At 44.7% G+C, this 121,896-nt stretch overlaps 3 protein-coding genes and 1 pseudogene across 5 annotated transcripts; 1 reads left to right on the top strand and 3 right to left on the bottom strand.

Moving 5' to 3' along the window:
* Window positions 1-639: 639 nt before the first annotated feature.
* On the bottom strand, window positions 640-4,208 carry LOC113927988 (annotated as a pseudogene).
* A 7,174-nt stretch (window positions 4,209-11,382) lies between these two features.
* Window positions 11,383-52,451, bottom strand: LOC113927989 (translation initiation factor IF-2). Its single transcript, XM_027604091.2, has 8 exons — window positions 52,408-52,451; window positions 50,891-51,017; window positions 18,075-18,657; window positions 17,582-17,830; window positions 16,736-17,007; window positions 16,524-16,622; window positions 15,935-16,115; window positions 11,383-15,805 (listed from the first exon to the last, which is right to left on the bottom strand). Exons 1-5 carry the CDS (start codon window positions 52,449-52,451, stop codon window positions 16,904-16,906), a joined length of 1,107 nt encoding a protein of 368 aa, XP_027459892.2. The 3' UTR covers window positions 11,383-15,805; window positions 15,935-16,115; window positions 16,524-16,622; window positions 16,736-16,903.
* Window positions 50,963-99,064, top strand: CMTR1 (cap methyltransferase 1). Of its 2 annotated transcripts, XM_027602440.2 has the most exons (24): window positions 50,963-51,156; window positions 53,115-53,252; window positions 61,477-61,628; window positions 63,472-63,630; window positions 66,289-66,381; window positions 67,805-67,876; window positions 68,997-69,091; window positions 69,211-69,283; window positions 73,822-74,020; window positions 74,816-74,934; window positions 76,948-77,044; window positions 77,368-77,500; window positions 78,225-78,404; window positions 88,552-88,608; window positions 89,364-89,421; window positions 89,906-89,974; window positions 90,966-91,097; window positions 92,158-92,280; window positions 92,920-93,011; window positions 93,829-93,897; window positions 95,122-95,169; window positions 95,990-96,102; window positions 96,673-96,781; window positions 97,603-97,741. In XM_027602440.2, the coding sequence occupies exons 2-24, from the start codon at window positions 53,120-53,122 to the stop codon at window positions 97,733-97,735; spliced, it is 2,508 nt and encodes an 835-aa protein (XP_027458241.1). In that variant the 5' UTR covers window positions 50,963-51,156; window positions 53,115-53,119; the 3' UTR covers window positions 97,736-97,741. The 2 variants fall into 2 exon arrangements, with proteins under 2 accessions (XP_027458241.1, XP_027458240.1); XM_027602439.2 differs by lacking the exon at window positions 50,963-51,156 and having other exon boundaries at window positions 53,105-53,252; window positions 97,603-99,064.
* A 1,335-nt stretch (window positions 99,065-100,399) lies between these two features.
* On the bottom strand, window positions 100,400-117,845 carry CCDC167 (coiled-coil domain containing 167). Of its 2 annotated transcripts, none has more exons than XM_027602442.1 (4): window positions 117,741-117,845; window positions 102,503-102,597; window positions 102,254-102,306; window positions 100,400-100,765 (listed from the first exon to the last, which is right to left on the bottom strand). In XM_027602442.1, exons 1-4 carry the CDS (start codon window positions 117,780-117,782, stop codon window positions 100,662-100,664), a joined length of 294 nt encoding a protein of 97 aa, XP_027458243.1. In that variant the 5' UTR covers window positions 117,783-117,845; the 3' UTR covers window positions 100,400-100,661. The 2 variants fall into 2 exon arrangements, with proteins under 2 accessions (XP_027458243.1, XP_027458242.1); XM_027602441.1 differs by having other exon boundaries at window positions 100,400-100,760.
* Window positions 117,846-121,896: the final 4,051 nt, after the last annotated feature.

The following is a 121,896-nucleotide window of genomic DNA, read 5'->3' as shown; positions in this document are numbered from 1 at the left end:
ACACATACATAGTCTTTTCCCTTCTTTAAAACGAATTATGACAGACTGTACACTATTCTATGCCTTGCTTTTTTTCAGATATATCTTGCGTGATGGTTCCATATCAGAACACAAGGAACTTCCTCTTTGTTCTAGCTGCCTATTATTCCACTGTGTGTTTGTACCATAATTTGTTTTTCCAGTCTGTTTTTGATCTGGGTTGCTTTAAACCTTTTACTTTTTTTTATACAGCTCTCAAAGAAAGTCCTATTACATAAATCTCAGAATATGTACTTTTAACTAAAACAACAAAATAAAAATAACAAAATCACATAGAACCCATAAAATGGTATGCAAAGAAGGAAAAAGGAAAGTCTGGAAATCCACATACTGTGAGTTCTTTATTAAAATCAAGGAGGCTCAGTCTGTTTCTTTTATTTTTTTATTTTTTTAAATTTTTTTTTAAAGATTTTATTTATTTGACAGAGAGGGTGCACAAGCAGGGGGAGGGGCAGAGGGAGAGGAAGAAGCAGACTCTCCGCTGAGCAAGGAGCCCGATGTGGGACTCGATCCCAGAATCCTGGAATCATGACGTGAGCCAAAGGCAGACACTTAACTAACTGTAACTGAGCCACCCAGGTGTCCCTCAGTCTGTTTCTTTTAAAAAATGTTTATGGTTGTAACTATTTTCCTAAATGTTTTATTAGTAATAGTCTTGTAAGTCTGGTTCCATAAGAATCTATAAGATAACCACTTCCATCGAATGTCCAACAATATGTACTGAAATAAGAATGAAATCAGTTAGGCTCCCAATTCCACAAATCCTATGGCAGAGTATCCAAGATAAAATGATCTCCCAACCACCCAAGCAAAAGTGCAACTATTACTTTGTATGAATAGCCATTTACATTTACATTTGGGAGCTTGAAAAAATCAACTTCATTTCCGGTAAAATATGTTTCATTGCCACAGAAATCCTCCTAAGTTGTCTTGGATGCTAGAAAACAGCACGAGGTGTGTAGTTTATACAAGTAATTAGTTCTTGCATAGCATTGTTTTTTGGTTGGGTTTTTGTTTTTGTTTTTGTTTTTTAGATATTTACAAAAATATTGTCCCATTTTGACGTTCTCACACTTGTATCTCCTTGCCCTCAGTGGTGGTGGTGGCAACCCTCCAAGGTCCCATGGTAACTGATAAGAACCACAGGACACCCAGGAGCTGTTGGGCATGTTAGGGACCAATGACTCCCACTTTTTACGCTTAAAAACAATGTTGCAGTGAACATTCTTATCGTTAGAGCAAAGATCCCTGAAGAAGAAGAAACATCTTGACTGGAAGAGCCTGAAGGCCATCTGCTGAGACTAATAATCTCACAGACTGACCATTCCCTCCTTCAGCTGCTAGACACAGGGTGACTTATAACCTCTGCTTTCAGAATACCACGTTCTTCTCCAGTGTGGCACACAAGAAAGTTGAGCTCTTAAATACAGGCCTAAGCAAAAGAAAACATTTAAAAGTCAGACTAGCTGGGTTTGAATCCCAGCCCTGCCATTTGTAACTGTGTGACCTTGAGCAAGTTACTCAACCTTCCTGAGCCTCAATCTCTTCATCCCTTAAAAACCCTGACAAGCAGTTGTGAGGCCTAAATAATTATCCCAATTACCCCCGCTGCTCACAAGCAAAAACCTGAATGTTCTATTTTTAGAAGACAAACCAAAAACTAGCCCAAACTTTTGCATCATTTCTCTGAGCTACAGGATGTTCTTTCCCTGGAGAGATACCTGATATTAAACATCTACATTTTGCTTGCTTAGAAAAATACATGGTAACTTTTCTGCCTGCAGCACCAAACCACAGTATAGCTGAGCCCCACCACTGTGTAGTCTGACTCTAATTAAAGGCATGTTCTCTACAACAGGACTCGGAGAAACTGGGTAGGAAGGGTTTGTTTCAGAGTCAGCTTTATAACACAGATGAATACAGCCAGCCTGCTCTGTGAAGCGCTTTGCAGTGAGTGGCAGGTGTCCCATATACGTCTGATTACGTTAGCCTAGAAAGGGCTTACTGCACCTCCGGGCGGGCTTCATCTCAGCACTCAGACTGTGCCCCGGGTGGGGCACTTTCCCCTTTGTGGGTTCCATAGCTGGATACTCGTCATCTGCTTCTCCAATTGGAAGCTGCTCTTTTTAGAGAAAGGCCTAAAGCCCCTTGTTATCTCTCTCCAGCCCTTCTCTCTCACTACTTTTTCCTCTGAACGACTATCCAGGCAGTCACCACAGCCGCAAAGAGTGCCTGCGATGGGCAATTCTCTCCAGCTGTCCGTTTGCTTTTTACGTCCTGACTCTGGATAGAATCTCCCCACTTCATAGCTAAGGGCATCCTAGAAACTTAGCGATGCCCTAAATATGTTCTCAAAACACATTCTAGGCCTCTAAAGAATCCTAACAACTCTATTTGACACAGAAATTAAGAGAAGGAACATTTAACTTGCATTGTGGTCCTAAGCTCAGAACCTACGAAAGTAAAGAGAATCATGTAATCACTGTCCCCCACCAAGAGATGCAGTCTTGTTAACAGGTACAGGACCTGATTTGAGCAGAATGCTGCCACTGGTAACAGTAGGCCAAGAGCTTGTTCTTCTGGACACCAGTTCAGCTTCCCATTTGGTCACTTCCTTTAGCTTTTTCTATAAATGGGAGTTGAGGCAGTAGGAGTAGGGGCTTCTGGGGAGAAGACGGGCCTTGTATTGAGAAATAATGAACTGTCTTGTTCAACTAATTTCGTTAGTTTAGAAGAGCATACGAATTCCAGGAGAGGGTTGGGTCTGTAGTAGGTGCTCAGTGAATACATGCTGTATTTCTCCTGTCTTCAGCACCCCCGAACAGTGTACCCACTAGGGGTTACCAGAGCTCACTACTTTAATTTCCATGCATCATATCCTGCTTCTTGTTTGCTTTACCAAATTCTAAAGCAGATCCCCACCTCAGATCCAATTTCCAGACCCGCTGTCTCTACTACCCACTTCCCTTTGGGCTCTGTGAACACTTTAATCTGGTGTAACTTTTTTGTCATCCAGTAGCCATTTGAATTCTGGATGTTTCCAGTAGATTCAGTAATAGTTATTAAATACCTATTTTTGACTAGGTGCTGCTCTATGTGTTTGGGGTATGGCCCTGACCAAAAAAAAAAAAAAGCTGCTGTGAGCCTACAGTCTGTTCTAGGAGGGGTCAAAAGCTTCCCACAAAGGTTTTCCCAGATTACTGTGGGAGGGGCTGAGCAGTGCTACCTATGGAGCTAGCATGTTGGATGTGTCTTCACATTCCTCAAACTCCAGACTGCATCCACTCCCAAGATATAAAGCTGGAATTTCATACCTTCAGGACCTGGGTTTGCCAGAGTGTTCTCCGGCCATTTGCCTCCACTTAGGATGTAGGGACCAGCTCTTTGGAGATCAGCCTCTCCCTAGCTCTAGCCAGAGGCCTTCAAGGGCATCTCTGAGGCAAGTTTGGTCCCTCACAGCATGGAAGGCAGGTCCAGAAGACCCCCTCAGAACTGCATAAGACCACCATTGCCCTATGTAGGCAGTCAACTAGGTGACCACTGAGGGAGCTTCAGGTAGGCACAACCAAATGTGTCTAAAAGAAGCATTGACACCACACTGAGCCTTGGGTGGGGGGTGGGACTGGGCAGGTTTCCAGGACATGTGCCTTCGTGAGTTTATGCCTAGCTGTGAGGACTCTCCTGACCTGTGGCTCTTCTCGGTTCCTCAGCTCCTTACCCAGACCTCTCCCAGTGGTGCCCTGACTTGCAAGAGCTGATTGTGTGTATTGCTTCCTAACTCCCATGTTGGTAGTTTGAAATCAGTCACGGTGGGATTATTTACACCATGGAAATTTGCCAGAATGCCACAAATCGGAGCCCCCTGACCCCACTGGGATAGCCAGTTAAACATTTACCAGAACGTCACTGGCATCTCCCCACATGGTTGATTCCTAAGGCCTTCTCACCCTGGGTCTTCCCAGTTTTCGTGGAAAAAGCCACGAGTCAGGCCAAGGGTGCCGTCTCCTTCCTGGCGCTCTGGAATTGCTCGGCAGGATGGCAGTGGTGTCCCTGCAGAGGCAGAGCGGCCCTCCCCACAACTCTAGGCCACACTGAGTCACCTTTGGAATCACGAACACTTTCAGAATCTCCAGTTTCTCAACAAACTTGCTGCTGACCATCAGCCCCATCACCACTGGGGCCAGAGGCCCAGGGAGAAGGCAGATGCCATGCCACCCCCTGCATCCCCACTTCTTCAGTGACCTGAGTTTCCATAGCCATGAGTGCAGATGGATCCTTGGCGGAGGACAGGGATATAGTCAACAGCAGCAGAGCCTCAGTCCTCGGCAGGGCCATCAGTGTGCCCATCATGCTTACTCAAGCCGTCTTCCTACAGGAGTCCTCTAACGAGAGTGGGAATGGGCACTGTGGCTGGAGTACTGGGCATCTCTCCAGGCCTGGAGCCTTAGTGCTGGATGGTGTGAACCACATTTCATTCTGAGCCACGTGCATCTGGATATTAGCCCTCCCTCTTGGGATACAAGGTTCCCACCCAGGAGGTTCCCACCATACAAGCCGGCTCTGGTTTTTTCCAGCATGGCCACAGGTTGTCCTAGGTAGCCTCCTAATCGTTTCGGAGAATCCTTCCCAGGCGTGGTGTGACCTGGGAGCTGGCAACTTCTCTGGACTCAGAGGCCACCAGGTACAGCTCAGGGGCTGACCTTGAGAGCAGGCTGATTTCCCGGTGAATGTCTCTAGTCATGAGATCTGTTTCCAAGTGTACAACCCCCACAGAGTGGCAGGAACTATCTTCCTACTCCCATTCGAAGAACCTCCTTAGTATGGAGGCTCCTCAAAAAGTTACAAATAGAACCACCCTATGACCCAGGAATCGCACTACTAGGTATTTACCCAACGGGTTCAAAAATACAGATTGAAGGGGGTACATGCACCCTGATGTTTATAGTAGCATTGTCAACAATAGCCAAACTATGGAGAGAGCCCAACTGTCCATCAACTGATAAATGGATAAAGAAGATGTGGGGTGTGTGTGTGTGTGTGTAATGGAATATTACTCAGCTATCACAAAGAATGAAATCTTGCTATTTGCAACCACATGGATGGAACGTGTATCATGCTAAGTGAAATAAGTCAGAGAAAGAAATACCATATGATTTCACTTGTGGAATTTAAGAAACAAAATAGATGAACATATGGGAAGGGGAAAAAAAAAGAGGGAAGCAAACCATAAGAGGCTCAAAAATAGAGAACAAACTGAAGTTTGATGGAGGGAGGTGAGTATTAAGGAGGGCACTTGTTACGATGAGCACCAGGTGTTATATGTAAGTCATGAATCACTAAATTCTACTCTTGAAACCACTATTACACAATATGTTAACTAACTAGAATTTAAATAAAAATTTGAGAAAAAAAAAAGAAGAATCTCCTTACCCTTCTGCAACAGGTCCTGAAATGTGGGGAATGGAAAATAGAACCTCTACTACCTCCCCTTCAGCTGCCTAAATATGAGGGGGCCGGATTATTCGCCTTTCTTTGCTCTTCTAAGGAGAAGTTAGCTTCTGAACCCCTGGGGAAGTTCTCAGCATTCATTCATTTGTTCCATAAATATTTACTGCTGAATACCTACTACGTGCCAGCCACTGTGCTAGATTCTAGCATTACCACAATCTATGACCTTATGCGACTCATCCTGGAGAACACACAGAATAACAGGTGTTTACATAGAAATACTACTGGGGGTGCACCTGGGTGGCTCAGCCAGTTAAGCAGCCAACTGTCATCTCAGCTCAGGTCTTCATCTCAGGGTCGTGAGTTCAAGCCCCATGTTGGGCTCCACACTGGGCATGGAGACTACTTAAAAAAAAAAAAAAAAAGGAAATAGTACTGGGAGTCAAGAGGACACAGAAAGGCACAGTATAAGGGACATAGGCTTCCTAGAGCATTAGACATCTAAACTAAGACCTGAAGGACAACCTGGGGGTCACCAGGTTAAGGGTGAGGGGAGAGTAGGGCTGGGGAGGGGAGAAGTGTTCTGGGTAGAGAAAAGTGGAAAGCCATGGAGGTGAGAGAGAGCATGGCCTCCTTGAAGAAGTAAAAGGCATTCTGTGTGACTGGATTGTAGAGTTCCTAAAGAGAAGGAATAATATTAGTTAATGATAATTAGCATTGTTACCCGCACTTTAAAATAATTAACTCTTGTTAATTCAACTGTTATAATTCCATTTTATAGATGAGAAAATGGAGGCAATGAGAGATTACATCACTTGCCCAAGGGCACACACATTGGTGGGAGTGGAGAAGATGCAGCTGACAAAGTGATCAGCCCCTACTATGGAGTTAGGGCCTTATCCTAAGAACAGGGAACCATCACTGGAGGTTATAATTGGAGGGAGCGACATTTTCCTCTGTTTTGGGAAGATCAATTTGGTTGTTGTGTGGACGGTAGGTTAGAGGGGGAAGACAGAGGATCCAGGGAGGTCACTTAAGTAATTCCAATAATCCAAGCAAGAGGTTAGATGGCCTGAATTAAGGCATTGGCAGTTGGGGTGGGGAGAAGTGAAGGATTTCACAGACATTTAGCAGGTGTATTGAGCAAGACTTCTGACTGTTTGGATGTGGGGATGAAAGAGAGCATGGAGTTAAGGTGATGACTGGGCTTCTGCCTTGGACAATGATCTCAGTGAGATTATTCACTGAAGTAACTCAGGAAGAGGAAAACGGGGGAACCTATTGGTCAAGCATGAATTTCTGTTTTAGGATTGTTGAGTTTGATAATGCCAAGAAGAAAATTGCATGGAGTGAGTCCCTGTGCATGCTAATTAGTATGCTCCCCTCCACGGTCCACACACATTTTAATTTTTCCGGATAGTCTTCTGGACATCATCTCCCGTAGCAATGGTTGGAAATAATTAAAGTAGTCCTAGATAGCTGCTTTTAGGAATTCAACTGTTATCAGGTGGATTTGAGAATTTACTCTACCACGATGCCCGAAGGCGGTAAGTGTGGCACATGATATCAGACCTACCTCCATTCCAACATCCACTAGATTGGCTGTCAAGATAAATATTCGCAAACTGGGAGAGCATAAGTGCTGGAGCAGAAGAGCTGTTGACTCAAGATCTTTCACACACAGTTGTGGAAAAATCCATGTGTGAAGTATACTCAAGTAAGCGTTGAGGTTGACACTTGTGACAAAAAGAAATGCCCTATCAAGTGATCTTATGAAATTGCTACCCACATCGGGACATGAGACAGCTACTCACAAGGGCTTTGAGGCTTCTCCACATGGAGGTGAGAGCTCAGACGTGGCACCTGGGCTGGCGATACAAATGTGTACAGATAGCCCCAGGGGTCATAAGGGAGACTAAAATCCCCCAGGGAGAGGAGGCTGAAGGAAAAATACCCCAAACAGAGCACTGAGGACTAGTGAGACACAAGAGGAGCCACCTGCAGAGACCGAGTAAGGATAGCAGGCAAACAGTAGGAGAAATAAGTGGTGGTATATCTCAGAGGGCAAATGTGATGGTTAATTTTATGTGTCAACTTGATTGGGTCACCTGGTGCCAGACATTCGGTCAGACACTATTCTAGGATCTGTGAGGGTGTTTCTGGATGAAGTTGACGTTTGAATCAGTGGACTGAGTAAAGCAGATTGCCCTCCCCAATGTGGGAGTCCCCATCAAGTCGGTTAGAGGCATGAATAGAATAAAAGGCTGACCCTCTGGTAAGTGAGTGGGAGGTTCCTCCTGCTGGACTTCCTTGAGCTGGACATGTTTTTTTGTTTGTTTGTTTTCCTGCCTTTGGGCTCAGACTGAAACATCCGCGCTTCCTGGGTCTCTATCCTGTAGGCCTTCAGACTGGAATTATACCATCAGCTCTCTTGAGTCTCTGGCTTGCCAACGGCAGATCCTGGAATTTGTCAGTCTCCATAGTCATGTGAGCTGTTTCCTTATACAAAATCTATCATCTACCTACCTACCTACCTATATCATATTGGTTCTGTTACTCTGGAGAACACTGACCAGTACAGCAAGGCAAAATTTCAGGAATTAGGGAGTGGTTAACAGAGCTGAAGTTTGCTGTTTGGTCAAGTAAGACAAGAACTAAATGAAACTGGACCACTTTCTTACACCATACACAAAATAAACTCAAAATGGAGTAAGGATTAATGAACTCAAAATGGATTAAATGTGAGACCTGAAACCATAAAAATCCTAGAAAAGAGCACAAGCAGTAGTTTCTCTGACATTGGCCATGGCAACATTTTTTTAGATCTGTCTCCTGAGACAAGGGAAACAAAAGCAAAAATAAACTATTGGAACTACATCAAAATAAAAAGCTTCTGCACAGCAAAGTAAACAGTCAACAAAACTAAAAGACAACATACTGAATGGGAGAAGATATTTGCAAATGACATGTCCAATAAAAGGTTAGTATCCAAAATATATAAAAAAAACCTGATACAATTTAACACCAAAAACCAAGTAATGCAATTAAAACATGGACAGGGGCGCCTGGGTGGCTCAGTCGTTAGGCGTCTGCCTTTGGCTCGGGTCATTTAGGCCCCATCAGGCTCCCTGCTCAGAGGGAAGCCTGCTTCTCCCTCTCCCACTCCCCCTGCTTGCGTTCCCTCTCTCGCTGTGTCTCTCTCTGTCAAATAAATAAAATCTTTTAAAAATAAATAAATAAATAAAACATGGACAGAAGACATGAGCAGACATATCTCCAAAGAAGAGATGCAGATGGCTAACAGACACATGAAAAGATGCTCAGCGTCACTCACCATCAGGGCAATGCAAATCAGAACCATGGTGAGATATCATCACACACCTGTCTGAATGGCTAAAATCAACAACACAAGAAACAACTAGTGTTGGTGAGGATGTCGGGAAAAGGGAATCCTTGTGCACTGTTGATGGGAATGCAAACTGGTGCAGCCACTGTGGAAAACAGTATGGAGAGTCCTCAAAAAGTTAAAAATAGAATTACCATATGATCCAATAATTCCACTACTGGGTATTTACCCAAAGAATATGAAAATACTAATTCAGAAGGATATATCCCCCCATATGCTTATAGCAGCATTATTTACAATAGCCAAATTACGGAAGCAGACCAAGTGTCCACTGACAGATGATTGGATAAAGAAGATGTGAGATAAATATGCAAAAGAATATTCCTCAGCCATAAAGAAGAGTGAAATCTTGCCATTTGCAACAACATGGATGGATCTAGAGGGTTATCATGCTAAGTGAAATAACTCAGAGAAAGACAAATACCAAATTATTTCACTCATATGTAGAATTTAAGAAACAAACAAACAAGATAAAGAATAAATGAGAAACAAACCAAAAAATGGACTCAACTGTAGAGAACAAACTGATGGTTACCAGAGAATTGTTGAATCACTTTATTATACACCTGAAACTAACATACACTGTATGCCAACTATACTGCAATTAAAATGAAAACAAAACAAAACAAAGATTAGTAACTGGGTCTCCTTCACTTATGTCCTAGGCACTTTTCAACTGTGTTTAAACAGTCCCGAGGTAATTGAGACTACACGCGCTTTAAGAGTAGGTTCTTTGGGATGCCTGGGTGGCTCAGTCGTTGAGCATCTGTCTTCGGCTCAGGTCATGATCCCAGGGTCCTGGGATCGAGTCCCACATCGGGCTCCTTGCTCGGTGAGGAGCCGGCTTCTCCCTCTCCCTCTACTGCTCCCCCTGCTTGTGCTCTCTCTCTCTCTCTCTGACAAATAAATAAATAAAAATCTTAAAAAAAAAAAAGAGTAGGTTCTTCATTTCCTGTAGTTCTGTGGTTTTCCTAAATATAATCCCTTTGGTTTTCAAAGCCAGGCATGTTGGGGGCTCATCTCTCCCGTGCAGAACTTAGGGCATAATGCCTGATGTAGAGCCCAGACCCCTTGCTTCTCAGCAAAGTTTTGTATTTTTGAGATTGCACCATATTTTGGATTCTCGCCTGGGGTGGGTATTTTGGTTTTGGCAAGAGTGTCTCTGCCTCTCTTACCTGTTTTGATGCTGCCCTCTTTTCCTTTGTTGTGGAAGCTCAGATCTTTTTCAGAAGAGATTATTCCATTTGTAGTTGTAAATTTGTTGTGTCCCTGGAAGGAGATGGATTCGGGATCTTTGTAATCTGCCATTTTGAACCAATCCCCCGACACCATCTATATTACCATTGCTTTGCAGGAAGTTTTGAAATTGGGAATTAGGGGTCCTACTACTTTGGTCTCCTTTTTAAAGATTGACTATTTTAACTCCCTTGAATTTTCCTGTGAACTTAAAATCAGTTCGTCAATAATTGTGTTGAACCTATAGATGAATTTGGGGAACACTGCCCCTTTAACAGTATTAAGTCTTCTGATCTGTGAACATTTTTGCATTTACTTAGAGGTTTTTAAATTTCTTTCAATTGTGTTTTGGAGTTTTCGGACTATATGTTTTGCACTTCTTTTGTGAAATGTATTCCTAGGATTTTATTCATTTTGGTGCTATTGTAAATGGACTTGTTTTCTTACTTTCATTGTTGGATTACTTATTGAAAGTGTATGGAGGGGCACCTGGGTGGCTCAGTCATTAAGCGTCTGCCTTCGGCTCAGGTCATGATCCCAGGGTCCTGGGATCGAGCCCCGCATCGGGCTCCCTGCTCCGTGGGAGGCCTGCTTCTCCCTCTCCCACTTCCCCTGCTTGTGTTCCCTCTCTTGCTGTGTCTCTCTCTGTCAAATAAATAAATAAAATCTTTAAAAAAATAAAATAAAATGGAGTGGTCTTTTAGACTTTTGTGGAGGCCACTAAAACCTAATAAAATTATGGACACTCTCCTCAGAAATATGTGCATGTATAAAGAAATGTAAAATGTCAGTGTATAGATGTGGATCATCTGAAGTGATACAGATCTGGGTTTTTAACCCCGGGAGGAGACAAAGGCTGGGAGAAGGCATGTTGAATAATCACTTCATCATGCAACAATTCTACTCCACTTGTTTGTGAGTAGGAACTGGAGTAGACAAAAGCTGGACCCATAACAAGCATCAAGGGAATAACTTGAAAGATGCCATTTATGAGTCACTCCTTCATCCAAGCAGACTTGCATGCCTACAATGTACCCAATCAAGTTCTAGTCTCAGATCACTGCTCCAAATGTGAAAACTCATCATTCATTTCCTTTCCTGACCCCCAATGTCCATTCCCAGAACTTGTACCTCTCTTCCCAAGTAAAGGAGGAGTTCCACACATAAATAATCTTTTTTTTTAAGATTTTATTTATTTATTTGAGAGAGAGAGAATGAGAGAGAGAGAGCACATGAGAGGGAAGAGGGTCAGAGGGAGAAGCAGACTCCCCGCTGAGCAGGGAGCCCGATGTGGGACTCGATCCCGGGACTCCAGGGTCATGACCTGAGCCGAAGGCAGTCGCTTAACCAACCGAGCCACCCAGGCGCCCCACATAAACAATCTTGACGGAGGCAGAGACCACCTCCATCCATAGAGAAGAGAACCCACTTTGTCAAAGAGTCTTGCAGTTGGACATGACATGAAGCGTCAACACTCACGTGACCCCCTGCCAGATTCTGACTCAGGACACGTGACAGACACACTGGGACGCGTCCATGCACTGGGCACAGGGGGTCTGAGCAATGTCACCGCGGGGTCATGCAGCGGTCAGGGCAGCAGTGATAGCAGTCCCAGCCTCAGGGCCCAGTGTCCTCCATCAGGGGAGTCAGTGGTGTGGAGAGTGGCATTGACACCCAGCAGCAGGGTGCTGGCTGTACGCAGGTCTCCATCGAGGGTCCAGTGTGGATTCTGCTCCCGGCTGTGTAGCCTCAAGCATGTTTTGTGGCTTTCCTTGAAACAAAACAAACCCCATATGCCCTCTCTTGTCCCTAAGTCTCTCTGTAACTGTACGTACGTATCACAAGGAGTCAGAAACCCACGGAGGGAAGAGTTCCCAAGAGCAAGATTTCAGACATTTTTTTCCAGCTTTACAGAGATATGATTGATATACACCATTGTATAAGTAAGTTTAGGGGTACAACCTGTTGATTGATATATTTCTATACTGCAAAATGATAACAACCATTAAAATCACAGCATTAGCTAACACCCACATGTCACATAGTTACCATGTCCTTTTGTGAGGTGCTAACATTTAAGACCCACACTCTTAGTAACTCCAAGATTTTATGTTGAGCTGATAAGCACTTCCTCATCTGCCACCTGGCTGTGCCCCATGGGAGAGAAAATATGTTTCTCCCAGCATGTCTTGCATTTTTCTTCCTACAAAAAAACCATTTAAAGATTTTGTTTATTTATTTGAGAGAGAGAGAGTGCGCATCTGCGTGTGTTGGGGGGAAGGGCAGAGAGAGAGGGAGAGAATTTCAAGCAGACTCCACGCTGAGTGGGAAGCCTGACTCGGGGCTCAATTTCATGACCCTCAGATCATGACTTGAGCCAAAACCAAGAGTTGGACACCCAACCGAGTCACCCAGGCATCCCCCAAAAACCAATTAAATGTGTATGTAAGACCTCTTCCCACAATGAGTGCTCTTATCAATGACTTCATTGCTTCCCTATCTGGTGGAGCCCGAGTTGCTTTTGGCTTTGTTACAAAATACTCAGGCCTCTCCCAAGACCCACCATCTTAGAACGCTGGGCAAGGGCCTAGGAATCAGTTAATAAGCCCTACGGGAGAGGTTGATGCCCAGCCATGTGGGGATCCTGCTCTATGTGCTTGCTACTCAGTGTGGGGTCTGAAGGCCAGCAGCAGTGGCAGCACCAACCCGTTATCAACCCAGAATCTCACACTCTGCTCCGGACTGTCTAGATCTTCATGGTCCAGGAAATTCCTGTGCACGCTAAAGGGTGGGCCTCCCTGATCTATGTGCCTTCTAGACGCAGAACCAGACTGTGCAGTCCACTCTGGGTGTGCACTCTGATCAGCTTGCTTAGCCCTGAGGAGTCCAGGGTTTGGTCCTGTTCCTTTCTAAGGCCATCGCCCCCTTGGTGACCTCGTCTCTGCTGAAGGCTTTAAACATCATTTATAGGACACCACTTCCCAAATCTATTTCTCCCACCCAGATATTTCTCCTACCCCGCACTCTGTATCCAACCGCCAACCCCGCTTTCATTTCTAATAGACATCTCAGATTCCATATTCCTAAAGTGGATGCCTGTGATGCTGCTTCCCCAGATATGCTACTTCTAGAGTCTTCTCCATTTCCATGAAGGCACCCCACATTTCTACTTGCAGTCTGAAATACTGGATGCCCTCCTTGATTCATCCTTCTCACCACCCAGAATGAATCCATTAGGAAATGCTGCAAAGTCCATCTGTAAATATTTCCAGCACCCCATCACTTCCTATTATTTTCCCTCCTTATGCCCCAGCCGTACAGCCCACGTCCCCCACCTGGGACACTTTGCTGGTTTCCTACACTTTCCCTACTGGTCGCTTGCCCTGCACCTCTCGATTCTGCACGGTGCTGCTAGAAAGTCAATCCCATTGATCTGTTCGTTCATTCTTGTAATTCCACACCTCACTCAGAGAAAACTCAAAAGCCTTCTAATATCCTCAGACCTCCGTGACATGGCTGACATCTGACCCCATTTCGTCTGCTCTCTGCTCCAGGCACACCAGCCTCCTCACCTTTCCTTGAACACAGGACGCGCTCCTGCCCTAGAGCGTGTGTGCGCTGGGGGTTCCCTGGCTGGAAAGAGCTCCCCCCAGACTTCCTCTTACACAACTCCTTCATGTCCTTCAAACCTCTCAGAGGTCACCTTCTCAATGAGGCTCCCCTGATCCCTGGAGTAAAGTAGCCATCATCCCTGTCCCAGCACGGTGCTCGCTGGGTCACCTTCCTCACAGCACCTACCAACTTCCTATTTAAACCCTTCCCTTATGTACTGCGCTTACACAATACACAGTTCACCTCTGAATGACCCTGGTTTGGACTGTGCACCTGTGGACTTTTATACAGTAAATACCATCCATGCATTTTTCCTCCTTAGGATTTCTTACTATTTTCTCTAGCTTAATTATTAGAATACAGTATATAATATATGTAGCATATAAAATATGTGTTAAACAACTGTGTATTTTATTACTAAGGCTTCCAGTCAACAGTAGGCTCTTAGTACTTAAGTTTTTGGGGAATCAAAATTATACCTGGATTACTGACTGCCCAAGCGGGCCACTGCCCCAATCCTCACGTTGAGAGACAAGTGGAGTCTGCCCCTTACCACTAGAACATAGTCTCTACAAGACCAGCAAGTTTTCCCTCTTCTTAGTCTCACTGAGGTGTCCTAGATGAAACATAGTGTGGCCTGTATGTGGCACATGACAATTATCAGTTGAATGAATAAGCAGGTAGAAGACCCCCTCTTCCAGACGCGCCTCAGGCACAGCTGTTCCGGGGCAGCTCCCGCCCCCTGTGCACCCACCTCACCATCCGGGCTGCTTCTCTCTTCTCACAGGGCTGCCCTCCCCTCCCTCTCTCTGCTCAGCCCCTCCCCCCACACCATGTCTCAGGCACACACAGCACACAGAGTTCTCTCTTAAGAAACACTGTACTTAGGCTTTATGGGTCCTTTTCTCCAACCACCCAGAAATCCATGTTAGACTCTGCTTTATAAATCCATGAACTTAGATCGGAGCCAGCACTAAGATCACTGAACTAAGGGCAGTGAGAGAGAGCAGAGCAGCGAGAAGGTAGAAACTAACTGAAGTTTAATAAGGATGAGAACCTTTCAGAATTCCTCCTTTCTCTATCTCCAGAATCTAAAGAATAATCCAGACAATAGCTCTAGAGGGAGGGGAAGAGATGGATGAATCTGGAAGTTCATCCCTCCATACCACAGAGATTCCTGTGTGCAGGGGCTGAACTAGGCCTGTGGGAACCACAGCCCAAAGGACACCGCTGCTGTAACTGATGGGGTCACCCAGGGGAGGATGGGACAAGTACACAAGAGCAAGAACAGGCCTGATGCTCTATAGAAACAATGAAAAAAAAAAAGCCACCTAAAAATGGGGGCTATGTCGTGACCTGGGCCTGAGCCTAAGCTGACCCAGTCACAGGAAGCTCTTGCTGCACAAGGTCCTGGAGACAGGTGACATCCAAGTCTCTGTGATCACAGGTCCTGGTGAGACAAGCTTCCACAGAAGAGGCAGGACACAGAGCAGAGAGATGACCCAGCTGAGCGGTGAGCATTTCATAGCCATGATGCACTGAGCACTGACTGGGCACAGGCCCCATCCCTGCTCGGCTCCTCAGAGCCTTCTCCTGTCCCTCCCTGCAATAGGCTTAACACAGCAAACGAAAGTTCTGCAAGGTTCTCAATGCTTCCGCTTATTTGCTGTCTCAATTTTACAAATCTCCTCTTTTATTACCTCAACAACCCCACATGCCAAGTGTTAAAAAACACAAACTCATATCTGGATTCTCATTTTCAGTAGGGAAGTAAGTCATTCGTATGCAGTCCTGCATGAAATAAAGACAGGGATGGTGCCGGTCCAGCCCCGCCTCTGCTGGAACGGGAGAGCACATCAGAAATGAGAATGCAGGTCAGTATGCGAAGGGGGCGTGGTGGGCAGGGTGGGCCACTCTCCCCACCTCCTCACATTATGCTCATAGGAGCACAGACACTTTCTGACACTTTTTGCACAAAGAGAAGTCAGGGGTTGTTGGTGTCACCAAGTGGGAGTGTGAACAAATCTTGCATCTCTCAGTCCCCACAAGGCAGCTGGTCTCATGCTGTGAAAAACAATCATGTACAAATTTAGGTCAGTCACATAAGTGTGGACATTCTCAACAGCCCCCTGCATGCTCAAAGTGTCCCTAGTGCCCCAAGCCCTCCCCACATCAGGCCCTCAGAGGTCTCACCTATAGTTGCTGTGAGACGCACATCACAGCCCTGGGCAATGTCATCGCCTACTGGAGGAAAGAACAGGAGCTAGGGGGTGGGTGAGCTCCCCATGGGGTCCTGTCTACACTACCCAAGGATCTCAGGGATCACCGCCTCCATCCTTATGTGCAGAGTGAGAGTAGTTTCTTGTTATTCGACCTGTGGGAAGAAAACATCATGTCAGAGGCCTGGACAAGGCTGGGCCATGCGATCCTAGAGGAAGCTCCTAGCCCTGGTCCAAAATGAAGTTTGTAGAATTGTGACTAAAAACCCAGAACGGGATCAGGAAACATGAAGAACCGAGGTGTGTGGTCACTGGACCACCTGACTTGCTGGAGGTCTGTCCTCCGCTGTCCTTTGACTGCTGGGAATCAGGTCCCCACCACCAGAATTACCAAGATGAAAATTTGCCCTTCCTTTTCATAAGTGTTTGCTACAGAGCGAATGTTAGTAATCAGCTCCAGAGGGGGCAAGTCCATGTGTGTGGCTGGTACTTCCCAGTAACAAGGCAGGACCATCTCACACCTAGGAAACCCCCCAAGGGGACAAGAAAACTCAGTTTCCTACCTGAGCACTTCTTTCTCCAGATCACAGCTAGGACGACCACAGTGGTCACGAAAAGAACCAGACCAGCAATGATGCCCACGATGGGCTGAGAAGGTGGCTCTGGAAAGGGAAGGAAAAGTGAGGGGCCCAGACCTGTGGCCTGAGTCCTCACTTTGCCAAAATTCTCCAGAAGGTTTCCCTGAGAAGAGGCTCTACCCCAAACCCCTCCTTACCCCATGTTAAGGTGATGGGCTCGGGTAGGCCCTCATGCTGCACATGGCATATGTATCTGCTCCCGTCCAGAAGGCACCACCAGCCGCCCACTTCTGGAAGGTCCCATCTCCTGCAGGCCTGGTCTCCACAAGCTCTGTGTCCTGGGTCAGGTCCTCCCCATCCTGCTGCTAGGTCAGGGTGATCTCTGCAGGGTAGAAGCCCAGGGCCCAGCACCTCAGGGTGACATCATGATCAGAGATGGGGTGGTGGCTCACATGTGTTTTGCGTGGTTCTGAGGAAGAAGAATCAGAAATCCACACTTGGGTTTACCTTTATGGACCACTGAAACAGCATTCATTTGACCATCTTGAGGTGGGCAGGGCAGTTGGTCCGGATGAAAAAAGCACAAAACCCAGACACCAGCCGAGCCTTTGGGATCTCCTAATCCTTGGAAAATTCTAGAATCAGGGAGATGGCCCAGGGCAGGATGCTGTAGGTCTAAGGGGGAGAGCACACTATTGGTCCTGACAATGGTGGCAGGTGTCCAAAGATGTTCTCGGACGCAGAACAGAGATATTCTCAGATGGAGGTTAAGTCATGGTTCACAAGGTGGCTGTTAGGGTCAAAAGGAACCACTGATGGTCTCCACCTGCCTCCCGGGAGAGACTGGATTCCTCAATTGTCCTATAGAGAAAGCGGCCCTCTGGGTGAGTCACTCAATAGTAGGAATATGAACACGGAGGCGGATCTCCCTCTCCCCACCCATGCGGGAGGTGGTATTCTGACACTGAGTCCACTTTCCCCTCCTGGTGGGAAGCCACCCCCAGTGGAGGGGAGATCAGGGAGGCCCCGCAGCCCCTGGTAACCTGCACGCTGCAGCGTCTGGTTCCCGTTCTCCAGGTACCTGCGGAGCGACTTCACGCACTCGTTCTGCACGTAGTTGCTGTCGTGCTCGGCCACACCGGCCGCCTCCCACTTGCGCGGGGTCATCTGTCCGCCGCGGTCCAGGAGCGCAGGTCCTCGTTCAGGGCGATGTAATCCGCGCCGTCGTAGGCCAACTGATGGTACCCGCGGAGGAGGCTCCCGGCCAGCCCCAAGTCGCGGCCAAACATCCCCTGGAGGGTGTGAGACCGCCCGCGCGGTCATCTCTCAGATTGTCACCACCCCGTTTGTTGGACAAACGACTAAGTCCAAACAAAGTAAAACCACTTAAAAGTTCCGGCGGACTCTTCCAAGGTCGGAGCGGGGTGGGTTCCGCAGCCTCGGTATGACGCTCGGACCCCGACACTCGGGGCGACCGAGGCCCGTCGGTGGGGATGCGGGTCGTGACGTGGACCTGAACCCGCGTCGCTCACCCACCTCGCTCTGACTGTAGTAGCCGAGAGCGATCCATAGGTTCCGTCGCGAAAGCTGTGCGTGGCCCTTGGCGTCTCGCGTCTCCAGGTCCCAATACTCCGGCCCCTCCTGCTCCACCCACGGCGCCCGCGGCTCGGTCCTCCGACTCGCCGGGTTGCTGTCGAACCGCACGAACGGCGTGTCGTCCACGTAGCCGACGACCACGAAGCGGGGCTCCCTGCGGCCGGGCCGGGACACGGCGGTGTGCAAATACTTCAGGGAGTGGGAGCCTGCGGGCGCGGAGGGGCGGGGACCCCGCCCGACCCTCCTCCCGGCGCGGGGCCCGGGGCGCAGGTGCAGGCGGCGGGGAGGGCAGGGCGGAGGCTGGGAGGGAGAAGGGGAGCACAGGCCGGGGCGGGGCGGGGGGCGGCGGAGAGGCGCCTTCCCGGGGATCCCGCGTCCCCGCCCGAAGGTCCCCTCGCTCTGGCCCCGCAGAGGCCCTTTCCTCCCGCCCCACGCACTCACCCGCCCAGGTCTCGGTCTCCGCCAGGGCCCCCGACAGCAGCAGGAAGAGGGTTCGGGGCCTCACCGCCCAGACCTTCAGGGTCTGAGGAGTAGATGCGTCCCTGTGGGTGTGGTCAGGACTTTCGAACCTGGAATCTCGGTGCCGCTGATTGGCTTCTCCAGAAACCCGACACCCAATGGGAGTGCTAACTGCGGTCGCGTCACTAGTATCCCGGCAGGAGGACCTGACGAGTTGTGAGAGGGAGACGTGAAACCCAGGGGGAGGGGGACTCTCCAGCCCCAGACACCGCTGTTGACAGGCAGGCCCTCCCGGGGACCTGCGACTTTGCCCCGACCCCTCGCTTACTGCACAGGGCGCTCTTTGTCACCTTGTCTCCCTGAGTCGTGGCCCAGGAGTTGTGTGAGTCAGTGATTCTAAAAATTATGATCACAGGATATCTATATGGTCTCAAAGATTACAGAGGATCCCAAGGATAATTTTGCGTCTATGGGTTATATCTATCAATGTTTACCATAGTAGGAATAAAACAGGGTTAAACATGTATTAATTTATTTAGAATCATATTAATAACCCATGACATAAACACAAATATTGCTTTTATGAAAAATAACTATTTCCCCAAGTAAACAGGGCAGTGAGAAGAGTGGATTTTTGTTACATTTTCCAGTTTTGCAAGTCTCTTTCTTGTTCTTGTCTGTCTCCTTAGAAGACCCCTGGATGTTCAGATTTGCTTGTGCATTTATTGTGTTATTTTGGTTGAAGTATATGAAAATATTAACAGCCTTGCACAAATATGGGAGAATAGCATGTTTCATAACCTTTTCAGATAATTATGGATAGTCATGTTTGATACGATATTAAAACTACACAAGTTATACTTTCTGTAAGGTTATTTGCAAAGTGGCACCTGAAACAGTATGGAGTATGTCCTTCTCTGTTACATTAAAATCCCTGGGCCCAGCTTGCATACTGAATGGATCTTGTACTAAAGCTTGATTTGTCTTAAAGCAATGTGTTGTTCCCATGTTTATTAGACTGGAATCAAGTTATCAAAACATCCCATTTGTTTTACTATTACCACAGATCCTGACAGGAAAGTTTGTCAGTAGGGAGAAGCTGTCAAGCTTATTGGTGGATCACAAGTTTTCCAAAATTCTGATTTTTCTCTTGAGAGTTTACATTTAATCAGGGCAACAAGTACTGTCAGCTGTCATGTGTGAGTTGATTTTAATGAAGGGGTAGGGTCATGTTCGTTTTCAAGAAACTGTCGGCCAAATATTCTAGTCTAAATAATCCAAGTTTCTGTGCCATTCATTCCTTCAAGTAAAAATGGCATTTTGTAACAACAGCAACAACAACAACAACCCCAGTCCAGTTAAGTTCATACAAATTATTTTCCTGGGGGCTTAGGGATATGCTGTACATCCCACACCATCATATAAGATATGTTTAAAATGTGGATTTGAGAATAATTTAGTAAGATAATTTTTAATGCTTCAACCAGGATGTTTTCAAGTGATACTAGTTTTTTTGTTTGTTTTTTTCCATTGAGGCATTTTATTTGCACGTGTGTATTACATCCCTAGAAAAAGAATCCCAAGATTTTCCCTCCTGTGTGTTTTCATCTTGCTTCTTCATGCTCCATGATGCCAGCTGAGGCTGTCAGGACAATGACACCAAACTGGCAGGATGGGAGCAGATTCTTTTGCCATTTTCCTTTTTTTCTTTCTTTTTTTAAATGTTTATTTATTTTCAGTGATCTCTACACCCAGTGTGGTGTTTGAACTCATGACCCTGGGATCAACAGTCGCATGCTCTTCTGACCAAGCAAGCCTCCTCTTCACTCAGCAGAATCCCTTTCCCTGAGCTGCACTTCCTGCTTCCGAAAGCTCAGCTCTGAGTTTAGCCCCTGAGTGCATCTAGAAGAGAACTCACCTCCTGGAAATGTGGTGCCAGAGACGGTGCTCAGTTTGGGAAGGGAGGTGGAGGGACAGGGATTTCCCTTTTGCAATTGGGAACAGTTTGTGCCTAAAGGCACCAGACCAATGCATAACCGACTTTGATTTTGTGACACATCAGCCTCATATGTATTCACATCCCAGATAGAATCTGATGTCGTCTGTAAGATAAATCATATTGGTCTTTTCAGTTCACATGTGTCTAATGCATCTGGCCTGAGGTCCGGAAAGCATGCAGAGTGGTACAGTCCAATACAACATTCTGTGCAGAAGGAATTATTCTGTATCTGTGCTGTCCAGTATGGTGGCCACGAGCTACATGTGGTTATTGAGATACAGGTGGCACTTGAAATGTGGCTAGTGTGCTGAGCAGTTGCATTTTTAATTGTTTTAAATGAATAGGAATTTAAGTAGCCGTATGAGGTTCATATAGCTACCTTTCAGACAGTATATATCTAGAACGCTCTTAGTTTTCAGGATTCTCCTCAAAAAAGATACTGTGTGACTCATAGGTATATGTATATTAAATTTATCTTCAAATGGAAGTCATGAATTTGTCTATGTGGGTCTGAGACATATGCTTAAAATACAGCATGAAAGTATAATTGATATGCATTATAACAGCTCAAGTTTACAGGCATTAACCAAAACATGATGTTTTACATCAAGGTCATAAGTGTTCAAAAATGCCCATCACTGGAGCTAATTGATGTGTCTATTAAGTTTGGGTGTCTTGTTGGTGTTTGCGTTCAATAGGAGGCACATAAGTCTTCACTGAGCCCAAGTGAGAACATTTATTGAACACAACATATATCAGATACCTTGGAGGCCCTGTACATACTTGCAGAAATAAAGCAGAAGATAGACACCTTAGATTACACCCACTTAGAAACTTTTACCTCTTTCACCTCCCCATACTTTTGCCCAAATTCAGACAATTCTCTTTGTTTCCCTTCACCCTTGAAACCCTCTGCTCTTCATTTCTGCTGAGGGGAAAATATACATGAAATGTTTACAATTGTGGGATGAAGAATTCTCTAAGCATGGCCCCAATGATGGAAACCCATAAAGAAAAACATGAAATTTTGGCATGTCAACCACACACTCACAAAGATACAAACACATGTCATGATCAAACTGAAAGACATGAAAACAATTGTGACAGACAAAAGGGTAACATGCTTCAATGTTCTTCAGCCCAAGACCACCAGGAGCACCTGTGGGCATTCAAGTTGGATCTATTACTTGTTGCAGTGAGAAAGAACGCACCCCTTTGGGGGCCATGGGGCATCTTAATACGAAGGTGTTGGAACCTATAAGGATATGGGCTTTGGATGGGTGTGTTTTTGTTTTTGTATTTGGGTTTTTTTTTTTTTTGACAGTTTCTTTTTTTTCCCATTTTTAAAATTTAAATTCAAATTAATTAATATATAATGTATTATTGGTTTCAGAGGTAGAGGTCAGTGAGTCATCAGTCTTATATAATACCCAGTGCTCATTACATCACGTGCCCTCCTTAATGTCTATCACCCAGTTACCCCATCCCTCCGCCTCCCTCCCCTCCAGCAACCCTCAGTTTGTTTCCTATGATTAAGAGCCCTTATGATTTGTCTCCCTCTCTGATTTCGTCGTTCTATTTTTTCCTCCCTTCCCCTATGATCCTCTGATTTGTTTCTTAAATTCCACATATCAGTGAGATCATATGATAATTGTCTTTCTCTGATTGACTTATTTCGCTTAGCATAATACCCTCTAGTTCCATTCTGGGTGGATGTTTTTGAAGAAGATCTGTGGAAGCTGGGACTCACTCCTGATTGCGTGTTGTCAGGACGTGTGGGCAATTCTTTGGTTGAGCATCTCAATGAATCTCCTCTCTAGGCAGGCCAGAGCAGAGTGAGGATGAAGCAGTCATGGTAAAGAAGCAGCGATTGCTCACATTAGCCGACAGACAGAGATATTTGGTATTTTGTGGGTTGTACCGTGCCTTGCTTTGTCTCTAATGACACAAAGTGATGTCATGGTTTCCGAGTGTCCTTGTCCGATGCTGATGTTCTGTGAGGTGACTGGCTTATGTCCCACAGGAGAAGAATATGGCCAAGTCGTGGGCATTAGCCAGCTTCTGACCACACTGAGCCCAGCTGTCAGTGTCAGACCAGCTCCTGATGTTGGGGGCTGCTGTTTCTTCTCTTTTAAATTCCATATTTTAAAGATTTTATTAATTTATTTATTTGAGAGGGAGAGAGAGAGCAGGGGGAGGGGCAGAGGAAGAGGGAAAGGTTCTCAAGGAGCTTCCATGAGAGTGTAGAGCCTAACAGAGGGCTTGATCTCATGACCCTAAGGTCAGGACCCAAGCTGAAATCAGAGTCAGACGCTTAACCGACTGATCCTCCCAGGCACACTTTAAATTCCATATTTTAAAATAGCTACATCTTATTAAAAAATAATTAAAGAATTGGTGTTTTCATGTTTTTCTTTGGGTAAATACCCAAGATTGGAATTATTGAGTTACATGGCAATTCGCTATTTTGTACACCTTTTCAGGTGTAATACCCTCTAGTTCCATCCATGTCATTGCAAATGGTAAGACTTCATTTTTCTGATGGCTGAGTAATATTCCATTGTATATATATACACCACCTCTTCTTTATCCATTCATCTGTCCATGGACATCTGGACTCTTTCCATGGTTTGGCTATTGTGGACACTGCCGCTAGAAACATTGGGGAGCAGGTTCCCGTTCGGATCACAATGTTTGTATCTTTTGGGTAAATACCTAGTAGTGCAATTGCTGGGTTGAAGGGTAGCTTGATTTTTAACTTCTTGAGGAATCTCTGTGCTGTTTTCCAGAGTGACTGTACCATCTTGCATTCCCACCAACAGTGCAGCAAGGATTTCTCCGAATCCTTTCCAACATCTGTTGTTTACTGAGTTGTTAATTTTAGCCATTCTGACTGGTGTGAAAGTGTGAGGTGGTAACTCATTGTGGTTTTGATTTGTATTTCCAGGATGCCTACTGCTGTTGAGCATTTTTTCATGTGTCTGTTGGCATTTGTTTGTCTTCTTTGGAGAAATGTCTGTTCACGTCTTCTACCCATTTCTTGACTGGATTATTTATTTTTTGGGTGTTGAGTTTGGTAAGTTTTCTATAGATCTTGGATACTAGCCCTTTATCTGATAAGACATTTGCAACTACCTTCTCCCATTCTGTAGCTTGTCTTTTGGTTTTGTCGACTGTTTCCTTTGCTGTGCAAAAGTTTTTATCTTGATGAAGTCCCAATAATTCATTTTTAAAAAGATTTTATTTATTTATTTGAGACAGAGACCTTGCAAGCATGAGAAAGGGGCAGGGGCCGAGGGAGAGGGAGAAGCAGACTCCCTGCTGAGTACGGACGGAGCCCGATGCAGGACTGGATCCCAGGACCCTGGGATCATGACTTGAGCTGAAGGCAGACTCTTAGCCGACTGAGCCACCCAGGCGCCCAACCAATAGTTCATTTTTGCCTTTGTTTCCCTTGTCTTTGGAGATGTGTCTAGTAAGAAGTTGCTGGGGCCGAGGTCAAAGAGGTTGCTGCCTGAGTCCTCTTCTAGGTTTTTGATGGATTCCTTGTCTCATGTTTAGGTCGTTCATCCATTTTGAGTTTATTTTTGTGTGTGGTGTAAGAAAGTGGTCCAGTTTCATTCTTCTGCATGTGGCTGTCCAGTTTTCCCAACACCATTTGTTGAAGAGACCGTCTTTTTTCTGCTGGACATTCTTTCCTGCTTTGTCAAAGATTAGTTGACTGTAGAGTTGAGGGTGCATTTCTGGGCTCTCCATTCTGTTCCATTGATCTATGTGTCTGTTTTTGTGCCAATACCATACTGTCTTATGACTACAGCTTTGTAATATCACTTGAAGTCCAGAATTGTGACGCTACCAGCTTTGGTTTTCTTTTTCAACATTCCTTTGACTATTCAGAGTCTTTTCTGGTTCCATACAAATTTTAGGATTATTTGTTTCATCTCTGTGAAAAATGTCAATGGTATTTTGGTAGAGATTGCACTGAATGTGTAGATTGATCCGGGTAGCATAGACATTTTAACAATGTTTGTTCTTCCAATCCATGAGCATGGAATATTTTTTCATTTCTTTCTGTCTTCCTCAATTTCTTTTATAAGGGTTCTATAGTTTTCAGAGTACAGATCCTTTACCTCTTTGGTTAAGTTTATTCCTAGGTATCTTATGGATTTTGGTGCAATTGTAAATGGGATCGATTCCTTGGTTTCTCTTTCTTCAGTCTCACTGTTAGTGTATAGATATGTAACTGATTTCTGTGCATCGATGTTACATCGATCCCAATTGTAAATGGGATCGATTCCTTGGTTTCTCTTTCTTCAGTCTCACTGTTAGTGTATAGATATGTAACTGATTTCTGTGCATCGATGTTCTGTGCATCCTGCCACTTTGCTGAATTTCTGTATGAGTTCTAGCAATTTTTGGGTGGAGTCTTTTGGGTTTTCCACATAAAGTATCATGTCATCTGCAGAGAGTGAGAGTTTTGCTTCTTCTTTGCTGATTTGGAAGTCATTTATTTCTTTTTTTATTTCTTTCTATGTTGAATGTTGAACAACAGTGGTGATAGTGGACATCCCTGTCGTATTTCTGACGTTATGGGAAAAGCTCTCAGTTTTCCCCTACTGAGGATGATATTGGCTGTGGGCTTTTCATATATGGCTTTTATGATATTGAGGTATGTTCCTTTTATCCCTATACTTTGGAGAGTTTTAATCAAGAAAGGATGCTGTATTTTGTCAAATGCTTTTTCTACATCCATTCAGAGGATCATATGGTTCTTGTCCTTTCTTTTGTTAATGTGGTGTATATAGTGATTGATTTGTGGATGTTGAACAACCCTGCAGCCCAGGAATAAATCCCACTTGATCGTGGTGAATCCTTTTAGTGTACAGTTGGATCCTATTGGCTAGTATCTTGGTGAGAATTTTTGCATCCATATTCACCAGGGATATTGGTCTGTAATTCTCCTTTTTGGTGGGGTCTTTGGTTTTGGGATCAAGGTAATGCTGGCCTCATGGAATGAGTGTGGAAGTTTTCTTTCCTTTTCTATTTTTTGAAACAGCTTCAGAAGAATAGGTATTAATTCTTCTTTAAATGTTTGGTATAATTCCCCTGTGAAGCCATGGCTCCTGGACTCTTGTTTGTTGGGAGATTTTTGATTACTGCTTCAATTTCTTTGCTGGTTATGGGTCTGTTCTTGTTTTCTATTTCTTCCTGTTTCAGCTTTGGTAGTTTATATGTTTCTAGAAATGCATCCATTTCTTCCAGATTGCCTAATTTATTGGCATATACTTGCTCATAATATGTTCTTTTTTTAAAAAAGATTTTACTTATTTATTTGAGAGAGAGAGAGTGAGAGAGATCACAGAGGGAGAGGGAGAAGCAGACTTGCTGCTGAGCAGAGAGCCCAATGTGGGATTCTATCCCAGGATCCTGGAATCATGACCTGAGCCAAAGGCAGATGCTTAACCAACTGAGCCACGCAGGCGTCCCAATATGTTCTTATAATTGTATTTCTTCAGTGTTGGTTGTGATCTCTCCTCTTTCATTTGTGATTTTATCTATTTGGGTCTTTTTTCTTTTTGATAAGTCTGGCTAGGGGTTTATCGATCTTATTAATTCTTTCAAAGAATCAACTCCTAGTTTCATTGATCTGTTCTACTCTCTTTTGGTTTCTATTTCATTGATTTGTGCTCTAATCTTTATTATTTCTCTTCTCCCAGTGGATTTAGGCTTTATTTACTGTTCTTTTTCCAGCTCCTTTAGCTGAAAGGTTAGGTTGTGTATTTGAGACTTTTCTTGTTTTTTGAGAAAGGCTTGGAGTGCTGTATACTTCCCTCTTAACGACTGCCTTTGCTGCATCCCAAAGGTTCTGAACTGTTATGTTTTCATTTTCATTTGTTTCCATGAATTTTTAAAATTCTTCTTTAATTTCCTGGTTGACCCATTCATTCTCCAGTAGAATGCTCTTTAACCTCCATTATGTATTTGTGTTCCTTCCAAATTTTCTCTTATGATTGAATTCAAGTTTCAAAGTATTGTGGTCTGAAAATATGCAGGGAATAACCCCAGTCTTTTGGTACTGGTTGAGACTTGATTTGTGACCCAGTATGTGATCTATTCTGGAGAACGTTCCATGTGCACTTGAGAAGAAATGTGGATTTGTTGCTTTAGGATGAAATGCTCTGTATATATCTGTGAAGTCCATCAGGTCCAGTGTGCCATTCAAAGCCCTTGTTTCCTTGTTGATCTTCAGCTTAGATGATCTGTCCATTGCAGTGAGTTGGGTGTTAAAGTCCCCCACTATTATTGATTATGATCAATGTGTTTCTTTAATTTTTTATTAATTGGTTTATATAGTTGGCTGCTCCCAAGTTAGGAACATAAATATTTATAATTGTTAGATCTTCTTGTTAGATAGACCCTTTTATTATGGTACAGTGTCCCTCTTCATCTCTTATTACAGTCTTTGGTTTAAAATCTAATTTGTTTGATATGGGGATTGCTACCCCAGCTTTCTTTTGATGTCCATTAGCATGGTAAATCATTCTCCACCCCCTCATTTTCAATCTGGAGGTGTCTCTGGGTCTAAAATGAGTCTCTTCTAGACAGCATATTGATGGGTCTTGTTTTTTTTTTTTTTTTCTTTTATCCAATCTGATATCCTGTGTCTTTTGATTGGAGCATTTATTTTTTTTAAAAGATTTTATTTATTTATTTGACAGAGAGCGAGCAAGAGAGCACAAGCAGGGGGACCTGCAGAGGGAGAGGGAGAAGCAGGCTCCACGCTGAGCAGGGAGCCTGACACAAACCTTGATTCTAGGACTCTGGGATTATGACCTGAGCTTAAGGCAGACACTTAACTGACTGAGCCACCCAGGCGCCCCTGGTTGGAGCATTTAGCCCATTTACATTCAGAGTAATTATGGAAAGATACGAATTTAGTGCCATTGTATTACCTGTAAAATCATTGTTTCTGTTTATTGTGTCTGTTCCTTTCTGGTCTTTGTACTTTTCAGCTCTCTCTTCACTCAAAGGATCCCCTTTAATATTTCTTGTGGGGTTGATTTAGTGATTATAAATTCTTTTAGTTTCTGTTTGTCCTGGAAGCTCTTTATCTCTCCTTCTATTCTGAATGACAGGCTTGATGGATAAAGTATTCTTGGTTGCATATTTTTCTCATCTAGCACCCTGAATGTATCATGCCAGTCTTTTCTGGCCTGCCACATCTCCGTGGACATGTCTGCTGCCAGCCTTATGTTTCTACCTTTGTAGGTTAAGGACCTTTTGTTCTGAGCTGCTTTCAGGATTTTCTCTTTATCTCTGAAATTTGCAAGCTTCACTATTATATGTGGAGGTATTGACCTATTTTTATTGATTTAGAGGGGGGTTCTCTGTGTCTCCTGGACTTGAATTCCTGTTTCTTTCCCTAGATTAGGGAATTTCTCATCTATAATTTGTTCAAATAAACCTTCTACCCCTCTCTCCCTTTCCTCTTCCCATAGGACCCCAATTATTCTAGTATTGTTTTGCTTTATGGTATTGCTGATCTGTCGAATCCTCCCCTTGTGATTCAGTAGTTTATCTCTCTTTTTCTCAGCTTCCTTACTTTCCATCATTTTGTCTTCTATATCACTGACTCTCTCTTCTGCCTTGTGTATCCTAGCAGTTAGAGCCTCCATTTTTTTTTTAAGATTTTATTTATTTATTGACAGAGAGAGACAGTGAGAGAGGGAACACAAGCAGGGGGAGTAGGAGAGGGAGAAGCAGGCTCCTGACTGAGCAGGGAGCCTGATGCGGGGCTCGATCCCAGGACCCCGGGATCATGACCTGAGCTAAAGGCAGACGCTTAACGACTGACCCACCCAGGCGCCCCTAGAGCCTCCATTTTTTATTGCATATCAGAAATAGACTTTTTGATTTTGACCTGATTAGATTTTAGTTCTTTTATTTCTCCAGAAAGGGATTCTCTAGTGTCTTCTATGCTTTTTTTCAAGCCCAGCTAGTATCTTTAGAATTGTTGTTTTCGATTCTAGTTCCAACATCTTGTATTCATATTGATTAAATCTCTCCAGTGAGTACTGCTTCTTGTTCCCTCTTTTGGGGTGAGTTCTTCCATCTTGTCATTATATCCAGAAAAGAATTGATGAAAGAGAGGGAGGGGCACCTGGGTGGCTTAGTCAGTTAAGCATCTGCCTTTGGCTCAGGTCATGATCTCAGGGTCCTGGAATCAAGCCCTATGTCAGCGGGGAGCCTGCTTCTCCCTCTCACTCTGTTGCTCCCCCTGCTTGTGCTTGCATGCTCTCTCTCTCTGTCAAATAAATAAATAAGGTCTTAAAAAAAAGAGAGAGAGAGGGAAAAATACAAAAATAGGAACAATGACACCAGAAAAATATACACTACCCAAATCAGAAGAGAACAGAAATCAAAAAGAAAACAAACGAAAAGAAAAATGAGAATGACATCAAACAAGAAGTTGAACAGAACAGAACAATTCCAGATCTTGGGTGTATTTCGGTCTGTTTGTTAGAAGAAACTAGATCCCAAAATAGGAAAGAAAGAAAAACTTATATATACAAAAATGAAGTTGAATATAATGAAGCCAAAAATGAAAAATAAAACCATAAGTGTAAAAATGAAAATTAAAAAAGCCTTAAAAAGAATTGATAAAGTAAGAAAATAGCTGAAAAGGAAAATAAAATGTAAAATTGAAGGACTAAAGAATAATAAGTAAAAACCACGAAGGCTATATACTTCTTTCCCCAAAAGCTGGAGTTTTACAGTTCTTTATGATCAGTAAATTTGGTATTCGCTGGAAGTTCCAGCTGGTCTTCCGGGGGAGGGGTCTGTTGCACTGATTCTCAGGTGTCTTTGCCTGGGCGGAGCTGTACCACCCTTGCCCCGGGGCGGAGCTCAGGTTAAGCTGCTCCAGAGCCGGTGTGGGGGATGAAGTTGGCCGCAGGATCTCCAGGCCCTGAGCTGAAAGTTCACCCACCGCCACCCCCAGCTCTTCAGTGAGCCCTCATAGAAAAGCAGTCAATCACTCTTATCTCCCTGGTTTCTGTGGGAACTCTGTGTTCACGCAGCCCGTGCTGGAGCGTTTTTATCTCAGGCACGTGACCCCTTTTGGAGTCTCCAAACTTTATGAACTCCTGTGGGGCACACCTGTGCCACTCCTCCCAGGGGAGGGAAGAGGGGCTCACTGCGCTTCTGCCTCTTGCTGTGCCTCTGCTTGGAGACCAGTCGCCCGATGGGACAGCAGTTTGCGGTATAATATATTCATAAGAACTCTTCATTTTTGAGAATATAATCTTATATAACCCTTAATCTCCCACCCTCTTTTCTCCCTTAATCTCCAGCTGCAACAGTAGGAATAAATTAAGCATTATTTTATTTTTTTTTAAGATTTTATTTATTTGAGAGGGAGAGAATGAGAGATAGAGAGCACGAGAGGGAAGAGGGTCAGAGGGAGAAGCAGACTCCCCGCCGAGCAGGGAGCCGGATGCGGGACTTGATCCCGGGACTCCAGGATCATGACACCTGAGCCGAAGGCAGTCGCTTAACCGACTGAGCCACCCAGGCGCCCAATTAAGCATTATTTTAAAGTGCTGTTACAAAAATCTTTGGTTCCTTTCCTTTTCCTCCACCTACATTTGTCCTTCTTTTTGACTGTCCAGCACCTGAACTACTTTATTATTTTTATTTATTTATTTATCTAAGTAGACTCCATGCCCAGCATGGAGCCCAACTCAGGGCTTGAACTCACGATCCGGAGATCAAGGCCTGAGGTAAGATCAAGGGTTGGACACTTAACCGGGCTGCGTCACCCAGGTGCGCAACTACTTTCTTATTTTTAACTAGTTCCCTTCCTTATGAAGCAAAGTCCACCTCTCCACGAAGAAGCTGAAAATGCCAGATACTCAGTTTTCCAGAATCCCTTGCTGCTTGAGCTGCATACACGACAAGGATCCACGAATTGAACACACTCAAGCTGTGAGTGGGAAATGTGATGCAAAAAATGCAGGCCCAGCAGAATCATGGGTCTGTGAAGATGGTGGCTCATGAGTCCAGTTTCTAGAAACACTTGGGGCAGTGATGCTCAGCACTGTCCATGGTCAAGAGTATTTGCCATGCAAGCTTTGGTATGTGTGCCCAGGTGCTAAGGGCAGTGGTGACTTCACCAGACTGGTTCTATAGCACAAATTTGGGGTATTATTCCTGGCTGCATAGCTGCCAAGCCTCTTCTGATCTATCCTGTCAATATATTCCTTCTCTAGTGTGCCTGAGTCAGAAAGTTGACATAGCCTGGTCAGCTTTGCCTCAGTTCTGTGAGCTAGCCTGTATCCTTCCAAAACATTTTATTTTGATTTGGGTTAGCATCAGGTTCCATTACTTGTCTAGGTAGCAAATGTGATGGTGAAAAGAGTACGAGCTGGGGCACCTGGGTGGTTCAGTTAAGCGTCTGCCTTTGGTTCAGGTCATGATCCCAGGGTCCTGGGATTGAGTCCTGCATCAGGCTCCCTGCTCAACAGGGAGTCTGCCTCTCCCTCTACCCCTGCCCCCTGCTCGTGATTGCTCTCTCTCAAATAAATAAAATATTTAAAAAAGAAAAAAAAAATGAGTATGAGCTTCAAGTCTGTTTTTTACTTATTCTGTGACCTTTAGCCAGTTACCCTACCTCTTCTAACAGATAAGAGGGCACCTCCCACTCTGAGCTGCTCTAGTTATAGAATTCAGATGGCCCCTCAAAGGTCTGTACTGAGTAATGAACAACAGGTTCAACTGCTGATTGATGGTACCACCCCTTTCCCTTCCTTTCCCTGTAACCACTGAAGGTTCTCTTTTAAGTTCGTAACATCCTAAAGCAAATAGGTTTATCATCTCTTCTCTTCCATCTATTTTCTTCCCTCACAAACTTTGGGTGAGACTGGGAGAGAAGGCATTCCAGAAGCTAAGGGAGGTGAGAGACAAGAGGGAATAGAAGGAGTTCCCTAAAAGTTCAGGGAGGGGCACCTGGCTGGTTCATGAGACTCCTGATCTTGGGATTGTGAGTTTGAGCCCCACGTTGGGCATAGAGATTACTTAAAAAAATAAAGCTCAGGGATCAGAGAGACAGAAATGTCCTTAGCCTTACCCTCTTACAGATGGCTTCTCACAAGGAGCTTCCTCAGAACATACATACCACGCACCTTAGAAGTTGGGACCTGGGACAGAATGCACAAGTGCTTAGTTTCCCCCCCCTGTTTCCAAAATCTTTCAATAGCTTTCTAAGGAAGCCCCTGGTCTTTGCTATTTCCCTCTTCAGTCCATCTTCCACTCCTTATCCCAAGGTGGCTTTCTCAAGTACACATGAGATCATGTCTTGGCCACCTATGTTTCTGCTTGAGTCATGGGCAAATGACTTAAAATTTCCAAGTCTCAGTTTCCTCATCTGTGAAGTGGGGATAATAACACCTACCTCGTGGGGTGGTTTTGTGAAGATTAAGTGAAATTATAAGTATGTAGCCTGTAGCATAATGCCTGGTGCATGTCAAGAGCTCAAGTGTTAGCTATTGCTCTATTGTTATTTATGCTATTGTAAAGGACTTAGATTGCCCATGTTGCAAAACAACCATGTGCTCCAGAGGTCACGAGCGTTGGCTAAGGCGTCAGACACACCTGGGTTTGAATTCCAGCTCTCCCTTTACTATCCATATGAGCTTGGGCAAGTCAACTAACCTATCTTCTGATTTTCTTTCCATAAAATGAGCATAATAAAATATTTCCTCTCAGGGTTTTTGTGAGGGTGAAATGAGATTACATATGCCTATCAGAATTAGGTTAGGCTAATTCAGGGCCCTAACTGAGCCATTTCCTCCTGACAGAAAGGGAGCTAAAGGAAAACTCTATTGTTATTAAGGAATCAGGCTCTTTCTTCTTCCTTCACTATTCTTAGTGGTTACCTGATAGTCCAGGACAGCTACTATCTGGAAAGTTTTAAGACTTCTCAGAAGTTCCACCCAACAACTTCTATTTACACATCATTGGCTAGACCCTAGTAGATAGTCATACCTACCTGCAAGGGAGGCTGGCATTATAATTTTTTCAGCTGGACAAATTGCCACCCAGAATGACACAGTGTTCATAGAGGAAGTGAGGCTTCAGCCAACAGCTACATGAATGAGCTTGGGGGTGGATCTTCCAGCCCAGTCAAGCCTTTAGTTGGCTATAGTCCTGGCCAACTGCTTTATTTCAACCTCATGAGAGACTCCAAACCATACCACTGAGCTAGGCTGCTCCCAGATTCCTGACCCCTAGAAACAGTTTGAGGTATTCAGTGTTGTTTTAAGCTACTAAATTTGGGGGCAATTTGTTATGCAGGAGTAGGGAAACTAATACAGTAGGCAACAAACCCTAGTAATAGTAATTATCTAGGACTTTGTCACCCATAGAGTCCATAGCTGTTTTCTTTTTTTGGTTTTTGTTTTCTTTTTGTTTCTTTTTTTAAGTTTTTATTTAAATTGCAGTTAGGTAACATACAGTGTGATATTAGTTTCATAGGTACAATATAGTGATTCAACATGTCCACACATCACCCAGTGCTCATTATGACACATGCTCTCCTTTTTTTTTTTTAAGATTTTATTTATTTATTTGACACAGAGAGTGATAGCGAGAGAGGGAACACAAGCAGGGGGAGTGGGAGAGGGAGAAGCAGGCTTCCCGCGGAGCAGGGAGCCCGATGCGGGGCTCGATCCCAGGACCCCGGGATCATGACCTGAGCCGAAGGCAGACGCTTAACGACTGAGCCACCCAGGCGCCCCGACACATGCTCTCCTTAATCCCCATCACCTGTTTCACCCCTCACCTTACTTCCCTCCCCTCTGGTAGCCATATGTTTGTTCTCTGTAGTTAAGAATCTGTTTCTTTAAAAAAAAAAGTCTGTTTCTTGAAACCATTGCTATTTTCATATCACATCAAAGTTGCTGTAGACATTTCAAAATATTATGTCTACTCATCTTTACTTCAGAAATACAGTATTATTAGATCGACCACTAGATAGTACATGATTATAGTCTTCCACCTACTTACATTTGTGTGGTATGGCTGGCCAGCCATTGTGCAACTCTGCATCTAGTGATCAACGTGTTTCTCACATTGGTAACTCAAATATCTTTGTTGCTTTTTAGGAATTTTTTTTAAGTAGGCTCTGTGCCCAATGTGGGGCTTGAACTCAGAACCCCGAGATTGAGAGTCACATGCTCTACCAACTGAGGCAGCTGGGTGCCCCGTTTTTTAGGAATTGCTATTAAAAACTGTTGGTCAAACAAACAAAGGAGGTGAGTTGTTTCCATTGTTCAACTTCTGCAAACCAGGCAGTTCAAATTCTTAACTCCCCATAAAGCAGCTTGACCCTTCATAATGTGAATAAGAATAGAGTCTAGAAGGGTGGATGAGGCATTTTAAAACATGTCTAATAGTTTAGGTAACTGTTACAGAATATTATTTGAGATAATTTATTATTGCTAACACACTATACAGGCGTATACAGTTACAAGTTCTGTAAGTAGCAAAGGTTTTTTTCTTTTACTTTCCCCTTTTAAACTCTCTTTCTGTATATTGTCTATGTTTTGAAATAAAGGCATCAACACACAGTATGTTTTACGGGTGGTATTTGTATACTGTTTCTTCTTAGAAAATACTGAGCATTTAAAATAAGAAAACTGGGGGGGGCGGGGCACCCGCGTGGCTCAGTCGGTTAAGCGTCTGCCTTTGGTTAAGTGTCTGCCTTCCACTCAGGTCATGATCTCGGGGTCCTGGGATCGAGCCCCACATTGGGCTCCCTGCTCAGCCAGGAGCCTGCTTCTCCCTCTCCCTCAGCCCCTCCACCCACCTGTGCTCTCTCTTGCTCTCTCTCTCTCTCTCTCAAGTAAATAAATAAAAATTTTTTTAAAAATTACCCAATCTGAAGATTGAAAAAAAAATTGAAGAAAAATAAATAGTGCTCAGAGACTGTGGGACAACATCAATATTGTCAACATATATCTAAGGTTTGTATCCCAAGAAGAAAAGGAGGGGAGAGAGCTAAAAGGGAAGATTTTTTTTTTTTTAACCTGCCAACATGGGCCGCATCCGCACTAAAAGGGAAGACTTTTTAAAAGAAATACTGGTCAAAAACTTCCCAAATCTGATGAAAACATGAATCTATATATGCAAGAATGTAGCAAACCTCCAGTAAGATTAATGCGAAGAGATCCGTACCTAGACACATCATCGTCTGACTATTGAAATACAAAGAGAAAAATCATCATATACAGGGAGCATCAATACCACTGTTGGCTGACTTCTCATCAGAAACAATGGCGGACAGAAGACTGTGGGATGACAAATTCAATGGGCTGAATGAAAAATTCTCTACCCAGCAAAACTACCCTTCAAAAAGGAAGGTCACATAAAGACATTTCTAGATAAAGACAGAAAATTTGTTGCTAGCAGAACTGCCTTTAAGACACACTGAAGGAATTTGTTCAGACTGAAAGGAAATGACACTACAAAATGACTCAAATCCACAGGAATAAATTAGGAGCCCCAGAAATGGTAAATATGTGGGTTAATATGAAAGACTCTAGAAATGTATTTTTCCTCATTTCTTAACTATCTTAAAAACAGATGATAAACAATTATTAAAACGCTGTATTACTGTGTGATATGATATATATGATAATAAAAATCTTGTAAAAAACCAAATGATACAAAAAACAAGAACCACTATTTCTAGGAAGGCACAGAGAGCCATTCAATATCATTTGCAACAAAAACCAGATTCTTGGGAAGATAGAATTCTTGAGCTATTGCTGCTATAATCCATATGCTTATTTGAGGATTAAAAGTCAATAAAGGTGATAAAACCAGATAAAGTATAAAATGTGCCTTGTTTTATAACTTATACGTATCTCTTGAACATCATTTTACTTAACATACAAATTACTTATTTCCCTCTAGGTTCATGAAAAACAATTTACTTAAAAATCATACAAAAATTGGTTTCAAAAATGTCGCTTGGAGCCTTAAAATAAATAACAGTAGTGTATAATAACTGAATGCTATTATAACCACATACATACATACATACATACATACATACATACATACATACATACATACATACATACATTAAGGAGAAGGAAAACTTCTTACAATAGAATACCAACCATTAAAGTCAGAAGGAATAAAAGCTGGATAGTCAGAAAGTAGTTAGAAACCATTTAGTGGCGCCTGGTGGCTCAGTTGGTTAAGCATCTCCCTTCAGCTCAGGTCATGATCTCAGGGTCCTGGGATCAAGCCCCGCTTCAGGCTCCCTGTTCAGTAGGGAGTCTGCTTCTCCCTCTCCCTCTGCCCCTCCTCCTGCTCCTGCTTTCTCTTGTCTCTCTGTCTCGAATAAATAAGTAAAATCTTAAAAAAAAAAGAAAGTCACCATTTAGTAGATATCACAGTAAAAATCGATTTAGCCAAGAGTCATTATCAGATGCTAAAACTAGTTAGTAAAAGTTTGATGAGGAATAAAACACCTATATAGTTTCCAAATGCTTGTTAATTGGAAAGGGAAAACTAGTAACTTTACAGTGGAGAAACTTGACAGACACCCCTTTAAACAGGTGATCAAAGTTACCATCATTAGTAATGATACAAATTGACTCATGTTCCCCACCAATAAGAGGAACACAATATCATGTCTATGGTATTCTTGTCAAAAGTGTGTAACTCCAATTCAATCATGAGGAAGCATTAGACAAATTCCAATTGAGAAGCATTCCACAAAATAACTTTTTAAAAATGTCAAAATTATGAATGACAAAAGACTTAGGAACTGTTTCAGATTAAAGAGGACTAAAGTGACATTACATAATTTGACAAATGATCCTGGATTGGACGAGAAAATTTTTTTTCAACCTTATTGAGGTATAATTGACAAATAAAATCATAAGATGTTTAAAGTGTACAGTGTGATAATTTGATACATGTATACATCGTTAATGGATTCCCCCATCAAGGTAATTAACACATCCATCACTTCATATATTTACCTTTATTTTGTGAGAACATTTAAGTTCTACTCTTTTAGCAAATTGCCATTATACAATACAGTATTACCCAGTATAGTCATCATGTTGTATATTAGATCATCAGACCTTATTCATCTTGTAACTGACAATTTCTATACTCTTCCCAACCTCTCCCTCTCTCCCCTACCTCCCAATCCCTGGCAATCACTCTTCTACTCTGTTTTTATGAGCTTTTTTTTTCCCTTCAGATTCCCCATGTAAGTGATAACCATGCTGTATTTGTCTTTCTCTGCCTGACTTATTTTATTTAACATAATGCCCTCCAGGTTCATCCATGTTGTTGCAAATGACAGGATTTCCTTATTCCATTGTGTGTGTGTGTGTAGCACATTTTCTTTATTCATCCAAAAAATTATTATTTACTATAAAGGACATTAGGGGACAATTGGTGAAATATAAATAAGGTCTGTAGATTAAAGTAGCATATCAACGGTAACTTCCTGATTTTGATCATTATACTCTGGTTAAGTAAAAGATTATCCCTATTCTTATGAAACAAATACTTTAGTATTTAGGGATAAAGAGGTATCCTGTCTGCAATTTACTTTCAAACAGTTAAAAAAAAAAACCAATACATATTTCCATAAAGATGAATGTGTATGTATTTTTGTATGAAATGATAAAAGAGAAAACTACATATGTATAAAGAGAATATAGGTGCATAATATATAGAGAGAAAAATGATAAAGTAAATGTGGTAAAATGTTAACAATTGGGGAATATAGTCCAGGGTCTATGGGAATTCTTTGTATTATTCTTGAAGTCTTCTATAAGTCTTAAATTATTGCAAAATTTAAAAAAAACTAAGCAAATTGGATCAAATGTTTTATTTTAGCTTTATTTTGTATATTTTTTACAAACCCAATTTAAAATGAAATGTCAAAGAAAAGGACAGATGATGAAGACCATGTTTTCTATCATTTTACTTACATTATTGAATGTGATGGAACCCACAAAGGCCAGAGTGGGGCGTGATATGTATAAAAATTAATGTGAATTGAGGTATAATGTTAGCAAAATTGAAAGAGCATCATACATGTGTCCAGCCTGAAAGGGCATCTAAATAAGATGTGTCTCTCCACAGATATCTCTCAATGTAGCCAGGTCCCTCTCTGTTTCCTGTACACGTGCTGATACCATCAAGTAAGAATTCTTATTTTGTGAGTCCTTTTGGAAGCTCTAAAGGCTTTGGACAATTTGAGAATGGTAAAAATATTTTTTGCCAAATAAAACTTTGGAAAGAAAACCTTCACTTTCTGCACAGATGGAGGTCCTGAGATGCTTGGTAATGCATCTAATTTTGCTACTCTCATGAAAAAGGAAACTTTTCTTATCCCTCATTGTCTTTTTTATGCAGACATATACTGACAACAAGATTTTTCTAATAACCCTGAAAAAGAAGTTTTGTCAATAGCCCTAAATGTCACCAACTTGATCTGAGGCAGATCTTTGAGTCAAATGCATTTTAAAATTTGCTATAAAGTTGAGAGCAAAATATGAATTCCTTCTCTACCATACAGAAATTCGCTGGCCTTCATGAGGATATGACTTCAAGCACTTTTTTGAACTAAGGGCAGAAGTTTTTTGTTTTTGTTTTTGTTTTTTTTAATTTAAATTTAAGTTTTAGTTAGTTAACATACAGTACAATATTGGTTTCAGTAAAATTCAGAGATTCATCACTTACATACAACATCCAGAACTCATCGCAGCAAGTGCCCTCTTTAATACCCATCACCCATCTAGCTCATCCCCCACCCACCTCCTTCCATCAACCCTCAGTTTGTTCTCTATCCTTAAGAAAAAACCATCCTCTATGGTTTTTTTTCCCTCCTTTTTCTTTCTCCCCTTCTAAGGACAGAAGTTTTACTTTAACTGAAATTTAAAAAAGAGGAAAAAATTTACCCTTGGGACATGAGAAAAAGAATTTTATCTATGTATTGTCTTACCTGGCATATACTTTTAACCATGTGAATGAGTTAAACCTTTCAATTCAATGTTACGAAGTCAACATTACAGATGCTTCCTAAAAAATTTAAAACATACCTGGTTAAATAATTGATAAAAGAGAAATTGGAGGATATGCTTGTCTAAGATGGAGTTGTGATACAAAATTCTGGCAATTTCTTTGAAAAAAGAAATCTGCAAATTTCTGGAACACTTCAGAAGTCCTTCAAAAGTTATTTCTACCTTGATGGCTCCTAAATTGAACCATAAATATGCAATCCATTTCTTTCTTATATAAGCTGAATCAAAGATGTTAAGATGACCTAATTGAAGATTAATTCATTGATCTTAGACCAAAAAAATAATTGAAGTTTAACTCAAGCATACTTGAAGAATTCTGGTATTCCCTGAGATAGGATTATTCTTGCCTTGATTTTAAAAAACACTCTAGAAGCTTTAATTCCATTTGTAACAATACATCTTTATGAATCTGCAAGTGGGACTTTTCAACACTTCTGACCATCAAAACAAAAATTAAAAATTGATTGAATGTTCAACAAAACATGAGTGTAAAGACCAGCTCACAATTCAGTTTTCTTATTTAAACTAGATAACAGCTTTCTCACTGACATACATGTATATGATATATATGGTAATTTTTTTATTGAGGTAAATTTTACATCCAGCTATATCACATTGTTAACTGTGAACAGTTCTACAAATTTTGACAATGTATGTCCCTGTGTGACCACCAGTTCAATCAAAATGTAAAACATTTATAGCGCCTCAGAAAGTTCCTTCACAGCACTTTTCAGGCAGTTCTGTTCCAGAACCAGCCACTGTTCTGATATCACCATTGATTAGTTTCAACACTTCTTGAACTTCATATAAATGGAATCATAGCGTATATACTCTTCTATGCCTGGCTTCTTTGGCATAGTATTTTATGTTTGAGGTGATTACCAATAAAGCTGCTCTGAACGTTCATGTATAAGTCTTTTCATATGCATATGTTTTCATTTCTCTTGTAAATACCTAGAGGTGAAATGGCTGGGTCATAGAATAAGTTATTTTTAACTTCATGAGAAATTGCCACAGTGATTTCTAAGTGACGTAGGAGAGTCCTTGTTGCTCCATACCTTTGCTAACATTTGGTTTTGTCTGTACTGTATATTTAATTTTAGCCATTCTAGTGGGTGTAAAGTGGTGTTTCATTATGGTTTTTGTTGTTCTTGTTTTAAAGATTTTATTTATTTATTTGTCAGAGAGAGAGAGAGAGAGAGAGAGTGAGCCCAAGCAGGGGAAGTGGAAGGCAGAGGGAGACGCAGGCTCCCCACCAAGCAAGGAGCCCGACACGGGACTCCATCCCAGGACCCTGGGATCCTGACCTGAACCGAAGGCAGACAATTAACCAACTGAGCCACCCAGGCATCCAGTTTTTTTGTTTTTTGTTTTTTTTTTTTTGTTTTTAGAGAGGGGGAGAGGCAGAGGGAGGGGGAGAGAATTTTTTTTAAAGATTTTATTTTATTTATTTGAGAGAGAGAGAGTGCGTGAGTGGGGGGAGGGGCAGAGGGCGAGGGAGAGGGGAAGCAGACTCCCCTCACTGAGCGTGGAGCCTATCATTGGCTCTGCCTCACGATCCTGAGATCATGACCTCAGCCAAAACCAAGAATCAGATACCCAACTGAGCCACCCAGGTGCCCCTCATTATGGTTTAAATTTGTGTGTTCTTGATAACTAAAAACATACAGTCAAATTGGCTTTTTGGTATGGGGTCCTATAAGTTTTAACACATGTAGATCTGGGTAACCACCACCACAATCAGGATATAAAATAGTTGCATCACTCTAAATAGTCCTTCATGGATCCCATTTGTTTTATGATCAAACCTTCCTCCCCACTCCCCTTCCATTCCTAACTCATAACAATCACTGATCTATTCTTTGTCCCTATAGTTTTGTCTTTTCCAGAAGTTTATGTCGATGGAATCATACAGTATGTAATCACTGGAGCCTGGGTTCTTTTACTCAGCATTTGAAATTCTTTCATGTTGTTGCCTATGTCAATAGTTCTTTTTTATTGCTTCTGTGGCATTCTATTATGTAGGTATACCATAGTTTGTTTACCCATCGTCCTATTGAAGAACACTTCCGTTCTTTCCAGATTTTGACACTTATGAATAGAGCTACTCACTATATAAACATTTGTATTTGGTTTTTGTGTGAACTTAAGATTCTTTATACAGGGGCGCCTGGCTGGCTCAGTCAGAAGAGCATGCAACTCTTGATCTTGGGGTTGTGAACTCAGGTCCCGCGTTTGGTGTAGAGATTACTTAAACATAAAATCTTAAAAAGAAAGATTCATTTATATGGCGTAAGTAGATAAGTGTGACTGCTGGGTAACAAGATGTGTGTATGTATTAAGTTTGTAAGACACTGCCAAACTGCCAAATAAAGTATATCGAGATTGCTTGTGCCATTTTGTACACCCACCAGCAACATATAAGAGTTTCAATTGCTTTGTATTTCACCACACTTAGTATTACCAGATTTTTAAAAAATTGTAGCCATTCTAATAGGTGTGTATCTAACTGTGGTTTTAATCTGCATTTCCCTAATGATGTTGAGTATCTTTTCAGGTGCTTATTCGTCATCCATATATTTTATTTGGTAAGCTATCTGCTTAATCTTTGGCCCATTTGAAAAATGGGGTTGTTTGTTGAATATTGAGAGTTCTTTATATATTCTGGATACAAGTCCATAGTGAGCTATATGATTTGCAAATCTTTTCTCCCAGACTATAGCTTCTCTTTTCATTTTCTTAATAGTCTTTTACAGAGCAGTTTTCAGTTTTGATGCAGTCCAATTTGTCAATGTTTTCTTTTATGGATCATCATGATTTGGTGCCATATCTATGAACTTGTTGCCTAAACCAACATTATGAAGATTTCCTCCTATTTTTTTTTCTTAAAGTTTATAGCTTTAGAGTTTATGTTTAGATCAACGATCCATTTGGGTTTAATTTTTGTATAAAGTTGCAGTTTATTTCAAGATGATGATGATGATTTTGCATATGGGTATTTAATTGCTGTTCTAACACCCTCTTTTGAAAAGACAACCTTTTCTCCATTGAGCTGCCTTTGTCAAAAAGCAATTAGCCATGTTTGTATGAGTCCATTTATGACCTTTATATTCTGTTCCATTGATTATGTGTCTATGTCTTTACCATCACTACACTGCCTTGATCACTGAAGCTTTATAATAAGTCTTAAAATCATGGAGTATGAACTCTCCACGTTTCTTCTTCTTTTTTGAGACTGTTTTTGGCTATCCAAATTTCTTTGCTTTTCCACATAAATTTTAAAATCAATGTGTGTGTGTATATATACACACACACACACACACACACACACACACACACACACACATATATATATATATATATATATATATATATATATATATATATACACTCCTGCTGGAATTTTTATTGGAATTCCTCTAAATCAATAGATCATTTAAGAATAATTGACATCTTAATTATACAGAGTCATCCAGTCCATGAATGTGGCATTTCCCTTTACATAGGTTGTCTTTGATTTATTGCATCAGTACCTTATAGCTGTTTTTTTTTCTAAAGACATACCTTGAACAAGTTTTGTTAGAATATTTAATTTTCTTGAAGCTTGTAGATGATGTTTTTAAAAATATGATGTCCAATTGTTAATTGCTAGCACATAGGAATGTCAATTTATATCTGTTGACATTGAATTCTGCAAACTTAAAAAACTCACTTATTAATTCTAGGAACTTTTTTGTAGCTTCTTTGGGATTATCTTTTAGATATTGTGTTGTGTGTGAATAAGATCCTCTTCTTCCTTCCTTTCCAATCATATGTCTTTTTTCTCCTGCCCTATTACATTGGCTAGGACTTCCAGTATGATTTGAATATGTCTGGTGAGAGTGTTTATCCTTGCCTTGTTTTTGACCTCAGATAAAAAAATTCAGATCTTTACTGTTAATTAGGATAAATAACATATAATTACATATCACTACATTATATTATGATAATTAATATATGTATATATATCCTTTTTAAATTAATTTTTTAAAGATTTTATTTATTTATTTGACAGAGAGAGAGACACAGCGAGACAGGGAACACAAGCAGGGGGAGTGGGAGAGGGAGAAGCAGCCTTCCCGCGGAGCAAGGAGCCCAATGCGGGGCTCCATCCCAGGACCCTGGGATCATGACCTGAGCCAAAGGCAGATGCTTAATGACTGAGCCACCCAGGCGCCCCTAAATTAATTTTTAATAATAAATGACTGCTGAATTTTGTTAAATAGTTTTTGTATCAATTGCTATCATGAGGTTTGATTTTTAAGTCTGTTAATATGATGGATTACATTGATTGACTTTTAAATATTTAATTAGTGTTGTATTCCTGGGATAAACCCTACTTGGGCATGGAGTAGAATTTTTGTTATATACGTTGCTGGATTTGAGTTGCTAGTATTTTGGTTAGGATGTTTGTTTCTAATTTTCATGAGGGATGTTGATCTGCAATTTTCTTTTCTTCTACTGTCTTTAGCTCATTTTGGTATCAGGCAGTGTTCTTTCTTCTTTTATTTTCTGGAAGAGATTGTGTAGAACTGATGTAATTTCTTCTTTATATGTTTCGAAGAACTCAACAGTGAAGCCATCTGGACCTCAATTTTATTTTGAAGTTTTTTTTTTTTTAAATAAAACTATGAAGTCAATTTCTTTAACAGACATAGAACTATTTCAGTATCTATTTCTTCTTGGGTAAGTTTTGGTAGTTTGTAGTTTTTAAGGAATTGGTTGATATCGATTGGTCCATTTACATGTGTAGAGATGTTCTTACTATTCCCTTATGTTTCTAATGTCTGCAAGGTCTATAAAGATACTCCCTTTCTCATTTCTGGTAAAAGAAATTTATACCTTCTTTTTTTCTTGGTCAGTATGGCAAAAATATTATTAATTTTACTAATCTTTTCAAAGAACCAGCTTTTAGGCTTAAGGGTTTTTTGTTGTTGTTCTTGCTCTTTTTTTTTTTTTTTTTGAGAGAGAGGGTGGGAGGGGCAGAGAAAATCTTAAGCAGGATCCCTGCTGAGCGCAGAGCCTGTGACGCAGGGCTTGATATCATGACCCTGAAATCATGACCTGAGCCCAAATGAAGAGTAGGATGCTTAACTGACAGCCACCCAGGTGCTCCTCAAAGAACCAGCTTTTAATTTCTTTTTTTTTTCTGTTTTGAATTCATTGATTTTTGTTTTTATTTTTATTATGTCCTTCTTCTGCTTACTTTAAGTTTATTTGCTCTTCTTTTTCTATTTTCTTAAAGTGGAAGCTTTGTTTTTTTTATTGCAGTTTTTCTTCTTTTCTGATATGTGCATTAAATGCATTATTTGCAATTTACCTGGATGCATGGTTTAGCTGCATCCTGGAAATTATTTTATGTTTTATTTTTATTTTGTTCAAAATACTCTTTAATGAGATTTCTTTTTGACCCATAGGTCATTTAGAATAATTAAAATAACTACCAAGTATTTGGAGATTTTTCAGTTATCTTTCTGTTACTGATTTCTACTTTAATGTTACAGAGAGAACTTACTTTTTATGACTTCTATTATTTTAAGTTTATTCAGTTTTGTTTAATGATACGGAATATGGTTTATCTTGGTGCACATGTGTACTTGAAAGTGTATTCCACTGTCGTTGGATGAAGTATTCTCTAAGTGTTTGTTAGATCCAGTTGGTTGATGAAGTTGTTCAGTTTTTCTATATTTTTGCTGATTTTTGTCTCCTGTCCCACTGATTACTGAGAAATCAAGTCACCAACCATAATTGTGGAGTTGTTCATTTTTCCTTTCATTTCCATCTGTCTTCACTTTTATTTTGAAGCTCTGTTACATACATACATATTTAAGATTGTTATATCTTCTTGATGAATTTATCCCTTTACCATTGTGCAATGTCTTTATTTATTTATTTACTATTGAGACAGTGTGTGTGTGTGTGTGTGTGTGTGTGTGTGCGCGCGCGTACGTGTGTGTGCATGCGCAAAGCGCGTGCAGGGAGGGGCAGAGGGAAAGGGAAAGGCAGAGAATCTCAAGCACTTCACACTCAGCACAGAGCCTGATGTGGGGCTCAATCTCAGGACCCTGAGATCATGACCTGAGCCAAAATCAAGAGTTGGATCCATAACCAACTGAGCCACCCAGGTGCCCCATGCAATGTCTCTCTTTATTCCTGATAATTTTCCTCACTCTGAAGTCCACTTTGACTGATATTATTATAGATCTTTCAGCTTTCTTTTGGTCAGTGTTTGCTTGGCATATCATTTCTCGATTCTTTTAATTTTAACTGACCCTTATATTTAGTGAATTATTATAGATAGTGTATAAGTTGGTTCTTGATTCTTTTATCCTTTATGACAGTCTTTGTCTTCTAATTGATGTGTTTAGACCATTGAGACTAAATACAATTATTGATATATTTGGCTATATAGGTCTACCATTTTATTATTTATATCTGTTTGTTCTGTTTTCCATACCTCTGTCTCCCCTCTCTTGACTTTTTTGGATTATTTGAAATTTTAAAAGATTCCATTTTATGAGCGACATGTCAGTCAGAGAAAGACAATTATATGGTTTCATTCATATGTGGAATTTAAGAAACAAAACAGATGATCATAGGGGAAGGGAAGGAAAAATAAAATAAGATGAAATCAGAGAGGGAGACAAATCATAAGAGACTTTTAATTATAGGAAACCAACAGGGTTGCTGGAAGGGAAGGGGGTGGAGGGATGGGGTAACTGGGTGACGGGTATTAAGGAGGGCATGTGATGTACTTAGCACTGGGTGTTATGCAACGGATGAATAATTGAACTCTACATCTGAAACTAATGATACACTATGTTAACTAATTGAATTTAAACAAAATAAATTATAAAAGTAAAAAAATTCCATTTTAATTGATATAGTGAGTTTTTGACTTTATCTCGGTGTATACTTTAAAAAATTCATATTATTTATTAAGTAAGAAATAAAAATACATCCTCTCAAGATACTTCTGACTTTGTTTTCTGATTAAGTGACAGTTATGAATTTGGCAGGGAATATAAGACAGAGAACTCTGAATGTAATTTATTTACTGTTTTTCATTTGCTTATTCCCAAAATGGATTTGAGGCAACCTTTACTGGTGCTATACATTTCTTTGTGTGGATTCAATTTACTGTCTAGTGTCCTTTCCTTCAGCTTGAAGGATTCATTTCAGTATTTCTTGTAAGGCAAGTCTGATAATAACAAATTCTGCTTTTGTTTATCTGGGAATGTCTCAATTTCTTCTTTATGACCCCCACCCCCCCAGTTTGTTTTTGTTGCTATTTTTTTTAAGTTTTGCTGGATATAGAATTCTTGGTTGACCGTATTTTTCTTTAAGCATTTTGAATATGTCATCCTATTGCCCTTTGGCCTCCATGATTTCTGATGCGAAGTCAGCTGTTAATCTTATTGAGGCGACCTTATGACCCCGTTTAACCTTAGTTGCCTCCTAAAAGCCTTATCTCCAGATGCAGTCACATTGGGAGTTAGAGCTTCAATATATGAATTTTACAGAGGAAAATCAGTCCATAATAAGCACCAATAGTGAAATTTTCATGTCAGTTATTGTACTTTTCAGTGCTGGAATTTCTACTTTGTCCTTTTTAAAACATAATTTCTATCTCTTTATTGATGTTCTCTATTTGGTGAGACACTTCCCTCACACTTTCTTTTAATTCTTTGGACATAGTTTCCTTTAATTCTTTGAACATATTATAATAGATGATTTAAAGTCATTGTCTACTAGGTTCAACTTTTGGGCATTCACTGGTAGAGTTTCTACTAGCTGCTTCTTCCTCCCCCCCGCCTTGAATGAGTCATACTTTATCATTTCTTTGTGTGTTGAAAACTGAATGTTTAAAATAATGTGACACCCCCCCCCCCACTAGTTTGGTTTTGTTGCTATTTTTTAGTGATTTTCCTGAATTAATTCTGTAAAGTTTGCATTCGTTGTCATGGATGGCCACTGAAGTCTCTGCCTGGTTAGTTTAATGATCAGCTAATGACCAGACAGATTTCCTTAAATGCCTGGAACCAATAAATCTCCTAGCCTTTGTCAAGGTTGGTGTGTGCATGTTGGGGTATGGCTTCAGTGCTCTGACAGGCAGTTTACAACTAACTCTGCCTTTATCCTCACTCCCTGCTTGTGCAGAACGTCACAGTAGGTCAGAGGTGAGAGATTAGGGCCTTCTCAGGTTTTTCCTAGGCACATGAACAGCCTTGCATATTCCTGTAGCCTTCTAGATACCTAGGAATATTCTAGGGCTTTTTAGAGACCCCTTTGGGCAACTCATTCTCACATATTTTATTTTCAGTTTTTGTTAGCTCCAACTGGTAATGCTTTTCACTGATTATTTTTGATAGTGCTTTGCAAATAGAACTGTTTGCACAGAGTAACCTCTGAGTCAGATAAAATGAAGACATGCTCTGAGAATGGAATTTTTCAGCAAGCCACCAGATAGTTAAAATAGAGATAATTCACTAGGAGGTGGGGCTTTGGAGAAGCTCCAAACCCGTTTGGTCCTGTCAATTGTTGCTAGATTGCTGGTTTTCATAGCTACCATAGTTGTGATGTGGTTGGTTTTCAAGTCTACCACTTGATAGTCGTAGATGAGCCGGTGATAAGGGGATAGGATTGGGGCAAGTTAAAATGCCACAAAATTCATTGTTCTTACTGAAATCATTTTTCCTGAGGAAACCCTCCTTCCACTGTTGCAAGTCTTTGGTTAATTTCCAAAGTTCTAAAAAAAATTGATTTTGACAAATTTGCCTGTGTTTTCTTTGCTTTTAGGAGGACTATTTTTAGAGGTCCTTATGACGCCATTCCAGAAGTTGGAATTCCTAAATCTTTTTTAAGGGGTTGCTCTAGGGATTACAATATGTGTACTTAACTTTTCACGGTCTATTTAGAATTAATATATTACAACCTTTGTTGGAATATAGAAACCTTGCCACCTTATAGGTTATTTTGCCCTCCCCCATTTATGTTATAATTGCCATACATAGAATACATCTACATCCATTGGAAACTCCATCAGACAATGTCATATTTTTTGCTTTCAACTCTCATGTGAATTTTAAAGAACTTAAAAGAAAAAAAGAGTTTATGGTATTTACCTAAATATTTGCCATTTTATCATTCTTACTCCATTCCTGACATTTCTTTTTTTTTTTTTTAAAGATTTTATTCATTTGTTCGTGAGAGACGAGAGAGAGAGAGAGAGAGAGAGAGAGAGAGAGAGAGAGTGAAGCAGGCTCCCAAGGAGCAGGGAGCCCAATGTGGGACTCGATCCCAGGACCCTGGGATCATGACCTGAGCCGAAGGCAGACGCTTAACCATCTGAGCCACCCAGGCACCCTATTCCTGACATTTCTGATGTGAAATTCACAGTTGCTCTAATTATTGTTTTTCTATATGTGAGACTGTTTTTCTCTGTTTTCAAGATATTTTCTTAGACTTTAGTTTTCAGCAGTTTGATTATGATGCATTTGGGAATAGATTTCTTTGAGTTTTTCTTGTTTGGAGAATGAGCTTCTGGATTCTATAAATTTATGTTTTTTTCCCCAATCATTTGGAAGTTTTCAGCCATTATTTCTTCAAATATTTTTTCTGCACCAAATATATTTTTTAAAGATTTTATTTAATTATTTTAGAGAGAGAGAGAGAGAGAGAGAGTGCACACTCACCCTCACATGCACAAGTGGAGGGGAGGGGCAGAGGGAGAGGGAGAAGTAGACTCCCCACTGAGTAAGGAGCCTGTAGTGGGGTTTGGTCACAGGACCCCAGGATCATGACCTGAGCCGAAGGTAGACGCTTAACTGATTGAGCCACCCAGGTGCCCCTGTTTTTCTTTTTATTATTGAGTGTTATATATTTTTTGGGTATAAGTCATTTGTCAGATATACGTATTGTGAATGTTTTTCTCTCAGTCTGTGGTTTGCCTATTCAATTGCGTAATGGTATCTTCTGATGATGAGTGAAGCCTTTTATTTTGATGAAGTCTATTTTAACAATTTTTTCTTCTGATTAATGCTCTTTGGGTCTTTTGTGAAAAACTTTGTCGGATACTCCAAGTCTGCAAGGATATTCTCCTATGTTTTCTTTTTTTTTTAACTTCCTTTTTCCCCTATTAGTAGAGATATAATTGACATACAGTATCAGTTTAAGGTGTATAACATAATGACTTGATATATGTATATATTGTGAAATGATTACCACAAATACATTAATATCATCACCTCACACAGTTATAATTTTTTTTGTGATGAGAACTTTTAAGATTTACTCTGTTGGTGACTTTCAAATATACAATACGTTATTGTTCACTGTAGTTGCCTAATATTTTCTATTACAAACTTTATCATTTTTGCTCTTATATTTAGGTCTGATCCATTTGATTTAATTTTGCATATGGTATAAGGTAGAAATCAACATTCATCTTTTCTCTATATATTTATCTAAGTGTTTCAGCACTATTCATTGATTTTACTCATATATATCAAAAACTAATTTTATCTTTAATTTTCCTATTTTTAAATGCATTGTTTAATGCTTTACACTAAAATTACAAAAAAATCACAAAATTTGTTAAATAATTATATTTCAATATAATTGATTTCCTTAGCGATTCTATATATTGTATTTTATGCCCTTCAAATTATTATTTTGAGAATGGGTCCATAAGCTTTAAGATTACCAAAGGTGTCCAAAACACACATATGTTAAGAACCCCTGGTGAGGTAGAAAAACATTTAGCTTTAGAATCATAGAGACCTAGGTTTAAATGCTCATTTGCTGCTTCCTAGCTCTGTGACCTTGGGCACATCACTTAACCTTAATTCATCTTTCATACTTCCACAGATTCAATAAATATCTACTGAGCACCTACTATCAGCCACTGTATTAAATCTTGTGGATCTTATGGATTTAATACAGACAGACAGAGATAACCTTTCCTGTACAAAGTTTACAACTGAGTGGGGGAGGCAAGTGAGTCAAGGGGTCATTACACAACACACTGAGATAAGTGCTTTGATATCAGAAGGACAAAGCTATGGGAACTCGGGGGTGGGATTGCCAACCCAGACTTGCAGAGTCCGGAAAGATTTCCAGATAAGGATGCTAAACACATCTCAGGGGTAAGTGGACATTAGCCAAGCAAAGAGGGAGAAGAGCTATCCAGGTAGGGGGGTGAACCCTTAAGAGACATGGGGATGGGGAGAAAGGACCAGTAACATAAGGCAGGACTGCAGACTGGGTCAGACTGAAGTTTTGTAGCCATCTAAAGACATTAACTTCACCCTAAGAGAAATGAAGAGTTTTAGTCATTGATAGGTTGTGACAGAATCAGAATAAATTTTTTGAATTTCTACACTACAGGCATCACCACTGGAAACAGGAACAATGATTTGGAGATTATTGGAGAAATCCTGTGGAGAGAAGGTGAGTGCATGGGTTGTGGCAATGGGGTGGAGAAGATGTATGGATTTGAGATTTGAGAAACAATTAGGTGGTAAATTCAGTGAAGCCTCATATTGGAGGCTTTGGGAAATGAGGGAGATGGGGCCATCTCAGATTTCCAGTTGGACCCACAGGATGAATGGTGGTGCCATTCACTGGAAAAAGAGCAGGCTTACAGGAAAACATAAAGTCAGATTTGGAATTTATGGGTGTGAAGTGACTGAATGAGGATGTTCAGCAGACTTTTTTGGCCATATTGGCCAGAAAATTGAAAGAGGGGTTTGGGATGGGAAACCATGTGTTTCCATATGGTAAGATGCCATAGGCAGCATTCCTTCTTCCTCCCGACCTTCGTTCAACATCTGTTGAAGATGTGTTATACGCAGGATGTTGGGGATACAGCAGTGAACACCACCATTAGGTTTCTGCGCTTAGCCAGTTCACCGTTTACCTCTCTCAACTTGCTCTTAATCTTTAAAAATGAAAATAATCATGAGATCAAGTGAAATGAGGTGATGTGACGACACCTGCTCTTTTAATTTTTATATTTGTTTCTCGTCCCTAGAGCGAGAAGAGAACTCGGTTATTTTTGCTTTGTATCCTTCCCCCTAGGCTCTTCCGCGCAGGCGCCCTGGACGGCCCTGGGTGGGGGTGGGGCGGGCCCGAACCTGTGTCTTCTTCCCCGGGGCCAGGACCCGGCCGCGCGGAGGGTGCGGGCTGCCCGTGACGTCATCAAGCTGCGCAGCCCGCAGGGCGGGACCCGAGCGCGACAGCGCGGCCGGCGGACCAGGCTGGCTGGTGGGGAAACGAAACTGAGGGAGGAGGCGGCGGCTCTGGCAGAGGCAGGGCCAGGCCTGGTGGCGGCGGCGGCGGCGGCAACGGCGGCCTGAGCCCCCCCTCTCCGCTCCCAGGCAGCTCACCCTCTCCCCTCAGCGTGAGTGCCGACGCGCGGCCTGGGGGGAGCGAGCGGGCGGGCGGGCGCGCGGGCTCAGCATCCCTCTCCCCTCCATCGCCGCCTCGGCCGCGCACCGGCGGTGGTGACCCTCGCCGCCCCTTCTCTCTCCCCCACTTCCTTCAATCCTCCCCCGCCCCCCACCTGCCCCTCCAGCTCCCGGCAGCCCGAGTTGCCGCCGACAAACGTCTCTGCGCACACATTCACACACTCACGTTGTTTTCAAATGAAAAGACTGGCCGGGAGACATAGGAGCTCATCTCCTCCCTCAGTGAATAAGTGCGAAACCCACACCCTGGGAGAAAAGGCTGGAGAGGGGATTTGAAGCCCTTTCTTGGGAGAGCAGCAGGTAGAACCAGGCCTTTTGCCTTCCACGTAGAAGTTCCCTGCCTGGGCACGTTCTCCTGGCCTGTGTGGGCCACTTGAGCGGGGCGCTGGTTAAGGTGTGCGGCCTTCCCTCTCGGGCCTCAATTCTTTTCAATGGAAAACGAGAGGGTTGGAGTAGATGATTTGCAAGGCCCGCATCTAAGGTGGTTTGGAGAGGAGCATCAGTATCTCCTGCCTTTCACACAATTTACTCTCCTTTTTTTGCACCCACCCCAACGCAGTCCACATTGAGTTTCCCGTGCTTGCAGTTTCCCAGAGTCGCTAAGAATCAGATGGCCCTTTTTGCTTTCGTTATGGGCCTTTTGGGGGGGCATTTAAAACGGTGGTTTAAAGTGGAACGTCGTTTTGCTTTCTCTTTGTTCAGGGTCCCCCGTTCTTCCCCAAGATAAATAACCCCTGCCTGTGGCTAGTAAGAGGCTGCCTCCTTAGTATATGATTATGCATTGGGTTGACTGCTCATCCTTGAGCTGTAGAGAAGTGAAACATGTGATTCAGGGTTTTGTGAGGTTGAGGGGATCAGTGGTATCTTTGCATTTCATTGCTCTCTTGCTGCTGTGATCCATGTGAAAAGTCTGTTTCCTGCCTCTGCACCTCCCCTTCCTCAAGGAATTGCAGCCCAGCTGGTCACCCACCTGTTTGCTCCTATGTTTTGAGTTCTTTCTCTTTTCTGAGTCTCCTTATAGCCCATCAGTTGTGTGTAAACCACACTGTATTCACTACTACTCTTGTGTAAACCACACTGTATTCACTACTACTCTTTAACTTGATCATTCCTTAAGGTTTCAGGATGTCATAATCACTTAATTCCCTCATTCCCCCCCCCATGCTTACTTCTCATGTACCTACCGATGGGCGTGGATGATGGTGACATGGTGCCTGATCGTCTCCATTTTTTCGTGGAGGTGTGTTCGTGTTGTTAAAATTATTTTTACACCAGAGTCCTATGATGTGGCTACCTCCAGTTTGAATAATTTTCCCACCCTTCTATTTTCTCAGTCCTGAGTCAACCACTTCCATTCCTTACTCTCATCAAAAACTGTCCCAATTCTTTAATGTTTTCAAACATCCTGAAATAAACCCAAACCAGTATTGTATCATATTATGTAATCTCTTATTTGGCAAAATAATAATGGTGATGGAGCTATCATTCTGGGATTGTCCCTTCACCTTGGATATATTGGTTGATACTCATTAGGTTTCATAATGAATGTCCAGTGTACGTTGTTGTCACACATGGCCATTGTTGCATGATAAGTATAGAATAATAAGTACCCAAGGCTTTTTCTCCCACTGCGGCTTGTAGAGTATCTGACATCAAGGCTCTTAGGCCTCTGGGTCTGTGAGCACCACACATTTTCCAGTAAAACTAACAGCTATTATTGAAGACTAGAGCTTGGCTAGCATCCTTCCTGGACCTCAATTTGAGGAAGAGGCTCTTCAAGTGCCGGCACTGGAAGCTGTTTGGAATTGCCAAATCCCATCCCACTGATGACTTATATTTTGGAATCCCTGCTCTGACAAGGGCAGCTGACTATCTGGGTTTATGGTTGCAGTAACAATGAGGAGGAGAAATGATCCAGAATGCACTGCCCCTATCAAGAAACAGAAGAAAAGAGTTGCAGAGCTTGCCCTGAACCTCAGTTCTACGTCTGATGACGAACCTCCCTCTTCCGTCAATCATGCAGCAAAAGGTATGCTTGCCCATGTGATGTGAGGCCGCTGGCCATCTGGTTATTTGAATCCCTGGTGCCTGAATTGGGCAGAACACAGTCTGCTGCCCCTTCAGGGAAATTAGGCAACTTCTACAGAGAGATGTTGACTATAGGCTGTCTTCCTTTCTGCCCATTCTACTAGGAATGGACAACTTGTTTTAAATAAAGAATTGGAATTTTTACAGTAGTGTCTTAGTTCTGTGGCTGGTCTTTCAGTAGGTGGCACTCTTTTACTGCCTTAAACCAGTTGGAAGTAGTGGTGAGCCCTGAGTGTCCTGTGCTCTTAATTGCTGTTAATGATCCTGGGGCTCTTTCACAGGGGATGGGCTCTTTGCTGCAGTGTTCTGGCCTAATTCCCCTCAGGTTTTTGCATTCTGTTTTCTCAATTCCCTCAACTGTTGTGATCAGAAACACCCAAATGAATTGGAGCATCCCTGTGTTCACTGTTGACATTAAGCTCAAAAGATTTCACTGATCTAGTTGGAACTAACAGTTTGATTTGCCTGTTTTTTAGGGTTATGGATGTACACAGTGTCCATAGGTGCCTTTCTGTGAAAGAAATTGTAGAATGCCTAGGAGCTTGCTTCAAATACTAAGCAATTAGAAGCAGCTTCATTTGCATTTACCTTGACTTGCCAGCTGTATTTATTTCCTAGGGCTGCTGGAGCAAAGTACCACAAACTGGGTGGCTTAAAACAACAGAAATTTATTCTCCATAGCTCTGGAGGCTACATGTCTGAAGTCCAGGTGTCAGCAGAGCCATGCTCCCTCTGAAGGCTCTTGCGAAGAATCCTTCCTTGCCTCTTCTAGCTTCTGGTGGTTGCTGGCAATCCTTGGTGTTCTTGGTTTATAACAGCATAACTCCAGTCTTTGCCTCTTGTCTTTCCTCTGTGTGTCGTCTGTTGCAAATTTTCCTTTTCTTAAAAGGGCAATCAGTCATTGAATCAGGGCCCACCCTAATCTAGTATTACATGATTTTAATTTGATTACATCTGCAAAAAGACCATATTTCCAAACATCATGTTCCCTGGTGCTGAGTGGACATAGCTTTTTGGAGGGACACTATTCAACCCGGTACACCAGCATGCATTTTGGAGCCTTTGCTGGATCACTGGTCAATTGGAATGAAATTTGGCAACAGATGGGTGACTGAAAGGTGTGAAGCATCCTTTGAGAGTGGTAGGAAATATGGTTTACAAGTGGTAGGCTAATTGAAGGGCAGGTACTCATCAGTTGCACTGAGAAGCTCGTTCAGAAAGGAGAAGCTTGACAGGCAGTACAGCTGAAGCATTTGGTGCAGCTGTGGTCCCGGCTGAATAAGAGACTCTCATAACCTTGTGTGTGGAGATATGAGTGCCTTTAAAGTTGTCACAGTGGATTCCAGGATAGCTGAGAAAGGCTGTATGTAATTGAGTTTCCTAAGTGGGAAGGCAAAAACATAGTGGCTGGTTCTAGGGACTGTTAAAGAAAGGGAGTTTTGCTTTTCACCTGGGATTTGAGCAGCTTGGTGAAGGTAGAGTCTCCTTAGGTAGAGCTCTGGTGTATTGGGAGAGATGGCCTATAAGGGAAAAAGGGAGAGCATGTCTGGGAGAATAAATGTACTCAGGTGCTGGAGGTATCTAGTTCTAAGTGGATCTCAGGGGGCATCTTCTTGGGGTAAAGAGAGGGTAACTGACAGGTAGAGGGAGACATATGGTTAAGGATCTTTTAAGGGAACCAGTCTGATTTAAATTTCAAGTTTTTAAAATTGACTGAATTGAGATTGTCCCCCCCCCCCCGCCACATTTCCCTTAATTATACCAAATAGCTTTAACCTTTTCTGGAAGTAGCACCATGTGATTCAGTTAGGATTGACTATGCTGTTGTGTGTACAGAATGGAAATCTAAATGGCCAATACCTTGCATTCATTTGGCAATATGCCACTTGGTACTTTTCTTTTTTTAGAGGGAATGAAAGAAAGAGGGAGGGAGGGGCAGAGGGAGAGAGAGACTCTTAAGCAGGCTCCACGCAGAGCCCAACATGGGGCTTGATCTCATGACCCTGAGATCATGACCTAAGCTGAAATCAAGAGTTGGACACTAAACCCACTGAGCCACCCAGGCGCCCCTGGTCCTTTTTCTTTTTCTGAAAATGAGGCAGGAGGCAGTGGCAAATAAACATTGCTAGATTTCCCTGTTTTAGCTTATTTTAGCTTTTTTGTTGTCATAAAAACTGAGGGCTGGAGTCTGGTGTCTTCATCAGCAAGATTGCTCTCTGTGCCACTCCCCCTCATCCCATACCTGGCATGGAATAAATGCTCAATAAGTATTTACTGAATAGAATTGATAGAAGGCAATAGTAGGGGGCGCCTGGGTGGCTCAGTCTTTGAGCTTCTGCCTTCAGCTCAGGTCATGATCCCAGGGTCCTGGGATGGAGCCCTGCATCGGGCTCCCTGCTCAGCAGGAGGCTTGTTTCTCCCTCTCCCACTCCCCCGCTTGTATTCCCTCTCTCGTTGACTCTCTCTCTGTCAAATAAATAAAAAATCTTAAAAAAAAAAGGCAACAGTATCTTTTCCAAGAAGCTTAAAATTCTTCACCTCTTTCATTTTGCTTATCCCTCCTCTATTCTACAGAAGATCATTTCATTAAGTACTTACTTAGCATTTATATCATCTCTGTTCTGAATTGGCTTTTCTTTCTTTTTTTAAAAAATTTTATTTATTTGAGAGAGGAGCACACGAGCTGGCGGGGAGGGGTAGAGGGGCGGAGGGAGAGAGAGAAGCAGACACCCCGCTGAGCAGAGAGCCCGATGCTGGGCTTGATCCTAGGACCCTGGGATCCTGACCTGAGCTGAAGGCAGATGCTTAACCGACTGAGCCACCCAGGTGCCCCCTGAATTGGCTTTTCTTAGGCGTCCCCTGGACAGTGTGCCCTGGTAATTTACTGTCTCACCAGAAGCTGTGTATCTGCTGAGATTTATATGCAGCTTTCCTAGTCCAGTCATTGCATTAAAGCAAATGTGTTTCCTTTTGTTTCAACCACTTCTACCTGGATGTACTGTTGAACAGATGATTGAAAAATGCTCTTTAGGGTACAAATAGAAAAACAAAAAAATAGTAGTTACTATTTCTGTCTTTCTGGGCCTTATTTGTGCTTTCTCTACTAGATCAGTGTGATGACTCATTAATAGATCTGTTTAGTTTAATCAGTTTGTTTATTTTACTTTATTGACAAGGTAAGTGCATTGCCAGGTCAGAGATTGACATTTGACCAGAGTAAAGAAAAAAAGGAATGTTGTTGTAATGGCCGCTGTGGCATCATGTGTTCTTTTGAGTATTTTAAGAGTATTTTGAAGGCATTTTTAAGCCTAAATCAACTCTCGGAAATTTGCTATTAAATAACAACCTTTTGAAGTAAAAAGGGGCAGATAGAGGTCATTTTGTTCTTTCTGGTTGTTTCTCTCAGGGAAACTGTGGTCTAGACTCCCAAGACCATTTCCTTTTCTCCTTAGCTGTGTATCCAGCGTGGACTCCTGGTCCTCCCACAGCATGTTGCTTTGGAAGTTGCCAGGCCCTTTTGCAGGCACCACACTAGTAGCGCCTTCCCCTCCACCAGGTTTAATTCTTCCCTAAATAGGCTATTCTCCCTGAAACACCATTGCTTTCCTGTCAGCCCAGATTCATGACCTTAATCAAAAACTTCCTTTATCGGTATCTGTTTAAATTGCTCTAACGAGTTACCATTTGTCTGGCATGAAGGAGATATTGAGTCTTTAAACAGGAATGAGTATATTCCACAGCAGTTGTTAAGCAGGATGTGTGGTATTTATTAAAATCCATAATTTATTCCTCTCTACCTGTGTGCTGCTCACCTTGGCCATTAGTGGTTGGAGCTGCCTCTCTGTATGTGCTGTCACTGTCATTTTTAATCTTGGCATGTTTGCCCTACTGTTGCCATGTAAAAAATTTTGCCTTGCTGTTCTGTTGCTATGTGAAAAATTTTGAACTTTTCATCTTTAAAAATGACTTAAGAGTAATGATTTCTATCAGGTGGAAAGGAAATCTTAAATGAAAACTCTAAATAATGTTTTGGGCTCTCTGTTAGGTTTTAGAAGGGGAGCTCCTGGAGAGGTAAATGAGAATGCCACCCAGCTTTGGCAAGTTCTTAATGAAATGAATCATTTTAATAGACTGACCTATTACTCCTGTTAATTTATATCTTCATTACAAAATTGTCTGCTCAGTGTTTGCTGAATTCTTATCAGTCTTGGGAGACGAAATGTCCCCTTTAGTTACTGCTGCAGCCATGACAGTTGTGTCCTTTCCATCTGAAAAGTGTGGCCCCAAAGGCCCGGGTGTGAAAATGGGCAGTGGCTGTGGCTGGCTGTGGGCATCAGGACTAGTCTAGGCAACTTTGTTTTAAATCATGTCAGGCTAAGAATTGGTCTTAAATACCACATGAAATAAAAGGGAAATAAGGCTTATCCAGCACACTTCTTGATCTCACAAAGAAATGCTTAGTAGGATGGTATTTTAGCTTCCATTGACCTCACTCTCAGAACCTGTATACACATGTACACTGGGTAGCACCTAGGGAAGGGGAATGGAGTGGAACAATCTCTGTCCCAGAGTCTGGTGCTGGTATTTTGCACCAGAGTCACCACTAATTTGCCTAATGAGCCCTCCACCCAAATTTGGTTCCCCCTGTCATTTTGGTCCAAGAATGGTATGAAGACAAAGAAAACAAAAGATTTCTGTTTGAGATCTGAGGGTGGTTTGTACCGTGCATGCCGAGGAATGATGCTCATACCATTGATGAGTGCCCACGGCTGGGTCCTCAAGCAAAGCTGACAGCCTGGCAACTCCACCTAGAGCTGGACCAAGGGCACACTCTCCTTTAATAAGGATACCAGGTTTTCCTAACCTTTTCGTAGGTTGACCTATGAATCCCCAGAAAGCTGGTGAAAGGAATAATAACTGATCTAACATTGTAGCTTGTGGTTAGTCTGGACCCCAAATCCCTGGGTTACACAGAAAGAAACTTTAGGGCTGTGCCCAGGAAGCCACCCACATTCCTGGTACCCCCTCTTTCTGTAGCAGTCAGTACAGATTGAAGGCATGGAAGCGCCTGAGTGAAGAGAAGCTGCACCTTTGGAAGCACGGTTCTTTAGCATGTGGGCCCTCTCTTGTAGAGTGTGTCTCTTTCCCCTGCATGTGAAATAATAGATGAGAGACCCAGGGTTAGACTTGAGCCACTTGAGAAGTCTTTCCCCTTAGATCTGCTGTCCTCTCAAGCTTGGTCTGGAAAGGAACCAAATTCTCAAGGAAGGGTACTTTATTTCTTTATAGCTTTATTTTTTTACTCTAATTTTCAAATGAATTTTATTTCAAATGAATCTTATTTCTCACACAGAAAATGCAGAAAAGTGCAAAACAGAAAATAAATATAACCTCACCTCACAGTTTCCATGGTTACTCTTATGTTAATGTTCTGGGTCTTTCCTTCTGAGTGGCACTCTCTGGCACTCTGTGACGTGTGCTGCGTTGGTCTATGTAAGCAAGTCAGGTCCTTATTGAGGGAATTGGATAGCTTCCTAAAAGGAAGGGGTACAGTTGCCTGGGTGGCTCAGTCAGTTAAGCATCTGTCTTCTGCTCAGGTCATGATCCCAGGGTCCTGGGATCGAGCCCCACATCGGGGTCCTTGCTCAGTGGGGAGTCTGCTTGTCTGCACCCCCCCCCACGTTGCTTGTGCTCTTTCTCTCAAATAAATAAAGTATATAAAAAAAAAAAGAGGTAGGGGTAGATTTGGTGTCTCTCATATAGGGATATTCTCAGCCAACATTTCTCCTTGCTAACTGCTTAGGAGCCAGAATGTTGGTTTTAAGTTTATTCTAATTTTTTCAAACATGTCATAGGCCTTTTCTTTCTTCTGCAAAATGTTATATCCCTAAAAGAAAAAAATGCATATTTATTTTAGCTATCTGATTTTTGTTTTTTAAAATTTTTATTATTTTAATTTTTTTTTTCATGGACCAATCTAAGTTATTGATTTAAGCCATCTCCTGCCATAAACAAAAGGATGGAAGATCAATATACTGGTTATCATTTGACACAAGTAAAGAAGGTAAGCTTGAGGTCCCATATACTTTTCTGGTCCTCCTGCAGAGTCATGATCCAAACCAGTGCTGTGGGTAGTGTTCTAGGTTCTCTTTATTCATTTTCATAGGTGGTTGGAAGTGGATTCATGTGAGTTATGGAATACAGTGTGACTACCATCTCCCCAGGGAAAGGGCTTGGACCTGTTGCAGAGATGGGGGTAGGCGACGAACTTGGGGTTCTCCGTGCTCTCCGTGATGTGACTTCAGGATGACATTCATTATATTCCCACACCAGGATGCGCTATGAAGTAGGAGAGGGCCTTCCACATCTGAGCTGAACCCTCCTCATTGCTGTGGTGTCACTCAACGTGGACTGCCCCAGCTGTGCCCCAGACTGACCTAGCAGCCCAGAAACCCAGGACCCAGCTGCCACCACCGTTTTCAACCTGGACCTTAGATATCTGATTTTTAAACTCTCTGAGGGTAGGATTATTTCTTTAGGAGAGTGCCCCATTGTATATAGCATGGACCTTTTATAGAACATGTCCTGAGCCAAAGTTGTTGTCTGATCAATTAAACAATACCAGTGTTTTGTTCTCTTGACAGGTCTGATAGATGTCCTGTTTCAGCCTACTGGCCGGAGGGGTGGGGGAATGGGAGTTCTTAAATAATAGTCCTAGGAAGGCCCAATTCTCTATTAAGATATAGGCATTTCATACTCATGCTTAAACTCTTTGTTGTTGTTTAACCTTTTTTTAAAAAGTGTAAAGACTTAAATTTTTTTTTTTTAATGGCACCAGGTTATAAAGCAGCTTTATTTAAAACTGTCTTTGTCAAAGTTTTAACACTGGAACCAAGTTAAATATACCTGAATGAGACTTGAAGCTATTTTTGGTAATAGTGCAAATTTTGTCCTATGGGTATTACTATTTTCAAGTTTTCTATATGAAACTGCTGAAAGGAAAATTTAAGTATGTTACAACTCCTAGATTACTTTGTACTTGCCTCATTCTATAAACAAATGTATTTAGTAATTAATATATTAAGGCCATCAATCAAGACTTAAAAGTTTTTTAAAATTCACTCTAGTGAGTACTTAAGTTTTATTAAATGGGAAGACTCAATCCAGGTGTTGGAGATGGGAAGTTGAGTGGGACACAGTTCCCGCTCCCCAGGAGTGACCCTGGCCAGTGGGATGGCATTTGTGATGGGTGCTGTGCTGCTGGTGCTGCTGCCCCTGGAGCATAGTGTGAGGGAGAATTGGGCCTGGGGGGCTAGGGAAGAGCATTTTGTTTTTCTCAAATGTTAACCCTGAACAAGTTTGTGTTCCCATGGGGAAGTGGACGGATCAGTGCAGATAGGCTTTAGAATTATGATGTCATTGCAAGTTCTGAATACCTGAATTGTGACCATCATGATCTCTGAAGAATTGTTTTACACGGCTGCCTTTCCTCAACACCTCCCACAAGCCCAGGCTTTGACTCATCAACGCAGATAGTTTAGTGTGTAGGGCAGGGTGGTGATGGAAAGAGAACAATTACTCCTATAAAATGTCATAGCTCATCTGTGAGCGAGCTCTTCTTTGGGGCAGTGCTATAGAACAGCCCTCTTACCTGTAAGTTTGAAGGACTGTGAAAACAAAAGAAACTAGGAGATTAAACAATCAGAAATGGTTAGTCCCATGATAGAATTGTTGAAAATGGAGCTAGGTATCCATGTTTGGATGTTGATGTTCAAATAATAAGCAGCAGAAATAACAATCATATCTTCAATAAATACATTTTATATTTGACAGTGTACTTTCAAACACATTATTTTATTTTCATACAAACCCATGAGGTAGGTATTACCATCTCGGTTTTATAGGAGAAAAATTGAAAGGATGGGAAAGGACACCTGATATTTTGAGCTCCCATCGTGTGTCAAGTACCGTTAGGAACTTTCGGTGACTTGCCCAAGATAACATAGTAAGAGGTAGAGAATACATTTAACCCTGGGTTATTTAATGAAGTTGATGTATGTAATGCATATACTGAACACACTAGTTGAATAAATGAAACTTGGACTTCTTGAGGATACTTGGTGCCCTAAACTCATCTGAGCATTTTCTTTTTTTTTCTTTTCCAGCATCTACCACGAGCCTAAGTGGGTCTGACAGTGAGACTGAGGGGAAGCAACATAGTTCTGACTCTTTTGACGATGCATTCAAAGCAGACTCACTTGTGGAGGGAACTTCTTCTCGCTATTCCATGTATAATAGTGTCTCCCAGAAGCTTATGGTATGTCAGTGCTTCGGTTGGGTTTCTAAAGCTCCACCAGCAGAATAAGAGAAGGGAAAATGTATTGGTGTGAAAAGAAGAAAAGCTATGGCATGAGTTTTACCTCTGCTTTCCAGCTACTGAAATTTAGTAGAGTGTGTGGTCCCCTTAATAGAAGTATCTGTCACATCTGAATCATCCATGGGAAGTGGCTGTGCAGGCCTGCTTGTCCTGTCCTGTCCAGAGCTGGATCACCCTTTGGTCTCCTTCGTAATGAAAACTTACCATGAGTACATGTGAACGTACCTCCCTACACATGGACATGTGTAGTTGGGTAAAGATGCTTCATGATGTGAGTTTTTGCTCTAGTGAATGATCTCAAGAGAAGTGACTAAAATGCTGCTCACTCCTGGGTGCCCAAAATAAATGAGAGTAGTACAATCTTTTATATGACTTTGAAAAGAAGGTCCAGTTTTCCTTCCCAACTTCTGTGCCCCATTGATATACCAGAAGGAGGAAAGTGACTAGGAAGACCTGCTCGCTTTCCTGATCAAACTTCAGTGTAAGTGCACAAAGGTTAGGGAAATCCAAGTTTGCTTTCTGGCTAGCTTTAATATTCTAGGTATTTAACTCCTCCATTTTCTTTTGGATTCATTTAAGAATGAGAACTGCCACTTCTGAGGTCAGAGGATTCTAGTTTGGGGGCCATAAATTTTGGGCTAAGTGGACAGTGGGGAGGTTTGTGACTCTGCCTTTTTTTTTGTTTTTGTTTTTAAAGATTTATTTATTTATTAGAGAGAGTGGGAGGGAAGGGGGCAAAGAAAGAGAGGGTACCCCTCAGTCAGCCTTTTTGACCTGGGGAGAGATTTGTGGCTACTATAGGAATTCTGTCCAGCTCTTGAGTTGGTAATGCCCCTTCAAAAGGGAATATAGACCTTCAAGGGGGGATTACATTTTCTTAGGATTGGAGTTATTTTATTAGACAAGGATCCTTGGGGTTTGGGATTTGGGTCTCTGATTTGGGGGGTATATAACTGGGCCCAGTGACTCTAGAGTTTAGTATGAGCTTATGGACAGTTGTGACATTTAAAAAAATGTTCCCAGGGCGCCTGGGTGGCTCAGTCAGTTAAGTGTCTGACTCTTGGTTTCAGCTCAGGTTATGATCTCAGGGTCGTGAGATTGAGCCCCACATTGGGCTCTGTGCTGCGCATGGAGCCTGCTTGGGATTCTCTCTCTCCCTCTCCCCAACCCCACCTCAAAAAAAAAAGAAAAAGAAAAAAGAAAGTTCCTGTCCAGTATCTTATGGTACTTATGGGTCCATACCTCAATTTTACATGAAGTGAGTTTTCAGTTAATATCTTGATTAAGTGGGCTCCTTCAAGCCCCCATTGTCTTTACCTAATAAGGTTATTTGAGTGGCTGAGGATAAGGTAGAGTTGCTGCTTAAAGCAGTTCCATTGTAAATTATGTTCTCTTTATCAACTCAATTCTAGATCTACCTTTCATTTAATCAGACAAATTAACTGGAAGGGTAGTTGTGCAGATGTCCAGTGAGGTTCATTAAGTGCTCTTGGTGCTTTTAATTACAGCTATGAGGTGCCTTCTCATTTGTCCAACTTCTGGTTGCCCTAGACTTTCACCTCCAGAGTAGATAGCCACTGGGCCCACAGTTAAACTGCAGTTACTTACTTAAGCTTATTTTCTTCATTAGGCTAGATGGAAAACTTCCGGCCTTACTCCTCTGTTTCTCAGACTTTAGCATAATATCTGACACATGGTAGGGGCTGAGTAAATATTCATTTATATAAGTGCTCCATTATTATCTGTTTATTTATATAAATGCTCTATTTTGTCTCTTTTTCAGGCCAAGATGGGCTTCAGGGAAGGTGAAGGATTGGGTAAATACAGCCAGGGTCGGAAGGACATCGTTGAGGCCTCTAATCAGAAAGGTCGAAGAGGCTTGGGTCTGACACTGCAAGGCTTTGATCAAGAGCTGAATGTGGACTGGCGAGATGAGCCAGAGGTAACTGGTGAGGGGAGGAGGAGACAGGAAAGCCAACTTGTGTTTTCGTATGCATGGTTTAAGTAGCCATGTTAACAAACTAGAAGTCTCCAGAGGCAGTGGGAATTGGAACTGAGTTTTTACATGGAAGGTAGTGCGGATGTCTGGAATGGAAACGGGAGAAAGATTCTGGGGGAGATATGCTAGGGTGTGGATTTGTTTTCTATTAAAGACCAGTGGGTAGAAGATGCTGGAAGGCAGAGTTTGGCTCCACAAAGAACTTTAATAAATAGATACACTTTTCCACTAGTGGCTAAGGTACCTCACAAGGTAATGAGTTCCCTCTGCTGAAAGGCTTCAAAGGGGTTGAATGAGGACCCGCTCTCCCATTGGGTGAATGACTGGATTAGGTGCCCTCTAATGTCCTGCACCTCTACAGATTTATGGCACCCCAACTCTATGTAGGTGTTTGTACTGTATAGCTTTCCTGTTGGGTTTAGTCTGCTTATCTGCTTGGATACCAGTTTGTTTTAACCCCAACTACCAAAAGAGACTCCTATCCTTTTTCATGACACAGATGATGTTGAGATTTTATTTTTATTCATTTATGTATCCTAGCTTATTTCACAGAGGATTCAAAGTAGGTATAATGAAACAACTAAAAATAATGAAATATTGCCGTTATAATAGAGTTGAAACTAGAGAAAATAGAACACAAATGTCTCGTCTTCTACGTAACTGGTGTAGTTGAGCTTCACATGTGCTGTGAACTCTGGAGAACTGATATTTTATTTGTCTCTCTGATGTTCCAGTTCAGGAAAGAACTCCCGTGAATTGTACACGATAAAAGCCTAATAAGGCTTCAGAGTAAGATGCTGACAAGCCAGGAGCTAATGGCTTCTGGGGGTGGTCCTGCTGTGTTGCCTTGTAGTTGTGGGGAGTCGAGACCAGCAGAATAGCAGATGAGACAGTGCAGAATAGGGTAAATATTTGTAATTGGTTTTTACCTCAGAAATTCATGGTGCTTTTCATGTCCTCATTTGTATGAAAACCAGTAAAGAGTCCTGATCCTCATAGTGGGGCAGAATTAGAATTAACTTAGCTAAACTCAAAATCTCAAATTCACCCATAAAATCTCTACTTTTAATGGAGACAGGCTATTGAAATCCCTTTTTGAGGCAAGGCTCTCCTAATTATCATTTACCGTGAATCAGTTTTTCACCTACAAAAGATGCCCTATTTCTTGGTTAAGAGTTTGGCTTAACTATTAGTTGGTATCCACTTCAAGGGAGATGAGTCTGGGTCGCCTCAGGTGACTGTCCAGTCCTGGAGTCACTGCAGAGGAAGTGCCTGGTGGCTTCTGCAATGCAGGATTTTAGAGTGCAAGGTTTGACCCTTCAGACAGAGTCCACTTTGCAGTCCATTTTTGCTTTTGATTTTCACGCTTCTATGGGGAGATTGAGTCTGCTTATTCTCTCCAAAGGGACATCCCAAGTGTACATGAGCTTTCTTCCCCATAGAGTTTATAACTTATAACCATTTATAAGTGGTTAAAGGTGATGGATTTGACTGAGGGCGGGGGGTGGGGGCAGCCATGATTCACTGCCAGGTTCATTGACAAAAGGGCTTCTGTAAAGTTTTAAACTTTTTCTCTTGTTGATGGTTGGCTTGCCCTCAAGACCTTGCATTGTGTTACCATTTTATGCCTTTCAGAGCATGTAATATTACCTTTAATCACATTGCTTCAATTTGCAATGGTGAATCTCTTCTCCACACTTGCTTGGGAGGCAGGGTGTAGAGCTGCCATGCAGGTTAGCCACCTGTTTAGGTTTTATAATCCATGTCTCTAGCTCAGTGAACATAGTCCTGGCTGCACATTAGAATCATCTGGGGTCTTCTAAAAAATGTGATTATACCCAGTTTCTGCCTTAGACTGACAGAGTCATATACTCTGAGGGTGAGGCCTTGTTATCAGTACTTTTTAAAAGAACAGCAGAGGGGTGCTTGGCTAGCTAAGTTGGTGGAGCATACAACTCTTGATCTCAGGGTTGTGAGTTTGAGCTCCATGTTGGGTGTAGAGATTACTTAACAATAAATAAAGTCTTTAAAAAAAAAGAGACTGCAGGTATTTCTAATGTGTAATGGAATTCAAAAATTAAGAGAAAGCACTGTTGAGATGCCAGTTTCTGCTCTGGGAATGAATAGGCAAGGAATCCTATTTGTGAATAACACTTTGAAAGGCATCAGGAGGTGAGACTCATTGCCATTGGGTCTTCCTGGTATAATTACCTTTTCATAGACTTATATCCTGTGTCTACTTCTCTGTGTGCCCAGTGCTCTGATTGTAGGCCCCTGGGTCAAGGGCCATGTGTTTTTAACTGCATTCTGAGTACTTAGCCCACAGTACCTATTTATGAAATAATATTGGAACAAATGAAAGAAACTTTGAAGTTTGGGAAGTTGCTGAAGATTCAAACTAGAACTGTATCTGGCCTTCCAAAATTAACCTTCAGTATCCTGGCTCAGTTCTCATGTCTGACCAGCACATTTGGCCTCAGCTTCCCAGGCCCTTCCATCTGTCTGTGTCCCTTTTGATTGTTTTGGGGAAGCCCTTGCAAGTCGGGGCATAGCCCTGAGGGGCCATCTTCCCTGACTGACTTGCCTCTTTTTTGTTTGTAGCCCAGTGCCTGTGAGCAGGTGTCATGGTTTCCAGAATGTACCACTGAAATTCCTGACACTCAGGAAATGAGCGATTGGATGGTTGTGGGAAAGGTAGGATTTCAGGAAAATGTACCCTGAATTCTTGGCACTTACCTCCTGACTTTTCTTCTTGAGTCCAGTGTGTGTGTATGTATACTCATAGTTTAAGAAAAATGTGAATCTGACCATTCTGGCAAGAATAAAGTTTTGTCAAGATGGTGTGTCAAGGGCTTTACAGATATGCTCCTGGGAGATGTGACAGGGTTTTTTTTTCCTAGTCATTTCACTTGCAAGGCAGCACAAAATGCATAACTTCTGTCTTCCTCATGGATGCTTTTTAGAGTAGCTTATTATACATTTGTGTATATTCTGGTCACTGCTGGGCACTGTTCCAGGTAGATGAAAAGACACTGTCCCTGTCCTCAGAAAATAATGAGGGAGTTGTTACAGAGGGAATTTGTTTAATCTCCTTCTGGAAAACTTAAGAATAAAGTACATAGCTACCAAATCAGTATGGTCTAGAGAGCAGTTCTCAAAGTGTGGAACCCCTAGGGGTCTCCCAAGACCCTTTCAGGGGCTCTCCAGGGTCAAAGTTATTTTCATAATGGTACTGGAAAGTTATTTGCTTTTTTTCACTCATTCTGTCACAAGTGTCCAGGGGAGTCTTTCAGAGACTGTATCACAACCAGTTGAATGCAAATGCAGAGAGGAGATTCTAGCCATCTTATGTTAAGCCAGATAGTAAGAGGTTTATAAAAATGAAAAACAGTGCCACTCTTCTCATTAAAAGTCTTTTGGGGAAATACAGTTATTTTTCATAAAAATGTTGTTTATGTTAACATAATGCGTTCTTTTACACTGAATAAATAAAAATGGTCTCAGTTTCTAATAATAAATGTTGATATGTATATATCCCCCACATAAACAAAAGCTCTTTGGGTTCCTCAGTGGTTTTGAAATATGTAAAACTTGAGAACACCCAAATTTGAACATCATTTGTTTAGAGATAGCCTCACTCAGCCATGAGGTTGGATTTGACACCCCTGTGAGGGTCTCTTGAGCCCTTGTTATCTCTGATGCTACCAGGTCAGTGCCTGGTGTCCTACAGTTGTAGCCCTCACAGATCAAGAGGCTTCCTGGTTGAAGGACAGGTTTCTGTCATTTAGGGCAGTCTCCATCCTTCTGCCTCCATGCTTTGGGGGCAGACAGCTTGAATGTTTCCTTCCTGTTTGCTTTTCTCAGCCTCAGCATTCATGAGTCTTGTATCCATATGGTGCTCTAGTCAGAGCACCCAGGGGGCTGCTTCATCTCACAGCCATCTGGAGTATAGCCAGAGGGATTTAGGATTTTCTCTTTCCCGCCCCTCAGGGATTGATGTTCTTGGCAGAGACTCAAGCCTCTTCTTGCTCTACTCACTTAGAACCCTCGTTTCTCCCTTCATTCCCCCAACTGCAATCATACGTGGTCATTATCAATTATTTTCTTCTTTCTGTAGAGAAAGATGGTTATTGAAGATGAGACAGAGTTTTGTGGGGAAGAGCTGCTTCACAGTGTGTTGCAGTGTAAGGTAAGGCCTGTGGCTAGAGCTGGGCTGGAAAACCTTGTGTGAGGGCATGTGCCGGGCTCTTCTAGTTCTTTTGAATTGGTTGGTGGTTGGGGGCGCTGAAGTTTAGCTAAGATTTTTCTCAGAAATGTGAGATGTGTGGCTTGCTGCATTTCTCCAATGTGTCCTTTTTCCTGGGGCCTTGTGGTGTTGTGCTGTCCCTGTGGTCAGTAGCCAGGAAAGGCTCCACTTAACCTCAGTGGGTCGGTTCATCACGGTCCTGAGGGGGCCTGGCGTAGTGAAAGGTTTGGAATCATTCTTTAGTGTCAGATAGACCTGAAGTCACATCCTCGTTTTGTAACTTTCTTGCTGTGTGACCTTGGGCCAGTTGCTTTAGCTGCTCTGAATTTGAGTTCCTCATCTGTAAAATGGGGAGAAAATACTTCCTGGGATTGTTGTGAGAATTAAATGGGATAGTGTGAAGCTCCTAACACACTGGGCAAATGTTAGTCTCTCCTTGATAGCTTTTGGCGTGAGTTTGTGTCAGGAAGTACATTGCCCAGGGCGGGATGAGCCAGGGAAGCTCTGAGGAAGAAATGGGTTGGAGAAGAAGCCTCAGTCCAGCCTCACCAAATTAATTTTTTTTGCAGGCAGAGGGTTGGGAATATCCTTAAGGTGACTGGAACTCAGGTGAAGTGGGGCTTTTTTTTTCTCAGGGAGAAAATTGGAGAAGGGAAAAGGGATCCCTACTGTGTGGGTAGGTGCCATCACAAAACACTGGTCTTGGTTTGCTTTGCCCTCTTTCTGAGTGAGCCTTAATATCAGTACTCTGGTCCCTTGGAAAGTTGCTGCTGGAGTGGAGAGACAGATTTGCTCTGAGGATTTGTGATGCCAACAGGTGGCTCTGTGCCATTTATTTATTTATTTATTTATTTATTTATTTTTTACCACTTCACAGGTGAGGTAGTTGAGGGTCAGAGAGATTGAGCAATTTGTCTAGGGTCACCCAACTGGTCACTTCAGAGCTGGGATGCAGCAGTATTGTAGCTCTCCCAGGGCTGATTTGGGCTCCTCAAGCTCTTAAGTCCCCTGTCCCATCCTGGAGGGTGATGCTCACCTCGAGGTTCTGATTCTCTTTGTGCAGAGTGTGTTCGATGTCCTGGATGGGGAGGAGATGCGGCGAGCTCGGACCCGCGCCAATCCCTACGAGATGATCCGAGGGGTCTTCTTCCTAAACAGGTTTACTGACATTCCCCACCTCTCCCCTCCCCTGACATGCACTGTTCTACCTTTTTGTCTGAGCCTCAGCTTTCCATACATCTGGTGTATTGAATTGTGTTTTTCCATCTTTATTTCAGGGCGGCAATGAAGATGGCTAACATGGATTTTGTGTTTGATCGCATGTTTACAAATCCACGGGACTCTTGTGGGGTGAGAACAAGATTCTTTGTCTGAATTCATAGTGCTAAATGGGCTTACGCTTCAGTGGCCCAGAAATTGCCATTTGTGCAATGCGAGGAGAATATTCCTGCTGTATGAGAGAGACTTTGCTTTGAGCTTCTCAAATTAGGTCCCATGGTGCTTCCTATGGTCCCAGGGATGCTCCAGTAAGCAGTTGTCTCTAGGGCTTCAGGCCCAGAATTATAGCCCCCAACTCTGCAGATCCTGCTGCTCACCCCAGGTGGAGGAGGGTAGGGCTTGCAGCAGTGGAAAGGGACATTTCTGGGCAAAATCAGCAGTTGTGACATCTGTAGGCCTAGGGAGCAGGGAGGGGGAGATATGAGATAGAGCGTGGGCCCTTCTCCTGCATCCATTAAACTTGTATTTATCCAGCTCCTACCACGTGCCAGGCACCAGGAATATAATTTTGAATGAGATAGATGTGATCCCTTCCCCCGTGGCACTTAGGTTCTGGACGTTCTGGTGGATTCGAGAACTGGCGAGGGTGCAGGGTGGGGATGTTTGTAAAGCCTTTCTGTGGAGGCCAGTTGCTGCCAGGGTGAGTATGTGGTTATTACAGTGAACCTGTTTTCCAAATTCAAACTTGTGACATCATCTGATTTGGGTGCTGTGGCTGGTATGAGAAGGAAATGTGATATGAGTATTGAATGAAATGTAGGCACCTGGGTCCTTTCACTGGTCTATTTAATATCAGTATCCTGTCTGAAAATCTAGGCTGTGTTGTTCAGTGAGGGGTTGTGGGGCAGGAAGTACAGCACTTACATCTTAAGTTCATCCCTTCTTTGGGCCTCAGCTGCCTCATCCCTGAAATTAGCCCTACTAACGTGTCAGAGGGTTGGGGGAGGACCAGAGGCCCTTAAGATCTGTTCCAGTTCTGAGATCTGTGATTTCAGATGTGGCCACTTCCCTTTCTGCCTTTCTGAACCAGCTTTCTGTGGGATCATAATTATTAGATTTTGGTCCTTCTCAAGAAGTGGTAGAGCAAAATGATTTTCTACTCTGCTACATCTCATTCCTCTGAACACAGACACACCATAATGATAGAGAAAGAAAAAAGGACGTTTCATTCTAGCATTCCCTTCAAGGTTTCAAAGCACTTTTACTCAGTCCCAGAAAGTTAGTTCTCTTTGACAGTGAAGGGTCAGGAGCCAGCTGTACCCAAACCTGTTTCTGCTTCACTCACTCTCCTTCCACTAGGCCCCCTGATTATCCACCTGCTAGAGGAACTTATTTTCCAAGTTCTGTAATGTTTCAGTTCCACCTCCCTAACTGCTCCCCTCCATGCTGGCAAAACTGGCATTGGACCCCTCCAGCCTGTACTCATTTCTCTCCCCCAGGTCTCCCTCCCTGTTTTCTAGGACCAGCAGGCAGCACAAAAGGGCTCTTGGAATTAGCATCTGGAGAAAATTAGGTTGATATAATGTTGGTTTAATTTTCTTAGCTCCAAATGATTTCCTTTAAACCCCTGCCTGGCAGAGGAGCTCTGTCAAGCTGCTAGGAAGTCACAGCATCATTTTGGGCTCTTGAATGTAAACACCTCCAGCAGCTGGGATCTGGTTGTCTTTTGCTGTCAGGAAAGTGAAGGAGGCACCAGGTTGTACCATTCAGGCCAAGGGTGGAGATGTTAGTTACATAGGAAAAGGTAGCTGTGTTTGTAACACTTCAGGCACCTTCTTGACCTGAACTGATTGTTAGTAGCCATGGAGAATTGCCCTTTCAGAGATATTTCTCTGCACTCCACTATAAAAAGTGATTTCTCTCCATCCCTAGTGTTTTCTTCTCTCTTTTCCCCTGAGGACCTGAGTGCCAGCCAAGCCCAGCAGGCTTGGTGTGTTTTTTAGGTGAGCAGAGATGGGAATGGCTGAAGGCTCAGACATACACCCGAGTTTGCTAGGGTCTCAGTGGTTCTTGGATCAGGCAAATTTTAGAATAAGAACATGGAGAACTTGAAGCTTGGGCAGGTGTGGGGAGATTGGAGGTGGGTGGCAGAGGGGATTATGAGGTTTTTCACTGGCATTCTGGTTCTGTGGGTTGTGGTAAAAGGAGAAAAGAGACTAGGTGGGGAAACAAATTGTAAACAAGAATTGGAAGAGACAAGGGAAAGAAGGGAGTTTAGATTCTTTGGGTATGTGCTAGCATATAATAAACCGTAACATTATGTGCGGGCTTTGTGTGCCTGGGGATATTGCTGAGGTAAGTAAAAGTTGTCTGTGAAGCCTTACAGGAATCAAAAACTGAATGTGGATCTTTGAGTTGTGGTGGTATCTTAGAGGAAATTAGCACTTAAAAAGTGCCCACTGAGCTTGGGGTACTGCATGAGGTGATGGAAAAGGACAAGAGTTTTGACTCTAAGGAAGTTGATCCAGTTGGATGTTGTATCATCTTGTTTGTTTAGTATTTATAGTTTTTAAACATCTTTGACATATGATACTTCAATCCCACAATAGTCTTGAGAACCTACATTAGTCCCAATTTACAGTTGAGGGAGCTCAAGCTTAAAGGCGTAAATTGTATGCTGCCCTTCACTGCACAGCCAGTAAGTGGCAGAGGTGAGAACTCCTCCAGCTGTCCTTTCTATGAAAAGACCTTCTGGCCATGACCTGTGAGGGCCACATGTCTTGAAATCAAAGAATGAGATCATACTTATGCCCTCTTTTTGGAGGTGAGATTCTTTCATTGATTCATTTTCCTTCCTTTGCCCAGTCTTCTTCTGGGCCAGCATCTCGCTGGGAAAGCCTGGGGCTAGGCATGGCCAGTGGTAAGGAACGTTATTTTTCCTCTTTTCCAGTGTGTGCAGGCCTTAAACTTGTGACCCTTGCCTCATTACCACTGTGCTGCCTAGAAAATGCTACATAATGTTCTCAGCAAATGCCATTAGGTCTTTTTTTGTGTGCAAATGAATATAATCCAAAAATATGAATAATTGATGGCTCAGGAACAAAGAATACTGGGCTAGATTGGTGGAGAAGAAGAGAAAGAACTGATATATCTCAGCATGCCTGGGTGGGCTTGTCATAGGATGATGGAAGTTTATTTTTAGCTAAAGTCAGTTTCTCCAGAGAGTTCTTCACTGTTTTGATAAAGCTGGATAGCTATCATCAGAGCAGGGCCCTTTTCACCCAGGAAGTGATTAGATTGTGAACATTAGTATTTTCCATTTCTTTCTTAAAACTATTTCCCCTAAAGCTTTCTGATCTTTATCTAGCAGTTGCAGAACTCTGGACGAGTACTCAGCCATGACAAACCTATGGAGAGGGAAGGCTGAGCTGCCTAAGCTCCTTCTCACTGGATGTTCCTCAGGGTCCTCTGTAGTCACCTGTTCTAGAGCTCAACCTCTTGTTACCAGTGCAGACGGTATATCCCCTCTGCCTTGGAGCCAGGTCGGGACAAGTAGAATTCACCCTTTTTGACCAGGTGTATAAAAGAGAAACACAGTATGGGCCAGTGCTGGGTTCAGCGTAAATTTCAGATTAAGAGTTAAAAGGTACCGGAGTGACCAAATTTATAATCCAGTAAAAATTCAATGATTATTGTAATTTAGTTACTTCTGAGGTGGGCGGGTACTCTGGGGTTGCCTGGAGGCTGCACACCAGGGTCTCCTTCGCCCTCTCCTTGTCAGCCTCTAGCTCTACACTGCCACCCCATGCACCTGGCTAAGAGAGGGGCAAAGGCAGGGGAAGGGAGTGCAAAAGAGGAGGAGACTCAGTGCACTGTGGTAGCTTGGATTGTATTCTAGAACAGAACAAAGAGTAACAAAACCTGAATCAAGTCTAATTTAGTTAATGTATCAATGTTCGTTTCTTAGTTTTGACAAATGGCCATGTAAGATGTTAACAAAATTGGAATCTGGATGAAGAACATATGAGAACTCTGTCTTTGCAGGTTTTCTGTAAATCTAAAATTATTCCAAAATAAAAAGTTAATTGGAAAAAAAATAGGGAGAGCCAAGAAGGAAGGGGAGAAGGGGAGCAAGGGGCTGCGGTTTGGAAAGGTAGGTAGGCCCTGTGCCTGGGAGGGAGGTGGTAGAGCCCCTCAGGCTTCGGGCAGGAAGACCTGAGTCTGGCAGTCAGGCTGACTGGATTCCGATTTAGCTTTGTTGCACACAGGCTGTGAACAGGTTGCTTTGTGTCTTGGTGTCTTTTTGTCCCTGTCTGTAAGTGGGGAATACAGCATCTATTCTGCTCAGTGGGACTCTTGAAAGGCAGGATATGGTAAGGAAAAGACTCTGAGAAATAAAAATGCATACTCAGATTCCTAGTAAGATGCTTTTATTAGGAGTCTGAGCCGGGCCCTATGGTTGAAGGCAGCAGGGGTGTTTTGAGGTGGGGATGGGTAACTCCAGAGGGTGGGGACCACGGAGGATACCTATTCTGGGTGTTGTGGCCCCGGCAGGAGCTCTGCACTGTGCTTGCTGAAAGGCTCGTTTTACTCCCCCTGCATTCTCCTTCCTGTTCCCCATTGAGCCAGACTTTTTCCCTTCCTCCCTTGTCCTCCACTTGCCTTTACAGAAACCACTGGTAAAGGACCGGGAAGCTGAGCTTCTGTACTTTGCTGACGTCTGCGCAGGCCCAGGTGGTTTCTCAGAGTACGTGCTGTGGAGGAAGAAGTGGCACGCGAAGGGCTTCGGAATGACTCTGAAGGGCCCTAATGACTTCAAACTGGAGGACTTCTACTCGGCCTCCAGTGAGCTCTTCGAACCCTACTATGGTAGGGACATAGAGGAGGAGGGTACTGGGGGCGATGAGAGACCATCCTCTGTGGGGACTCTAGGTCAGAGGCAGTTATCCACTGGGCATGTTTTCTTTACTGGGTCTCTCAGCCTGGGGTTTCCAGTCCATGTCGTGAAGGTCTTGGTTCCCTCTAGACTGTCTTTTTTTACCCCACGCTTGTAGGATGCAGGTTAAACACTGCACTAGACAAAACTCTCATCAAAACCATATTAAATCCTCTTTTCTTCTCTTGTGGTGACAGGAGATAATGAAACTGCCTGGTCTCCGGCTGAGAATCGGTAGAGTTATTAACAAATACAAACCCCATGCCCATCTCCGGCACCATGTACCGGGTGTGGGATGCACTGGGTAACAGACAGCTCAGCAGCCCCGCAACAGTCCCCTCCACTCTTTCTTGATTGCTGTGATTTGGCAGCAAATCCCAAGTTCTTTCGTAACAGTTCTTATTTAAAAAGTGATATTGGTTTCTAAATGTAGGTGCTTTAAACATAACTTCAGTCTTGAAGAGGAAGGCCCTCTGTTTCATTTGATGACTCTTAGCTGGACAACTCATTTTGAATTCTGCTTTATTACAGCAGGGCCCTGTTTTTGCCTCTTGGTCCATCACTGCAAGGCAGCTTTGCAGGATAGATCCTGCAGTGAATTGCTCCTTACAGGGCCTTTTCTCCTGGTCCTCAAGGAAAACCTGTGTTCACAGCCCCAGAGAGCTTGTGTCCCAGCTCCTGGGATGCACAGGGTGGATGAGCTAAATGTGACTCTTACGTCCTGCCAGGTGAGGGTGGGATCGATGGAGATGGAGATATTACCCGCCCGGAGAACATCACTGCTTTTCGGAATTTCGTCCTGGATAACACAGATCGCAAGGGTGTCCACTTTCTGATGGCCGATGGGGTAGGTGATATTCTCTCCATAGGGTGATGCTTTAGGGATTTATCACGTTAAAGGCTTGTTTTGTTTTATTTGGTCTTTTGCTGCCCCAGACGGTGGTGGTTCACTATTCAGATAGTAGGGATGTATGATGTATGTTTTTATTCTTTTTGCACATATTTTCAATGATTCCTTTGTCCATGTTGTAATGTTGTGGACATCTTTGCTTGGAGCAAGTGGATTCTTGGCTCACTTTCTCAGAGGCCTTGGTTGGCTGTGAGAGATGGTAGGGGAGAACCATGACCAAGATGGACCAGGCAAAACTGATGGGGAAGAACATTTCCATCATTTGTCACCTGGGTGCAGCTCCTGGTAGAGGCTGTCCTTACACCCCTAAGCCTCTGGATGGCTGACAGATGACTACATAACCAAAGGCAGCAGCTCGGGGGAACCCACAGGAGGCTCTGTCAGTGGTTGGGCTGAAGTGAATATTCAGGGAGCCTTGTTTTTTTGGGCAGCTGTTTGAGGTACAGAGGGCCTTCCGCTGTAGCTTCTTCACCTAGAAATCTGATGCTGCAGGTAGTCTTTTCTGCAGTGAGCCACCACTTACTCTAAGAGGAAGGACAGAGAATGTGGCAATTGCTCCAGGGTCACATGGCTAGAATTGAGAAGAGCCTCAGAGCTCCTTGGGTGGCTTCTCAAGCAGTAACCACATGGAAAGGTGAAGGAACGGGCAGGATGCCAGCATAGGATCTGAAGATGCCCTGGCTCACCAAAGCATTGTACACGGCAGGGAATAACAGAGACACAGGCTTGGGGGATAAAGAGGGAGGGGCTGCTCCCGCTGAGCAGATGTGGGGGCCTGATAGTGCTTGGGAGGCAGTTGGTGCCATGTGGCAGCCAGAGTGCAAACTCGAGGGTTGTCTCTCTGCTTAGGCAATGTAGACCGGTGACTTGGGCTTTTTTTTTTTTTTTGATTGACTCTACAAATAGACATGCATTTTGAGAAACATTATAAATCTGGAGGACATTGCTAAATAATTTTGGATTCTGAGTCGTTTAGCTATTACCTTTGTAGGACTGAGTGAGGGAGACCTGGTCTGGCTGGAGCCAGCTGAACAGAGGTCAGCCTCCTTTACTTTTTAAAAAAATTACTGTGATAAAAAACACATACAGTGTACCATCTCAGCCATTTTTAAGTGTACAGTTCAGTAGTGCTAAGTATGTTCACATTTTTGTGAAACAGATTTCCCTGCTTTTTTCCTTTTTGTGAAATTGGAACTCTATAGCCGGTAAACAACTCTCCTCTCCTCCTTCCTCCAGCCGCTGGCCTCCTGTACTTCTGTGTGAGCTTGGCTCTCTGCTCCCTGCCAGCATCTCACAGGGAGGGAGACCACTCCAGGAATAGCAAGGCACATTCTTTGAACAGACACCCTGGCCAGAGACCCTGACAGCTGGAGGGAGAGGCTCCGTGGTCTTGAGACAGGAAGGGGGTTTTGGTCAGCAGAGAAAGAAAGATTACTGTGAGTGTCAGAGTAGTGCTAAGTTTTCTCCTGTCACCATACTAGGGCCTGTTCAGTGATCAGCACAGTGGCTGAGTAAGCCCAAGCAGAGTAGTCGCACCACTCCCTGGCTCTTGGACTGACCAGGGCATTCTGTTTCCTATCTGGTAGTTGGCCTGTGACCAGCCAGTATTTTGCCTCTGTCCTCCCTTACTCTTCCCCTGGATTGCCGCATGGGTTTTGCAAGTTTTTGGACCATCTCCTTGGAAAAATAGACTTGGTTCTATCCCCTGGGAGCGATGAAGCAGAAGAAAGGCACTGTTCTACTTGCGACGCCTGGGTCCTAGTGCTAGCTTCACCCAGGAGGCGCCTTGTGACCATGCCAAAATAATTGAAATGCTGAGCTCTGTGTCTATCAGTCAGATGGTGGAAGTCAATGAAAACACTTGAAGACATCTCAGTGAAGATGGGGTAGGGAAGAATGAAGTCCTCATCATGTCTCTTTCCCGCTCCGAGTCTTATCCTCTCATTTCAGGGTTTCTCAGTGGAGGGGCAGGAGAACCTGCAGGAGATCCTCAGCAAGCAGCTGCTGCTCTGTCAGTTCCTCATGGCGCTGTCTGTTGTCCGAACAGGTGACACTTCCTCAGCTGTCTGCACAGCCTAGGACTCATTAGAGGCCCTGTTGGGCAAGAGCATGTACAGGGCTTGGGAGTAAAACAAACAAAAAAACTGCTTATATCAGGTGACTCAATGAGGCTAAATGAGGAATTCAGGGAAGTAAGTGCTGTAAAATCCCCAAAGTCCCCTCTAAAGCTGAGTCTTCCCCTTAAATTGCCTCTTTTAATGGGCCCAGGTGGTGGGTTCTTGGCTTTGTCACACTTACTCCCTGAGATTACCTTACTGCCTCCTGGGATAGAACCCACTGACTGCTGTTGGTGTTTTTGCTCTAATCTAGGGGGTCACTTCATCTGTAAAACCTTTGACCTATTCACCCCATTTAGTGTGGGGCTCATCTACCTGCTCTACTGCTGCTTCGAACGAGTGTGTCTCTTTAAGCCGATCACCAGCCGTCCTGCCAACTCAGAGAGGTGAGGCCTTCCTCTCCGGTTTAATCAGACTAGTTGACTGCATGTTAGAACACCACATGCTGATGCACCTCTCTGGCATAACTACTCAAGCTACATTAAAACCCTGATTTTAAGGATATAGTTAGAGCCAGTAGGAGTTAGGATTTGGATCCTTAAGGTTCTGTGGTATGCCACTTACAGCCTCTGCCTCCTTCTCCACAAGCCTTATTCTTCACACTTCGGTGGGGGATCCTTGGCTTGGTCCAGGAAGGAGAAGATGACCGGAAGAAGGGGCACCTTGAGGGACATGGGCTGGGCAAGGGCAAGGGGGCCGCCACCCAGAGGGCACTGTTGGCATCCCATTTGAGACACAGTATGCAGTGCTCCTGCATGATGTGAGAGAAGATGTGGCCAGTCTGAATTGCTACGTGGCTTGTTAAAAACACGGGTTTCTGGGCCCCATTCCTGTAGAGTCTATTAAGTCTATAATTGAACAGACTCCCTAGTGATGGTGATGCAGCCAGCCTGGCACAGGCCAGTTGGGAACCACTGCTACAGAGGGTAGAAATATAGCCCAACATAAAAAGGAAAGAATTGAACTGAGGTTTTGCAGCAGAGTCTGTGTGTGCTGTTCTTTGTGCATGGACTTAAGACTGTTTAGCTTTATGACTCAGCAAAGAACTGGGGAGGAGGAATGTGGGGGAGAAGCCCTTGCTCGGTGGACTGACAGGGTATCTTCTGCCAGGTATGTGGTATGCAAGGGCCTGAAGGTGGGCATAGATGACGTGCGGGATTACCTCTTCTCAGTTAATATTAAACTCAACCAGCTGCAGAACACTGATTCTGACGTCAACCTTGTGGTCCCCTTGGAGGTGATCAAGGGAGACCATGAATTTACTGACTACATGATACGATCCAACGAGAGGTAAGCAAACTGGGTGTTTTTTGCTGATGCCACTGGGGTATCAAGGAAGACCAGAGAACGAAGGACTGAATGACTAGCTCTTAGTATCACTTTGTCAATCCTAAAAAATTGGTAACTAGGATTGGTCTCCTTGTTCCAGGGCTCCTTGGACTTTGGGGACTCTCGTCCTACCCCCATGCCCTTCCCAAGGGTGGCCAGTGGGAACCTGGTTGGTACAGCCCTGCCCATGGGAGCCTGAGGATGATAGTGAAACCTGATAGATAGCCTTGTTCTGTGTCCCTGGAGGCAGGAGTAACTGCTCTTTAATTGCTTCTGTGAAAGGCTGTCATGGTTGTTGCCTTGTGAAGCTCCCTGTTGGAGACAGGAGATGGCTAGGAAGCAAGGATGCAGCATGCTTTGGAAGTTTCTGGTATTAAAGCTTTTTTGCCAGTTCGTGTAGTCCCCAGACAGGTGATCTGAATGCTGTTTTGTTTTGTTTTGTTTTAAACCTTCTTTGATCCCCTCCTTCCCCCTTCTTGTTAGTGGTAATAATTTAAAGTAGTGACAGTGGTTCCGTTTTCTAAGTGGGCAAGCCTGAGAGAAAAGTTTTCTGAGGTACGTTGGAGAGTTGTATAGTAGTGAGTCAGTAGAAGTGCTTTCTCACAGGGCAAAACAGGTGTTGGAAATGTCGTTTCTAAGTCACAGTCCCGACTCCCAGAGAAGTTTGAAGGTATAGGCCCTGGAGAATCACAGAAGAGGAAGTCTTTACCCATTTATCCATCATCCTACAGTATTTTAACTTTCCACAGTACTGCCACATAAGCGCTCTCATCTTGATGGGAGGTACCAAGGTGGAGCAGATACTGAGCTTCAGCATGCTGTCCTGAACCGGTCTAGAGTCAGCAAAACCAGGGCTTTGTAACATTTCCATTGTATGGACTTCTTTTGCTGAACTGTGTTGCCATCTGCTATGAGTGTGTATGGATGCATGGCAGAGCTGGACTTCTCAGGGAAGCCTGGGTGGCTCAGTCAGTTAAGCGTCTGCCTTCAGCTGAGGTCCTGGGATCGGGCCCTACGTCGGGCTCCCTTCTCAGTGGGGAGTCTGCTTTTCTCTCTCCCCCTGCCCCTCCACCCCGCTCATGTTCTCTCTCTCGCTCACTCTCAAATAAATAAATAATCTTAAAAAAAAAAAAAAAAAGAACTGGACTTCTCAGTGTTTCCAATAGTGCAGTGTTTAAGCAATCCTGTATCAAATCCATTTTCTTTCTTTGCTTAAAAAGATTGATGTATAATTCCATAATTGAAATGCAGATCTTATGTGTCATATTGACAAATGCATATATCCACGTAACCTATGTTTCTATTAAGATTAAAAAAAAATTACTGTAACCTCAGAAAATTTCTTTGTGTCCATCCAGTCAATCCTGAAGTAACCACTCTTACTTTTATCATCCTGGATTAGTTTTACTTGTTCTAGAACTTTGTATAAGTGGAATCATACATAGACACTTTTGTGTCAGTTTTTTTTCTCCTTACCATAGTGTTTTTGAAATTCTTTCATGTGGTGTTTGTTCCTTTTTATTGCTGAGTAGTATTCCATTGTATGGACATACCAAATTTATTCTTCTGTTGACGGACACTTGATATTTCTGGTTTAGGGCTGTTATGAGTAAAGCTGCTAAAACATTTTGTGCAGGGCTTTTGATGGACAAATATTTTCATTTCTCTTAGATGAATAGCCAAGAACAGAAATTCTAGGTCATAAGTTAGATGTGTTATTTAACTTTTTAATAATGCCATACGGTTTTCTAAAGTGCTTATACCAGTTTATACACCCTCCAGCAGAGTGTGAGAATTCTGATTGTTGTACATCTTTGCCAGCATTTGGTATTGTTAGTTTTTTTCATTTTAGCCATTCTGGTGGGGGTGTAGTGTTCTACCACTGTGATTTTATTTTTTTATATATATTTTTTTAAATTGAATATTGTATTAGTTTCATGTGTATAACGTAGTGATTCAGTATTTATATACATATATGAAACGGTCACTACAATAAGTCTAGTTACCATTTGTCACCATCCAAAGTTGTTACAGTATTATTAACTATATTCCTTAATGCTGTACATTATATTCCCGTGTCTTATTTATTTAACTGGAAGATTGTACCTCTTAATTCCCTTCACCTATTTTGTCCATCCCCCACTCCTTCCCTTCTGGCAACCATCAGTTTGTTCTCTATATCTGTAAGTCTTTTTCTGTTTTGTTTTTATTTGTTCATTTGTTTTTTCAATTCCACATATAAGTGAAGTCACATGGTTTTTGTCTTTCTGTGTCTGATTTATTTCGCATAGCATAATAGCCTCTAAGTCCATCCATATTGTTACAGATGGTAAGATTTCATTCTTTTTTCATGGCCAAGTAATATTCCATCATATATATTCATCTTCTTTATCCATTCATCTGTTGATGGACATTTAGCTTGCTTCCATATTTTGGCTTTTATAAATAATAGTGTGATGAACCTAGGGGGCACATAGGTCTTTTCAAATTAGTGTTTTGTTTTCTTTGAATAAATACCTAGAAGTAGAATTGCTGGACTGTGGTAGTAGTTCTATATTTTTAATTTTTTGAGAAAACTCTATACTGTTTTCCATAGTGGGTGCACCAATTTATATTCCAACACTGCACAAGTATTCCCTTTTTCTTCACATCCTCACTAGCACGTGTTACTACTTTTCTTTTTGATAATAGTCCTTCTGTGAGGTGGTATCATTTGTGGTTTTGATTTGCATTTCTGTGATAACTAATGATGTTGAACCTCTTTTCATGTGTTTACTGGCTGTTTGTATATTTCTTTTATGATGTGTCTCTTCAAGTCTTTAGATCATTTAAAAATTGATTTGTCTTTTTATTAAATTGTAGGAACTCTTTCTATATGTTGAATACAATTCTGGTTTCAAATATGTGTGTTGTGAATATTTTGTCCTAATGTGTGACATACCTATTCATTTTCTTAATGGTATCTTTTGATAAGCAGAAGTTTAAAAATTTTTTAATCATTTTTTATTGTGGTTAAGTATACATAAAATAAAGTTTACCATTTTGACCCTTTTTAAAATGTGTAATTCAGTGGCATTAAATATAGTCATTCACATTGTTGTAGAATCATCATCACTGTATATTTCCAGAATGTTTTAATCATCCAAAACAGAAACTCTAGCTATTAAACAATAACTCATTTCCCCCGCCCCAAGCCCCTGGTAATCTCTATTATACTTTCTAGTTCTATGAATTTGCCTATTCTAGGTACCTCATATAAGTGGAATCATACAATATTTCTTTTTTGTCTGGCTTATTTCACTTAGCATGTTTTCAGGATTCATCATGTTGTAGCATGTGTCAGAATTTCAGTCCTTTCAGGGCCAAATAATATATTCCATCTGTATATACCACATTTTGTTTATCCATTCATCTGTTTTTGGACATTTGGATTGTCCCCACACTTTAGCTATTGTGAATGATACTTCTCTGAATATTGGTGTGCAGGTAATTGAGCCCCTGCTTTCAGTTCTTTTCTGTATATACCAAAAAGTCGAATTGTTGGATCATGTAATAATTCTGCTTAAATGGTGTCACTGCTGAAGAACTGCCATACTGTTTTTTATAGCACCAGCCCCATTTCATATTCCCACCAGTAATGCTCCAGGGTTCCAATTTCTCCACATCCTCATCAGCACCTGTTATTGTCTCTCTTTTTTTTTGTTTTTTGGATAATAGCCATCCTAATGGGTGTGAAATGGTATCTCACTATAGTTTTGGATTGCATTTCCCTAATGACTAATGATATTGTACATTTTTTTTTAAAGATTTTATTTATTTATTTGATAAGAGAGAGAGCACAAGTAGGCAGAGCTGGCAGGCAGAGGGAGAGAAGAAGCAGGCTCCCCGCTGAGCAGGGAGCCCGATGCGGGACTCAATCACAGGACCCTGGGATCATGACCTGAGCCGAAGGCAGATGCTTAACCGACTGAGCCACCAAGTGCCCCGTACATATTTTTATATGGGGCTGTTTGTGTATCTTCTTTGGAGGAATGTCTATTCTAGTCCTTTGCCTATTTTTAAATTGGTTTGTTTTTCATTGTTGAATTGTATTTATATATTCTGGATATTAATCTCTCATCAGATACATGATTTGAAAATATTTTTTCTCATTCTTTGCTCTTTTTTCCCTATATTGATTATGTCCTTCAGTATACAGTTTTTAATTTGATTAGTTCAATTTATTTTTTCTTTTATTGCTTATGCTTTTGATGTAATATTCAGTAAATCATTATTGAATCCAACATCATGAAGCTTTTTGCTATGTTTTCTTCTAAGAGTTTTATAGTTTTAGCTTTTATATTTAGGTCTTTGATCCATTTTTAGTTAATTTTTATAGATGTAAGGGTCCCACTTCATTCTTTTGCATGTAGATATCCAGTTCCCCAACCCACTTGTTGAAATGACTGTTCTTTCCTCTTGGAATGGTCCTGGTACCCTTGTTGAAAATCATTTGATCATATATTTCTGGCTCTTTATTCTGTTCCATTGGTCTGTATGTCTGTCTTTATGCCAGTACCACAGTTTTGATTACTCTAGCTTTGTAGCAAGTTTTGAAATGAGGAGGTGTGAGACCTTCAATTTGTTTTTCTTTTTCAAGATTGTTTTGGCTGTGGGGTCCCTTGAAATTGCATAAGAATTTTAGGATGGGTTTTTCTGTTTTTGCAAAAATTGCCATTGGGATTTCGATAGGGATTGCATTGCATCTGTAGATTGCTTTGGGTAGTATTGTCATGTTAACAATATTGAGTCTTCCTGTCCATGATCACAGGATGTCTTTCCATTCATTTATGTCTTTTTCCATTTTTGTCAGCAGTATTTTGTGGCTTTTCATGTACAAGTCTTACACTTCTTTGATGTAACTTATTCCTAAGTATTTTATTCTTTTTGACACTATTGTAAATGGAGTTGTTTTCTTAATCCTTTTCAGATTGTTCATTATTAGTGTATAGAAATGACTGGTTTTTGTGTGTTGATTTTTGTATCCTGCAAGTTAGCCAAATCTGCCTATTAGTTATGATAGTTTTTGGTGGAATCATAGGGTTTTTTGCATAAAAGGCTGTGAACTGAGATAATTTTACTTACTTTTCTTTCAGTTTGGATGCCTAGAATTTTTAAATTTTGATGATGAAATCTAATTTATCAGTTTTTTCTTTTGTTTGTGATTTGATTTTTTTTCCCTAAACAGTCTTGGCCTAAAGTCATGAAAATATTTTCCTGTTTTCATCTCGAAGTTTCATTCATTTAGGTCTGTAGTCCACCTGAAAGTAATTTTTGCATGTGGTATGATGGTAGGGGTCGAAGTTCTTTTTTTACCTTAAAGATACTCCGTTCTAGCACCATTTGTTAAAAATACCTTCTTTTTTCCATTTAATTGCTTTGGCACTCTTGTTGAAAATTATTTGACTGTATATGTGTGATTGATTATATCTAGAGCACTCTGTTCTGTTCTATCAATCTGTTTGTCTGTCCTTTGCCATATTTTCTTGATGACTGTACCTTGAAACAAGTTACCTTGAGGTCAGGTAGTGTATGTTCTCCAGCATTGATCTTCTTTTTCAAGACTGTTAGCTAGTCTAGGTTTTTTTTTGGAAGTTCTGTGTAATTTTAGAATCAGTTTGTCAATTCCTACGAAAAGCCTGCTGGAGTTTTGATGGAGATTATATTGAATTTATGAATCACTTTGGCGAGAATTGACATCTTAACAAAATTGCATCTTCCCATCCATAAATAAAAAAATGGCCATTTAGTTTCTTTAATGTCTCTCAGCAGAATTTTATAGTTTTCAGTATAGAAGTCTTACACATCTTTTCTAAATTTATCCCTAAGAATTTTGTGCATTTGGATGTAATGTAAGTAGTACGTTTAAAATTTCATTTTCTGGTTCATTGCTAGTATGTGGAAATACAATTGATTTTTGTATACTGACTGTGTATCCTGTGAGAATGTTTAATTTACTTATTGGTTCTATGAATTTGACTATTTCATATACCTTATATAATTGGAATCATGTGGTATATGTCTTTCTTTGTCTGGTTTATTTTGCTTAGCATTATGTCCCCAATGTTCATTCATGTTGTCTCGTGTTGCTTAATTTCTTTTTTTTTTAAAGTCAGGATAATATTCCATTGTATGTAAAGGAGTGCCTTGTTGGCTCAGTCGGTAGAGTATGTGACTCTTGATCTTGGAGTTGTGAGTTTGAGCCCTGCATGTAGTGTGGAGTTTACTTAAGATAAAAAATTTGAAAAAATACTCCATCATATGTATATTACCACATTTTCTTTATTCATCTGTCAGTGGACATTTAGGTTGTTTCTACATCTTGACTATTGTGCATAGTGCTGCAGTGAACATGGGGATGCTGCTATCTTTTCAAGATCCTGATTTCAGTTCTTTTGGATAAATACCCACAAGGGGAATTGCTTGATCATATAGTAGCTCTGTTTTTTTTTTCCTTGTCTTATTGCACTGACTAATTCCTCCAGTTTGATGTTGAATTGAAGTGATAAAAGCAGACAGCCATGCCTTATTGTTGATTTTAAGTGTAAAGTGTTTAATAAGTATGGTGTTGGTAGGTTTTTTTAGAGTCCTTTATCAGGTTGGCAGAGTTTTATTCTATTTTGAGTTCCTTTAGAGTTTTTATCATGAATGGATGTTTCTGTCAAATACTTTTTCTGTATCTATAGAAATTATTATGTTATTTTTCTTTATTCCATTAATACAGTGAGTTACATTGAGTGATTTTCAAATGGTAAACAAATCTTGCGTTTTTGGATATGGTTTGACTATGTGCATCACTTTTATATATTGCTGTATTTGATTTACTAATATTTTATTAAGTTGAGTCTGTGTTCATGAGGTATATTAGTCTCTAAATCTGTATTCTGTTATTCTTAATGAATTGAACTTTTATCATTATGAAATATTCTTCTTTACCTCTAGTAATACTCTTTGTCTTGAAATCTACCTGGTCTGGTATTAATATAGCCACATCAGCTTTCTTTTGCTTAGTATTTGTTTGGTTTGTCTTTTTATGTTATTTTATCTTCAACCTGTCTTTGTCTTTGTAAATAACATATGCTTGGGTCTTACCTTCTTATCCAGTGTGACAGTCTCTGCCTTTTAATTAGAGTGTTTAGTACAGTTACATGGAATGTAATTATCAGTATGTTTGGGTTTAAATCCCCTATCTTTGTGGTTTGATTTCTGTTTATCCTGTCTTCTTTTTGTTTCTCTGTTCCTTCCTTTCTGGGGGGGGAAAGTTTGTGTTTTTTAAAAGTCCTTTATATCTCCTTGGGTTTTTTCTTTTTTATACCTTTTGTGTTATGTTTTCACTGTTTTGGAGATTACGATATGCATCTTTAATTCATCATGGTTTACCTTCAAAGAGTATTCTACTTCATGAACAATGTAAGAACCTTACCATAGTAAATATGCATTTACTTGCATATGCGTGTTCTTATTTCATTAAACCCTACTTTACCTTGCTGTTATTTTAATTTTAAACTATAAAGTCCATATTGTCTTTTAAAGAGATTTAAAGGTACACATGCCTGTACAGGCATATCTCAGAGATACTGCGGGTTTGGTTCTAGACCACCTCAATAAGGTGAATATTGCAATACAGCAAGACATTAATTTTTTTGTTTCTCAGTGCATATAAATTTATGTTTACATTATACTGTAGTCTGTTAAGTGTGCAATAGCATGTACAAAAAGCAATATACAAATCTTAATTTAAAAATACGTTATTGCTAAATATGATAAGCATTGTCTGCACTTTCAGCGAGTTGTAATCTTTTTGCTGGTATAGGATCTTGCCTCAGTGCTGATAGCTGCTGACAGATCAGGGTGGTGGTTACTGAGGGTTGGGGTGGCTGTGGCAATTTCTTAAAATAAGACAACAATTTTCTAAAAATAAGACATTTGCCACATTGAATGACTCTTCCTTCATGAGCAGTTTGTCTGTGGCATGCAGTGTTGTTTGATAACATTTTACCAACCGAGCCTCTTTCAAAATTGGGAGTCAGTCCTCTCAGACCCTACCACTGCCTTATCAACTAAGTTTATGTAATATCCCAAACCCTTTGTTGTCATCTCAACAATCTTCACAGGGAGTAGATTCCTGCTCAAGAACTACTTTCTTGGCTTATCCATAAGAAGCAGCTCCTCATCTTTTAAAGTTTTATAGCAATTCAGTCTCATCTTCAGGCTCCAAAGTTCGCTGATCGCACATCACCATAACAAATACAAAAATAATAATAAAAAGTTTGAAATATTGTGAGAATTACCAAAATGTAACATGGAGACATGACAGAGCAAATGCTGTTGGGAAAGTGGCACCAATAGATCTGCTTGACACAGGGTTGCCACAAACCTGCCATTTGTAAAAAAAAAAAAAAAAAAGCATCTGTGAAGTACGGTCATGTGAAGCGCAATAAAATGAGGCATGCCTGTGTTTGTACATTTAATTTTTTTTTTAAAGGTCCTTGATACTGACTAGCCTATTTACCTGTTCTGGTGTTCTTCATTCCTTCTTGCAGAGCCACGTTTCCATTTGGAATCATTTCCCTCTTGCCCAAAGAATCTCTTTTAGCCTATTTTTGTTGGGCAAGTGTTGCTGGAGTAATTCCTTCAGCCTTTGTCTTTTGAAAATATATTTATTTCCCTTTCATCTTTGAAGGATATATTCATTGGATATAGAATTCGAGGTTGACTATGTTTCTATTTCAGGACTTGAAAGATAATGTTCCATTGTTCTCTGCCTTCCTTGTTTATGATGAGAAGTCAATCATTATTCTTACTGTTTTTATGCATGTTGTGTGTCCTGTTTCCTCTGACTGCTTTAAGATTTTCCCTTTATCTTTGTTTTCAGCATCTTGACTGCGATGTGTTTATATATGGTTTTCTTTGTATTGATTCTGCTTGGGATTCTCTGACATTGGATCTGTGGATTGATTTCATTTATCAGTTTGGGAAAATTCTTGGCTATTATCTTGTCAGTATTTTGTCCTAGTCTTTTTTCTGCTTCTGAGACTCTACTTATTCATGTTAAACTGTTTGCTATTGTGCTGTAGAGCTTCAGTGCTGGTGTGTTTTTTCACTTTTTTTCCTCTATGTTTCAGTCCCCAGGTTCACAGATTCTTTCTTCTGCTGTTTTCAGTCTTCTGTTAAGCCCATCAAAGTCATTCTTCATCTCTAATATTATATATTTCTAGAATCTTTGGGGGTTTTTTTTGTTTTTTGTTTTTTAAAGATTTTATTTATTTATTTGAGAGTGAGAGCACATGAGAGGGGGAAGGGTCAGAGGGAGAAGCAGACTCCCTGCCAAGCAGGGAGCCCGATGCGGGACTCGATCCAGGGACTCCAGGATCATGACCTGAGCCGAAGGCAGTCGCTTAACCAACTGAGCCACCGAGGCGCCCCATAGAATCTTTGGTTTTTAGAAGTGTGGTTTCTACATCTCTGCTGAAATTCTCTATTTTGCATGCACATTGTACATCTTTTCTGCTAGATCCTTTAACATGTTTTTCAGTTAGGGCCCCTGTCTGATTAATTCCAACATTCGGACCATCTTCTGGATCTTGTGCTGTTGGATTGTTTTCTCTCTTGCTAGTTGCTCACATTTTCTTGCTTTATCACATGTCACATACTTTTTTATTTAATGCCAGACATTGTGTGTAAAAGAACATTGGGGATTAAAGTAGAAAGGGCAGCTGTTAGTATAGGGTTTAGTCTGCAGTTGAACTGGGTCTGGATTTTGTTGTTGCTTTATATAGAATTAGTTCACTACTGCTTTCAGATTTGTAAGGATGGGATCAGAACCTTTTAGCAGGACCTGGGAGCTGAGTGTCTGGAGGGTTTGACTCAATTCTGCTTTATTGTAAGCAGGCCCCATGTAACTGTACCTTGGGGTGTGGTCAAGGGAGTTCTCTTTCAGGACTCTAGCCCTTCTCCCCCAAATATAGATAGCACTGCTCTGGCTGAACTTCTCTTTTTTGATGTCTTTTGGCTGTCTTTTTTGGTAATCCTTCTGAAATTAAATCTTTTTTCCCCCCTGCCTCTCTAGCCACTGTAGTCTGCAGATCAAAGCTCTGGCCAAAATCCATGCCTTTGTTCAAGACACGTAAGTGTTGCCCACTCCCCAGAATTCACCTGCTTCAAGGAAAGATCTTTTTATTTTGCTCTAAGCTCTTTGTTTATTTCATTTCAACAAATGTTTTAAAACATCTCCTCTTTTATCTTCTACTCTGCTGTGGTCTGTGAAGCATGCCAGAAAAGTATATGGCATGAACCTGGCCTTCAAAGACGTTGTGTTTGTGTTTGGGCAGAGAAGAGTGACCCAGGCAAAGGATACAGGCAGAGTTATTAGCGCATCAGAGGCTGTAGAGCGGCACAGTATGAACAGAATACATAATGTTCAGGGGGCGTGGAGTAAAGAGTGATCAAAAGAGGGGAGATAGGACTGGTCAAGGAAAACCAGCCATCTGGTAGGGGGCGAGCATAAACAGAGTCAGCTTTCTGGGACATAGTGACATCCACTGGGATGGACTTAATGTGGCCTGTCTCAGCACAGGAGGAGCCAGAACATGCTGATGGGTATTTGAGAGAAGGCTGTGTGGGGAATTCTGGCATCCAGGGTGATCAGGAGGGTAGTCTCCCTTCCATTTGTGGTGGGAAGGGGAGGTCACCCCGTTTTGTGTACCTCTGAGCTCCCATCTTCAAGGGGCAGAGCCGTGTGAGTCTTGTTAGCATCCTGAGCTGATGGCAGTGTGGCCTCAGTGTGTGCACACACGTTTACTCATGTGGGCTTCCTCTCTCTGGGGTTCTGAGGGGTTCACCTCTTGGAGGTTTTAATCACTGTTGGCTTCATTTTCTCAGGACCCTGAGTGAGCCTCGGCAGGCAGAGATCCGGAAAGAGTGCCTTCGACTTTGGGGGGTGAGCATCTCCCTAGCCCCTTGTTGCTCCAGGGCAGGGAGGCTGTAGAGAAGAATGGATTGACCAACCCTGTCACCTTAGGGTCTCCTCTCATGTGAACACGTCTGCCTGTCCTCATGGTGTTCCAGAGCCGGCCGGCTCAGCATCATCAGGAGTTACCTTTTTGGCCCTTTCACTGTCCGTGTGGTCCCGCAGTTGGTTCAGAAAGGACAAGGGTGGTGGGTGACCAGGCTTCATTTTGCTGCTGGGGCTCTGTACAGCAACACTGCCCACAGAGAGCCCCAGAGAGAGGGAAGTGGCCTTTGTGGTGTGCAACCCCAGGGCCCGAAGTGGGGCAGTGACTGGATTACCCACCCCCATCTCCTGCGTTAGGTGCCATTCCCTCTTCCCCCGTCTGGACCTGTCCCCTCACCTGCATATGCTCACACACAGCCTTTGTGGAAAGTGCATTTGAAAATCAAAGCTCGTTGCTGTCTCCTTTCAGATCCCAGACCAGGCTCGAGTTGCTCCTTCTTCCTCAGACCCCAAATCTAAGTTCTTTGAGCTAATCCAGGTAAGTTTGGTATCTGGGGAAAATAAAAAGTTAGAAAGGCCGAACTTTAGATGTGGAAGGTATTGCTGAGATCCCCCAGATGCCTGGCCTCCAGAGGGCTTGTGCAGGCACCTCCTGGGCTCTGAGGGACTAGGCTGAGGCCACCATAGGTGGGAGCCTTTGGTGTAGGGTGTTGAGTTCCCCAAAAGCCCATCGGGTTGCCTGAAGATTCTTGTCCTGAGATGTGATGTGCTCAGCATTCCCACTCGCCCGAAGGGTGGGGTTGGCTACCACTCCCTGGCAAGTTCAGGGTTGCATGAAATTTGCCTGCAGGGGAGACAGTGAAGTGTGGGATGATCTCAGGCAGGGGAGCTGGGCAGAGGCCAAGAGGGGCTGTCGGGGGCTCCACAGTGGGGCTGGCCTAACCCTAGATTCCCTGTTCTGTTTCTGGTGAGCTGGTCCTTGGAATTCTTCTGCCCTGTTTTTTTCTACCACCTGACTTCCAGCTTTTCTCTGGGCTTATTTAAATCTGGCTCAGATCATGGGCCATTGTGCTGGTTTTGTGGGGTCAAGGACTGGAGAATGTGGTTCAAGATGACCTCGAAAGAGTAGCACATGTACATTTTTCTAAATGGGGTGGAGAGGTCACTTAACTGCTCTCAAACCAACTACTGATGAGTCCTCGCCTTCAGTTTTATTGAAGGGGTGCCTTTTATATTCAGGTGACATTTCCTTATGGCTCTGGTAAATTGATCTGTACTCAGGGACTCTGTGTTCTTTCCCTTCCCAGCCTGTCCTAATAGGTCCTAAAGGAACACTCCAAGCAGATGGAATTAGATCCCAGTTAGCGCATGGTTAGGTAGAGCAGGGGGGCGGGGGGGCATGTTTCAGAGAGCCAGTGCTGCCTGTCCCTCGCTTCTCCCAGCCTGCCCCCACCCCCATACAGGCACCCCTCCTGAGCGCCTGTCCGTTCCCCCAACCCAGCCGTGTTTTCTCTGACCCGGGGCTGCAGGGCACTGAGATTGACATCTTCAGTTATAAGCCCACACTGCTCACCTCCAAAACCCTGGAGAAGATCCGCCCAGTGCTCGACTACCGCTGCATGGTGTCTGGCAGCGAGCAGAAGTTCCTCATTGGCCTGGGGGTAAGTCTGCCGCTGGCTTCCCATCTAGTAGTTGAGGCGTAGAACCTTGGTCTAGGTCTGTGGGAGTCTGGACAGCTGCTTGCCACAGTTGGTGCATGTTCTCTTGGCACCAAGGAGCTGGGGCTTTGACCCCAGGGAAGGTATTTCTTAAAGCTTCACTTCCTTTCTTCCTCTGAGTTAGCCAAGTGTCATTCATCCATTCAGTTTTTAATTTATTCACACATTTGCTTACTCTGTGCATTGCTAAAGGGAACACTGCTTCTTTTCTTGTGATACTAAGCTTCCTAGGCTAGCAGGATGGCCAGCAGGCTAATGTGGCTTGAATCCATGCAGCCAGTTCTTTGCAACACCATCCCTTGTCATCCTGTCTTGCTCTGGAGCCCTTGGAGTCTAAGATAAGGGAAAGCCTTGTCAATTTTTTTTTTCTTTTTTCTTTGCGAGAGAGAGAGAGGGCGTGTGTGCGAGCAAAGGGGGAAGAGGGGGAGGGAGAGAGAATCCTAAGCAGGCTCCACACCCGGGACTGAGCCCAACGGTCTCACGGCCCTGAGCCGAAACTGAGAGTTGGATGCTTAACTGACTGAGCCCCCCAGGCGCCCCAAGCCTTGGCAATTCTGTATCTTAAAGTCATCATTACTCTTTCTTTCCGCTCTGCTTTGTATTTCTGTGTAACTTTATCTCTGCTCCCTCACTTATTTTGTGTTCTCTCACACTTGATCTTTTTCTCTTTTTACTTTCTGCCCCCACCCCCACTCCTACCAACTCACTGGACCCTTCTGTAAGCTCACCTCAGAGATACATACACCAAGCTTGATCTTTCCTGATGGCCACTCATCGTGTGTGGACTTAGGCCTTTTGAATGGTGCCCTGGGCCTGTTCCCTCCCACCAGGACCACCAGATCCCTATTGCTGAAGTATAACTGGCTAATCTCTCCTGGATATTTTCTTCTGACATTTCCCAGCCCCATCAGCTTTTAGCCAACTAAAAGCCCTTTTGAGAACTGAGGCTCTCACCCCTCGATCTCTATACCTGCCTGATGGGGCCCTTTCTCTCTGCCCACAGAAGTCTCAGATTTACACATGGGATGGCCGCCAGTCAGACCGTTGGGTCAAGCTGGACCTGAAGACAGAGCTACCCCGGGATACTCTGCTGTCTGTGGAGATCGTCCATGAGCTGAAAGGGGAGGTCAGAGGTGGTTCCGCTCACGTGTTCTGGCCCTGCCAGCTAAGCTTTATAGCTAAGCTCCCCACTGAGTTAACTGGATTATGTTGCATATGGTGCTTCACAGGGCCCAGGGCTGGGGAAAGGCTTTGTAATGATTCCTCCTCCTCGAGTAGTTGCTCTAAACCATGATATGTTCAGGTAGGAAGGACCATAGTCCCCATGTGTGTAAGAGGGGATCTCGGTCATCTCTGGGCAGCGAGGGCCCTAGTGGGCCTGCTGGGTAGTTTTTAGCTGCTGATTTTGTTTTTACCAGGGATCCCTTGTGCGTTGGCCATTATAGCCATACACACGACTTTCAGAACGGTTAGTGGGGACAGTTGACAAGATTGGGAAGCTAGGCTCCGGCTGGAGCACCATGGCGGCTGCCTCTCCCTGGGTTCCAGGGGGCTTGTCACCCAAAGCTTCAGATCTCTGCCTGCTCAGAAGTCTGGGCCAGTGTGGTGCTGAGGATGAACTGGGAAGGTGGGGCAAGAGAAGTATCCTGTGTTTGGAGTCCTTCCCTTCTCCGGCTGTAGGTAGAATGGAGGCCAGCACGCCATGGTGGGCAGCGTGGGCCCCAGGCCAGGGCCTGGCAGGTGGGCAGTGTACTTGTCCTTCTAGGGGAAGGCCCAGCGGAAGATTAGTGCCATCCACATCCTCGATGTCCTCGTGCTGAACGGCAGCGACGTGCGGGAGCAGCACTTTAACCAGCGGTTTGACCTGGGCCCTGGGTAGGGAGGGCGGGGTAGGCCAGGGCAACTCTGTGGCAGCAGCCCCTGGGGCTCGGCCCCTCACCTAGGCCTTCCTTGCCTAAGATAGCCTTAGTTTCCCTTTCCCACCCATTGGCTGGTTCCAGGGGCAGGGAGAGGAATTAATATCGGCACTGCAGAGTGTGCTAGGGCGTGGGCCTTGATGGCCATGGATACCAGCACATTCCATTTTGCCACAGCTGTTCAGATCAGAAGTGGTGTTTGTGTTAAGGTTGAGCAAGACAATAACCTTACAGAGAGAGGAAGGGTCTCTAAAGAACATGCCTTAAGCATGGGTGGTCCCATTTCAGTCAGTTCATCTGGATCCCTCTTGATTGTGGATGGACGCCTGATCAGTTGGGGGGAGGGGACAAAAAGGAGGGACATCTGACACTGCTGTGTTGCTGCCGTCACTCCTAAGGTGGTTCTGTGGGGTGTGCTGTGGTATCAGTGGTTGGGGTGAGCAGACACGTACACTAAAGACGATACTTGAGGTTGTAGTGGAGGGAACTGGGCAACACCTCGACGCACGCTTCGGGAAAGCCTCCCAGGACAGAGCAAACGGGGTGTCAGAATCCAGAGAGAGGGCGGGCCTGCAAAGGACGGCAGTGGAGAAGGGCGGGGTGGGCTGCCCGCGGGTGCTGGGGGTGCTGGGGGTGCTGGGGGTGGGAGCTGCGCGCCTGCCAGTGCTCCTTCACGGCTGCTGTGGAAAGGCGCTGGGGGCAGGGGTGCTAGTCGAGGCGCCTTTGCTTGCCTCTGAGAGCCTCTGTTTGAACTGTAGAATTCAGCTTGCTGAGAAATTTGTGAAAGCTGTTTCCAAGCCCAGTCGGCCTGACATGAATCCCATCAGGTGAGCACATGGTCTCCACCCCCCCCCACCCCGTTCCCCATTGCTGCTCGGTGGCCAGTGCCAGCTTCCTGTCCTGTGGGGGATGGGAGAGCTCAGTAGAGGGGACCCGGCAAGGCTGGCTTTAGATAAGACTGCCCTTGGTGAGTGTGAATTGTTGGGGAGGGAGTTGCTAGAATAGGGGTCTCCACCCCAGCGTCTCTCCCCTTCCTGCTCGTCCCAGTGGGCCAATATCCAGGGGAGAGATTCATTCCTAGTGGTTGAGGTGGCCCCGTCTAAGATGCACGTGCTCCTGAGGGTGCTCACACACCTTGTGAATCACATGCTTTCGCTCGAATGTCATTTGCATATCACCTGGCCTTTGCATTTTTTTTTTCAGGTAAGAAAAGGGTGCTAAGGGAATGGGAGTTTTTGAACACGAAGAAGAGAAAGTTTGTTGCCATGTTAGGTGGTGTGAAAGTTCTAGGCCCCCAAGGGAGCGGGGGTGGATGAGGGCAGTCAGGGAGCCGACAGATGGAGAACAGACTCTCCAGGCTGCGCCCGGGTCCGAGGTTATTACCTTTGGGGCTTCATGTGACTAGAGACTGAGGTATCTGTTCACACTTTATGTAAAATCCCGTCTGCCAGGTCCTGAGGGCCACCTTCCAGGGACCCTCCCTGTGTTGCTGGTGGTCTGGTTGCTGGGGTCCCTGGGGACCTTACCCAGTAGCAGTTCCAAAGACGTATTCAAGGGCCCCCAGAGGTGGGGGAGCCCTGCGCCCTGGGTAGGGGGTCCCCCTGCCCCCTATGGTAAAAGCCTTGTTAGAACTGCTTGGAAGTAACTCTGCTACAGAAGCCCTGAAATCCACGGCGACAGACCTGGGCATGAGCGTTGACCTTGGTCCTTCTGCTCATGGCGATGAGGGAGATGACCTGGGGTGGGAATGATGGCAGAGACAGCTTCATCTGCCCGACCTTGCCCTCTCGGCCCTTCTTCCATAACCATGGTTGTGCTCCCCAGTTGCCCTGGGGCAGGCCCAGGGTGGTGTTTGGTAGCTCTGAGCTTGGGGCATGTCTGTGAGGGACGGCAGTGAGCCAGGCTGGGGGACCTCCTTCTGGTGGGTTGGGGGTACAGGGGCCCGAAGCAGAGGACAGGCACCGCCTCCTGCCTCCCAGCTGCTGCCGGACAGGACTGTCCACCCCAGCCCCTAGGAAGCCTTTGTCCTCTGTCTGTCCCTCTGCACACAGGGTGAAGGAGGTGTACAGGCTGGAGGAGATGGAGAAGATTTTTGTCAGGTGAGTGACTCTGCCTTAGCTCAGGATTTGGGAGGAGTCGGGGTGGGGGGGTGCAGCAGTGTTCTTTTTTGCAGCGATGGGTTGGGGGGAGGCCCTGGCAGGCTGCCTGTGAGCCCACTGCTGCAGCTGGGAGCCCCCGGGCCGAGAGCTGACTCAGCAGCCTGGCGGGAGGGGAGCAGGGCGGGTGCGCGGCAGGCCGAAGTACGGGCTCATCGATGCTGTGACAGCTCTGATTGTCCCTGGGAGGGGCAAAGCAGCAGGCCGCTGGGGACGCTCTAAATCCCAGCTCCCGGCGCTGACGGAGATTCAGCCTGGAGGGGCGCAGAGGGCAGAGCTGCTTCCTTGTAGCCTTAGTGCTGTGTGGGGTGCTGCAGTCTGTGGGCCTCGTCCTGGGGTGTGCGCCCACCGTGGCCGCAGCTGGGCCAGGTCTGCGGGGGCTCGGGTTAACTCTTTAGTGGCCACTGTAATGCCTTTGGTGGTGGACTGAAGGCTCAATGGCACCTCTGGTCTCAGACCGTACTCTTGCTGGTGTCACCCTGAAACCCCCGACAGCAGCAGCACAGCAGGGCCGTCTGTCACTTTCCTGCCTCCACTGCTTGGTGGAGAGTTCAGAGCCTGAGTCCTACATCCAGCTCGGCACAGGCTCCCTTGCCGTGTGGCCTGGAACAGCTCCCATCTCTGCCTCAGTTTCTTCCATTGAGCGGAGATAAAATGCTGTGGGTGGTGAGATTTTGACATTAGCTGGCAACTAATGTGAGGGCGTGCTCGCTTTCTCACGTACGTACTCCCACTTCGTGTTTACTCATCTCGGGGCAATCAGGTTGGAAATGAAGATCATCAAGGGCTCCAGTGGCACTCCGAAGCTCAGCTACACAGGGCGGGATGACCGGCACTTTGTGCCCACGGGCCTCTACATCGTCAGGACGGTGAATGGTAGGTGATGAGGGATGGTTCCCTGCCCTTTCCCGTGGCCGGGATGCCTGGCCCAGAGCCAAAAGCTGCCTGCTGAGGGCCATAGTAGCCAGCCTGGCATTTCTTGGAGGTGTATTTTGGAGAGGTGGGGACTGCGTTTCCCCCTGGGGATTGGGTTGGGGCTGGGGAGAGAGGAGCCCAATTGGTCTGTGCACAGATGGTGTCCTCATGGCAGGAAAAGGGCCTTCTCGGGGGGGCAGCAGCAGTTTCAGAAAGTCAAGCTTGGCATTTCTTCCTTGGTCCCATCCCTTTCTCTTCAGTGCCCTCTGGTTAACAGAGCCCTTGCTTTGCCGGGCTTCCAGAGTTGTCACCCTGGTGGGGTTGCTGAGAAGTAATTATCTTAGTTGTCCTTCTTGAGCATCTTTGGGCTGGTGATTGAGGCTGCATCTTCACAGGCTGTTCTCTGCCTGCTTTTTGGGAGAGGGGAATGGAAGAACAGGAGTGCAGGAAGAGACACCCCTATGTTGGTCTGCCTCTGGCCCCCATGAATAATGAATATCCTTTATGACCTTTCCCTCTTCCTTCTGTCAGAGCCGTGGACTATGGGATTCAGCAAAAGCTTCAAGAGGAAGTTCTTCTACAACAAGAAAACCAAGATCTCTACCTTTGACCTCCCTGCAGACTCCATTGCCCCATTTCAGTAAGTGGCCCTCCTCCATGCCTTCCCCCTCTGCAGCATCAGGTGCTCCTGCCAGGATACCAGCCTTCTTGGGGCACACCCCAAGTCCTGAGAAAGATGGCTGCCCAAGCAGGGGCTCCCCTGAGCATGGGCCGGATTCCTCCCAAGGGTGGGGATGTGGCCCCCTTCTGGGTAGAGGCTCAGTGAGACGCAAGGGATGCCAGGACCTGCTCTGATGGTTGGGGATCCTCAGTGGGCAGGGCCTCATCCAGGCAGGGCGTCTGCCCCTTGGAGCAGCCACTGCTTACGTGACTTTCCGGTACCGGCCTGATGGTGGGAACATACTGAGGGCCTGCAGCCCTGCCCCTTGGGACTCAAGGTCCTAGTCATCCCTCATGAGGACCCAGTGTCCATGTGCCAGATTGTTAGTCCTAGGTTTTGACAGTAACGAGCAGCCCCGATATGCCTATAATTAGCCACTGACACTAGTTTCTGTCGCCACACTAATACTGTTTTATTAAAGCAGCACAGACAGATAAACCAGGAATATCAGTAATTGTAGGAATCCAGTTGGACACAATTAGCAGCAGCAGCTCTTTGTTGGGAAAAGCTGGTTCCGGAAGTCAGGAAAGAGGAGCTGGGGCCTACTGGTTACCTTTTGGCCGCCAGAGGGAGGACCCTCACCTGGAGTCAAATGTCCCCCCACCCCCGACACCCCCACCCGATCCAACTCTGAAGAACCAACCCTCTAAATCACGGTCGCCGGGGCTGGGGTGGTGATCTCTTGGTCCTGCTCCACCTGGGTACAGCCCTCTGACCTCCTTTCTCTTCCTTCTCCCCAGCATCTGCTACTATGGCAGGCTCTTCTGGGAGTGGGGGGATGGCATCCGTGTGCATGACTCCCAGAAGCCCCAGGACCCAGACAAGCTGTCCAAGGAAGATGTCCTCTCGTTCATCCAGACACACAGCGCCTGAGGGCGTGGGGATGCCCAGCCCTGCCGAATGACCTGTCGTTCTCTGAGTCAGGGCGCTCTGCCTGGGGCTCACAGTACTGGTTTTTTCCCCTTCAAGGAGAGGGACTGGGGAGCGCAGTCACTGCAGCCTGGCTATAAGGGGTGGGTGGTCTCCTCTCCATTCTCCCTGAAGAACTCAGTCAGGGGCCTTCAGAGGACTCTCACGTTCCTTCTGGGACACCTTTTGAACTTCCCTCCCCGGAGATCTGCCTGCCAGGGCTCAGCCTGAGGATGTTGCTCCTACAGTGGGTTTGAGGTCAGGGCCCAGGGAACGTGCGGCCAGTGGAGGACGTGTCAGAGAACAGCAGGGCCTTGGCTCTGCCCTTCTCTCTTGTATCCTGTAGACTCACTTTTCTGAGTTTCGTGCACTGCCCCTGAGGGCGGCCATGCTCCTGCTCTGCCCAGCTTTTTATTGGGCCGACCCTAAGTGGGTGTAGGCCAGGGGCAGCTGCTGTACAAATCAAGGTTTTGTTTCTTTGAACTTGCTCTGTTTTGATGTCAAGTTGGAGAAGATTTTGCCTCCTGCCCTGACCCCTGTCCGGGTCTTCCCTGGAGTTCTTCTCAGCCGGACCTCTGACAGTCCCGCAGGCCGGGAAGGGAGGCATGTGGGCCACACATCCCTGACACTGCATCATGACACAGGTAGTGTCTTGGCAGTGGGTGTGACTGCCTCCTGGGGTTGTAGAGCCTTCCTGGGCCCCATCCCCTTTCGATCTGAACCTTGGGCAGCTCTAGAGGAGGAAGCAGCCTTGAAGACTTGCCTTTTTCTATGCCCCAGAGCAGTGGCGCCCTGGCAACACAGGGTACCTCTGGGGTTGGGTCACACCTGGCCCTTTGGCAATCATGGCACCCCCATTTGCCCATGGCACCCACCTTGCTAACCCCTCCCTTCGTTTTTCTTGCCCAATAGGAAGTACAGTCACTTTGTTTGTCCTTCTGTGGTCACTCCATTTCCTCTGTCTTGGCAGAGGGGGAAGAGGGGAAGCTGGGCAGTAGCTTTGGGTGGGGGAGGGCAGCTGTGGTCGTTTTTAATGGGAAATACCTCTCAGAGATGCTCCTAGGGGCTCCCTAGAGCCCCATCCCAGTGCTGGGCTGGTTTCCATGGAGATAGGGCACTGAGACTCCCTGTGAGGTTGCAACTGTATCCGGGGGGAGGGTCTCCAGCCAGCACCCGACCCCTCCCTCCCCAGGTTGGCGGCAGCACGGCTGAGAAAGCTGTATTTCCACCCAGTTCTGGGTGTTATCGGTGTGTCTTGCAGAATCTTGGATCATTAAAGATAAACATATTTTTAATGCCTGTGTGGCTCTGTGCTGGGGGCTATTGCTATTTGTCCTTGGTGCTGTGTGGCCTGGGATTGGCTTGGATGAAACTGCTTGGGCTGGAGGAGAAGTGGGGGAAGCTCTGCTTAAGAAGAGGGGGAAAAGCCGGTTGGTATACTCAGAACCTGTGCAAGTTCCTGGGCCCCGCAGGCCCTGCTGCTTGCTTCCAGAGGGGGGCCCTGGAAGGGTCCAGAAATTAACGCAGCTCTTGTTGAAAGCAGGGACTGGAGAATGAATGAACCTACAGCCCAGGGCACCTTTCCCCCTCCACATAAATCACACGGCTCACTCCATGGTGGCACTGTGACAATCCAGGATCAGTCTGTGTAACTAAAATAAGAGGCGTCAGACCAATTAGTGTCACTAGACTGGAGAAAGAGAGGAAGGGAGAGACGGTTTCACTGACCCCTGGCCAGCCTCCCCTCCGTTCTGGGTCTGCACGGGGGGTGCTGGGGGGCTGTGCTTGGGGTGAGGTGTGCAGGTGCCGACGGCACCTCCCTCTCGGCTCAGGGCTAGAGCTTCTCCACCAGCTCCACAGCTCTGGTGCTGGCCTCCCACAGCCTGCCTCTGCTTGGCTCCTTCTTTCGCCCTGGCCCTGAGGGTTCTTCCTTGATGTCTCACAGCCTAAGCTTCTGGGGTAGCTCCTTTCCTCGTTTTCACTTTCTTAATTGGTACAGTCTCCATGCCAAGCCCTACTATGCTCTGCCTTGCTCCAGCCTCCCACTCCTGACCCTCCTGGTCCCAGGGCTGGGAGCACAGTTGGTGGGAGGGTACGTGTTTGCTGCTCTTGGCCCCCACTCCAGTCGGCCCTGCCCCTACTGCTTCTCCCAGCGAGCCCTGCCTGATTTACTGGCCACTGTCACCATAAGTCTGGTCATTACCGTGGTTCTTGCTGCCCACTCCCTCTGCCAGGCCTCACCAGCCCTGTTTGCCTCTTGAAGATGGATTAACTCCATGCTCCCATGGGACCTCCACATGACCACTTCAAGTCTCTAGTCACCCTCTGTGCACAGGCTGCACTTTTTCTGCCATAATTAACAGGCAGTGGCACTGGAGAGCAAGACAGCGTGTTTGGGGGGCAGTGGGCAGGGGGTGCCATGCCTAAGCCCTGGAAATGGCTCCCAGAATAGTTTTGGCTTTAAAAATGCTTTCTGTTGTCTAACTCCACTTAAGCTGGGGACTCACCTTCGCAGTGTCCCTTCCCCCATCCTGAGTTCTAAGCCAAGCATTTCCCCTTGAACATCTTCCTTGATTCCTGAGTGCCACCCCCACTGCCCTCCAGCTGCAGTCACACCTTGACATTTACTCAGCAGACGGGAGCAGCCTGGCTGTTCTTTATTGCCTTTCCCTTGGGCTGAGGGAGGAACCAGCACACAGTCCTTCTGGAGACCCAGGCCCCACAGCAGGACCAGGAGGCGAGAGGGACTGGGCTGACAGGAGGCCCTGCTCCAGTGTCTGGGTTGGGGAGAAATGCTCCTGTACCTTGGTTGTCTTGAAGCTTATGGCCTGGTTGGTGGTGACCAGAGGGCCAAGGGGAAGCCTGTGCTGACTGTGTAGAAATCTGAGGCTCACATGGTCCAGTAGGTGTAGATGAGGGTCAGGAGGATGAAGATGGCCACAGAGAGCAGCATGTTTTTCCGGTTCTCCTGCCGAAGCAACTTTAGCTCCTTCTCTGGGAGAAAACAGGGTGGTGAACAGGTAGTTGGGGCCCATCTGCTACTCTCCTCCGCCTCTGCCTCTCGTGAATGGGTGTACACGCTGTTGAGAGCAGAGGTGTTCCCGCCCAGCTTCTCTACTTCCTTATCCACAAAAATGACTGTCCTCCTTGATCTGCCCAGATTCTCACCACCTTTTGGCTACAGATCCTGGCCCAAAGGAATCCCATCACCCAATGCTGCTCAACCATTTTTCTGCAAACGCAGTGGAAGTTGAGGATGGAGTGTGTGAGGGGGTCATCAAAAAGGCCACACCTGATAGCCAAGCTAGGTGTTGGCATGGCATCACCAGGTGAGTCCTCTGGCCTGTCACTGCCGGTGGGGGGTGGGTGTGGGGTGCTTCATGGTACTTATCCTTGCAGGGGGTCTCATCTGGCCAACTAGAAACTCAGGGCAGCTGGGACTTTTTGGGCCCGACACTGGAGTAGGTATAGGGTGGGGCCACGCCATTGGTGCTTCCGGTCTTGCCCCCTGCTGGGCATCCAGCTAAGCAGGAACCAGCGACGCTAGAAGGCAGGGAGTGCCCACAAGGTGGTCGGGCTCGCCTCTAGAGGAAGTCAGTCCTATTCTATGGCCACAGGGCATCTATTCATCCCCTTGTGTGACGTGCAGGTGGGCAGTACTATGCTACCTCTCGGGTGAACTGAGGGCTGGTGCTGCAATTGTAAAAATTGCTAGGTTTGAGACATAACGGATATCCCTTCCCTACTTGTGTGGACGGGCAGGTACCTGTACATCAGCTCTAGGCAGGCCAGACAGACTGGGGCCCAGGTAGGGGGGTGTGTGCACACACATGTGCTGTGCATACAATGTTGATTCAAACTCGTCCCTCTGGGAGATTCTCCATCATGTGGACTGTTCTGGGGCTGATTCTTAGCAGGTCTGCTCTCTCAGGGGGAGAACAAAACCGAGAAGTCTGAGGAACCTCTGCAGACCATCTTCCTCTCAGGCTGGCTGAGGCAGGGTTGGGGTAGGGGTGGTAGTAGCCGCCCTCCTGCTCTGCCCCCAGCGCCCAGAAGGTGGCAGCGTTGCTCCACCCACATAGCCCCTCCTTTTCCTGGGAAGGAGTGTGAGGTGGGAGGGGAGAGGGGGGCGGGGGAGGACGGATCTCCCAAGTCTGGGGGGATGTGAGAGTCTCTTCTGGACCTGACTACAACCATTCCCCTTCATCCCACAGAGGAAGAACAGACCCATAGGCCTCTCCATCTCCCCTGGAACAAAGGAACAAACCTGCTCTTCCAGGCTTACAGTGGGTTCCTATAGCCTTGGCAGAGGAGCGGGGAGGGGGGCAGAGGGGATGGGAGTGGGTTGTGGGGTGGGGGGGGGCGGCTCCCTCCCAAAGAACCCTCTTGATCCCCATGACTTGGTGGGCTCCCTGGGCTGTCTGTCCCCTCCTGACCCTGGGACTGGAGGATGGGGCTGGTAAAGGAAGGGAACTTTCTTACCGTAGTTGGAGGCTTTGTTCATCAGGTGGTTTTTCTCCTTCTCCAGAGACTTCCTGTGAGGGGAGAAGGAGTATTATGGCTCAAGCCCTTTTCCGTCCTGAAGGGCAGCTGACCCACGGGGGCAGGATGGATGAGGGGAACAAGGGATCTCCCGTGGCAAGGGGTAGGGTGAATGGAAGCTCAGGGCCAGGGCCCCAGGATAAATAGGAGGGGCTGGGGGAAGGCGGGGGTCCAGGGCATACACGTTACCTGGCCTCTGGGCTCAGCTCTGCCCCATAGAGCCTGGAGTTTACAGCCTCCAGGTCTCTGCGACACTGCGACAGCTTCTCCTCCAGCCCATCGATCTGAAACACAAGGCGCAGCCGGCAGATAGAGATGGGTGGCAGAGCCTTTAAAACTTCCAAAACAGTTGGGATCCTGGGATGGGGAGGAAGGAGCCTCCAGGAGTCTTCTTGGACCGCGCCCTGCCTCCCCTGGCCCCGGCCCCGCAGCTGCTTTGTTTCGCTGTCCTCCGCCTCCGCACGGTGGAAACAGCTCTCCCGGCGGCCCCGCCCCTCCGGACCAAGCCTGGGTTGGGGGCAGGCAGGAGCAGTCCCTCAGTCAGCCCCGTCTCCCCAGCACACGCCCAGCTCCACAGGCCTAGCCTAGGATGCAGTGAGGTGCTGCCTTTCCTCAGCACGCCACACACGGGGGGGATGGGGGGATTAGACGTCTAGGGGACAAAAAGCAGAGGTATTTTTTGCATTGACACACTTCTTAAGGTAGTCTTAAGTTGCTAAGAAGATATGTATTTTCCCATGAGAATCAATAAAAATCACTGAGTGTAAAAAAAAACAAAAACTGCACAGCTCAAAAGCTTCTTTCTGACTTGGTTCTTGTGCAAAAACATTATCAAGGCAGCTGTAACTTGTAGGGCAAAATAGCTAAGCTCCTCAAAGGCTGGCTGCCAAAGGTATCAGTTTTCCCATTTGTTTTGATTATAGTTTCAGAGCTGTGTTCTTGGGCAAACAATGTGAGTTGTGGGAAAATATTCTGTAAAATACTGGACTGGATCGTCCAAGCCTGGTTCCTGGTATCACACATGTAGCTTTGAAAGTTCGTCTGTCTCATCGGCCACCTCTCTGGGCCTGGGTCTGTTCCAGTATCTCTGCCCTGCTGGCGGGAGCCCAGATTTCAGTGGGTGGGAAGGTTCAGAGGGCTTTGTGTCCCTCATGGCAGCTGAGTGAATAGTGCTTCAGGTCCCGGGGATGCTTGATTCTCCATCTGACTTCACTCACTCTCACCCCATCCCTGGGAAGAATAGCAAATATGACCTCTATTTCACAAATGGGAGCCTGGGATCCCCAAAGGGAATGACTTTTCTGAGACAGACTGGAGGACCTCTCTCCTCATTGGCCTCAGCCAGTTCTTTATCCAGTCCCTTCCGGAAAGGCCCCTGCGGAGACGGTAATCAATGATTGCGAGTGCGGATCCCAGAGTCCCAGGTGGGTGTTCTGGAGCCCGTGTCAGGAGAGATGCACTTGAAGCCTTTTGCCCCTCTCCCTGGCCAGCACCTACCCAGCCACTTCTGGGTCGGCCACTGTGCCTTGTCCCATGCCTGCCCCAAATGACACACCATCTAGTCCCTTCCCTACAGCCTCCGCTGGCTGCCAACTCCAGGTGCAGAAGCAGGGCCCTGTGGGAGGGAGCAACTGAGGAGCCCTGAGTTGACTGCCTGGTTAATTGTATCATTTCTTTGCTAACTGGCACCAAAGATAGGGCTGTCCTGGGAAACAGCCTCAGCAAGGAGCTGGGGCCTGTGCCTGGGGATAGTAATAGCCTGATGTGATGGTCAGTGGGGCGGGATAAGAGCAGGTGCTTCAGGCCACCACATGGCCCACTTGTCACAGCAGCACATTCAGCCCAGCCCCTGGGGACCGTGCCACCCCATGGTGTAGAAACCACAGGCAGAGCACCAGATTCCACACTAGGTCCCAAAGCTTAATTCTTGAAGTGCTATCTCCTCCCCGAGGCCTTCTCTGCTGCCCTTGGCTGGAGAGGTACTACCTCCTCCCCTTGGCAAATGAATTAGGCCTTCTCTCATAAGGCTGACAGCACACTAGGTCTTCCCAGCTATAAGCGTCCTACCTCACCTTCCTAGACTCTGGGACCCCTAGGGCCTATGGTGTAAACTTGTAGCCCAGGGATCGAGTGTCACCCAGATTGACCCATTCCACTTGTGTACGTGACTGCCTGGCTCCTAAGGATGCCTGCCTTTGTAGCTCCTCTCCTAGAATGGTGGCCATCAGTCTCTCCTTTGCGGTCACCACAAGGCCTGGCCTGCTGCAGTCTTCGTGTGTAGCCATGGAGGAGTGACTCAGGTTGGACATGGATGGGGCTGAGGAGATAGTGACAGATCTAGACCCCTCGTAGCAACTCGGGCCTGAAACCCTCCCTTAGGGCCCAAAGCTCGAAGAAGCTAGAAGGAGAAACAACTATACTTGCACACAGATTATGTGCTTTGTGGCTAACCCAGTGCAAATCTTTAGTCCTAGGTAAGATTTCTTCCTGCAGCCCCTTGGGCCAAGTCCTAGTTCGCATGTCATTCTGGAGAGAAGCAGCTTGGGGATTTCCATCTCTAAACACCTCTGGAAGGCTACCAAGTGCCCAGACAAGTGGTAATTGGCCCAGAACAGGGCTGGGAACTCATGCTAAGCAAAATCTTTAAATTGAGGTTGGCAAACCACAAGTGGCCAAGCCAATCTGCCTTCGTGCTCTGGGCAGGGCCTGCGGAGCTGGCCGTCGGGAGGCCTTTATCTGAACAAGCCCAATTTATCTGCAGTTCCACTGAATATCCCCACTTTCATTTACCACTTTTTAATGAGGCTTAAACGGACGAACACAAATCAAGGTTTTAGGGACTCAAGTTCTAACCTCCCTCTATGAATATTTATGTCCTGCTGACAGCTCTCTCTCTGATTCCCTTCTAAATAGCAAGTTCCCCCCCTTTTTATAACCCTGCTGCTTGATGTGGGCTGAGTGAGGGGAGGCTGAGACCGTCAGGAAGCTCTTCGGTAGGCCGCAAACCCGTCCTCAGAAGGTGACCCCGCTGGCGGTCAAACGCCCTGCAACAGAAGCCGGCTCCCGAGCAGCTCCAATAATGGGTGCAGATTCAGAGGGACCCGGCTGTGGCAGGGAGGGAAGGGCAGGATGCACCTTTTAGTTGTGACTGGGGTCAGGAGTGGTGCCTACAGAGTGGGGCTGACTCAAGATGGGCCCGAATTGGGGGAGAGGACCCAGAAAGTGGGCCTTAAAGGCAGCCCCTCCTTGGGTTTTCAGTCGGCTCTTGATGGCATGCATGTGGATTATGCACTTCGCAGATTCCTCAGTGCAGATCTATAGTCTTCGGTAGCTTTCTCTCAGCCGCCAGGCTAAAGGCAATAGAGGACAATATAGCCAGGACAGGAGAGAGGGCACAGGGTTAGGACCAGAATAAGAAGACAGATGTCAGAAAGATTCTAAAAACATTCAGTCAGAGCTGGGCAAGGAGTTCGGAGCCCAGGTGCCCAGAAGCCTGAAATCGTGGGTCCTGAGAAGTGTGGTAGTGAGAATGGGCTGTAGTCGGGTGCCTCAGCTTGCTGCTCACTTGCCCTCTAAAGGACTTCCTTAATTCTGTGCCTCATTTTATTCATGTGTAAAATGAAGTTAATGTTTCCTATTTCAAAGAGCTGTGAGGATGCTATGAGGCAATATGTGTAAGGTGCTTAGAACAGTGCTGAACACGCGCATAGTAATTATGAGTTAAGTAAGTGTGTGCTGTCATTATTAGCAGAGGATGGCTTTCACTGGTTCTTTGGGGAACAGAAAGAAAAGTGAGTTAATGTGAGGTTAGAGTAAGAGAAGGAGACAGAAGTGGGGGTGTGTGATGGAGAGGAATCTCCACTCATCATCCCTGGCTGGCAGCAGCGGCAAGGGGAGACCATCTAGCTGGGATATGGCCATCCTCTGAGTCTATGGAGGGGCTCAGCAGTGAGGTTGGGGGGGTAGGGGGCCCGCAGGGTAGCCCTATCAGTACAGCACTGCCTCTGAAGTTAGCTGGCTCAGAACACAGCATGCTGGGAACCTCCCGTTCCTGCCTGGGATGAAGCTGGGCTCGGCTCCGGAGCCAGCACCAACTTGCTGAGGCTGGGCCTGGTGGCACCCAACAATGAGGCCCGGAGCAGTGTCTAAGGGCAGACAGACTCAGGTGCGGTCTGCGTGTGAATGGGCATCTGAGGAGACACAGAACGGCAGGCGCGGCCTGGCAGGTGGAGACCATGTTTACCCGCACCACGGCTCTGCAGGGAGCAGGGATGTGAAGCCCTGGGACTAAGGCAGAAAGAGGCCCCACCAAAGAGACTAGACCAACTCCAGCAGGAAGAGAAGGTTACACTCTGGAGGCCACAGAGGCTCCCAGGACTCTTGGCCAACAGGCTGGATACAGGGTCAGCAGGCAGGAAGAGTGGGGCCGGCCCAAGAGTGGCTCGGGTACAGAGACTTTCCTGGAGCCATCGGGGGCAGCCCTGCTGGCCGTGACCGTCCGCGGCAAAGCGGTAACAGCCGAGGTGGGGACTGAGCCAAGGCACCCATTCAGGCACAGTGTAGGAGCGAGAGTGGCTACCCCCAATGTAAAGTTACATTACAACATATCCGCGCGTTACATGTGTATTCGGGAGACCAAGTGTCCCGTTTTTATACAGGGACAAAGGACACCGCGTCTCTTGGAGACTGATGAGCAGGTGAAGCACGGCTGCAAAGGGACACGAGAAGTCAGAAAGGTGGTGGTGTGAGCTCTCTACCAGTTAGCAAACTGTGCCTTTTGGCACTTCGCAAAGAGTTGAGGGCTTGGTAGGTGTGAAAACCCACATGCCGTGGTTCAGGGGACTGAGAGGTAGGTGGTGAGTGTGCAGGGTGTCCTGGTCGGACAGCTGGTTCTTCACCCCGAGCCCAGACCATGGGGACTGCTGGTCTGAGCCCAGAAAAGAAGACGCAGAGCGGGAGGGGAAAAAGTATATAAGGCAGGGAGTGGGAAGGAGCTGAAGGTCCCAGAGGCCCTGAATCAGGGATCCAGGAAGTCTGCACTCGATCAGGAAAGGCCCACGAGTGATTGTACCGCAGACAGGATGAGACCCGCTGCCTTTCTGCTCCATGCATGGACTGGGGAAATAGAGCCTGGAACCTGGTGGGCGGCTTCGAGAGTGGGCAGAAGAGCAGGCTCAGTGAGAAATTTAGGACCACGGAGTCTCCATGGTGGGGGGGGGGGCACGGGGGGCGTTTCCTGCATAAGAATGTGAAGATCGGAAGTCAGCCCAGCAGTCGAGGTCCGCAGAGGCCCCACCCCAGCCAAGTGCGGCCACTGATCCTGTTGGCAAGTGCCAGGGGAAGCGAGGGCTTCTCCGTTTCCAGTCACCAGGGGCAGAGACTTCCTGCAGCCCTCCTCAAGTGCCCTTTGGATGCGGGTCGGAGTGCCGCGTGCTTCACGTGCTGTACCTGCCGGTCAGGAGCCCTGAGCCAGCTAAGCAAAATCCCCTCTGCCACCTGACTTGGGGAATAACACCTTATTCTCAGAGCTTTAGGGAAGTCTCCCTGGGGTCCCCTAATGTCATAAAACCACTGTGTTAAGAGAAACTGTAAAATTCGTCTGAAATCCCCGTGAGGCATCTTTTCAGGTGTGTGGAGCCTCCTGGAATTGAAACCCCGAGTGAGGCCTCTTTGGGGATGGTGAACCCGAGTGTCAGCTCACGCACGGATAACTGCCCAGCACACTGGTCAGGTCGGGCCCCACAGGGGTGTAGGGGCCCGCTCCAGGTCTGGCGGCTGCTGGGCCCTCATGCACAGCTCATATCCTGCTGACAGGCAAAAGCCACACTCCCTGCTGCAGGTGCACCCACTGAGGGTGGCTGAATGGTGCTCCCGTGAGCATCTTGACAGCCTGGGAGGTGGCTCCCCACCCACCCCAAGCCACTGTCTAGGACCAGGCTTTCTTCTGGGAAAGTGCAGAAAGCACCCTCAGGACTTAGAGCTCTGGGTTACGCAGGCCACTCTGCTTTCTGGTTTAGGAAGTTATTTCTGGTTTTCCCAGCCTTGCTCTCCAGAGCTTCTGGCCAGTGACTGCCAGAAGTTGCTGGAACAGGTTAACCTCAGGAGTCAGGCAGTGGTCATGGGGCATATCCTACAGCTGCCTGGCCAGCTACTTGCTAATAAAAAGCATGGTGTGGGGGTAGCTAGATGGCACAGCACAAGTCAAAGCAACTTCCAGAAGCCAAAAGTCCATGCAAAACTAAACCACACTACCAGCACCAGCCAACACTTCTATAGCATGCACTATATGCCAGGCACTGTTCTCAGCACCCCACTCATAGAATGCTCACAATAACCCTATGAGGGGGCAGTAGTATCATCAGTCAGCGGTCCCCCCATCTGCTGGGAACACGCTCCAAGACCCCAGTGGATGCCTGAAACCACAGATAGTACTGAACCCTACATATACATATATATATATATGATGTTTTTTCCTATACACATATACCTATGATAAAGTTTAATTTATGTATTAGATACAGTAAGAGATTAACAATAGCTAATAACAAAACAATTATGACAAAAGGCCATATATAAAAGTTATATGAATGCAGTCTCTCTCAAAATATCTTCCTGTACTGCATTCACCCTTCCTGTGCTGATATGAGGTGAAAAATGCCTACGTGATGAGGTGATATGAGGTGAGGGACGTAGGCACTGTGACACAGCGTTAGGCTGCCATCCACTTGACAATATGTCAGAAAGGGGATCGTCTGCTTCCAGGCTGAGCTGACTGTGGGTAACTGAAACCTCAGAGGGTAAAACCATGGATAAGGGGGAACTCCTGTATTCCCCTTTTGCAGATGAGGAAGCTCGGGCCATGGAGATGAAGTCATCTGTCCGGGGTCACAGGGGGTACATGGGGGGGGTAGCTGGGCAGTCCGAGTCTGTGCTGTTAGCTGCCACCCCACATACCGGCCCTAAGCCACTCAGCTCCTGAGAGTAACCACCACTCCTCGTACCCCAGGTTAGGCAGGTTGTGGCAGCTTCGTGTAGGCTACCAATGTCTGCATCAACTCTGCAAGGAGGGACTGTTTCCGTTTTAGAGAGAAGCAAACTCCCAGTGTAGAGATTTTAAGCAAGGTCATGTAATTGGGAAGTGGCAGAATTGAGGGTCTGAATCTGAGGTTTTCCTGCGTCAGAGCTTATGTTCTTTCAAACACTTAAAGCTCTGTCTCCAAAATCCCTCATGAAAACAGTCATGACAAAGAAGGGTTCTGTGGAACAAAGCCATTCCACATCTCAGTCGAAGCCAATCTAAGCTTGTTGATCTGCTTTCAACAGATTCTCTACTCTGAATAATCTGTACAAGGGCTTTGCCTGCTCTCTGTCCAGGTAACAGATACTCTCTGTGAGGGGAGAACCCGACGGAACTCTGCTTGGAGACAGTGAGACGGGAGCAGAGCGCATGTCCTCATGTTGAAGGCAATTACTCCCCCCAACTTCTGGCTTCTCGAACATCCCTGGCACCCTCCCCCAGATTGCCTAAACTGCCACAGCACCCTCCAAAATTCACAGAAAACAGACCGTTTTGAGAAGGAGAAAGGAGAGCTAGGTAGGCTGGAGAAGCCCTTCTTTCCCCAGTGGGCAGCAAGGCCTTTCTTTTCACATGCCAACTCAGCTGTTTTATCTCCAGCCCCAGCAGCCTAGGAACTGGATTTCTGGAAATTTTCACACGTCAGGGAGGCCCCAGGACATTATGGGTAAAGAGGCCAGAACACCTGCCCAGATGGTGTGGCAAGAGCGCTGGGGCTTTCCATCTGAGGCCATCAGGCCACAAAGCCAAGTCACATGAGGGTCATGGGCCTCGATTTTCCAGGTGACCAGCCTCAAACCCCAAAGGGCAGATTGGCCTGACGCTGCTGAAGGGATGTTTTCCTGTGGAGGAGGCTCAGGGCTCTGTGGGGACAGAAGACAAAAACCTCCAACCATGTCTCCCCCAATCATCAGAAGTTTGTCTCCCAGGCTGAGCAGATGAAGACCATAAACCTTCCCAGTTTTTAATCAAGGAACAATTTTCAGGAAAAGCAGAGAGCCAAAGGGCTTGTCATTTCTCTGGAGACTCACCGCCCCCTCCTCCACTGCCCCAGGTCAGGCACATGAGGGGCCCTGCTGAAACGCTTGCAATGCAAGCTCTGAGACCTTGTGAGACCTTCTGGCGCCGTGCTGAGCAGCTCCACAAGGAGAGCCATGTCAGTCCTTGCCTGAAGCCTTCAGCTTTCCCTGGGCCAGAACGTTGTTTGGGGTTTGTTTTCTCCTCTTTCCCTCAATATATATTTTTTGATAAATTACCAAAGCTTCTTCATCGCTGAAAGGCTCAAAGCACTATTCAAGAACTGGCATCCACCCCATGCCTTGTGAATTCATTAATTAAGATGCTGGCAAACAGCCACTCCACACATGCTGACATCCAGCCGTGTTAGGTAATGAGGTTTTAGTCTCCTGACCCCCGTCAAGTGGAATGGAGCCAGACACAGGCTGCCGAGAGAAATCACCTGCCCAATGGCAACCTGTCGCTTGCGCGTGGCAGCAGGTGAGGCTCATTTAATGGTCAGCGGCCCTTGCGGTGTCTGCATGCCATGAGCCCTCCTCCCAGCCCCTGGATGGGTGGCTCCCCCGCAAGGTGGTGTCCAACTGTCTGCCCCGGCATGGCCTCCTAATCTCTGGCCAGTGAACCACTCAACGGGGCCCAGACGGCAGGGGCGAGGGTTCAAGTGCTTCCTCCAGCCACTCAAGCCAATTCAGTAAATATTTATTGATGGTCCACTAAGCTGCTTCTGCCCCTTGTCTTAGAAAATTGGTAGATGCCTCCCAGCCTTGTGCACAGCCTGTTCCAGAACTTGTGACTGTCTTCACCTTTGCGTTGGAGGAGTAACGAAGAGGACGCGACCACCGGTTAACCTGAGTGCGGGACCAGGGCAATCGGAGGCTCCTCACCCTCCACTGACCGTGGAATGTACGTTCTGCCCACTGTTCCCACAGTGGGAGCTGTTCCAAGGACACAGCCTTGAGAGACCATGTGTTATGGAGACCATCTGGACAGTATACGTGACTGAACCCAGTTAAGGCCTCTACACAAACTTTGAAGATTTGGCGGGCGGATGCGGAGGTCTATTCTTCTTACTCATGGCCCAAGACAAGCCTCACCTGGAAGTTCCCTTGCTTCCTAAACCTGCCTCTGGAGTGACTTGCCTCTTTCTTGGGTCTCTCTCTGTCGTCCATGGAAGGGGACCAGTTTGCAAACCAACAACTTGGTCCTTCTGCCTCCCTATGCAGAGAGCTTACAGCAGTGGCTTAAACTGAACAAATAATTACAACGTCAAGGTTCTTTCCTCCTGTGCTCATCCTGCCTAGGTAATTTTCTCCCCTCAATTTACCACCTCTTTTTCTGGTTAGGATTCTGGTGAATTTAAATGACTCCCATTCACTTTATTCCCTATAGCAGAAACTATTATTTGGCCAACACAACACTGATTCCTAACCCCCCTTCCTTTGCCCACCTTCACTACAGAGGTTAGAAAAGCTCAAGAGATGCTTTCCCATACTCATTGCAGCCAGAGATGGTCATGATCCAGTTCTGGCCAATGAGATGTTCCAGAAGTCAGGTGGAAGACTCCTGGGGCAGCTTATGCTTTTCTGATAAAAGGGACAGTGTTGTGGGGCTCCTGGGTGGCTCAGTTGGTTAAGCGTCTGCCTTCAGCTCAGGTCATAATTCCAGGGTCCTGGAATTGAGCCCCGCATCGGGCTCTCTGCTCAGCAACCAGTCTGCTTCTCCCTCTCCCTCTGTGAGCTCTCTCTCTCTCTCAAATAAATAAAAAAAATCTTAAAAAAAAAAAAGGGACAGTGTTGTAGTCCCTTTATCCTTCTTCCTGACTTAAAGTTGGGTATGATGACTGGAGCTGTGGCAGCTATCTTGTGAATATGAGGAAACAGCTAAGAGAATGCAGAAATACCAGCCTTGAATTAGCTGAGCTTTTGAACCAATGCCAGTGGCCATTTACCCCAAATTTGTTATGGGGAAGAAGGTATATTCCTATTTACTTAGGTCAGCTTTCTGTACCTTGTAAAGTTTCCAAACTGACAGATTTTTGTACTAGGGGCCAGATCTAACCCAGTTATCCCTCTTAGGGTGTTAGCTAAGACACCACACACCTGTTAAGACCCACTGGCTGTTGAAGCATCTAAAGACACCAAGCTGAATGGTCTAACTGTGAAAGGAAAGTACAATGACCAAGTAACAGCTCATTACTATCAGAGGTTACAAAAACAGAAACAGGGTTTACATCAGCCAAAATCCTATCAGTTTAGACCAAAAATGCAGCCTTTCCCTCCTTCCACACATTACAATCAGCAAAGCTGGTGATTTCTCATCTGAATGCTCTCTCGTTATTCAGAATTAACTCTCAGAAGCTACACTCGTAGCCAGTCTTTTCCAACTCTGAGATCTTACAGGGTGGCAAATGAGTTGGAATAAAAAGACCTTGAGAGGAGACATGAGTGAAGGCTGCTAGGGGGTGCCTTGGTTGTCCTGGGAGGTGACTACCCAGGACAGCTGGCCCAAGCCAGCCCTTGGGGTGAGTGCTGCCTGCTTGGTAATTGCTTCATTACAACAAGTGGAGACTGTTTGTAGGTGCTGAGATCACTCACTTGTGTGGGTTTTATTGCACTCGTCAGATTAACAAACATTTTGATTAAATCACCACTTCATTGGCTCTGAGCACATGACTTTTAATAAGAGGACAATATCCACTGCCTCTGAGCATCAGTGCACATTCAATACTCAGATCTGCTGGGGGCAACGGAGGACCAGGTGGGGAGACAGCCAGATGCCAAGCTTTTTCTAAAGTGCAGTTATAGATCTCGAATCTTAGCATATCCAAGCAAAAAGTAACCTTAGAGACCAAGATCACAAATGTAAATTATCTACATTGGTATTGACAGGAAAAAAAAGGGTGAATGTGACTGGTAAAGGCACTAGGAGAGCATATGTCCACCAAATTTAAAACATTTTAGAAACCTGTGTCAGCCAAACAAAAGACATCTGTGATCTGTATTTGGATCACGGTCAATGAACTTATAACCCCTGATGAAATTCAAGGTCTTCATGTTACAGAAAAGGAAACTAAGTCCGAACAAGGGGGCTGGACTTAACCATGATAGAAGACTGCAAAAGAACTATAAAGGCTACTAATAAGGGCACTGTTTGTTGCTTATCTCCACCCTGAGCCAGGCGTGTGCTACATATTTCACACATATGGTCTCCTCAAAACCACACTTGAGTCTGGGAAAGCATCTCTTGAGCTTTTCTAACCTCTGTAGTGGAGGTGGGCAAAGAGGGGTTGGAGACCCACTGGCTGGTATTTTACACATATGGTATCCTCAAAACCACACTTGAGGTTACAAATCAAAACCACAATGAGATACCACCTCACACCAGTCAGAATGGCTAAAATTAACAACTCTGGAAACAACAGGTGCTGGTGAGGATGCAGAGAAAGGGGAAGCCTCTTACACTGTGGGAATGCAAACTGGTGCAGCCACTCTGGAAAACAGTATGGAGGTTCCTCAAAAAATTAAAAATAGAACTACTCTATGACCCAGCAATTGCATTACTAGGTATTTACCCGAAGGATACAAACATAGTGATTCGAAGGGGCACCTGCACCCCAATGTTTATAGCAGGAATGTCCACAATAGCCAAACTATGGAAAGAGCCCAGATGTCCATCAACAGATGGATAAAGATGTGGTGTGTATATATACACACACACAATGGAATATTACTCAGCCATCAAAAGAATGAAATTTGGCATTTGCAATGACGTGGATGGAACTAGAGGGTATTATGCTAAGTGAAGTCAGTCAGAGAAAGGCAAATACCCTATGATTTCACTCATGTGGAATTTAAGAAATAGACGAACACAGGGGAAGGGAAGGAAAAATAAGATAAAAACAGGGAGGCAAACCATAAGAGATGCTGAACTATAGGAAACAAACTGAGGGTTGCTGGAGGGGAGGTGGGTGGGAGGAAGGGGTAACTGGGTAATGGGCATTAAGGAGGGCACTTGACATAATGAGCACTGGGTGTTATATACAACCAATGAATCACTAAATTCTACCCCTAACACTAATAATACAGTATATGTTAATTAAATTGAATTTAAAGAATTAAAAAAAAAAGCCACCACACTTGAGGTAAATTGCAATCTGCAGTAGAGACTGCGGGCTGTCCACTAAACATGCTAGGCCCTTCTTCTGCAGGGATTGAGCTGTAGCTGGGCACGTGGCCTCCTAGCCAATGAATGCATTTCCCAGCAGCCCCAGCCCCTTGCAGTTGGGTGAGGTCTCGAGTCTTAGCTCGCATCTTTGCCAATGGCAAGTGGGCACTCTGGGCCCATGTTTTTTTTTTTAAAGATTAATTTGAAAAGAGAGAGACAGAGTGCATGCAAGCGAGCATGTGAGTGGGGAGAGGGCAGAGGGAGAGAGAGAATCTCAGACTCTCCACTGATCCCACAACCCACGATATCACGACCTGAGCTGAAATCACAAGTCAGATACTTAACCAACTGAGCCACCCAGGTGCCCCTGGGCCAACGACTCTTTTTTTTTTTTTTAAGATTTTTTATTTATTCATTTGTCAGAGAGAGAGAGAGAGAGCACAAGCAGAGGGAGAAGCAGACTCCCTGCTGACCAAGGAGCCCGATGTGGGACTCGATCCCAGGACCCTGGGATCATGACCTGAGCTGAAGGCAGACGCTTAACCGACTGAGCCACCCAGGCGTCCCTGGGCCAACGACTCTTAAGACAGTGATGCTCAGGGCACCTGGGTGGCTCAGTCATTAAGCGTCTGCCTTTGGCTCAGGTCATGATCCCAGGGTCCTGGGATCGAGCCCCGCATCAGGCTCCCTGCTCAGCGGGAAGCCTGCTTCTCCCTCTCCCACTCCCCCGCTTATGTTCCCTCTCTCGTTGTCTCTCTGTCAAATAAATAAATAAATTCTTAAAAAAAAAAAAAGACAGTGATGCTTATGCTTCCTTCACTCTCTTTCCCTGCCAGTGCACACGTCAATGGGATGTGACTTAGTTTCATTCATGAGGTGACATTAAGGCACTGAAAGATGGCAGCGTCACAAGATGAGGGGACTATGGCAGAACCACTCTAGGCCAGGAATTGGCAAACTATGGCCTGGGGGTCAAATACAGTCCACTGCCTTTTTTTTTTGTAAATAAAGTTTTATTGGAACACCCATTAATTCACATATTGTCTACGGCTGCTTTTGTGCTAAGATAGCCTATCGAAGCACAGCTGATTCTCCTTATTTATGGTAGTTATGTTCTGTAAAGTTGCTGCCAACAATGAATTAGCAAACACTGTGAAGCAGGTCAGATTCCTATGAGCCTCCGGTCACAACAATTTTATCAAGTGATCAATACAAAAGCTTGTTTTTTGTGTGTTTCTATTTAGAGACCTTATTTAATATATATTATTGATTCATTAACAGTGAACTCACAGCCAACAGCACTATAACTCAACGCTGAGCAAAGCCTATCATATATTTTCTCTGTAAGGCAAATACAGCCTTCTTGCACTTGAGGAAAACTAGACAGCACTTCAGCACTACACCTGAGGGCCATTTTAAGCAACAAAATCACCAACAAAAAGCACACAGACACAAAAAACATGGCACTAAATAGACCACAAAAAGGACACCCGTTTACAGTACAAGCTGAAATAAGATGGCAGAGCGTTACTTTGTTCGACCTTAGCTGCACCTCAGGTGACTCAAAGTTTTCACTGGTTTGTTTGTGAATTACTGCAAAAGCAGTGCAAGTACTGATTTGGGGGTTACAAATACATTTTAGCAGGAAGGTAAATTCACAAATACAGAATCCGTGAATAATTAGGATTAACTGTAGTTACAACAGAGACCATATGGCCCACAAAGCCTAGAAATGTACTATCAGGCCATTTATAGACAACATCTGTCAATCCCTGCTCTACCCTATTAGAAAAAAATAAGCTTTCTGAAGCCACTGAATTTTAGGGTTTCTCTGTTACAGCAGCTTATTGTGTCCTGATCAAGTTATAAAGTCTATGCTTTTCCCCCCACACAGTGCCACCTCATTTTACCACTCATATTCTCTTTTAGAGGGAGGTTCATATTTCCACCAACCTTTTTTTTTTGGACCAGGTAGGCCAATATTTCTCAGGGGTGGTACTAAAACCTCCTGCATCAGCATGGGTGCATGTAGCTGGTTAAAAATGCAGATTCCTGGGGGTGCTTGGCTCTGGCTCAGTCCATAGAGCACGGGACTCTCAATCTCAGATTTGTGAGTTCAAGCCCCACGTTGGGCATGGAGCCTACTTAAAAAAAATGCAGATTACTCGTTGAAAACGTACATCCGAAGTCTTACTGAATTACTCGGGGTGGGAGACAGTTCAACTCTCCATTTTTAACAAGCTCTGCAAATTATTCTTAATGCATTCTAAAGTTTGAGAACTACTGAACTGGCAGTAAGCTCACGAAGACTATTACCCTGTATCTCTCTGGTAACTACTGGGACAGTAATCGAGGGAACTGTAACACAGGAGAAAGAAGATGCAGTAGAGGGCAAATCACCTGTGCTGCATCTCAGCTCCTCCACTGGTTCAGTCTGGGCTCTGCCTGAAACCTTAGTTTCCCCACCGGTTTAAAACTCTCACAGGCTTGTAGGGAGGGCTGACTGAGAACGCAAATAAAGTACCACGTAGCAGTAACTCAATATGCCTCAATTTTCTTTCCCTTCCATATGCAGTACATTATTTTTAAGCTCTTTGGGAACTTCATCATTCCAGAATTCTCTACAAACTCCCACAGATTCCCAAAGTAATTTTCTGGCTACGAGCTTCAGTACCCCAGAGGAAAAATTTCCCATCTCGGGGGATGTTTAAGCCATTTAGTAATATGCTAAACAATATGGGCTCTCTCATTTTTGGGGGGCCCTCATCCACGGGTATCTACCCTTTTGGGGTGCCCCTACCTCGAGGGCCCGCCCCTTTTGCGTCCTCTTCGATCACACGTCTCCGCTCAGGGCCTCCTTATTTCCGCGTCCCGTCCTCTTCGGGGCTTCCTCTTCACCTCCACGTCTCCTCCCCAGGGGAGGTCCCCTCACCTCTGTCCCCACCTCTGGTGCCCCCTCGGGCTCTCCAAATTCCACTTCCCCCATCCAGCCCCTCACCTTCGGGTACCCCACGAACGCTCTCACGCCCCTCGCGTCCCTCTCCCAAACCCGCGTCGCCCTCACTTCCTCCCCTCAGCCCCTCCTCCAACCTGTCGCCAGGCCGACCCACTGTACCCCGCCGCGGGGAGAAGGCAGCTCACGACGCGGCCCACCCCCACTCAGCCCCTCACCTCTAGAGCGACGCCCAGATTCTCCCGCTTCTTTTTGGTCATGTTACTCGCCGGGATCCCCCAGTCATTATTGGACGCACCCACTGGTGGCAGCACTCATGCGCCAACCTCGTACTTCCCTCTCATTGGCCGCAGAGGCGGCGGGAGGTGGGGCCACTGGAGGTCACCACCTCGTTGAGGGGCGTGGCCAGTTTGGCGCGGCCATGTTTATGAGGGGCAACCTCTAGTTTGAGGGCCCTGGCGAGGTGGGGAACAGGATGGTTAGATTGGCCCGGGAGGAACAATGGCCCACCGTCCAGAGTTGGGGCTGCTCCTTTCTTTCCTAGTTCAAAACCATTTTACGTCACGGAGACATTTTTTTTTCACCCCATCTTATCCTTCTGCACCCTTCATCCTTTTAGTGACCACCCTACTTATTTTAAGGCCATCCCCTATGCCCCATTCAAATTCTGTCCAATATTTAAGGCCCATCCTGAAGCATTGTTCCTCCTGGAAGCCCCACCTTGAGCCTCTTGGTTCTGTGGGCTTTGATAATGACCTGTTGGTATTCCCCCCCCTTTTTTTTTTGTCATGTGTTCTTACGCATTTTTATTGTTTTATTGTAAGAACCGCCCAGGGGCTCCTGGTTGGCTCAGTAGGTGGAGCGTGTGACTCTTAATCTTGGAATTGTGAGTTCAAGGCCCATCTTGGGTGTAGACATTGCTTAAAAACAAAAACACAAAGAACAAAAATCCTGCCTACAAACACCACAGAGAACTTATAAATGAAAAGTAACACTCTTTCTCCTACCACGCCTAACACAGTTCCGATCTTTGTTCCTGTGTAGTCCCTTCTAGGCTTGGTCTCAGATATAGTATTTTACACTCTTGTATTCCTATTGTACAGTACACTGTAGGCCTATGTCCTTAGAGGTTTTTTTGTTTCCTTTCGTTTTTAAGATTTTATTTGTTTATTTGACAGAGAGCACAAGCAGGGGGAGAGGCACGCTCCCGGCTGAGCAAGGAGCCCAATGTGGGCCTCAATCCCAGGACCCTGGGATCATGACCTGAGCCGAAGACAGTCACTTAACCGACTGAGCCACCCATGCGCCCCCTTTAGAGATGTTTTAATTGTGACCCTATGATACAAAGTACTATGGGTATTTTGGCCCAGTTATCCATATAAGCGAAATTGGTTTCCTGATAAACACCTTTACTACCTGTGATGTACTCTGATATTTTCTATTCTAGTCTATTTCATTTAAAAAAAAGAGTTGGTGGCAGGAGACCTATTAAGTTTATTTCATGACCCATTAATGGATACTGAATTGCAATTTGAAAACCAGTCATAGGAGCACCTGGGTGGCTCAGTTGATTAAGCGGCTGCCTTCTGCTCAGGTCATGATCCCAGGGTCCTGGGATGGAGCCTCACATCAGGCTCCCAGCTCCGTGGGGAGCCTGCTTCTCCCTCTCCCTCTGCTGCTCCCCCTGCTTGTGGGCACACTCTCTTTCTCTGTCAAATAAATAAATAAATAAATAAATAAAATCTTGAAAAAAAAGTCATAGACAATTTCTCATGTCTTTCAAATCATCCTTTGTAAAGGATAGCTGTATATACTGCCAAGTGAGTCATACCGTTCTTGTATTAGACATTATTCTATGGGACATTACTTCCAAGAAATGCCAAAGCAAACATCTTTGTGTACATAGGTCTTTAAGATAAATTCACACAAGTGGAATTTTTGGGTCAAAGGGTATGATACCAGAATCAAACGCCTTATTTTCTGACCAGTTACCTCTCTATTGGAGCTTGTGTTTCTGTGTGTGAATGATAACCCTGACTCAAGGTTTGTGGGGTGGGGGGGGAAGGTTTTCAGATTGTGTTCTCTTCTTGATAGAGTCATTGAGTAATGGAGCTGGAGGGGACCCGAGATATCATCTTGCCTGGCCTAACTGAGGCCCATAGAGGGAAAGTGTAGTAAATTCTGTCTGAACAGGAAGCAGGCTGTTGAGCAGTTTTTAGAGCAGTTCTCAGCTTAACACCCAGCACAGGAAAAACTTGCTCAAGAACGTTGTCCATCAACTGTCAATCAACAGCATTTATTGTCAGAACACTCTTCACAGCATTGGTTCCAATCCCAGAAAAACCAGACTTTGTACTTCCCAATTATCACAGGCACAGGCTCAGGGGAGGTGAGAAGAGAGGGGGAAAACACTGTGTTCTTTTAGAAGTGGCTTCTTATGCATGTGTTTGGCACCCAGAAAAAGCCACGGAGATCTAAGTGGGCTTCGGTCCCTTGTCTCCCCCCCAGCATTCCCCTGTGAAATATTGGGCAAGCTGTCATCTTTCTCTGGAAAAGCCTCAGATTTTCCACACCAGACCTTGTCCCATGGTTCTGGTCAGGGGACAAATACTTGAAATGGGGCTGGAATAAGAGCATATGTGGGTTGTAGCATAAGAGGAGTGAGGGAGACCGACCTGGACTCCAGTCCCCAGCTCTGCCACTTAGCAGTGGTGTGACTGGGGACATGACACTTATGTTTTCTGAACCATAATTTCCCATGCCTGCAAAAGGAAATGAGCTCATGAGGCCAGGCTTGTAGGGTCATTGTGAGAATTACGAAGTGGTCGGTGCTGTGCTTTGTGAATGACCAGCAGGGACCCAGCAGGATTGATGCATTTGCTGTCAGCTTTCTAGTATAGGGTTTTGCTTAGCAACTGTTGCCATTTGTATTTTTTGGTTATTATTTTGATATTGGTTTCAATCCGCTTTGACACTGTTGTAAAATACCTGTTGCTAGGAGTTTGGGGCAAATACTTGGGTGGTTTCGGGCTATCAAGTGGGTTCACAGCAAAAGGCAGCCCCCAACATACGCAACATACACAAGTGTCTCTTTGTGATGCTCACTCCACCTCTTTACTCGTCCTTCCTGTGGAAGGACCCGTCAATCATGGGTTTCATGTGCCCAGACATTACAGACAGTGTGATCTCATGGTGCTGGGGAGGCTGAAAAGCCCCAGGTGACCCACTGAGGTCCTTTCGTCCCCCTGGTACATACAAAGACCAACTTTGATTCCCATGGGGGCTGTCTGGCGAGCCTACTTGCAGCTTGGCCTGGCTTTGTGCTGGAAACTGCCCACATGCAGATCGATCACTGTGGGCCGGCTGTCTGTCTGTCTGTCTTTGTTCTCCAGTGGGCTGTGGTTCTGAACTGTCTATTTGTGAGTTTTAGAGCTAAGTGTTTAAGGGAAATAGGGCACTGCATTGGCAGACAGGAGAACGGGTTCATTCCTGGCTAGGCCGGGTTCTCACCGCATGACCTGGGACAGATAAAACCTCTTCTTTGGTTTTCAATTTCCTCATCTGTGAAATGGGCACAGGGACCAGGAGGGTGAACTAGCTAGCTTAGACACCCTAAGATTCTGTTTTAATGACCTTGTTATATGTAAAGCGTCTAGACATAAGGCGCCCTCCTTGGCTGTAAGGTAGACATATAAAATAAGAACCAATCATTACCCTCAAGCTATCTTCGATCTAGTTAGAGACAGACTGACAACATGAAATAGTGAACACCAGAGATCATATAATTAAACGCCAGCTTGTCTGGTACGTACTGTTGATGCATTAGGAGCTCAGAAAAAAAGAGAATGCTGTGGGCTTTGTGGAGGCTACGGGTCCCGAGGCTAGACAAGATTAGTTTAGGGGAAGAGGGCACCCCAGGTGGGACCCCAAGGGGCTTCCTATGCCTACAGGGTCGCCCTTTCACCTTTGCACAAAATCACTGTGTAGGCTAGCCACAGCCCTGGCGTATTTGTCATGGAGACCCTTGGGTCGATTTTTCTACCCCTTGTTCCATCCTGGGCTTGTCCTGACCTGGACCTGGACCCCAGCCCTCCCCTTCCCACCACTGCCTTGAGGGCACCTTCTCAGAGCAGGAGTGGGGGAGAGTGGAATCGTTCACTGTCAGAAGCATTTCAGGCAGGAAATGAAGAATTTCGTAGGTGGTTAAAAATACAGTGGAGGCTGATTTATGTTTGAATTTTGTTCCAGGACAGCAGATTATAGCCCAAGTTCTGAGGCAAAGGCAGCGGTGTCTTTATGGCCTGCTTGGATCAGTTTTATGTCTTGGTGATTTTTATATGTTTCAGTGAAGCCAGGATGCTCAAACTTTTTTGT

Source organism: Zalophus californianus, chromosome 7 (genome assembly GCF_009762305.2).
Source record: "Zalophus californianus isolate mZalCal1 chromosome 7, mZalCal1.pri.v2, whole genome shotgun sequence".
Taxonomy (NCBI): domain Eukaryota; kingdom Metazoa; phylum Chordata; class Mammalia; order Carnivora; family Otariidae; genus Zalophus; species Zalophus californianus.
This window is presented reverse-complemented; position numbering and strand designations above follow the sequence as displayed.

What these genes read in the sequence shown, in the direction of transcription:
- LOC113927989 (XM_027604091.2), bottom strand. Translation starts at nt 52,451, where the DNA reads ATGGAGACGATCAGGCACCATGTCACCATCATCCACGCCCATCG. An exon ending in CCCCGGGGAAGAAGACACAG is followed by an intron (nt 18,658 to 50,890) that starts GTTCGGGCCCGC and finishes TCTACTCCTCAG; the next exon opens with ACCCTGAAGGTCTGGGCGGT. An exon ending in CCAGACGCTGCAGCGTGCAG is followed by an intron (nt 17,008 to 17,581) that starts GTTACCAGGGGC and finishes CTTCTTCCTCAG; the next exon opens with AACCACGCAAAACACATGTG.
- CMTR1 (XM_027602439.2), top strand. Translation starts at nt 53,105, where the DNA reads ATGGTTGCAGTAACAATGAGGAGGAGAAATGATCCAGAATGCACTGCC. An exon ending in GGGGTCTTCTTCCTAAACAG is followed by an intron (nt 69,092 to 69,210) that starts GTTTACTGACAT and finishes TCTTTATTTCAG; the next exon opens with GGCGGCAATGAAGATGGCTA. An exon ending in AGTTCTTTGAGCTAATCCAG is followed by an intron (nt 89,975 to 90,965) that starts GTAAGTTTGGTA and finishes CCGGGGCTGCAG; the next exon opens with GGCACTGAGATTGACATCTT.
- CCDC167 (XM_027602441.1), bottom strand. Translation starts at nt 117,782, where the DNA reads ATGACCAAAAAGAAGCGGGAGAATCTGGGCGTCGCTCTAGAG. An exon ending in ATCTGGGCGTCGCTCTAGAG is followed by an intron (nt 102,598 to 117,740) that starts GTGAGGGGCTGA and finishes CTTGTGTTTCAG; the next exon opens with ATCGATGGGCTGGAGGAGAA. An exon ending in GAACAAAGCCTCCAACTACG is followed by an intron (nt 100,761 to 102,253) that starts GTAAGAAAGTTC and finishes CTCCCAGAGAAG; the next exon opens with GAGCTAAAGTTGCTTCGGCA.